The following is a 144,179-nucleotide window of genomic DNA, read 5'->3' on the forward strand; positions in this document are numbered from 1 at the left end:
AGGGAGGGGACCAGCAGAGGACTGAGGAGGCTCATTGTGCAGCTGTGATCACTCTACACAGCCGGACCGCTGTGGGGATGAGGTCTCTACTAGTGCTAGTGACACCCTGCACCAGGTCTGCGAGCTGCCAGCAACCGAGCACTGACTTTGACCACAGGGACAGCTGCAGCACCACGGACAGCTACCGTGAGAGAGGAGGAAGACACAGCGAGCACCTAACAGGGAGAGGACACTGGCACCGGGAGAAGGGCACAGAGCAGGGAGAGGGGGCACAGCTGGCAGATTCCGCCAGAGAGGGGCACCAGAGGCATTGCAGAATAAGGGTGAATAATTAGCACAGACCACAGGACTGGGCAGTGTAGTGAGCAACGCAGCAGCACAGGGTGAGGAGCTGGAGAGGAGCAATGATATCTGAGTGGGAGATTATGGAGGCAAAAAAATGACTAAATATAATGAAGCTGGTTCACCCAAGGGAGGAGGGAGTAGTATCAGTGTGACTGAAGCACAGAGTGTTAGAAGACAGCATTCAGATCCCTTACCTGCTCTACTGCTCTCCACAGTGCACACACTGCAGCTTCCCTGATGGCCTGGCCCATCCCGGTGGCCCAATCCGGCCCTGCCTAAGAGTACTACAATCCAGCAGATCATTTCCCTTTCCCTAATACTTAAAAAGTCATCCTGCACCCAAGGGCCATACCCTCAAGGAACCTCTCATAAGTATGGAACCCCCTTTAAAACCCATGGTAAAGGTATATAACTTTAAAATATCCTAACATTAGACATCCACAATGTAAACAAATACAATAAATACATTCTAAGACCTCCTAACACCCTATCCCACACTGTTTTCACTATCTTAAAGGACCAGTTAATACAGTAGATTTGTATAATAAACAAATGATAAAAAGACACTGCAATAGCTCTTAGTCTGACTTTTAATTGAGTAGTAGATTTTTTTTCTGACAAATCTCAAACTTCTGTCTATTTTCACTTCTCCTGTATCTTGTGACAGCCATCAGCCAATCACAAATGCAGATACGTATATTCCGTGAATTCTTGCACATGCTCAGTAGGAGATGGGGACACACAAAGTGTAAATATAAAAAGACTGTGCAGATTTTGTAAATAAATAAATAAATCTTTAATGTTGACTTGAGTGTCCCTTTAATCCTTGTTCCTGCTATTCCACATTATATGTTCATTCTTTACTGAAAAGCATGCTCATCATAAACCTTTCCGGCCATCTTACAGTAATATGGGTTTACTTAAGATTCTCCAATAGTAATGATTTTTAAAAGTAAATCCTGTTTGGCTAAGTAGTTACCCAAAAATTTTAGAATTGGGTCTTCCTTCCTTTAGGAGTAATCAATTTGATTAGAACATCAAATTAAAACTCACCTTTACTGATTAGTATTTATAAAAATGCAATTAAAATTGTTTTTAAATATTATTTAAGTTGCGAGACCCTTTATGACTATTATTTGAAGATTATAATTTATGTACAATTCTAGTTGCAGTCTTATACTTATTTACAGCATAATAAATGTCCATTCATTAAAGGGACACTAAACCCAATTTTTTTCTTTCATGATTCAGATAGAGCATGCAATTTTAAACAACTTTCCAACTTACTCCTATTATCAATTTTTCTTCATTCTCTTGCTATCTTTATGTGAAAAAGAAGACATCTAAGCTAAGGAGCCAGACAAATTTTGGTTGAGAACGCTGGACAGCACTTGTTTATTGGTGCTGTCCAATCAGCAAGGACAACCCAGGTTGTTCACTAAAAATGGGCCGGCATATAAACTTACATTCTTGCTTTTCAAATAAAGATACCAAGAGAATGAAGAAATGTTGATAATAGGAGTAAATTAGAAAGTTGTTTCAAATTGCACGCTCTATCTGAATCGTGAAAGAAAAACATTGGGTTCAGTGTCCCTTTAAATATATATGTAGAATAATATATGAAGAGAACTATGAATGCACATTTCTTTGAACAGACATAATTAGCTGAACATAACTGACATTTTTCCTTAAGCATAGGGTTTTTCTCTGACCTTATGCTCTTTCTTTGTATATTTTAGGGGATTACGAGTTTTGCGTTATGAGGGGTGTGGTGCTAACTTGCACGTTATTGTCACCGCTCACTTACCTACAGCGCTGGTATTACAGGTTTTTATAAACCCGGCGTTATCAGGCAAGAAGTGAACATAGAGCAAAATTGCGCTCCATACCACACTCCAATACCAGTGCTGCTTAAGTAAGCGCTGAGCTGGTTGTACGTGTTCGTGCACGATTTCCCCATAGAGATCAATGGGGAGAGCCGGCTGAAAAAACGCCTAACACCTGCAATAAAGCAGCGTAAAGCTACATTATACTTATTAACCCCTAATCTGCTGCCCCCAACATCGCCGACACCTACATTATACTTATTAACCCCTAATCTGCCGCCCCTAACATCGCCGCTACCTACCTACATTTATTAACCCCTAATCTGCCGCCCCCAACGTCACCGCCACTATACTAAAGTTATTAACCCCTAAACCTAAGTCTAACCCTAACCCTAACACCCACTAACTTAAATATAATTAAAATAAATCTAAATAAAATCTACTATTAATAACTAAATACTTCCTATTTAAAACTAAATACCTGTAAAATAAACCCTAAGCTAGCTACAATATAACTAATAGTTACATTGTATCTAGCTTAGGGTTTATTTTTATTTTACAGGCAAGTTTGTATTTATTTTAACTAGGTAGAATAGTTACTAAATAGTTATTAACTATTTAATAACTACCTAGCTAAAATAAATACAAAACTACCTGTAAAATAAAACCTAACCTGTCTTACACTAACATCTAACCTTACACTGCAATTAAATAAAATTACCTAAATTTAATACAATTAACTCAATTAAATAGAAATGTCTAAATTCCAAAAAAACAAACACTAAATTACACAAAATAAAAAACAAATTACAAGATATTTAAACTAATTACACCTAATCTAATAGCCCTATCAAAATAAAAAAGCGCCCCCAAAATAAACTAAACTACCAATAGCCCTTAAAATGGCCTTTTGCGGGGCATTGCCCCAAAGAAATCAGCTCTTTTTCCTGTAAAAAAAAATACAAACAACCCCCCAACAGTAAAAGCCACCATCTACACAACCAACCCCCCAAATAAAAAGCTAACTAAAAAAACCTAAGCTCCCCATTGCCCTGAAAAGGGCATTTGGATGGGCATTGCCCTTAGAAAAAAATACAAACAACCCCCTCAACAGTAAAACCCACCACCCACACAACCAACCCCCTAAATAAAAAGCTAACTAAAAAAACCTAAGCTCCCCATTGCCCTGAAAAGGGCATTTGGATGGACATTGCCCTTAAAAGGGCATTTAGCTCTATTGCTGCCCAAACCCTAACCTAAAAATAAAACCCACCCAATAAACCCCTAAAAAATCCTCAACGAAGCCGGGATAAGTTTTCATCCAAGCCGGAAGAAGACTTCTGCCCTTTTGGAGAACCCGGCTTGGATGAAGACTTCTCCCGGCTTCGTTGAGGACTTCTTGCCGCTTCGTTGAGGACTTCTCCCGGCTTCATTGAGGATGGAAGTGGATCTTCAGGAGTTAGTGTTAGGTATTTTAAGGGTTTATTAGGTGGGTTTTATTTTGGTTGGTGCTACTGATAAATTATTATTAGTATTATTATTAATATTAGTAGTAATAATAATAATAATAATATGCTATTATATTATATTATATAATAATGCCAGTTTATGCACTAAGATATATTTTTTCCTTAAAATCTATATCGATGTGGGACCAGATTACAAGTGGAGTCCTATTTATCACTCCCACTCATGTGTTAACTGTGGTAGAAGTAAGCTGTTTGTGAGTGTTGGATACTGTGCATATTACAAGTTAAAAGTAAAAAAAATTTGCTTGTACATTAACCCGACAAGTGCAAAAGGCTTAACAATAAATACATATTACATATTTCAACATATATCTGATGTTATTTTGATATAATATATATCTATAGATATATATGGTAGAGGAAAGAGAGGTATACACAGCGCTAGAGAAACACAACACATCAACTATGTTGCATTTGCCGGCATCAATAAGCTCGCCTAACATCGCCTAACATAGTGGCCGCGTATCTCAATACGCTCTCCTTATTTATGAAAAAGACTGCAAAAAGACGCACACCAAGTATGGGGCGATGAGCATCAGACTGTTTTTAACTAGCAGTCATCGATTTTGCGTCTATTCAGCTTTTTCCCAACTTTATTTATACCCTGTCACTAAATGCTGCCACTATACTAAAATGTTTAACCCCTATTCTGCTGCTCCCTGACATCGCCACAACCTAAATAAAGTTATTAACCACTATTCGCCGCTCCCCAACATCGCCGCAACCTAAATAAAGTTATTAACCCCTATCTCGCTGCTCCCCGACATAGCCGCAACCTAAATAAAGTTATTAACCCCTATCCCACTGCTCCCCGACACCGCCGACACTAAATAAACATATTAACCCCTAAACCACTAGCCTCCCACACTGCCACTAAATAAACCTATTAACCTCTAAACCGTCAGCCCCCACATCGCCAAAAACTAAATTAAGCTATTAACCCCTAAACCTAAAAACCCCCTAACTTTAAATTAAAATTGCAAAATCCCTATCCTATTCTATAAAAGGCCAGGTGTGTTTGTCCGAAGCTTTCATGTGCAGTAGAAACTGCATGAAGACAAACACACCTGGCCTTCAAGAAGACTGACCTGGCTGGCATTACATCTGGGATGATCGTGTGTGATGGTGGCGAGGCCGGCCGGGCGTGACGTGGGCGGGTCCTGGCGTGACGTGGGTGGGTCTGGGCAATACGTGGGCGGGGTTGGGTGGGACAGGGCATGACGCGGGTGTGGCAGGGTTTGGCATGGGCGGGACCGGGCAGGGCATGGGCGGGGCTGGGCGAGGTCATGACTGTGGATGTCAGAGAGAGAGATAGCTCAAAAAAAGAGGGGGCATAGAGAGAGAGCTCAAAAAAGAGGGGGGATAGAGGGAGCAAAAGAGATAGGGAGGAGGGAGAGCAAAAGAAAGGGGAGAGAGCAAAAGAGGGGAGAAAGAGAGAGACAGCAAAAGAGAGAGAGAGAGAGAGAGAGAGACAGCAAAAGAGAAGGGGGATAAATGGGAGTGAGAGCAAAAGAGGGGAGAGAAAGAGAGCGCAAAAGAGGGGGGGAGAGAGGGAGGAGAGAGCGAGCAAAAGAGATGGGAGAGAGAGAGCAAAAGAGAGGGGGAGAGCACAAAAGACAAGGGAGAGAGAGTACAAAAGAGAGGGGGGAAAGAGAGGGTGAGAGAGCATAAGAGAGGAGGGAGAAAGGGGAGAGAGAGCAATAGAGGAGAGAGAAAGAGAGCGCAAAAGAGGGGGGAGAGAGGGAGGAGAGAGAGAGAGAGCAAAAGAGATGGGAGAGAGAGAGAGAGCAAAAGAGAGAGGGAGAGCACAAAAGACAGGGGAGAGAGAGTGCAAAAGAGAGGGGGAAAGAGAGGGGAGAGAGAGAGAGGGGAGGGAGAGCAAAAGAGAGGGTGAGAAAGCATAAGAGAGGGGGGAGAAAGGGGAAAAGAGCAAAAGAGGGGAGAGAAAGAGAGCGCAAAAGAGGGGGGGGGAGAGGGAGGAGAGAGAGAGCAAAGGAGATGGGAGAGAGAGAGCAAAAGAGAGGGGGAGAGCACAAAAGACAGGGGAGAGAAAGTGCAAAAGAGAGGGGGAAAGAGAGAGAGCAAAAGAGAGGGTGTGAGAGAGCATAAGAGAGGGGGGAGAAAGGAAAGAGACAGAAAAAGAGAGGGGAGAGAGAGCAAAAAGAGGGGAGAGAAAGAGAGCACAAAAAAGGGGGGAGAGAGGGAGGAGAGAGAGCAAAAAAGATGGGAGAGAGAGAGAGCAAAAAGAGAGGGGGGATAGAGAGAGCAAAAGAGGGGGGTAGAGAGAGCAAAAGACAGGGAAAGAGGCAGCAAAAGAGAGGGGGAGAGCAAAAGAAAGGGAGAGAGAGAGCAAAGGAGAGGGAGAGAAAGCAAAAGAGAGGGTTGAAAGAGAGCATTAAAGAGAGGGTGAGGAAAGAGAGGGGAGAGAGCTCAAAAGAGAGAGGGAGAGAGAGCAAAAGGGAGGGGGAGAGAGAACATAAGGGAGGGGGGAGAGAAAGAGGAAACGAGAGGGGAGAGAAAGAGCAAAATAGAGGGGGAGAGAGAGAGCAAAAGTGAGGAAGAGAGAGACAGCAAAGAGAGGGGGAAAGAGAGCAAAAGAAAGGGGTGGAGAGAGATAGCAAAAGAGAGGGAGAGAGAGGGCAAAAGAGAGAGAGAGCAAAAGAGGGGGGATAGAGAGAGCAAAGGACAGAGAGAGAGAGGGAGAGAACAAAAGAGAGGGGGGAGAGAACAAAAGAAAAGGGGAGAGAGCAAAAGAGAGGGAGAGAGAGAGAGCAAGAGCAAAAGAGAGGGGGGATAGCACAAAAGAGGGGGGGGGGAGAGAGCGCAAAAGAGAGGGAGGAAAAGAGAGGGGGAGAGAGAGCAAAAGAAAGGGGGGAAATAGAGAGAGAGAGCAAAAGAGGGGGGATAGAGAGAGCAAAAGACATAGAGAGAGATAGCAAAAGAGAAGGGAGGGGGGACAAAAGAGAGGGGGGAGAGAACAAAAGAAAGGGGGGAGAGAGAGCGCAAAAGAGAGGGAGAGATAGAGCAAGAGCAAAAGAGAGGGGGGATAGCACAAAAGAGAGGAGGGGGAGAGAGAGCGCAAAAGAAAGGGAGGAAAAGAAAGGGGGGAAATAGAGAGAGAGCAAAAGAGAGGGGGAGTGAGAGAGAGCAAGGGGTTGAACCGTTGTACTGCAAAAAAATGGCCCGTGTACACAGGCTTTAGGACTAGTCTTAATATAAATTAAAACTTACCTGTAGAATTAAAAAAAAACTATTTTAAACTATTAAATAAACCTACCCTAACTATTATGCTACAATTAAATTAAACTACCAATTAAATAAACTAAATTACATATTAAAGAAACCTAATTCTACTCAAATTATTTTAATATACTATTAAACATTATTAAGCACTAAATTACAGGAAAAAAACCCCACAAAGTTACAAAAACAAACAAACACTAAATTACAAAAAAATAAAAAAACAAATTATCAAAAACAAAAAAGAATTACACCTAATCTAATAGCCCTATCAAAATAAAAATCCCCCCCCCCAAAAAAAAAAAAAAACCCTAGCCTACAATAAACTACCAATGGCCCCTAAAAAGATAACAGTTCTTTTACCTGGCAAAAAAATAAATACAAACACCCCCCCAACAGTTAAACCCGCCACCACCCAACCAACCAACCCCCCCAAATAAAAAACCTATCTAAAATAACCTAAGCTTCCCATTGCCCTGAAAAGGGCATTTGTATGGGCATTGCCCTTAATAGGGCATTTAGCTCTTTTACATGCCCAGACCCTCATCTAAAAATAAAACCCACCCAAAAAAACCCTTAAAAAAACCCTTAAAAAAAAAACCCTTAAAAAAAAAACCACTAACCTCCAACAATCCACTTACAGTTCTTGAAGTCCCGCTTGAAGGATCCATCCATCCGGAGAAGTCCTCATCCAGGTGGCAAGAAGTCTTCATCCAGACGGCATCTTCTATCTTCATCCATCCGGCGCAGAGCGGGTCCATCCTGAAGACATCCGGCATCCTCTTCATAAGGTCACCGCAGTAAACTGGAACTTCAACACAAGTGATGCCATAAAAGATACCAGGGATACCGATACTCTTGGTGGGCCAGTGAGCTGGAACACTGCAAACTTCCAGCCTGCTTTACTTAGCACAACTGGGTGCTGCTCCGTCTGTGAGTATCCATTTTTTATCATCTTACCTTGATCTGTATCTACTGTATCACACTAGGAGGCACCCTTGTTCTTGTGATTGTTTTTCACAGCCAAATATTACCTGAATAAGCGCTGTTAAGAGCTCTAATGTGTAATGGCTTGTAAAATGATTCATTGGTTCATACTCTGGCAGAATGGAATCTTCTACAAATATTTTTATAACATTGATGTAAGAGAAACAACAGTGCAACAGTTAAAGGAACATTGTATAATAGATTTTTATTTGCATACATGTTTTGTAGATGATCCATTTATATAGCCCATCTGGGAGTGTTTTTGTAATAATGTATATTTTTGCTTATTTTTTAATAACATTGTGATGATTTTCGACTTGTAAACAAGCCCTACAGTGTCAGATGTATACTGATGTCTACAGACCCTTGCTGGCATCTATTTATGTTATCTGTCTTTTCATATGCAGGGAAGGGGGAGAGAGGGGAATGTCTGCTATTTTTGTTTGCCCAGACCCTTTCACTGTGTGTCCCAGCCTAACCTTATCAACAGTGCTAAATTGGGAGCTTCTAAGTAAGTTTTTAAAAGGTTTTATACTGGATTTTTAAATCAGTATCTGTATATATTCTTCTTTATAGTAGTGTCTATTACATGCAGTTATATGAACATTGATGTATGCTGTCCCTTTAACAGTCAAAGGAAATAACGTGAGCCTCTATAAGAAAATTATTCACATGGGATCAATCTGTCACAAGCTCTAAATTGTTGCATGCATTGCACTAATCTTAAAAATCTGGTTGCTGGCAAAAAAGTTAATAAAGTTAGATTAAAAATAAGAACTACAAATATAACTGCAGTGAATGGAATACAAAACGGGTGAAAACCATGGAACCAATAACATCAATGGTTGGCCATATGATTCCAACTGACCAATAACAGAAAACTGGCAACCATGTTGTATTTACATTAATGAAAGGACCACACATCATATGACCATCTTATAGCCAACAGTATCATTTGTTGTTTGTTTGAGTCCATTACACAAATTACAAAGAACCTGCAGCTATATTGGGTTTTATGTTTTGTGTAATTATTTTACCAATCAAACATGAGGAGGGCATTTTAATTCATGTAAGATATAGTGCCAGATTACAAGTGGAGCGCTAAATTATTTGCGCGATAATTAACCAGCCATTACAAGTGGTTGGTTATTGCTACTGCGAGCTTGTGTTAGCAATAAGCGATCAAAAAAAAATAAATAACCAAATTCCCTCAAAATAGTGGGCATTATAGTTTTTATTTAAAAAAGTGTCTAAAGTCTAAAGTTGGTGGTAGTGGGGTGTTAGAAAAAAAATGTCACTGAAAAGTGCCTTTACATTGCAGTCTATGGGACCTGTGTGTTCCCAGTAAATATATATGTATTTGACTATATACATATATACTGTATTTATGAGTTTATTATACACCAGTGTTAATTTTGACTGCAAATTTCGATTTTGTCCTAATTTTAGTCTTTTGAATAAGATGCCATTTTAGTTTTAGTCGTATTTTAGACATCTGAATTGTTTTAGTTTTAGTCTAGTTTAGTCGACTAAAATCTAAGGGGTTTAGTTAAATTGTAATGCATTATTGAAGCATTTCTCTATAATTTCCAAACTCATTATATACTCCAGGAGTAAACATAACACCTGTTATTATTTATAGTATCATGGTTTAAACATGCAATACACACAGATTTAGCTGTTGTGATATACAATGTCTTTATTAAACTTAAAATTAAATCAAACCAAGTTTCATAAACAAACAGAAATGCAACTTTAAAATATATAAAAAAAACTGTAAACTGTATTGGCTGTAATGTCATTTCACATAATGGGGGGTAGTTATCAACGTGTCAACTTTCCTGCCTTCGCCAGCCCAATACGCCCGCCTAAGCTCGCCTCACATCGCCGCCGCGGACCTGAAAAATTTCGCCTAAGTTATCAAATAAAGCTGTCAAAAAGCCGCGGGGCGATGAGCAGCGGACTGTGAGAGTTATCACTCATCCGATCTCGCTGCTCTTCGGCTTTTTCCCAGCTTTATTGCTAGCCTGTCACTAAGCACTCACACTAACTACACTGTTCTACCCCCTATACCGGCGCCCCCGGAGCCCCCCGCAACTAAATAAAGTTATTAACCCCTAAACCGCCACTCCTAGACCCTCCCGCAACTCTGATAAATGTATTAACCCCTAAATCGCCGCTCCTAGACCCTGCCACAACTCTGATAAATGTATTAACCCCTAAACCGCCGCTCCCGGACACCGCTGCCACCTACATTATACCTATTAACCCCTATCCTGCCCCCCCTACACCGTCGCCACCTATAATAAATTTATTAACCCCTATCCTGCCCCCCACTACACCGCCGCCACTGTAATAAATTTATTAACCCCTAAACCTAAGTCTAACACTAACCCTAACACCCCCCTAACTTAAATATTAATTAAATAAATCTAAATAATATTTCTATTATGAACTAAATGAATCCTATTTAAAACTAAATACTTACCTTTAAAATAAACCCTAATATAGCTACAATATAAATAATAATTATATTGTAGCTATCTTAGGATTTATTTTTATTTTACAGGCAAATTTCAATTTATTTTAACTAGGTACAATAGCTATTAAATAGTTATTAACTATTTAATAGCTACCTAGCTAAAATAAAGAGAAATTTACCTGTAAAATAAAAACTAACCTAAGTTACAATTACACCTAACACTACACTATACTTTAATAAATTATTCCAATTTAAAACTAAATACTTACCTTTAAAATAAACCCTAATATAGCTACAATATAAATAATAATTATATTGTAGCTATCTTAGGATTTATTTTTATTTTACAGGTAACTTTGTATTTATTTTAGTTAGTTAGAATAGTTATTAAATAGTTATTAACTATTTAATAACTACCTAGCTAAAAGAAATACAAAATTACCTGTAAAATAAATCCTAATCTAAGTTACAATTAAACCTAACACTATACTATCATTAAATAAATTAAATAAATTACCTACAAATAACTACAATTAAATACAATTACATAAACTAACTAAAGTACAAAAAATAAAAAAAGCTAAGTTACAAAAAATAAAAAAAAAGGTTACAAACATTTTAAAAATATTACAACAATTTTAAGCTACTTACACCTAATCTAAGCCCCCTAATAAAATAACAAACCCCCCAAAATAAAAAAATGCCCTACCCTATTCTAAATTAAAAAAGTTCAAAGCTCTTTTACCTTACCAGCCCTTAAAAGGGCCATTTGTGGGGCATGCCCCAAAGAATTCAGTTCTTTTGCCTGTAAAAGAAAAATACAACCCCCCTAACATTAAAACCCACCACCCACATACCCCTAATCTAACCCAACCCCCCCTTAAAATAACCTAACACTAATCCCCTGAAGATCATCCTACCTTTAGTCGTCTTCACTCAGCCGAGCCACCGATGGAACTGAAGAGGAGACCCGGACCGGCAGAAGTGATCCTCCAAGCGGCGCTGAAGAAATCTTCCATCCGATGAAGTGATCCTCCAAGCGGCACTGAAAAAGTCTTCCATCCGGGCGACGTCATCTTCCAAGAGGCGCTGAAGAAGTCTTCTATCCGGGCGATGTCATCTTCCAAGCCGGGTCTTGAATCTTCATCCCGCCGACGTGGAACATCCTTCTTTACCGACGGACTACCGACGAATGAAGGCTCCTTTAAGGGACGTCATCCAAGATGGCGTCCCTTCAATTCCGATTGGCTGATCAGCCAATCGGAATTAAGGTAGGAAAAATCTGATTGGCTGATTGAATCAGCCAATCAGATTCAAGTTCAATCCGATTGGCTGATCCAATCAGCCAATCAGATTGAGCTTGCATTCTATTGGCTGTTTCGATCAGCCAATAGAATGCAAGCTCAATCTGATTGGCTGATTGGATCAGCCAATCGGATTGAACTTGAATCTGATTGGCTGATTCAATCAGCCAATCAGATTTTTCCTACCTTAATTCCGATTGGCTGATAGAATCCTATCAGCCAATAGGAATTGAAGGGACGCCATCTTGGATGACGTCCCTTAAAGGAGCCTTCATTCGTCGGTAGTCCGTCGGTAAAGAAGGATGTTCCGCGTCGGCGGGATGAAGATTCAAGACCCAGCTTGGAAGATGACATCGCCCGAATAGAAGACTTCTTCAGCGCCTCTTGGAAGATGACGTCGCCCGGATGGAAGACTTTTTCAGCGCCGCTTGGAGGATCACTTCATCGGATGGAAGATTTCTTCAGCGCCGCTTGGAGGATCACTTCTGCCGGTCCGGGTCTCCTCTTCAGTTCCATCGGTGGCTCGGCTGAGTGAAGACGACTAAAGGTAGGATGATCTTCAGGGGATTAGTGTTAGGTTATTTTAAGGGGGGTTTGGGTTAGATTAGTGGTATGTGGGTGGTGGGTTTTAATGTTGGGGGGGGGGTTGTATTTTTCTTTTACAGGCAAAAGAGCTGAATTCTTTGGGGCATGCCCCACAAATGGCCCTTTTAAGGGCTGGTAAGGTAAAAGAGCTTTGAACTTTTTTAATTTAGAATAGGGTAGGGCATTTTTTTATTTTGGGGGGTTTGTTATTTTATTAGGGGGGTTAGATTAGGTGTAAGTAGCTTAAAATTGTTGTAATATTTTTAAAATGTTTGTAACCTATTTTTTTTATTTTTTGTAACAGCTTTTTTTATTTTTTGTACTTTAGTTAGTTTATGTAATTGTATTTAATTGTAGTTATTTGTAGGTAATTTATTTAATGATAGTGTAGTGTTAGGTTTAATTGTAACTTAGGTTAGGATTTATTTTACAGGTGATTTTGTATTTCTTTTAGCTAGGTAGTTATTAAATAGTTAATAACTATTTAATAACTATTCTAACTAGCTAAAATAAATACAAAGTTACCTGTAAAATAAATATAAATCCTAAGATAGCTACAATATAATTGGTATTTATATTGTAGCTATATTAGGGTTTATTTTAAAGGTAAGTATTTAGTTTTAAATAGGATTAATTTAGTTCATAATAGAAATATTATTTAGATTTATTTAATTAATATTTAAGTTAGGGGGGGTGTTAGGGTTAGTGTTAGACTTAGGTGTAGGGGTTAATAAATTTATTACAGTGGTGGCGGTGTAGTGGGGGGCAGGATAGGGGTTAATAAATTTATTATAGGTGGCGACGGTGTAGGGGGGGCAGATTAGGGGTTAATAAATTTAATATAGGTTGCGGCAGGGTCAGGGAGCGGCGGTTTCGGGGTTAATACATATATTATAGTTGCGGTGGGCTCCGGGAGCAGCGGTTTAGGGATTAATACATTTATTATAGTTGCGGTGGGCTCCGGGAGTGGCGGTTTAGGGGTTAATATGTATAGAGTAGCTTGCGGTGGGCTCCGGGAGCGGCGGTTTAGGGGGTAATAACTTTATTTAGTTGCGGCGGTGTAGGGGGCACAGATTAGTGGTGTTTAGACTCGGGGTACATGTTAGGGTGTTAGGTGCAGACATCTCCCATAGAAATCAATGGGATGTCTGTCAGCAGCGAACTTGTACTTTCGCTATGGTCAGACTCCCATTGATTCCTATGGGATCCGCCGCCTCCAGGGTGGCGGATTGAAAACCAGGTACTCTGGGCCGTAAAAGTGCCGAGCGTACCTGCTAGTTTTTTGATAACTAGCAAAAGTAGTCAGATTGTGCCGCACTTGTATGCGGAACATCTGGAGTGACGTAAGAATCGATCTGTGTCGGACTGAGTCTGGCGGATCGAAGTTTACGTCACAAAATTCTACTTTGCCGGTCTCTAGCCTTTGAGAACTAAGGCGAATCAGCCTAGCCACAAATACGCTGCGGAATTCCAGCGTATTTGAGGTTGACGGCTTGATAACTAGGCCTCAATACCTGAATATATAACACTGCTCTAGAACTTCCAAACTCATTATATACTCCAGCAGTAAAGGTTTATTAACCTGTTTTTATTTATAGTATTAAAGTGAAGGTAAAGTTACCTTGATCTCAAAATATCTTATAATATTTGTTCCCCTAAATCAATAGTAGTTTCATTCATAATTTTTTTTAATTTTGACTAGAGTTTTTACAGTTGATACTCACTTTTTTTCCTCCATAAATTGAACCGTCTTTTTTTCATTTTTTATATCAGGTCTCGTTTTTTTACCAGCCTGTTGAATTTTGGCCGTTAGGCGGCCGTCAATCTACGTCACTCGCCTCCCGGATGATCTGCACTTGCGTTCAAAATTATTTTTGGGTCTTGGAGGACAAGCGCACTCCCGTTTCACACATGTCTATTGAAATTATTATTGAATTGGCTTAATATGTAAGAGGAAAAGAATGACGCCTGCGCATTGGAAAATAAGAAGCTTGCGCATTACTGATAGTAAGCGCCGCTATACGCATGAGCAGTTCAAGCGATCATCTTGAACACGCTTTGTAGACACGTATAGAGCGGGTGGGACCGCTCTATACGTCACTCTAACTAAAATTGATAAGGAAATGACTGTTTGGAGGAATCAGGATAGTAACGGTAGGCAACTATAAAATCTCTTTATATATACATTTATAATGTATTGGGGGGGAAATGTTAGAAATTTAGTTTGTTAGACTATGACTAATTAATTAGTGTATTCAGATAGGTAAAACGTTACCTTCACTTTAAGGTTTGAACATACAATACAGATTTAACTGTGGTGGTATATAACATGTCTTTATTTATCTTAAAATTAAATAAAACCAAGTTGTAGAATGCCATTTTAGTTTTAGTCGTATTTTAGTCATCAGAATTTCTTTAGTTTTATTCTAGTTTTAGTCAACAAAATTAACACTGATATACACATATAAACACATACATTTATATGTATAAAGTCATATACATACTGTATGTATTTAAAAAATATGCTGTCATCGCTGCGCTACTTACCTTTGCTGCATTGTAGCCCATGGAAGCGCGCTCTTGTGAGCACAATGATTTCCAGCAATGCAAAAACGATCTTGCGTTCATGTTGCTGTTAACTTGTAATACAAGCACACATTAGCTTGTGCTGGTATTACACAGTGGAGCCCAAATATAGCTTTCATGAAAGCGATATTTAGCGTTCCACTGGTAATCTGGCCCATAGAGCTTTATTTTGCACCTTTGGACTGGTAGTGTACATGTTTGTAATAGCTAACTCACAAGCTAAAAACAACTCTTTGGTGTGTCAACACATATATAACTTGTGTATACTATTTAGAGACTAGTATTATTGTCTTTCGCTTACTCCATTGTGCCTGTAGTGCTTTTTTATGTGTTCTTAATAAATCAATTTTTATTATCTGCGGTGTGGTTAAGTATGAACCTTTGAATCATAATGAAAGTGTTTATATAATAGAGCTTGTGACAGCTCTAAACTATTTGAGTCATTTTCTTATAAAGGCTCACACTATTTCATTTGTCTGTTAAACACAGCATTATTGTTTCTCTCTTACTTTGAGGTTCAAAGAATATTTGGAGAAAATAATAAATACAAATGTACTAAAAGTCTTACACAATAGAGTTTGTATCAGCTCTAACTCATGGGAGTAATATTATAAAGGCTATAATATTGGTATCTACATTCTATATTGAACTATTTATTTTCTCTTTTCTTTATGTGATTATTAACATCATTGAAGCATATATATATATATATATATATATATATATATATATATATATATATATATATATACATACACATATTAGTTTTATAAATGTCTTATATAATACTTTACGTTTTAGTTATTGATTAAATATTATTAAAGGTACACTAAACCCAAAAATGTCCTTTCATGATTCAAGTAGAGAATACAATTTTAAACAACATTCCAATCTACTTGTATTATCTAATTTGCTTAATTATTTAGATATTCTTTGTTGAAGAAATAGCAATGCACATGTGTGAGCCAATCACACGAGGCATCTATGTGCAGCAACCAATCAGCAGCTACTGAGCCTATATAGAAATGCTTTTCAGCAAAGTATATCTAGAGAATTAAGCAAATTAGATAATAGAAGTAAATTAGAAAGTTGTTTAAAATAACATGCTCTTTCTAAATCATGAAAGAAAAAAAATTGTGTTTCATGTCCCTTTAAGGTTAGCTAAATTAGATGGCCACTCATATATTTTTGGTTTCTTCTTTCTGTGTTACTTATAACAGTGAGTTGACCAAATACCAGAATAATCCAAAAACAAATTAAGCAACAACAACAAAAAAAGACATCAATTGTGGGTTTAACATTTTATTTATCACTCAACTGAACAGGGCTTGAACCTATAAACACAATGGTGCATATTTATCAAGCTCTGAATGGAGCTTGATGCCCCATGTTTCTGGCGAGCCTGCAGGCTCGCCAGAAACAGCAGTTATGAAGCAGCGGTCACAAAGACTGCTGCTCCATAACCCTGTCCGCCTGCTCTGAGCAGGCGGACAGACATCACCGTAATTCAACCCGATCGAGTACGATCGGGTTGATTGACACCCCCTGCTGGCGGCCAAATGGACGCGAGTCTGCAGGGGGCAGCGTTGAACGGATCGCACTGTCGGATCAAGTCCGAGAGACCTTGATAAATATAGGCCAATGCATGAACTTGAGAGAGCTGATATACAACGGACCTTTAAATTATATGAAGCTTGTCTAATATTCATTTGATAAACTTTGATGATAGATTGCACTATCCATCCAGCAATTGCATTGATTGGAATGAAGCTTTTTGGTATCCTGGGAGAACACTAGCAGTCTGCGCATCTTTTGCAAGACAGATAAATCTTTAGAGAATATGTCATTTGCATGATCAAGGGGAAGAAAAATGGTAGTAGGATATTTTCAAAATAATGGAAAAGATATTTCAGCACTCAGGCTTAGTATTTGCATGTCACCCAAGGACCACTGCCTAGGTCCTAAAGTCATATATGAAAAATAGCAGGTGGGTGACAGCAAATGCAATAATAATTTATTATATAAGACAAAAAGAAGGCAACGTTTTGGGACCTTATCCCTTAATCATGCCATGCCTACTACAAACCACAAAGTGATTTATATACAGGTATACCACAAGGTGGCGCTCAAGAACATTTAACCCATTGCTTATACAAACATTTACAGTTTAACCATTTAACTAACAACATTATCAATTAATTACTCATAATATGTACAGCAGCAGGAAATCTATATTATATATTAATACTTAAATCACCATCCCCAATAATAATAAGCTTAATATTTATAATTACATTTAATTCATCATAAGATATATTAATTCATCATAGAAATACAGTGAGATCCCAGTCCTTATTTAACCCTTTTGGTTCAAGGCATTCAAGCTCATATATCCAGTAGGATTCTTTTTGTTTAAGTAGTACCTCCCTATCTCCACCTCTACGTGGGATATTGATGCTATCAATAATTTGAAATTTTAATTGACTGATAGAATGGCCAGCCTTTAAAAAGTGGGCAGCCAAAGGGGCTTTTGTATTACCAGTACGAATATTGCTTTTATGTTCGATAATTCTGTCTTTGGCAGACCTGGTCGACTCTCCTATATACACCCCACCACACGGACACTTAATCATATATATTATGAAGGTAGTTAAACAGGTAAAAAAAACCTTTATATCATATCTCTTCCCAGTTTGGGGGTGATAGAACTGCCCCTTTGGTCATGTTGCTACAACAAGAACACCCCAAACAGGGGTAACAACTATTTTTTGTGGTAATATATCCAAGCCCAGACTTAGTACTTGGGCCAATATCAGCTCTCACTAATTTATTCTGAATGTGAGTACCCCTTTTGAAGGCAGACATTGGGGGTCTTTGAAATTCAACCACAGAAGGATTGCAATCAGATAAAATGCTCCAATGTTTTTTAATAATACGTGGTATTTCTTTGCTTTGAGCATTGTACTCTGATACAAAAATCAATCTGTAAATTTTATTATCCTCTTTCTTTTCCCTATCTTTGAATTTCAATAGGCTCAACCTAGGAATTGATTTCACTGCTTCAATTTCCTTGGTGATTAAGCTTATAGGGTAACCCCTCTCAATAAACCTATCTCCCATCTCTGTCAATCTTTTATCCAATATTTTTTCATCTGATACAATTTTACGTACCCGTAGCATTTGACTATGGGGAAGAGATCTGAGGAGGGAAGGAGGATGAGCACTTTCAAATCGCAACAAGCTGTTCCGGTCTGTCTTCTTTTTAAATAAATCAGTTTTAAAACTGTTGCCTGTTTTAATTACCCTCACATCCAAGAAGTCTATCTGTTCTTCACTCCAAGTTAGTTTAAATTTAATGTAGTTAGTAGATAAATTCAAATCATTAACAAAGTCTTCCAGGGTTCCAACGTCGTCCAACCAAACGCCAAAAATATTGTCAATATTGAACGATAAGGTGGCGCCATATTGAACGATTAAATCACTTGAAAAAAACAAATTTTTCCTCATAAAGATTCATAAAAATATTTGCGTAATTGGGGGCGACGTTGGAACCCATAGCTGTACCCTGTAGTTGAAGGAAATAGTCATCCTGGAAAAGAAAGTAATTACCACACAATATAATAGTGAGAAGCTGAATAAAAAAATCAATTTGAACAGGGGTATATTTACTATCAGCCCTCAATGCCACTAGTGTGTTTTATTCCAGTGTAGAGACTTTCGACGTCTAAACTAAACATAATAAATTTGTTAGTAGGTAGATCCAGGGAGTCTAACTTACAAAGAAAGTTACCTGTATCTTTAATAAAGGAACTGGATCGTTCTACATGAGAATTACCACCCTGACTAAGGGCTCAAGAGATTTTCTAAAGACTGCCCCATCCGAACACACAGCCCAAGAATATGAAAAGCTGTCTAAAAAGAATTTGGCATTTAACTTACATGCAAATACTCTAGCAGAATATCATTGTGTTAAGCGAATCCCAAGGGGATTACGGATGGGAGCAAGACCTACACTGATGAAAGATAACCAAGATTATTGCAACAGATTTGAACATATATTGAATAAATGTTCAATGGACCTTATTGTCTTGACCGTAGAGTGCCTCAACAAAGAGATTGAAGAGCAAAGTAATCTTAAGAAATCCTTACCATCAGAGGAGCTGGATAAAGTGCTGCTAGATACCAATACCAAGATAGCCAAACTTAAGACGGTGATTGAAGAGAGAAAGCGCACTAAATTTGCTCGGGATGAGCTGGATTACTCCTCCGGTAGAGTGTATAGGTGGCGTTATGACCCAGAAGGTGCCCGGCGGAGATACACGTTGCACACTCAAAGACGTCAGAGCCATGGACTGACGCAAAGCGGCAGCAGTACAGAGTCGCAAGATACCTCGCCGGGGGAGTCGGACCAGGAACGAGACGGGGTGGACGCAAACACTGGCGGCAGCTCAAGCAAGGATACAAAGAGAAAGCCAGCCCGGCAGCTACGGTCAAGGCGCGAACATTGAAAGATGACATAAAAGATACCGGGACACCAAGGGTAAGCCTTAACACTGCAGGTGATAATGATGTGCCCACCCTTAAAGAAATACAGCTTAATAATGTCATTAATATCTCTAATTACGAACTGTCTAAAGCTGAATCTGAACTACTGAATAAAGGACTCTCTTTCTGTCCGGATAAGAACTGTAATTTTTTCAATTACAAAAGGACCTCTTTAGGTTTATAAGGACTTTAAAATTAAAAACTTTACAATGGGCTGAGAGTTCTGCCCCAAATCCATTTAAAACAACTGGGCCTTAGAAGTAAGAGTAAATATAAACCTAATGTGAATAACCATAGTATAGGAACATACACATCCTTAATTCAAAAGGATATAGCTAAACTTTAAGTAAAAGTTGAAAAATATAAAAGTATGGGAAAAAACTATACACAGAGGGGTACAAATATTTCAGTAGACCAACGTGCAGCATTACAAAAACTCCAAAATCAGCCTGACATTATTTTAAAGAGGGCAGACAAGGGTGGTGCAACTGTTGTGCTAGATAAGGGCAATTATATTAAGGAAATTAGAAATCAACTAAGTAATAACTCAGTTTATAAAAAACTTAACTATAACCCTATATTTAAATGACAAAAAGAGATTAATATGATAATCTCAAGAGCAGCAAATAGGGGGTTAATAGGTAAAAATTTAGTTTCCTTTCTTAAGGTTGATAATTCTTGCACTCCAGTGATATACACTCTCCCTAAAGTGCACAAAAATATAACCAGTCCCCCCGGTCGCCTAATCATTGCAAGCACTAACTCAGGCCTAGATTTAGAGTTTGGCGGTAGCCGTCACAACCAGCGTTAGAGGCTCCTAACGCTTGTTTTTTACGGACTCCGGTATTTAGAGTTTATTTACAGACACTCAAAAATCAACCAACGCACAAATCTCTACCGACAGCTCAGACCCAGTAGTTAACATCTACCGACAAAATAAACATCCACGAATCACAAAACAAATATTACACAAAGTACACTTACACTCATACAAACACTACACTATATTTATTTTTCAGATTTAATAATTTTTCATCCAAATAGAAAGGATCAACGTTGCGAGATCTCGGGTGTTAGAAAAAAAACAACACAAATCTATTTTGCCATTGACTTACATTGACACACGGGAAAAGACCCTCATATAGCTACATCTAACTAATAATATTATCACAAACATACACTCATCGATGCATACAAAAAATATACACCACATTACATACACAAACAAGTTATTTCTTACAAAATGAACACGATTTAGCTACTTTTTCACACAAGCTCATGACGTCACTCACTTTACGAGGAAAACCAGTCTTTGAAAAAAAAATTACCAAAATTTGGAGCCTCCATTGACTTCTATTGGGGAAGACGTGCTTGTGCACGCGACAGACAGATTTCCCTAACGCACGCAAATAGCGTAGACAAAAAAACTCAAAATACCAGCGCTAGAAATAGGAAAAAAATACATGCTTTTCTGCGTTAGACCCAGCTATGACAAATAGATCAAGAAATGCCTATTTCCCTATGGTGGACTTATAGATTTTACTTATTGAATATTCACAACAGCATTAAATTGTTTCATACTTTTACATTACATCAACTACAAATCAACATCACTAGTAACAAACATTTTTACAAATAAAATCACATTTAAACGGACACAAAAATAATTACAACATTTCAGGATTCACAAACAGTACACTATGGGAAACACCCCTCATATACCTTTATTATTGCATTTCATTTATTTAACTCATATGCTTGCAGCAACTGCATATCTACATAGGCTTAACACATGATCAGTCATGGATGCACATACATTACTTTTAGCATTCACTCATACATGTGCATTCAAATGATGGGGGAAAAACACATTACATTCTCTCTAGGAATCACAAAACAGAACATATGGATTTTACTGTACTTTTAACATCATGATTCCATCAGAATAAACCATTAGGAATTACGTACAAGAAGAACATCATTACACCAGATTACAGATGTCACTTTATGGGAAGGAACAACAATGCCAGACCGCTATATAGAAGTCAGCATATGTGGGACACAATCACAATATATACGTAGATGTACATAATACGCATCACCCATCACGCAACCACAAAGCACACATTTATATTTTATTCAGCACACAATAACAATGTAGTCAAATACAACAACACAATGAGGATTTCAGAACTACATAGGCAGGTTAATAATATGATGACGTCATTAGAAGATTCAACCATACACATTACAGATTCACGACTGTACCGCCCCTTTCAGAAATTTACCACTCAATACTACAATACAACATATACGTAAACAACAGTTTGGAACAGCATTATTAGGGCGATTTGAATGGGACAATTAATAAATATTGTCAGCTCGCAAATCACTTAGATATATAATACTACAGATGACAGCCGGAAGTTATTCAGTATTAGTGCCATTTGAATGGGACGCATACAATATTGACAGCTCGGCAATCACTTATATATACAATACTACAGATGACAGCCGGAAGTTATTCAGTATTAGTGCGATTTTAATGGGACGCATACAATATTGACAGCTCAGCAATCACTTATATATACAATACTACAGATGACAGCCGGAAGTTCTTCAGTATTAGTGCGATTTTAATGGGACGTATACAATATTGACAGCTCGGCAATCACTTATATATATAATACTACAGATGACAGCCGGAAGTTCTTCTGTATTAATGCGATTTTAATGGGACGCATACAATATTGACAGCTCGGAAATCACTTATATATACAATACTACAGATGACAGCCGGAAGTTCTTCAGTATTAGTGCGATTTGAATGGGACGCATACAATATTTACATCTCGGCAATCACTTATATATACAATACTACAGATGGCAGACGGGAAGTTCGGAATTATTATTGCGATTTTAAAGGGACGCATACAATATTGACAGCTCGGCAATCACTTATATATACAATACTACAGATGGCAGACGGGAAGTTCTGAATTATTATTGCGATTTTAAAGGGACGCATACAATATTCACAGCTCGGCAATCACTTATATATACAATACTACAGATGGCAGATGTTACTTTATCGTTTACAAACAATATTGCAGCAACATTGATCGAGCACATTTGATGCACATTATACACAACTATGCACTTTCATTCATGTTAGCCTGGACGTGTGCTTGTTACTATAAGATCGCGTTTAAGAAATATTGATTACGCATATGATCAAACATTACAAACATGCACTGTATGTGTGATATTTGACACTTTCACATTGAGATTCATTGGGGGAAAACAACATTTCAGCAAACAACAAAAAAACACCCACTGTGAAAGCATTTGCGACGCTCACATACAAACAAGTGAATACAATTAGCAATCATTACAAACTCACTACCATTGGACTAATTGTACTATAAATCCCCCAAACAACATGGCCAAAGCATCACTTGTGATCCACATCAGATCAAGTGCTTACCTTGTTACGCCTTGCTCTGCTGTTTTGAAAGATGGATGATGACGACATGGTAGACGTTGCTGGTGCTGCTATTGGCGAACTAGCTGTTGATAGAATCAGGCAGCCTCGGCGTCTCCGAGTGAGACGAAGGGCTTGTCTGGTTCGCGGTCCTCGTGTCTACAGGGTGAGACCCACCTTGGAAAACATGAGCGACTTTGAGGTTTATGATAAGTATCGGCTCAATCGCGAACAGCTCATTGGCCTTTACGATCTTCTTAAACCTCATTTGGAGCCACGTATAAGAATAAGGACTGCTGTTCCCGGCATGAGTAAGATGCTAAGTTGTCTATACGTCCTGGCCTCCGGGAGTTTTCAATCCGGAGAAATGTACATGCATGGCCTGTCTCAAGGTACATTCTCTGTGGTGTTTGATAACTTTCTGGACGCCATGGTACGTATCAGTAAGCAATACATAGGATTCCCACAGAATGATGGTGATTGGAGGCGCCTGAAGCGGGAATTCTTTGCTATTGCTGAATTGCCCAATGTCTTGGGAGCCATAGATTGTACCCACATTGCGCTGTGTGCTCCAATTGATGACTTGCCCTTCAGAAATTGCAAACATTTTCATAGCCTCAACGTGCAGTATGTTTGTGATGCACAGATGAGGATTATGCATGTGTGTGCGAATTTTGGAGGAGCTTGTCATGATGCCCGCATCCTCTCTCAGTCGTCCCTGTGGCGACCGTTTGAGGAAAGACAAATGCCCCCTGGTTATCTCGTTGGGGAGTATTTGTGCACAACATGGTTAATTAGTTTGACAATTGCCACTGTAGTTTTAAAATGTTAGCGTAATGTTCAGCTATAGGATGCAATTTAACCATTTATTTTAATTTCCGCAAATGTTTAGTTTTAGTTCAATGCAGATATGTAGCATGTCTTACCTTAAATGCTCAGATAGAGAATGCAATGTAACCATTTAGTTTGCATTTTACACAAGGTCTGGTTTAGGAGAAATACGCATATGTAGCATGTCTTAGCTGAAATGGGAAGATATTAGCAAATGCAATTTAACCATGTCATTGTCTCTTTCCGCAAATGTCTAGTTTTAGTTCAATGCAGATATGTAGCATGTCTTACCTTAAATGCTCAGATAGAGAATGCAATGCAATCATTTAGTTTGCATTTTACACAAGGTCTGGTTTAGGAGAAATACGCATATGTAGCATGTCTTAGCTGAAATGGAAAGATATTAGCAAATGCAATTTAACCATGTCATTGTCTCTTTCCGCAAATGTCTAGTTTTAGTTCAATGCAGATATGTAGCATGTCTTACCTTAAATGCTCAGATAGAGAATGCAATGTAACCATTTAGTTTGCATTTTACACAAGGTCTGGTTTAAGAGAAATATGCATATGTAGCATGTCTTAGCTGAAATGGGAAGATATTAGCAAATGCAATTTAACCATGTCATTGTCTCTTTCCGCAAATGTCTAGTTTTAGTTCAATGCAGATATGTAGCATGTCTTACCTTAAATGCTCAAATAGAGAATGCAATGTAACCATTTAGTTTGCATTTTACACAAGGTCTGGTTTAGGAGAAATACGCATATGTAGCATGTCTTAGCTGAAATAAGAAGATATTAGCAAATGCAATTTAACCATGTCATTGTCTCTTTCCACAAATGTCTAGTTTTAGTTCAATGCAGATATGTAGCATGTCTTACCTTAAATGCTCAGATAGAGAATGCAATGTAACCATTTAGTTTGCATTTTACACAAGGTCTGGTTTAGGAGAAATACGCATATGTAGCATGTCTTAGCTGAAATGGGAAGATATTAGCAAATGCAATTTAACCATGTCATTGTCTCTTTCTGCTAATGTCTACTTTTAGTTCAATGCAGATATGTAGCATGTCTTACCTTAAATGCTCAGATAGAGAATGCAATGTAACCATTTAGTTGGGATTTTAAACAAGGTCTGGTTTAGGAGAAATACGCATATGTAGCATGTCTTAGCTGAAATGGGAAGATAGAGAATAATATTGAACTAGATTATTCTTTTAAAAAATAAACATTTGTTAGTGGATTATCGTGTACACAAACTTTTATTGGAATCAAAATACAATTTTGAGGATTCAGTTTGAATTATGTTCTGTTCATAATTTATAGGTGATTCTGGTTACATGAGCCGCCCTTGGCTTATTACCCCCATGCGTAGCCCGACTGATGTGGCTGAGGAGCGCTACAATAGGGCTCATAAGAGAACCAGGGCGGTGGTTGAACGAATGTTCGGGCTCCTGAAGATGAGGTTCAGGTGCCTTGACAGGTCGGGAGGAGCCCTCCAGTACAACCCAAAGAAGGTGGCTAAGATCGTTATAGCCTGTAGTGTCCTGCATAATTTTGCACAGCGGGCTGGGATGCTGCAGGCCGTCCAGGCGCACCGAAACCTCCTCAGAGATGAGGAGGATGATCCAGTTCCGGGGCCATTCCGGGACGAGGGGCTCAATGTCAGAGCAGACATCATCAACCGCCACTTTAGACGGTAAATATTAGAAGTTAGACTGGAGTATTGTCAATATATGTGAACTCTAGGGAAATGACAAGTAGAGAATTGTGCAAACATGTTAGGATTGTTCATCAAATGCTAAAAATGTGTTTCATTTATTAATATAGGTGATGCTCTGGTCATTGGGTCCTGTAGTGAGTCTTTGCCACCTGGTTTTTAAAGAGAACATCAGCTGGTAAGTATAAATGTATGGACTGTTGCTGGCATGAATTGTACACAAATACATCATATGGCATACATTTTCAAAACTACTATTTAGTTTACACATTACTTAAAATGTAAATACTCAGAAAGGGATCTTCTAGCATAACTATCCTCTAGCATGACTATGGTTCAAAGTCACACATTAGAGGTTCGTTCTGCTCAATATGACTCATCTTCACACTTGATAGAACATAACACAAGATGCTACACACGCTTAGTAAGCTAGTGACATAAATTGATTCATAAATGGGGGGTGGGAGAGGGGTACAGAACTGATTCACACACTTGTAGTAGTAATTTTAAAAAAACATTTTATGCCATTAGGGAGATGACTTCATGTAAAGACTGAAAGGGAAGAATTCGAAGAATGACAGTGAAGAAATCCCAGACTGACAGTGGAAAAAGACAAGATTGAAATTGAAGAATACCAATGGGATCATGTCTGGCATTATCTTTCAAATCTGCTGACCTTGAAAACCATACAAAGACATGTTCACATGGTAAGTGCCAACTATTTGATAGAAGAAGGCTGTGGAGGCATCCTATTGGAGACACTTAGATTATTTTCTAATTTTTAGATGGTATTTCACAGTCCTCTATTTTTGAAATGATGAATAAGACACCTATTGAAGATCAACTGTTTACCCCTGAATTGACTTTCAAAGACCATGCATTATCCAGGTTGGTTTACCAATGCATGCTAGTTAAGAATCACAGGAAGAATGTAGAATATTTTTAGCTTACATACATTAGTCATACTTAGTTCATAATTAGATATTTAGGTATCACAATCAGACACTTAGATTATTTTCTAATTTTTAGATGGTTTTTCAGTCCTCTATTTATGAAATGATGAATAAGACACCTATTGAAGATCAACTGTTTACCCCTGAATTGACTTTCAAAGACCATGCATTATCCAGGTTGGTTTACCAATGCATGCTAGTTAAGAATCACAGGAAGAATGTAGAATATTAGTAGCTTACATACATTAGTCATACTTAGTTCATAATTAGATATTTAGGTTTCACAATCAGACACTTAGATTATTTTCTAATTTTTAGATGGTTTTTCAGTCCTCTATTTATGAAATGATGAATAAGACACCTATTGAAGATCAACTGTTTACCCCTGAATTGACTTTCAAAGACCATGCATTATCCAGGTTGGTTTACCAATGCATGCTAGTTAAGAATCACAGGAAGAATGTAGAATATTAGTAGCTTACATATATTAGTCATACTTAGTTCATAATTAGATATTTAGGTTTCACAATCAGACACTTAGATTATTTTCTAATTTTTAGATGGTTTTTCAGTCCTCTATTTATGAAATGGTGAATAAGACACCTATTGAAGATCAACTGTTTACCCCTGAATTGACTTTCAAAGACCATGCATTATCCAGGTTGGTTTACCAATGCATGCTATTTAAGAATCACAGGAAGAATGTAGAATATTAGTAGCTTACATACATTAGTCATACTTAGTTCATAATTAGATATTTAGGTTTCACAATCAGACACTTAGATTATTTTCTAATTTTTAGATGGTTTTTCAGTCCTCTATTTATGAAATGATGAATAAGACACCTGTTGAAGATCAACTGTTTACCCCTGAATTGACTTTCAAAGACCATGCATTATCCAGGTTGGTTTACCAATGCATGCTAGTTAAGAATCACAGGAAGAATGTAGAATATTAGTAGCTTACATATATTAGTCATACTTAGTTCATAATTAGATATTTAGGTTTCACAATCAGACACTTAGATTATTTTCTAATTTTTAGATGGTTTTTCAGTCCTCTATTTATGAAATGATGAATAAGACACCTATTGAAGATCAACTGTTTACCCCTGAATTGACTTTCAAAGACCATGCATTATCCAGGTTGGTTTACCAATGCATGCTATTTAAGAATCACAGGAAGAATGTAGAATATTAGTAGCTTACATACATTAGTGATACTTAGTTCATAATTAGATATTTAGGTATCACAATCAGAAAAAGGAATACATATTATAGTTGATATAGAGGTATTTGAATGGACATGAAATACTACATTTATGTTCAGCATACATATATATTTATTATTTAAATCTGATATACATTATTATGTATAATTAGAAATTCTGATATTTAAATGTAATTTTTATTACACAATATAATGGTGTATGGTTTGTTTGGTTTTTAATCCAAAAATGTAATTCATAAATATCTTGATAAAATTATGCACAAAGTTAGAGCATAGACACAAGATGATTGTAAATGTATTTTATGAATATTTTACAACGTGTGTATTAACTTTGTAAAATATTTTTTTTTATTTATTTTCAGATTGTCATCTGATGACTTCCAGGAATATTTTTTTTTTTTTTGTTAAAAGAACTTTTTATTTTTAAATGGTAATAATCAACATTTTATTATTAAATACCCTCTTTTGAACAGATTATAATAAATATCCATATAATCTGTCAATAAAAAACAATTTGACTCCCATGACTGGTAGTTGTCTATTTGACAAGCACATGCATAAGATCAAATTAGGCATCATGTATAGCATTAATTTTAGAAAATCCACTGATTCAGAGAATATTAAATTAAACTATCTTTTTTAAATTAATTGGGGAGTGAGATCCATCGATGCTTTTCTTGTGTAATTTTTAGATGTTAAAATATTTTCGGATATGTAGTCAGAATTTGACATAAATTTATTTGTTTCACTTTTAAGAAGGGGAAGTGGTTCACTTACATTAAAGTGACAGTGTTGTTGAATGTAAATTTTATTTTATAAGATCTTGTATCTTCCTTAGGTATCTAAAAACATTATTTTAATAAATTTATATTTTTTAAATTTAAAAATGATAGGTCAGTTAACTTCATATTTTGCACAAGCTAGTTATTGGATGCCATGTTAATAGATTTTATTTTCTAGTGGAGTCATTTAAAGGGTCATTTAACTATAGTTATTAATATTATGTAGTTTTTAAAATCTTACCTCTTGGGTTAGACATCACATATCTATATATAATTTTCATTCCCCTTTAGTTTCTTTCGACAATGTTAAATCAACATTCCGAATGTTTTGGTCCTTAAAGGGACATTCACAAAATATATTGTGTATTGAATTTAAAAAAATCATAAAATAATTTAAACATACTTAGAAAGTACTATAGAATTACATTCAGTCTTTAAATATACTTAGAAAAAGATACATCAATGCACATATCTTAGTCAATTACATAAGGCATCTATGTGCAACCAACAATCAGCATCAAAATAGCCTATGCAGATATGTATTTAATCCAAGAATATATATAATTACAATCTAATGATTGAATAACAAAACATATTAAGTTGTTCAAATATTATAATCTTATCCAAAATGCATAAATAACATATAGCTTAATGTCCCTCTAAGCTGAAGACTGTGAAATACATCCATTACAATATATATTTCAGTCAGTGTGTAAAACAATCCAGAAGTTAATCTAAATATGCTTTACTCATATGTTATACTAATGTTGCCAAAGGAAGGTGCCTAGGTTTATGATTTTTCAAGCATTATTGTGAAATGTCTCCTTAAAGGGACATGAACTCAAAATATACTTAAAGGGAGACAGTTAAAAAATTAATGATTTATACATTCAGAACGAGTATTCTATTTTAAGCAACTTTATAAATTGTCTCATATTATCAATGTTCCTCGTGATGTTGCTATCATTACTTTAAAAAATAAGGCATTAAATTGATAATTTATTTCCTTCAGTACTCTGGACAGAACTTTTTTTTTTGGGTGGATTAATTTATCCAACAATCATCAAGGACAACCCAGGTTTTTCGCCAAAATTGTCCGTAATCTAAAATATCATTATTGATTTGCAAAGAAAGATAACAAGATAATTCTTAACATTTGAGAATCGGATTAAATTATAAAGTTGCTTAACATTTCATGCTCAATCTGAATCACGAACGCTAAATTTGTTTGGACAGTGTCCCTTTAAGAGATTTAACGAGTGTATTTACTTCTCTTCTTATCTTGACATACTTTGCTTGAAAAGCATATCGAGATAGGCTCAGTAGATGAAGATTGGTGGATGCACAGAGATGCCTTATGTGATTGGCTCAACCATGTGCATTTAAATTTCTTATGTTGAGGATATCTAAATACAAAGATAAATTGAGTTACATTTTAAAGTCTAAACAATTTTCTATCTCTACAGATCATTTGATACAATTGTTTGGTTGTAATGTCTATTTAAAAATAAAGACGCCATTGCACAATAACATATATGAGCAGTTCAGACAAATACAAGCTCGAGGTTTATTTACTAATAACAAACAAACCTGTAGTTTAACATCTATAAACAGATTATCCAAGTTAATGACATTATAACCTGAATTTGAACATTCATAAATGTTGCGTGAGAAACGTATCTTGAAACACCAGATTTGCATCTTTAAACATTAGAGTCGAATGTCACGCAATAGCACACAATCAATGTGCATTATAAATACATTTAATAGAGCAATGTCAATACTTCACAATAAGTCAACAAATTGATTTTATGAACAATAAAGACATACAATATTAAATGTGTATTTGTATTAAAGAAACAGACCGTTATTAAACCAAAAAATGTCTACAACATTTAATAATGTGACAGTATTAGATTTTAAAGAGAATTTAAACATTAATATTTAACGGATCACGGATATTAAATCTGCGTCACACATATCCGCATGACAGGCCCATGAGTTACAAATACTTCTACATGAAAAATGAAGTAACAGCACCACCAGGAGGTATGTGTATGGAAGTTGCTAAGATATGAAACATTAAGGAACGGCCAATCAGAGTTCATCACACAAACACAACTTGAGTCAGGATGGTCTCACAGACATTCTAACAATATTTCAAACTTTTATCCAATCAGATGTACAGATAACTTGTCCCATGGTGCATCTCATGTTTACTTCACCATATAAAAGTCAATTACACGTTGCCATCTTTGTCAGTTCTCTAATGCCTGCAGGCAGTATATATTATTATTATATATTCTACAACCCAGCAGGCATGAAACCTCCCAGGTTTACCAAGCAGGAGAGCGCTGCACTGGTCCACGCCGTCCAGGACTTTTATCCCCAGCTGTTTGGGAACAAGAGGAGGTCGACAGATGCGCCTGTTAAGAAGGTCCTCTGGGAGTCTATCACCAATGCGGTTCAATTGGTGTGTGGCGTCCAGAGGAGCCAGGATCAGATCATGAGGAGATTCGGAGATATGAGGTTGCGCTTGACAAAAAAAGTCAACCTCATAAGGGAGTGGGTACAAGCCCGTAAAAGAGGGGGCAAAAGAGAGGCCCCGCGGAAACTCTACCTACTCCCTTATGAGGTGACTTTATGCAAGCTCCTCACTCTCCGGGTCCCCAAAAGATTTAGATCCTCGCCATCCTCGTCCTCCTCTTCTTCCCTCCCAGCTGCCGGATCTGAAAGTCCTGACCCGGGGGCCAGGGCAGCTGCTTCTCCGTCCTGTGGCCTGGGAGGAGCTGAAAGAGAATCTGAACCAGGTAACTATCCAACTTCATATAATATCTTAATATTTGATTATATTTTTAAAAAATGTGTATATAGTCAGATACTAAACCTATACATATCTCACAACATACACTACATATGATGTTTAGATATCTGATTTTAGATTAGTGACACATGAAATAGGAATGATGTTTCTTGCGCGCTACAGAATATGCGTCACAGAGCGAAAATTGAATTGCGCATACACGTTAACATGGGTTTGCTGTAAGTGGCATTGCTTTATACATGTTGGTCAAATGACGGATGCGTAATTCCGCTTGGAATCATTGCGCAATGATCGCGAAAATTAGAATTGCGCATACACGTTAACATGGGTTTGCTTTAAGTGGCATTGCTTTATACATGTTGGTCAAATGACGGATGCGTAATTCAGCTTGGAATCATTGCACAATGATCGCGAAAATTAGAATTGCGCATACACGTTAACATGGGTTTGCTGTAAGTGGCATTGCTTTATACATGTTGGAAAAATGACGGATGCGTAATTCCGCTTGGAATCATTGCACAATGATCGTGAAAATTAGAATTGCGCATACACGTTAACATAAGTTTACTGTAAGTGGCATTGTTTTACACATGTTGATCAAAATGAAATGTGAATTATTATATATGTGAAGAATACAGTATTCTTATTTTCAATATTATACATAATAAAAAAAAAGAATAGCAGAATCCAAATAAATAATAACATATGCCCATCAATTGATGAGAATGAAATAACACAAAAAATTTATTAAAGCTACAGTAAACAACACAACTGATTGAAAATAAGAGTACAGGATATATTGATCATGAATTTAATTGAGGAAACAATTAACTCATGGGACTACCAAAAGATTAATAGTTTTTAATTGATTTGCTAATAATGTAAAAATTTTAAACATGGCATGATTTGTATTAATGATATCCAATCCTCATTTAATATATTACAGATCTGGATGTTGGTGCTGGATCCTCAAGCCAGGGCTTGTCACAGTATGGTATGTCTCATTTTAATTGACATTTGTCTTAGAAACATGGACAGAACATTACATACTAAATCCACATTGTTCAAATATTTATATGTATCTGCAAAATGGATTATTAAAATATTTACAAATAAGAATAAAAAAACAACAACATAGGATTACATTGTAAGACTAATCTGAATTTTTATCGAATTTAACATATCCCATCTATTCTTGATATCTTCATTTTAATGTAAGATTCTTTGAATGTCCAATTTATATTCTTCACCTGTGTATTGATTTATCTTATTTGTATACATTTTGAAAAAATTCACACACTTTTGCATATGTTTTGATTTTAAAAATATAGATTCCATTTTTGAAATTGATCACGTCATTTAAGGGACATGCCAACTAAATTTTACATTGAATGATTTTGAAACATGATTTTATTGTTTTGTTTAAACATTTTATGAGCTACATTGGTTCAGTCTATTGTTTTAGTTCTTCTAAAAACATATTGATTTTGGTTTTGGTTAAACAATGCATTACTGGTATTATCCGGCTGTTTTTTTATGCATAAATTGGCATTTTGTCAAAAGTTAAAATCATGTGTTCAGATAACAGTAGTACATAGTTTCAAAAAGTATACAATTACACATTTTGAGCTTCATGTGCCTTTAATAGATGAAAATTAAATAATTCTTAGGATATCCTTAAATAACATATTAGATTGGAATTGCATGCTCAATCCCATTCATTACATCAACATATGGAGTAGAGAATTCATTAACAGCAACATTGTCAAATCAATATATTTTTATATTAACCCCTTAATGACAACTGATGTACCAGGTACGTCCTGCAAAAACTTGCAGTTAGTGACAATGGACGTACCTGATACGTCAGTTGTCTTAGAGAGTGCTGGAAGCGATCGCAATCACTTCCAGCAGTTCTCAGGGTATTGCAGTGATGCCTCGATATTGAGGCATCCTGCAATACCCTTTAGAAAGCATCCGATGCAGAGAGAGCCACTCTGTGGCCCTCTCTGCACCGGTAGCGATGCGGCCGTTCGTTGGTGGGTGGGAGCTTACAGGGAGGAGGGTGGGCGGCCCATCGCTACCCGGCATCCGGTTCCTTCAAGTGCATTGTGCACGCCGGATGCCGGGAGCGTGCGGGGGCTGCGTGCACGCGCGCGCGCGTGTGTGTGTGCGCGCGCGCGCAGCAATCACTGGCACTGCCACCAATGAATTTTGGTAAGAGGGAGGGGGGCAGAATTTTTCAAATAAATGATCAATATCAGGATCTGGATCGGGGGGGGGGGGGGTTTGGGGGGGTTTGGGGGGGGGGGGTTGGGGCAGCTACACTACAGAAAAAATAAAAATAAAACATGTAACAAAACACTTTATTTTTTGGGGAAAACTGGGTACTGGCAGACAGCTGCCAGTACCCAAGATGGTGGCAATTAGGTAGGTGGGGAGGGTTAGAGAGGTGTTTGGGGGGGATCAGGGAGGTTGGGGGTTAAGGCAGGGGTCCATCACAGCTGAATAATTAAAAAAAAACAAAAACAAAAAAAAAACACCTTTTATTTTAGTACTGGCAGACTTTCTGCCAGTACTTAATATGGCGGGGACAATTGTGGGGTGGGGGAGGGAAGAGAGCTGTCTGGGAGGGATCAGGGGGTGGGATGTGTCAGGTGGGAGGCTAATCTCTACACTAAAGCTAAAATTAACCCTGCAAGCTCTCTACAAGCTACCTAATTAACCCCTTCACTGCTGGGCTCAATACAAGTGTGGTGCGCAGCAGCATTTAGCGGCCTCCTAATTGCCAAAAAGCAACGCCAAAGCCATATATGTCTGCTATTTATGAACAAAGGAGATCCCAGAGAAGCATTTACAACCATTTGTGCCATAATTGCACAAGCTGTTTGTAAATAATTTAAGTGAGAAACCTAAAATTGTGAAAAATGTCACTTTTTTTTTTATTTGCTCGCATTTGGCGGTGAAATGGTGGCATGGAATATACCAAAATGGGCCTAGATCAATACTTTGGGTTGTCTACTACACTACACTAAAGCTAAAATTAACCCTTCAAGGTCCCTACAAGATCCTTAATTAACCCCTTCACTGCTGGGCATAATACACGTGTGGTGCGCAGCTGCATTTAGCGGCCTTCTAATTACCAAAAAGCAACACCAAAGCCATATATGTCTGCTATTTCTGAACAAAGGGGATCCCAGAGAAGCATTTACAACCATTTGTGCCATAATTGCACAAACTGTTTGTAAATAATTTCAGTGAGAAACCTAAAGTTTGTGACAAAATTTGTGAAAAAGTGAACAATTTTTTTTATTTGCTCGCATTTGGCAGTGAAATGGTGGCATGAAATATACCAAAATGGGCATAAATCAATACTTTGGGTTGTCTTCTAAAAAAAAATATATACATGTCAAGGGATATTCAGGGATTCCGGACAGATATCAGTGTTCCAATGTAACTAGCGCTAATTTTGAAAAAAAGTGGTTTGGAAATAGCAAAGTTCTACTTGTACTTATTGCCCTATAACTTGCAAAAAAAGCAAACAACATGTAACCATTGGGTATTTCTAAACTCAGGACAAAATTTAGAAACTATTTAGCATGGGTGTTTTTTGGTGGTTGTAGATGTGTAACAGATTTTGGAGGTCAAAGTTAGAAAAAGTGTGTTTTTTTCCATTTTTCCTCATATTTTATATATTTTTTATATTAAATTATAAGATGTGATGAAAAAAATGGTATCTTTAGAAAGTCCATTTAATGGCGAGAAAAACGGTATATAATATGTGTGGGTACAGTAAATGAGTAAGAGGAAAATTACAGCTAAACACAAACACTGCAGAAATGTAAAAATAGCCATTGTCATTAAGGGTAAGAAAACTGAAAAATGGTCCGGTCATTAAGGGGTTAAAGGGACACTGAGCTAAAATTATTAATGTTGTCATTCAGATAGATCATGCAATATTAATCAACATTTAAATATAATACTATAATCATATGTGAAATATTCTATTGCTAAATGTATTTTAAAATCAAGAATGTACGTTTATCTGCAGCTCAATTTTGGTTGACCAACCTGGGTTTTTATTGATGATTGGTGGATACCTTCAACAAACAATATTTATTGAATCCAATATTGCTTATCTGCCTTTAAGATTAAAATGTAGCAACATTAAAATTATAATAGGAGTCAATGTTAAATCATTTGGAACAGTTTGAACAGTGAAATCAATGATTGAAATAAATCATGTCAGTGTCCCTTTAATAAACAATAGATTCATTAATCCTTACATTCTTTGGATTAGACAATATTGATATATAATTCACATATTCACTGTTGGAGTTACTTTATAGATATAAGCATACTCTAACAGCACCATGATTACATATTTGTACTAATCAATTTGGTTTGGTATTGTGATCAATATGTGTTGTGTCCTAAACAAGATTAATGTACATTGCACAAATGGCTCGATGTGCCACATGTCTTTGTTTATATTTGTCAACAGCTGTTATTCAAAATGTGGTTTGTGTGTATTCTTTTAAGAACATTGATCAATGGGTATATTTAGATATGCAATAGCATCGTATGAGATGAGTTTGATGTCTAATATAGTCAGAAATTAAACATATGTTCAATACATCATTTTTTACAGAATCCCCTTGATTCAATCAAGCATTTTTTTTTCTAATGACTGCTCTATTCTTCACATTTTCAAGTTGATTATTCTTATAAATCGATATAGATGTGATTTAGTGCTATCCCAAATGTGTTCACTAATATATATCTATATCATTCATAGAGAGAGTTGTTGTGGGGAGCCCAGAGGAATCCAGCACCGACACAGAGCTGCCTTTGCGGTCTTCTGGTAAGTCCATTGACTCATTTATATGTCATTGAAGGTGTATTGGTAATCAATATTATGAGCATGATTCTGATGAAGCATAACATTTGAAACAAACATATAATTTACTCCTCTGATTATATATTAATTTTATTTGAATATTGAAAGATTAAGAATTACAACTTTCTTAGTCTACACCTTTGTTATTCAGAAGATGTATAGCATATGTTTGTTTCCATGTTCATTTTTGACAACAATCATCAAGTGATACACACATGAGAAATCTTAAATGTTCAATGTACTATGCTTTTATGATTTTAAAATTAATACAAACAATAAATTGAAAATCTGAATAATTGAGAATAACAAATCTAATGTCATTTGTATGCTCCATCAAAATGATGTAAATCATAACTTTGGGTGTGTATATCTTTAATGCAACATTGATGTGTGTCTTTGAGCAACAGTAACATATGTTATAATATCTGATCTTAACGTGTACACAACATGTTATGTTTTACAGAGATTGATTTAACATGTGGGACGGAGGAGGAAGAGGCTCCCTTGAAGTCTGATGGTATGTGAAATATATCTAACATGTTTCCAACATGTTGCTTTATTTGAAATCATTTTATTGACGACATTCAAAGTCTACAGCTTTTGCACTTTAAAAAGGAATATTATTTGTCTGTTAAAATACACTACTGCCCCCTTTATATATCAGGCAGCATGAAGATATGCTTGGATTTGTTTAAATATTTGGATTTGAAATTCATGCCATCATGATGTCACATGCATATTCCAGGCCAAACCACAATAATAATTTTATAATTGTACAGACAGTCATTGATATTCATCTGAGTGCCTATATGCATACCATATCCTCATGTCATCATTGTTTAGAAATTCAAACACACTTCTAAGTATATTGCAAACATAATCAAGTTGAAATGCGTTGATTTGATTTCATGATGTATGAGATGTTAATATATTTATAATATTTATTTCAGATGGATCCTCCTCTTCTGGTCATCAGTTTTCCGCCCATGCCCAATCCCCTGCCCAGTCCCCTGCCCAGTCCCCTGCCCAGTCCCCTGCCCACTCCCCTGCCCAGTCCCCTGCCCAGGTCCAGGCCCCTGCCCAGTCCCCTGCCCCTCCACAGACCACAGACCCTCCCGGCCCTTCCCATTTTTCCTATCCTGTCCCTCCCAAAAAACGCCCCTTCCTCCCCCTTCGCCGCTCTCCCCGTCTTTTGACCCGTACAGCTACCCCAGCTGCCCAGCCCCCAACTCACCACTCCCCAGCTGTACGAGCTACCCCAGAGCAGCAGCCCATCCCTCCCCAACCCAATCCCATTCCTCCCCAACCCAATCCCATCCCTCCCCCCTGTCTCAACCTTCATTGTCCTGGGTGTCGGATTGTCCTTTCCAGGCACAGCTGTAAGTATCATTCAAAATCAACATTATAAGATACTTAAAGGTACACTGAATGAAAATGTTTCTATTGTGATTCAAATAGAGCATGCAATGTTAATCAAATTTATAATTTACTACTCTTATCAATTATTCTTCATTCTCTTGCTATCTTTATTGAAACAAAGAAATGCCTACATTTTTTTTTATTAAAAAATAATCTGGACATCATTTCTTTATTGTTGGATGAATGTATCCATCAATCTGCAGGGACAACCAAAGTTGGTAACCAAAAATGGCCTGCCCTATAAACTTACATTCTTGCATTTAAAATATAGCTAGAGAATTCAAACATTTAAAGAATACGAGTAAATTAATAATTCTTTTTAATGTCATGCTCTATCTGAATCAGTAACTAAAATATTTAGGTTTAGTGTCCCTTTAATTTGATATCACTACATATACCAATCACCACTACTTGGATCCAGCAATTTATGTACAAATGTTCATACATTATCTCTTGTATAACCCAGTGGGAATGTAATTTCTTCTGGTTGCTATGTTTACACAGCTTGTCCTCAACGCCAAAATGTTTAAGGATAGGTGTGCCTACCACAGTATAACTAAAATCTTTAAATTGCTAATGTAAGTACAATGTAAATCATTTTACAAGATTTTAGACACTCAAGCTGTAAAAGTGGATCATCAAAAACCAATTAAAGGGGACAACATGTTGGATTAAAATGTCCCTTTAATGGTTTAGGTCTGTCTGAATAACATATTTCATGTGTAAATAATCAATGTCAACAAATTAATTTAAATAATTATTTGTCTTTATGATGACAATGTATCTTTGCTTTTTATTTTGTCTGTTGTGTAATTATCATTAATATTTGATATTTTATTTATTTTAGGCTGTGACTCAACATGGCTCACGCTAGAAGGTCTAGCACGCATAGAGCAGGCCGTGTTGAGGAACGCAGCTGTCCTGAGAGGGATGGCCGACACCATGCAGGCCCAGCTACAGGTTCAGCATATGACTCTACGTCAGATGAGGTGGTGGAACTCAATGCTTGAATCTGTAGCTAGACATGCACAGGACGATGAAGGGGATGACCAGTAAGTGGAGGATCTGGAGATGCTCCAAGGGCGCAGATAAGAATCCTCCGTCCACATGTTGATGTTTGTTTTTATGGTTGCCATTTGGCCTTTTTTTCTGGTTATTGCTGTGCCTGTTGCACTATTTTACCTTGTCATATGTCTCCAATGGGGCTATGCTGGCCCTTGGCAACTCTCTTCATGGACTGTGATGCACTCTGTTACCTTGTCATATGGCTCCAATGGGGCTATGCTGGCCCTTGGCAACTCTCTTCATGGACTGTGATGCACTCTGTTACCTTGTCATATGTCTCCAATGGGGCTATGCTGGCCCTTGGCAACTCTCTTCATGGACTGTGATGCACTCTGTTACCTTGTCATATGTCTCCAATGGGGCTATGCTGGCCCTTGGCAACTCTCTTCATGGACTGTGATGCACTCTGTTACCTTGTCATATGGCTCCAATGGGGCTATGCTGGCCCTTGGCAACTCTCTTCATGGACTGTGATGCACTCTGTTACCTTGTCATATGTCTCCAATGGGGCTATGCTGGCCCTTGGCAACTCTCTTCATGGACTGTGATGCACTCTGTTACCTTGTCATATGTCTCCAATGGGGCTATGCTGGCCCTTGGCAACTCTCTTCATGGACTGTGATGCACTCTGTTACCTTGTCATATGGCTCCAATGGGGCTATGCTGGCCCTTGGCAACTCTCTTCATGGACTGTGATGCACTCTGTTACCTTGTCATATGTCTCCAATGGGGCTATGCTGGCCCTTGGCAACTCTCTTCATGGACTGTGATGCACTCTGTTACCTTGTCATATGGCTCCAATGGGGCTATGCTGGCCCTTGGCAACTCTCTTCATGGACTGTGATGCACTCTGTTACCTTGTCATATGGCTCCAATGGGGCTATGCTGGCCCTTGGCAACTCTCTTCATGGACTGTGATGCACTCTGTTACCTTGTCATATGGCTCCAATTTTCCTGATCTTTAAAAGATTAATTATAAATGTTGTTGATGTTTTCTGATATACTAATAAAAGACATGTCATTGCGCGATTCTTTGTCCTCCTTATTCATGTCATTGATTGAAATCTCTAGTTTATCTGGTTGATCCTTAAAGGGACCTTAGCAAAAATAATGGTGTTTCCTGAATCATATATGTAATACAATTGTAAATTACTTTAAGATTAACATCTCCAATGTAATTTTATTATTTGTCTTTATATATTTTTCGAAAAGCTTTATCATTGCATGATTATGATTAGCATAGTAATTCTTTTATATATGTATATATAGATTGTTATTTGTGTATATATATGTATATTTCAAATTTCACATCCATGTGTGTATTTATAAAATCTGCATGAATTGATGCACCTTTAACAAATGATCTGAGGATTGATACAATGATATAATCCCTGTAAAGTGTTCATTTTATTTAAATAGTATTGTCTCTGTGTATCCTCTTTTTAAAAATAAAAATCATGTCCCTTTAAGTGATGCTGAGCACAATTGTTAATGAATGGATTTCCATTTCTAAAGCGTTTTTGTCCTTTTTACATGAACAAGGACATATAATCTTATTAATAAACAATCTTATTGTAATGTTGACAGCACATGTATTTCATTTTCAATTCTATCTTATTGTAGTAGTGTAACCAAATCAATCTCTGTGTGTAATGCGCATATTTTAGATGAGGAATATGTTTTTCCAAATATTTGAAAAAAATACTTCTCCTCCAATATATGGCTATAGGTTGGCTGACCATATTTCAACTTGAATAAATGACACGTTTGATCAATACATGTGTCATTATTGTTATTCCAAAACAATCTAAACATATCTTAAAACATCAATGGCATATGTATTTTTCATGTGTATCTTTTAAATGTTAAAGATATACACCATAGCTATAGTTAAAGGGACAGTCAAGTCCGAAAAGATGATTCCTGATTTCGTGACATTCCTAGATAGCAATATAAACACATACTAGTTACTAAAATATAAATATGTTTCTTATTGATATGCCAAGCTGTCAACTGAGTCCTTGTATTGGCTGCGGTTTTTCAGCGATCTCGGATGCGCCATGTTGCTTAAGACGTCACCTGCCAGGCTGTCCAATGATTCTTTGTATTGACTGACGTTTTTACGCGATCAAGGATGCACCTTTTATTGGATGGCGTTTTTACGCGATCAAGGATGCGCCTTTTTTTGGTTTGCGTTCTTACGTGATCAAGAATGCACCTTTTATTGGATTGCGTTCTTACGTGATCAAGGAAGCGCCATGTTAATTAAGACGTCACATGCAAAGTTAAAAAAACGTCTGATTGTATTACGTAGTCCCGCAATATTTGTTTGTGCACGTTACACACGTTTGTGAATGAGAAGACAAGTTTAAAAACATGGCGAATATGGATTTTTTGCATCATGTTACATTGTTGAGCCATAGCTGATAAACACCACCGCATTCTCTTTTGCTGGATGTCTGGTTGAATAAACGAACGAAAGCAAAATGTTTTCATGCATAAGATATTTCGAGGCAAGTGCAAATCTCTATAGTCCATCTTGTTTAATATGTTTTTCAACAATATGTTCCTTTTTATGAAAAATGACTGTTGTGTTTAATGTTAAAGATATCTAATTCATAAATATGCGCTATTGTGTTAGAATAAAGTAATCAATATGCATTTATCTTTATCATATGCTAAATATATGATGCCAACTTCTTCTAAATGTAATTTCGTTGTATATTTTATTAAAGGTTCATTAGACACTCACATTAAAAAATAAATTTTTTTATTTGGTCTCTAGTTATATAGTCCATTGTTTACCAAATACACGTCTCATTTTGCTTCTGTTCAAATAAAATTGAAGTAATTTTCAGACTCCTCGCCAAGCCTCAAAGTTTCATGTGAGTACCATCTCCAGCTTTCTCCTGTTTGTGTAAAGGGTCTTTTCATATGTTAATGATGGGGTCTTGTTTTACGGTTGTAATGGGGGTTCATCTATCTTTTCAATAGAGATAACCCGATTTTCTTTGAAAGTGTTTAAAGCTTTTTAATATTGATTTTGATATCAGTATATGTTAATCTTGTTGTTTCTAGTATTGTCTATTACATGCAGTTCTGTTAAAAAGATAGTATACTGTCCCTTTAATGCAAATGTTGATTTTTGTATCATGTATGAGTTCCACATTGGTTAATCTCCAAATATATTATTGTTAAAACAAATGTCTTTCTAAAAAAAAAAATTAACACAATAATGTCTCTTTAAGAAAATAGACTTTATTTAACACGTCAATATAAATCTGTTTTCAATATTTATTGTTTGAACAAGTACATGTAGATATACCAACAATCTGCAAATATTATATGTTAGCATATGTAATTTTGTTAAAGGGACAGTTTAGAAAACAAATAATGTTTTGCATTATTAAAAAAGTCAATTTTGTAATATCAATGATATCAAAGGTTTCTCACCAATTAATCATTTGTCTGTGTTTATTTTAATTTGCTAGCTAAACCTATGAGGTTCGTGTGCTCATTTCTTAGAGCTTGAAGAGTGCATGTAATCATTATGCAATTTGACCACTAGAGGGCATTTGGATAGCATTTGTATATCTAAAACCTTGAGCTCATACAGCATATTTACCATGTATTGATCATTGATGTCTAAAATGTTGTTATGTCAGAACAACAAATAAGTGGTCATTTTTCATAGGCATAGATACAAGGGTAAGCACATAAGTCACACGTATTTCTCCATGTTTTGTTGTTTCAAACTTGATAATGCGTAATACAGTGTTTTCTTTGTAATCAATAATGTTCTGACTGTCCTTTTAAGCTGTGTTATTGGCATTCAAACAGTAATATGCCATCATGGATAATTGTAATGGTAATTTTGTTTGCGATTCGGGAAACAGTTTGGACATCACATCACAGAAACCAATCAATATCATGAACAAGGATAGGTATGTGATGTGGTTTTCACACACTTATAACCCACACTCTGCAAACAATCTGCCTCCATGGACCCGGTCCCATAGAAGTAGATTATATACAGAGTGTGGTCCACAAGTGTATGAAAACCACATCATCACATACCTATCCATTACACATTAAATAAAAAAATATTAAACATGAAAACAAATACTTACTTCCTCTTCCTTCCCCTCTTCCCACGGGGCTGAGGCTCTGGGAGGGTCAACTGCCGACTCCAACGAGTTCTCATTGGAGATGTTGTGGGAAGAGTGGAAGGAAGAGTACTAGGAAGACCAAGGTGAGGAGGAGGAGATGGGCCGGCAGGAGGAGATGGGCCGGCAGGAGGAGATGGCCCGGCAGGAGAAGATGGCCCGGCAGGAGAAGATGGCCTGGCAGCAGGAGGCCCAGCAGCAGGAGGCCCAGCTGCAGGAGGCCCAGGAGCAGGAGGCCCAGCAGATGGCGGCCCAGGAGCAGGAGGCCCAGGAGCAGGAGGCCCAGGGGATGGAGGCCCAGGAGCAGGAGGCCCAGGAGCAGGAGGCAGACCAGCAGATGGCGGACCAGGAGGCAGACCAGCAGGAGGCAGACCAGCATGCGCCTCCCGGAAGAAATTAAATATCTCTTGTTGGAGTCTAAAGGTTCTGTTTTGGGCTTCTTCTATTCGAGTAAGGAGGTGTATGAATTGGGTTTGGCCTTCAATGATTTTGTTTTGTCCTTCAATAATTCTAGTTCTGCCTTCTATATTTTGTATCCGGGAGTTATGCATCTGGTCAATGTAGTCTAGTAGAACCCGCACCTCTGCTATTTCCTCTTGTTGTGCACGGCGGGGTGCCCGTGCACGGCGGCCTGCTGGTGCACGGCGGCCTGCTGGTCCTTGAGGGGCCTCTGCTTCCGCGGCCTCTACCTCTGCTTCCGGGGCCTCTTCGTCAAGGGGGGCCTCTTCGTCAAGGGGGGCCTCTTCGTCAAGGGGGGCCTCTTCCCTCTGAGGTGGAGATTCATCCCCACCACTCTCATCCCGGGGAAAAGGAGGAGCCTGTAGTTGCTGTGCTGCCTCCTCCCCAGACTCTGTATATTAGAAAAATAAATAAATGTATATATTAGCATATTTCAAAATAAAGGTTTAAATTACTTAGCTTACGATACAATTACAAATGCAGCCTCATTAATCCACTTTGAAATCTAACAATCAAAATACGATTTCCGCATTTTCTAAACCGTGTTTGTGATATCTCTGGTCAATCTGAATGTTTTAGCGTTTGCTTTCAGTCTGTTTAGATGCACACCTAACCTATAGCCTAGATACTGATGTAACCGCAAAGTAATTGTGAATGTGTGTAAACAACGTAATAGCATTAATCTGATCCTTAAAGGGACATGAAACCCAATGTTTTATCTTTCATGATTTAGAAGCATACAATTATAATCAACTTTCTAATGTACTTTTCTTATCTAATTTGCTTCATTCTCTGGATATTCTTTGCTGAAAAGCATATCTAGATATGCTTAGAAGCTGCTGATTGGTAGCTGAATATAGCTGCCTCCTGTGATTGGTTCACCGTGTGCATGGCTATTTCTTCATTAAAGTATATCTAAAGAATGAATCAAATTAGGTAATATAAGTAAATTGGAATGTTGTTTAAAATTGTATTCTCTACCTTAATCATGAAAGGAAAGGTTTGCGTATAGTGTCCCTTGAAATACATTCGTATGTTAATTTATTCTTAAATGAGCTTACCGTTAGATGAGAATGGCAGGTTCCCGGTATCAATTGCTCCGATACCGACTATATCCACCTCGGAGATGCTGGGACGCAACATTTCCTCCCATCGGCAGTAATCGATTTCCTGTGCAGGGCCGCCACCGGTTCCTGCGGCATGTTGGGCCTCCTGGCTTAACTTTTTCTTAAGATCCATCTTGCAGTCCCGGTAGCAATGTTTAATAGAGTCCATATCTCTGTTCCGGCCACCCACTGCATTGACTGCATTCCTTATCTCCTGCCAGAGCTTCCTCTTCTCAGTCGGGGTGGTCTTCTGATGCTGCAGCCTCCTATACCTGGCCATATAGGCTTCTACGAGGGCCTCCTTCTCCTCCATCGAAAACCTCGCCTCCCTAGTCGCCTTGGCCTTCCCCTGTGACGATGCCCTCTGTTTCCCGGACTGTGAAGCCCTACTCTGTCCGCCACTGGGCCCAGCCACTTGTTCATCTTGAACCAAGTGGCTGGATCCACCCACCGCTTCCACCCCCGCTTCCTGCCCCCCTTCCTGCCCCCCTTCCTGTCCTGTTCCTCTCCCCCTCCCTCTCCTCCCCCCTCTACCTCTCCCCTGCCTGCCCTCCATCTCTTCCCTAAACTAAACCCCAAATAAGCAAACAAAAAGTGAGTGTGATCAAATGAAAGGGGGTCAAAATAAAGAACTAAAAAGACCAAAAAAAGTGCAGAATGTGTGATAGGGGTATAAATAAAAGAGGGTAAGGAGTATTTAAATGAACAAAATGAAGAAGAAGACTAAAAGGAGGATATGTAAACTAAATGTAACTAGGGGATGGGGATGGGATGGGGATGGGGTATGGGATAAGAGTAAATGGGATGAAAGCGAATGGGACTACAGGGAATGGGGTATGGAGTGTAGTATGAGAGGGTATGGGGTATGGAGTGTATGTAGTGTTATTGATAAGTGTATGTATTGAATGTGTTTGCGTGTAAATGTGTTAGGTGTACAGAAAAAGCACTCGCACACTCACCCAAACCAACTGTCGTTCACTAACTCACACTACCACTACCTCTCTAACTCACACTACCACTAACTCTCTAACTCACACTACCACTAACTCTCTAACTCACACTAGCACTAACTCTCTAACTCACACTACCACTAACTCTCTAACTCACACTACCACTACCTCTCTAACTCCCACTACCACTAACTCTCTAACTCCCACTACCACTAACTGACTCACAATGCACAAAATCTCTAAGCTCCAATCTCAAAAAACCCACCAGCAACACAGTGAGAGAAGCCATTCTTGTGTGATGCTTATATACCCTGTGTAAATGTTTAATGATGTACCGGTTTGCGTTGTAAATTGTGTTCAGGTGTGCTTTATTCTTACTTATTATTTGTGTAATGTGTATTAGGTGTGTGAATTTGCGCATGCTCATTTGGAGTTAGTATTTGTGGAATGTGTAGAATGCGATGATGTCATAGTGCTCGTTTTCTATAACATTGTCCAATAGTATTATGTTTAAATGTTAATTTGTGATGGTGTGGTATTAGTGAAGTGTTGTATATGTATGTTTGTCCTAATATATAGTAATATTGAATGCGAGTATTTTGCTAGTGTATGATTTTTTTTTTCCTTGTTGTTATTTTCCGTATTTCCGCATCTTAAAGTATATGCGTATTCCCTGTATTTTATTGAATTAAAATCCCCCCCGCTTCTGAATGTGTAATGCTTATGTGCTTTGTTTAGTGATTGTTGTTGTGACATTTGCGGCGTGTTATTGTTGTGCATTATGTGGTCTGCGTCATATGACCGAGCTGTGCGTATTTCTCGCGAGATCGAGTGTTAGATGGAAAAAGCGTGTTTGTTTGCTTTTCCAATGATCTCTATGGGAGACTGTCTAACGCGGGCAGGATTCCGGGTGTGAAATACACTCGTTAGGAGTATCGTTAGAAGGTTTATTTTTAACTCTAAATACCCGCGTTTAAAAATGCCGTGCGTTAGACATAAACCACGCGTAGCTATCGCACCCCATCTACCGCCAAACTCCAAATCTAGCCGTCAGTGTTTACTAATACCTCAATATTTTTGGATAAAATCTTGCGCCCTTATGTAGAACAATCCAGTTCCTTTATTAAAGATGCGGGTGATCCAGTTCCTTTATTAAAGATGCGGGTGATTTTCTCTGTAAGTTAGACTCTGTGGATCTACCTACTAACAAATGTATTATGTTTAGTTTAGACGTCGAAAGTCTTTATACTAATATAAAACACACTAGTGGCATTGATGCAGTAGACACCTTACTGAGGGCTGATAGTAAATATATCCCTGTTCAAATTGATTTTTTTATTCAGCTTCTCACTATTATATTGTGTGGTAATTACTTTCTTTTCCAGGATGACTATTTCCTTCAACTCCAGGGTACAGCCATGGGTTCCAACGTCGCCCCCAATTACGCAAATATGTTTATGAATCTTTATGAGGAAAAATTTGTTTTTTCAAGTGATCCATTCGTTCAATATGGTGCCACCTGGTGGCGGTATATTGACGATATTTTTGGCATTTGGTTGGACGACGTTGGAACCCTGGAAGACTTTGTTAATGATTTGAATTTATCTACTAACTACATTAAATTTAAACTAACTTGGAGTGAAGAACAGATAGACTTCCTGGATGTGAGGGTAATTAAAACAGGCAACAGTTTTAAAACTGATTTATTTAAAAAGAAGACAGACCGGAACAGCTTGTTGCGATTTGAAAGTGCTCATCCTCCTTCCCTCCTCAGATCTCTTCCCCATAGTCAAATGCTACAGGTACGTAAAATTGTATCAGATGAAAAAATATTAGATAAAAGATTGACAGAGATGGGAGATAGGTTTATTGAGAGGGGTTACCCTATAAGCTTAATCACCAAGGAAATTGAAGCAGTAAAATCAATTCCTTGGTTGAACCTATTGAAATTCAAAGATAGGGAAAAGAAAGAGGATAATAAAATTGACAGATTGATTTTTGTATCAGAGTACAATGCTCAAAGCAAAGAAATACAACGTATTATTAAAAAAACATTGGAGCATTTTATCTGATTGCAATCCTTCTGTGGTTGAATTTCAAAGACCCCCAATGTCTGCCTTCAAAAGGGGTACTAACATTCAGAATAAATTAGTGAGAGCTGATATTGGCCCAAGTACTAAGACTGGGCTTGGATATATTACCACAAAAAATAAAGGTTGTTACCCCTGTTTGGGGTGTTCTTGTTGTAGCAACATGACCAAAGGGGCAGTATTCTATCACCCCCACACTGGGAAGAGATATGATATAAAGGGTTTTTTACCTGTTTAACTACCTTCATAATATATATGATTAAGTGTCCGTGTGGTGGGGTGTATATAGGAGAGTCGAACAGGTCTGCCAAAGACAGAATTATCGAACATTAAAGCAATATTTGTACTGGTAATACAAAAGCCCCTTTGGCTGCCCACTTTTTAAAGGCTGGCCATTCTATCAGTCAATTAAAATTTCAAATTATTGATAGCATCAATATCCCACGTAGAGGTGGAGATAGGGAGGTACTACTTAAACAAAAAGAATCCTACTGGATATACGAGCTTGAATGCCTTGAACCAAAAGGGTTAAATAAGGACTGGGATCTTACTGTATTCCTATGATGAATTAATATATCTTATGATGAATTAAATGTAATTATAAATATTAAGCTTATTATTATTGGGGATGGTGATTTAAGTATTAATATATAATATAGATTTCCTGCTGCTGTACGTATTATGAGTAATTCATTGATAATGTTGTTAGTTAAATGGTTAAACTGTAAATGTTTGTATAAGCAATGGGTTAAATGTTCTTGAGCACCACCTTGTGGTATACCTGTATATAAATCACTTTGTGGTTTGTAGTAGGCATGGCATGATTAAGGGATAAGGTCCCGAAACGTTGCCTTCTTTTTGTCTTATATAATAAATTATTATTGCATTTGCTGTCACCCGCCTGCTATTTTTCAAGTAAGATATTTTCCTCAGTGTGTATTATTCGTATGGCTTTTAAAAACATTTCCAAGTATAAAGCAAACTAAATCAGCATATACTATGTTCTATATGAAGAAGAGCTGTAATTAAGTATTTAGTTCTTTGAATGAGTTCATTGACTTGGAAATGTATAATCATGTTTTTGAGTCTGATCAAATGACTATACATTGATAACTCATAAGGCAAGTGATATGTAAAATAATCCTCTAGAAGAAATGTAGTTTTACAATATTAATTATTACAGGATATGAAAACAACAATAAAAAGGAAAAAAAAATGTTACATCATACAGGAAAATATGAGCAAAGAAATTTGGCACATATGTAATCCATTTAAAGGGACAGTCTAGTCAAAAATAAACTTTCATGATTCAAATAGGGCATGTAATTTTAAACAACTTTCCAATATACTTTTTCATCAATTTTGCTTTGTTTCCTTGGTATTTTTAGTTGAAAGCTTAACTAGGTAGGTCATATGCTAATTTCTTAGACCTTGAAGGCTACCTCTTATCTGAATAAATTTTGACAGTTTTTGACAAATAGAGGGCATTAGTTCATGTGTGCCATATAGATAACATTGTGATCATGCACTTGAAGCTACCTAGGAGTCAGCACTGATTGGCTAAAATGCATGTCTGTCAAAAGAACTAAAATAAGGGGGCAGTCTGCAAAGGCTTAGATACAAGGTAATCACAAAGGTAAACTCTATATTAATATAACTGTGATGGTTATGCAAATCTGGGGAATGGGTAATAAAGGGATTATCTGTCTTTTTAAACAATAAACATTTTGGTGTAGACTGTCCCTTTAAATGGACATAGGGTGGGGCGGAGCCTGACTGTGAATGGCAATGGTCGCATAACTGCAACGCTCCGTGCAAGTAATATGGCAAAGGGGTTGTAAACAGGCAATAGCCAGACAAACAAGATTCAAATAGCTTATGCAGACTCTCCGGGAAGCAGTATGGCACAGAAGAGGGGACTCAGCACCAGCGGTGTACACACATATATGCTGCAGCTGGAAGAGAGCTCCGGGTGCAAATGGAGGAAGCGCCATCTTGTTTCTCCACGTGGAGCTGCGGAGTTGCAGTGTGAGTAATAAAGCCGACAACCAGGTATGACAAGTGTGTGTCAGAACATTCTGAATGATTAGCCGCGCTGTAACAGACTATAGCAGCTTGGAAAAGAAAACTGGAAGCCCCAGTCCAACCATCTAACTCCACAGCATAATGCTCTCATTAAACATCTGGCATCCCCATGTAACCTCACTAGAAAGGACAGTTATGATAATTTAAAAACATGGCTAAGATCTATGCTCATAAAACCTGCTAGGCATATAGCAATAATCTAACGGTCTTTGAAATATGAAAGGCTGAAAAGTCCCTATGATGAATCTATAAGAAGGTAGTCATAGCTGCATGGAAAGGACTCCTTATATGCTTTACTATAATCTAGGGGAGAATATGACGCCTATTTATTAAGGGTACAGCGTATCTATATTTATTATAGCACAAGGACATTGGTAAACACCTTTATAACACGGTTTTGGACATTAGCCTACTATTTAATCCCAAATAATCTCCTCCTGACATAGGAGACTAACTTGCAACTATTGGAGTGATTATGGCTGCTAGAAAGTTGAACAAAACTTCCTCAGCTGGAAGATCAGCAACAGCTAGTCTGTTTTTTAGACCCTCCAAAGGAGAGAAATCAGCAGAACTACAAGAGGCAGAACAAGATGCAGATATAGAGGTAGACCCAGATCTACAGACCAGTTCTGCAGATTTAACCACAGTTACAAGAGAGGATATCAAAGCCCTTGACTCAAAACAGGATATTAATAAGAACTTCGAAAAAATGTGGGATAAAATGGATTCTTTCCAAACCGCAATTACCAATAGCCTTGCAGAAATAAAGCATGATATGCTGGATCTAGGTACAAGGGTGTCAGCATTAGAAGATAATGAGAATGCTGTTGAAGAAAGTGTTTCAGCTTTATCTCAGAAAACCCAAGACCATCACAAGAAATAGATATTCTCCATGATAAAATGGAGGACCTAGAAAATCGTACACAACCACAAATCCATAACACAACCAGACCTGCAAAATTATCTAAGATTGCTATTTCAAGCTATTACTGGCTGTGCAGCAGATGATAACTTCCAAATGTAGAGGGCACATCGGGCCCTTAAAGCCAAACCTAAAGGGGACTATCCACCTAGGGATGTAATAGTTAAAATGCTCAGGTTCCCAGAAAAAGAAGCCATCCTCCAAGCAGCGAGGAAAAACCCTACTTTCAAGTTTCAGGGAGTGGTGGTTCAGTTTTATCAAGATCTATGTGTTTGCACCTTACAAAGGAGAGGCTCATTAAGACCACTCACCCTGCTACTTCATAAAAAGCAAATAAATTATCGATGGAGGTTCCCTTTTGCCTTACACATTCTCTATGAGGGCAAAACTCTGACGATACGAGACAGGCCAGATATCCCAGAAATTTGTGCTTATCTCAAGCTAGATGTCCCAGAGTTACAGTCCAGTCATGATACCTCTGATAATGAAGGCAACATGCAAAAAGTGGAAGCCAACAAGAGGGCCAAATGGACAAGAGTTACTAAGAAGAAGCCGAAATGAAACTGAAGAGACAGGGAAATCGTGTAAACATTCCTTGTTTTACTATCCAGAATTTCATGGAAAGAAGCGGCAGATGAGTATATAAAAAAAGTTACATACAGATACTTTACATTTTATACCCTTTCCCTTCTACAGAGACTATTAACTCTTTAAAGTTCTGGGAATACCCATTAGGAATCTAACTAACAACATTGTAATAGACCACTCCTCACACTATGGAACTAGACTGTTGTTTACAAGATAAATGCCAGTGTGAAGGAAGGAATGAGGTCCCTGCGTAAATAAGGTACTACAAAGGGCAAGATTTATCAAGCTCCGAAAAAATGCGCAAAAAAAGTCGCGGAAATTTTCGTAGCTATTCGCAATTTCCGAAATCCAATTATTCGCCAATATTTATTAATATTGTTGAGACAAATTTCGTGCAAAAGTTTTTTGGATGACAAGCGAATGACTAGTATAGTTTCTTGGAGAATGCGATGATTTTCACTTTATTTATCACTCGCAAGTAATTATCATGACTTTTACTTCCGGGAATAGTTTCATTGTTATTATTGTTATTGTCCTATTAAAATAAAAGAAATTAAACACGTGATTGTTTCTTATTGTTATTTCTTATTTATGATTAAAGTTGTTTTTATTCTGCCCCTTTATTGGCGCTTCTGCACACTGTAAAGTTGCCCTCATTTGGTCGCTAAAACTATCTTCTTTTCATTGTTCTTTTTCTTAATATATATTTTTTTTTTTTTTTTTTTTTTTGGTTCAATATATTTACATCGATTTATATATATATCGTATTTATTAATATATCAATATTTTTCTACTCCAATTTTTTTTTAAATTTGTATATTTATAATTTTTAATCCAAAAAATAATTGATATATTTATTTATATATTAAATTATTTATTTATTATGTCTTCTGCTGGCCTACAGGTAAACGCATCAACTGCCAGCAAAACAAAAGGTGGTTGAAATATACATTTTAGCCTATCTCAAAACAATGTTCTTGTAGACAAAATTTTAAATCACTATGATGTCCTGCTAGGCTGTAGAAGCAGGCAGACACCTATGGCACGTAAAAGGCAGATATGGCAAGATATAAGCCAGGAGGTATCTGCACAGGGTATAAACCCCAAAAATGTAAATAATTGTAAAAAACGTTTTTCGGATATAAAAAGAATAATTAAAATGAAACTATGCAAAGAAAAACATTCAGCAAGAGGTACAGGGGGTGGTCCAGGATATACTGCTGATCTAATGGAGTATGAAAAGAAAGTTCTTAATTTGATGGGGCCTGAGGTTGTGGAGGGAATTGAAGTGCAAGGAGACACAGACGATTATGCAGGTAAACTATTATTATTATTATTATATTTATATTGCTAATGAAGTATTTATATCCTAATTGAAATTGATAAATGTTTTCATTCTCCTCACTCATTACTGGTGATTGATTTCAAATACAATTTTTTTTCATTATATTAAAATTTATTTTTGTTTTCTTTGAAACTTTTGTTGAAAAGCACAGTCGATGTTCAATCTGTTTTTCACTTTTTGTTTGTAATGGAAGTAACTTAAATAATGCAGTAATATATTTCCAATTTTCTGTATTGCTTATTTCACTTTAATGGATATATTATATTAATCTTGGCTATTGATTACCCTTTTTTTTTTAGGATCCCCACCAACACAATCAGATGCTCATGCATTAACAGAGATTGCCGCTTGCAGCAGCGTCCTGCAAGAAGTTGGTAGGTATTTGTGCCTATATTGTCCCTCAAGAGTGTGCTATATGTATTTTGCCCCTATAAATTTTTTTATTTTTTTTTTAAAGAAGAGAATGATAATGATAATGATCAGAATATTGAAGGAGAGGAAACTTTGCTCCTTTTTGAAGGTAAAGCTAAATCAATTTAAATGTATCCTTTTTTTGTGTGCAAATCATATTAAAACATTATAAGACTTTTTTTGTAGATTCAGATACAGCATGAAATTATAAGCAACTTACAATTTCACTACATTTTTCAGCTTTTATTAATTATATTGCTATTTATATTTTATAAGATGGAATGTAAATCTTAGCATCCATCCCATTTTAGGATCAGCACCATGGTTAGTGCTTGTTTATTGGAACCACTGACCATGGTGCTGAAACTAAAATATGATGGATGCTATAAGAATTGCATTCCAGCTTATAACATACAGATAGCAATAGAATTAACAAAAGCTGACAATTGTAGTGAAATTGTAAGTTGCTTATATCCAGCAATTACAACATTTGAATGTAATTGTTTTGGAATATTATACTTTAAAGATGCTGATACATGTGTATTCTGCCCTTTTAAAATCTCATCAATATTAAATTTAATTTTCATATTTTCAGTGAAAGATGATAGTAATCTATAATAGGTGGCATTGTCAAAATGAAATTATTGTTTATCTTTATTATAGATGATTCTGAAAATGTTGAATACGTTCTGAATTTACAACCAATACAGGAGACATCTCCTGTACATTCCTCAAGTACAAATGTAGATGTACCAGAAGAAGAAATTGGAGATGTACACGAAGATATCCAACAAGAAGCACAAGCACCAACTGAAGAGGCAATATCATTAAATTTGGTTAACATTCTGCAATTAGCCACAAATTTTCAGAATGAACAAAGGGCTTTTTTTCAACAGATGAGTGACCTGCGAAGTGAACGTTTGGAAATTGACAGGCAGAGTTTACTTGCACGTCAAGAGACAAATAGGTTGCTTGCATTACTAGTGAATATTTTACAAACAAGAATTGAGAATCATTGATATTTTTTTTTTGGTGGGTTTTCTTAAAATGTTTTTTTTGTTTTTTAAACAGTTAATGTATAAATGTTGGTTATGATTTTTAACATATCATATGTTAAATTAAAAACTATTAATGCCGTTTGAATGTATTTATCTATTATTAATCTTTACCTTTTTTAAAAATAACCGACACATATATTAAAATATAATAATTTTTTATAGAAACTAAACCAAAAATGCAAATATAATTGAAACATAGAAAGATAAATTTTCAGGGTTATTTTTTTTTTTTAATACATTTGCTCCGTTATGGCTCTTCTAAAATTTTGGATGCTTCTTGTTATTGTATGCATCATGACTTCTAACCGATCAAATTCGGCAATTATGGTCTCTCTTGAGATGAGTCCAAGTTCTTCTTCCACAACCTCTTTTAAAGATAAAAAAATTTAACAAAAAAATTGTTAGTAAGATTTAACATTCATTTTGTACAATTTTTATAAACTGAAGTTTATAATATATATTAATGTGACAATCAACATTACATGCTTCATATAGAACTGAGAATTGGAATACACTTTATAATTTACTCCAATTATCTAAGTTTGTATATTGACAATATCAGTAAATTAGAAAGATGTTTCAAATTTTATGCTGTATCCAAATGCGTTTTGTATATAGAACATTTCCACGAACATCCTACAATGGATAAATATTTGTTAATAAATATATATATATATATATATATATATATATATATATATATATATACATATATATAAAAACAAAATAATAATGATGGCTAAAAACAAAAGTAAATAATTTGTACTTACGTGTACCAATGTTTCTTGTGGAAGTTGTTCCTTCGGGTTCAACATCATCTATGAATAAAACAAATTCATGAAACGGATTACCATATTCAAATAAAGATGCTTATAGAAAAGCACAATCATTATATTACAAATACCAAAACCAACCTTCAAAACCCACAGAATTGGAGTCCGAAGAATGTTCTACTGTTATTTTTGGTCTTTGGATAGGTAGAACAAAATCTGGCTCTTCCATTCTAATTTCTTCTGCTGCTTCTATAACAATTTTTTTTTTATCTATATAATATAGGCCTTTTCTGTTTTTCAAAAGCTGTTATGCGCATTAGAGACCTGCAATCGTTGCTAGTGCTGATCGGGTGTGAGGGTGGTGTGAGGTTGGCGTTTCCGGGCGTGAGAGAGCTGAAAAGACATAGCGAGTAGAGAGAGGGAGAGAGACAGCAAAAGAGAGAGGGGAGAAAGGGGAGAGAGAAATCAAGAGAGAAGGGGGAGAGAGACAGCAAAAGAGAGGGGGGAGAAAGGTGAGAGAGAAATCAAGAGAGAGGGGGGAGATAGACAGCAAAAGAGAGGGAGATAGAGAGAGAGCATTGTACATTAAATTTATGGAATGGTTAACTGCAAGGAAAACAGAAACAGAGGCGCCACATGTGTAGATCAATCAAAGCTGACAAAATCCAAGCAAGATGAGATACAGGATACTCACAAACGTAAAGGCACTCTCTTGTGCCTGTAGGAGCAGGCTGGTATTTAACAGCAAACCAGCTGGCTGTACCAGGGGATCCCCATCAGGATATCCTATAGTTGTCGTGGATCTCACAACAGCAACCCTTATCTAGGTTACTTCCAGCAAAAAGGAAAATGTGTCCAGAGGGGAGGAAGGCTAGACAGCCTTATGGTTACTGGCAAGGGAAATGCCACACGAACACCAGATTTGTTAAAAAAGTTTCAAGTATTTTATTTTTCAAAAGATAAAAATACCATCAGTGTAACAAATTACAACTGGGTGTGTTATAAGGCAAGTCTCTTTGTATATGCAGAGATAATAGCGACGCGTTTCTCAGGGAAGACCCTGTTTCATCAGGCTTGTATTGTATGTATATGTAGTCTATGGTTGTTTTTATAGTCTATAATTGAGACATTTAAGGTACTTTTGAAAAATTAAGGATACTTAAATAAATATTTTTGCATCATTGTTATTAGTATTTATGCTGCTTATGGCTTTTAATAATAATGTTTAACTGAGGGATTTTTTTTTTCAATTAATATTTTTATTTTATAAATATGTTTATGTAAGACAAAGCACTAAAGAGACAAGGATGCTCTTTTCCTCCATCATAAAAGGATGCTCTTCTCCTACACTGTCTATGAATTTATTTTTTGCCATCAATTATTAGACATATTATTGTTGATTTTAAAGGGACAGACAAAACATGAATGTTTGTTGTTTAACAATGGTAGCTAATCCATATATAACACATTCAACAATTTTGAAGTTTTTGGGTTTGTACATTTGTATATAATGGACCTTTAATATAACAGTATTGGTTACACCATTATTTTAAAGGGACATCATATAAAAAAATGTTTAAACAATTGAATATGATGCAGCATAACTTTAATATGTTATTTTATGTTAAGATGTAGTTAAAGGGACAATGTACCCAAAATATTTTTCTTGTGTGATTCACATTGAGCATGAAATTTAAATCAACTTTCTAATTTACTCCTATTATCAAATTTTCTTCTTTCTCTTGGTATCTTTATTTGAAATGCAAGAATGTAAGTTTAAATGCCGGACCATTTTTGTTGAACAAACTGGGTTGCCCTTGCTGATTGGTGGATAAATTCATCCACCAATAAAAAAAGTGCTGTCCTGAGTACTGAAACAAAAAAAAAAGGTTAGCTGACTTCTTTTTCAAATAAAGATAGCAAGAGAACAAAGAAAAAATGATAATAGGATTAAAATAGAAAGTTGGTAATTTAATTCCAGGTGCACAGTCTTTTTATATTTACACTTTTTGAGTCACCAGCTCCGAATGAGCATGTGCAATAGTTCACAGCATATATGTAGATGCATTTGTGATTGGCTGATGGCTGTCACATGATACCTCAAAGAATTTTTTTTTTTAATGAAAAGCACTATCTAAATCTTGAAAGTGTATTGCTTTTATGACTGTCCCTTTAATGGGTAATGATTTCCAGGCAACAATATACTGCCTCAAATAGTATATAAAGCGAATGTTAAAAATTGGATAGTAATAGCACATTCACTTAATATAGTATTTGAAACAGTATATTTTTGTCTGCAAATCATTAACCCATTAAAGGGACAGTCATAAAAGAAATAAACCTTCAAGATTCAGATAGAGGTTTTCATAAAAAAAAAAAAATTATCAACAATTCAGCTTTGTTCTTTTGGTATTCTTTTCAAATTTAATTTTCTTCAAAAACTGATGATTGATAAAATGAAGGGTTAAAGGGACATTATTGTGAAAATTCAACTTTTAAGATCCATATAGGCAAACAAATATTATTTTAATTATTTGAAGATTGTAGCGGAAAACCGATTAATTTAACCATGATACTTTTGTCCAAAAAATAACAAGATAACCAAAAAAAAAAATGTAACACAAAGAATTGGGGAGTGTTTGCACACACACACCAAAGCAGCGCAATGATCCTGGAAATTATAAATTGAATATCATATGTAAAACATACCAAATGTTATTGTATAAAATATAAATACAAATAGCAAAATGTCCAGTGATATAAATGCAAGGAAAGTTCTTTATACTTGTTCTAAAAAGATCATATGAATAAGGCAAAAGATTCCAGCAGCTCCTCTGGAACAGGTGATTCCACAGACCTTGATTGCAAAACACGTTTTTCTCTGAAAATAGAGAAGAGAGGAGCGCAGACTCAAATGCAGAGTAATAACAGTTTTAATATAACACACACGACAACCGGGCTGTGTTTTGGAAAGCATTGGAGGGACACGCCAACTTTGACATCCTTGGAATACAGAAGGAGGCTGACATGAGACGATAAGTCTTGGGTGTTTTTGTTGCATATATGCTGAATTTTAACTTTTATCTTGTGAGTGGCCATTTGTCGTGTGTGTTATATTAAAACTGTTATTACTCTGCATTTGAGTCTGCACTCCTCTCTTCTCTATTTTCAGAGAAAAACGTGTTTTGCAAAAAAAAAATGTATTTAACAATTTTTTTTAATGAACGATTAACCAAAAAATTAAATCGATAGGGCTTGAACTGGATTCATTCTTCTCTATTTTCTTTAAACTGCATTTGATTCCTTTAAAAAGAAAAAAAAAAAAAATATATATATATATATATATATATATATATTTTTTAAAATGGGAAAAGCACAGACTAATTAAAAAAGGTATTGGTTAAAACTAGAATAAAATATACTAACATGAGAAATATCTAGCAACAAGGCTATTGCGAACTTCGACTCCACCAGCGGTGGAATCTCTTGAAGCATCAAGATCTTCATTGTTCTCATTATTACTGAGGACAGTGACATCCACATCTCCATCTTGCAGCGCTATGTTGTGCAAAATGCAGCACACCAAAATGATATCTGATACCTTGCACGGGTCATATTGCAGCACTCCACCGGATCTATCTAGACACCTAAATCTAGTTTTTAATAAACCATAGGTGCGCTCAATGGCTGGCCGAGTGCTCCGATGAGCATCATTATATTTTTTCTGAGCGTCGGTTCGTGGATTTGTGAATGGCGTCATGAGCCAGTGCCGACAAGGATATCCACTGTCTCCTAACAAAGAAAAAGATTGTAAATAAATTAGAAAACATTTACAATAAAATAAAAAGAAAGTCAAAAATAAAATGTGAAATAGACTATCAAATAAAGGAATAATATACATAATTACCTAATAGCCATCTATCAGGCATCTCTGCAGACTCAAACATCCGATAAAGTGCCGACTTTTGAAGAATATAGTAGTCATGACATGACCCAGGAAAATTTGAGCGGACACTCATTATTTTGAGCTTTGCATCAGAAACCATTTGCACATTTAAGGAATGGTTATGTTTCCAATTTCTAAACTGCTCTTCTTTGTGTTGCGGAGGCCTCAATTGGATGTGTGTACAATCAATAGCCCCTAAGACATTGGGCATACCAGCAACTTTAAAAAAATTAGTTTTCAAACTTTGCCAACCTTCAGCATTATTAGGGAAATGAATAAATAATTTTAAATGCTTCAAAATAGCTTTGAGCACATGTGTCAGATGCCTTGAAAAAGAAGGTTGACTGAGGCCCACAACTATACTACTGACATATTGGAAAGACCCAGTAGCCAAAAAATGGATAACTGCCAATAATTTTATCATTCCTGGAAGAGCATGGGTCCTTCCTGTCTTTGGGTCGATATCAGCCTCAACTAGATGATACAAATTAATCAAGGACTGTCTATTCAGTCGGAATCTTCTTTTTATTTCTTGGTCAGAAAGGGCTTCCAAACCAATTCTTAAACGAAAAATTCTTGGAACCCTTCTTCTTGTTTCTGGATCCGCATCTTGCTCTGCGACCTGTTGTGGGCGATTTCTGTTTCGAGAAACAGCAATAACCGCAAGAAAAAGGAAATTTTCCATTGCAAACAAGAACAACAAAAAACAACTACTTGCGCTTTTCCACTATCTCGCAACCTCAAAATTAGTGAATATAGAAAAAGTGAATATGACATGCGACAATTTTGATAAATACAAGATAATTGCGAATAAAAAAGGGCGTGTATGAAAAGTGTATACATGTAATAGAAGTATTAGGCATTTCCAGACAATTGATTGTCAAAATTCAAAACTTGCGAGTGAACATAAGTCACTTTATTCGCATATCAGAGAAATAGAGACTTTTCTGGCGCATCAACTTTAATAAATATGTTGATATAATGTTAACTTTCATTTTAGGAGAAAAATATGAGAATTTTCATATTCGGCGCTTGATAAATCTTGCCCAAAGTAGTGGTTACTACATATATTGAGACGTTATATTAATAAATGTTACAGTGTGCCATTTGGTACAACATCAGTTGTCTTAGAAGAGGTTACCCTTTGTTACTAAAGCAAATACTAAAATGTGTGAACAAATTTGCACAATTATTTAATGTAGGAAATGTATGAAAAGCTTACATTATGTTCAGGAGTTCTCCCTGAAATTTTATTTTTACATGTTAATGTATGTTATTTGCTGTTATTTATGTGTGGTCCTTATGGTTTCTGGAGGCTATGTGACAGTCAGTCAGCCCAATACAGTTCAATCAAATATCATTGCTTACATAGTTCAAATGCTTCACAACCACCAATAATGTTGTCAACACTCACAATCCTCTAACATAATGTGAGAGGTCTAAACACAAATGTAAAGCGTAAAATGGCCCTCAATCAATATATTAAACGAAAAGCAAAAATTATATTTCTACGAGAGACCCACTTTAAACAAACACTAATTCCTAAATTCTGGCATAAGCACTTCCCCATTCACAACCACTCAACTACGAATAAAAAAAAAAAGGGGGGTCTCTATCCTTCTTCATTCCTCTCTGCAATTTGCAACAGAAGAGGTTATAAATGATTCAGAAGGCAGATACCTTATTGTAAGGGGGAGAATTCAGGGTACAAAAGTAACCTCGTGTAATGTTTACGCTCCAAATGAGCAACAACACACATTTTTCACTAGATTTCACATCACCTCACACAGTGGTCACAAACTAGTTAATTAACTTCCAAAGACAGAGATCCTGGACTTATGACTCAAACATATTAAACAAAGAATATATTCATAACGAGACACTTAAGAATATGACAGAGTATTGGCAGATCAACGAAAATTCTACTAGTAACCCAATCTCCTCTTGGGCAGCACATAAACCTTTCATTAGGGGGATTCTAATTAAAGAAAAATCAAAGCTCACTAAACTAGCTAACAAAACTACATACCAGCTTCAGACTGAAATTCAATTGCTAGAAACACAACATAAGCAAACCCAATCCGCTACCGCATTTAAACTACTTCAGACATAGAGAAAAGTTCAGGCGAAAATCTTAAATGACTCGGCTATAAGTCATCCAAAGACTAAAGACCAATTACTTTATGTACTCAAATAAGCCAGATAAATATTTAGCTAACAAATTAAAAGAGCAAACAAAAACACACTTTATTCCTGCCATACAACAACCTGAAGGGTCAAAGACATCAAACCCACAGGAGATTTCTGATATCTTTGCAACCTACTATGAAACACTATATGACGATCAGAAAATTCAATGCTTGACTCAAACACACAACTTATTGACATCATTTCTACAGCAAGCCAAGCGCAGGGTCATAAGTCCCTCAGATAGGGACACTTTAAATGAAGAAATTACCACTCAGGAAATAATTAACGTTTTTAAAAGAACTTAAAATGGGTAAAGCAGCAGGTCCAGATGGACTGCCCAGCGAATACTACAACCTTTTCAAAAATACATTAATCCCACATCTCAAAAAGTTTTGCAACAATATAATGCAAGGGGTAGAGTTACCAGTGGACATACTTAAGGCTAAAATAGTAGTTATCCCCAAACCAGGGAAAGATCCAACATTGTGTCAGAGTTATTGACCGATTTCCCTTATTAATCAGGACATAAAAATTCTTACAAAAATACTAGCCAATAGACTTAAGAAGATACTTCCAGACATAATACACCCAGACCAGGTCGGTTTCATACAGGGGAGGGAAGCCCCAGATAACATACGCAGAACAATAGACCTGACAGAATTCTTGATGAACACTGAAACGCCTTCTCTGCTCCTATTGTTAGATGCAGAGAAGGCGTTTGATCGAGTAGACTGGTCATACATGTTTGAGGTCCTATCTAAAATGGGCTTTTAAGGAGCTTTTATGCAGGTGGTCAGGGGAATATATTCTACACCTATGGCCATGATTAGCACAGAGGGTTATCAATCGAGGCTGCCCCTTGTCCCCACTCTTGTTTGCATTGTGCATCGAGCCACTAGCCTCCCGTATTAGACGTTCAGAAGATGTCAGAGGAGTCAGAATATGAAAATCTGAATACAAGCTATCGCTATTTGCGGACGATATATTACTGACACTGACTAAACCTAAACTCTAGATTCTTTAACACATCTATAACAGATCCTGCAAGAGTTTTAAAAAATATAAGGGTATAAGGTCAATTTGGATAAATGCGTAGCTTTACCACTATCGCTCCCCCCAATACAAAAAAACTCATAGAGATTAATTTTAATATCGCATGGGTGAAACATTTTATTTCATATCTGGGAACCAAAATATCAGATTCATATGATAAGCTATATAAATTAAATTACACCCCATTACATAAGACTATAAGAAAAGATATCAGGAAATGGAGAGGGGGCGGCTTCTCCTGGTATGGCCATCTTTCAATTATTAAAATGAATATATTTCCCAGGATATTATATCTATTTCGAGCTTTACTGATTAAAATACCCCTTCTAGAGTTGTAGAAATTACAATCTGACCTCCAGTCCTTCTTAAGAGGAGATAGGAAAGCGAGAATAGCCTAACAGGTTCTTGCCCAACACAGACAGCTGGGAGGCATAGGTCTACCCAATTTGGCAGATTACTATCAAGCATCAAGACTTGCTCAAGCTGCCCTCTTAAGTAAACAACCATGTAGTGTGATCTGGACAAGGATAGAGAAAGACTTAAGCAGACAGGAGCACTCAGATGATATTCTGTGGGAATCGGGCAGGGAGACGAACAATAATATGAATAGAATTCCTACCACCCTAGACACAATTTCTATTTGGAAAAAAGCTACTAAAAATCAGAATCTCTTGCCAACAAACACATGGGTTAAACCACTAGGGTTCCTTTTACCGAAAGAGACTCAGGGACCATTAGGGAAATGGACAAACAAGGGATTTTACAGGGTAGCAGACTTTATGCCAAAAGGACACTTAATACTGTTCAATCAACTACAGGAAAACCTTCAACCAGGTAAATTACATTGGTATATTTACTTACAAATTTCATCAGCTCTAGGTAGATATATTGTGCACCATAAACAACAACCAAGAACTAACCTAAAGAGAATGTGCTTGTCACCTGACAGGGAAAAACACACGATTTCTAAATTATATATAGATATCCAGGAGAGCAAATTTAAAACTAAATCCAATTTAATGATAAAATGGGAAACAGATCTGGGGTTTGCTCTCCCGAGAGAGGATTGGAATCAAATTTTGCATGACTCCTGTAGGGGTTTAATTAGCGCTGATCTCAGAGAAAACACCATTAAAACTTAATTTAGATGGTATTTGACCCCAATAAGAACATCTCACTTTTCAACCAGCAAGTCCAGGCTTTGCTATAGAGGTTGTGGAGAACAGGGCTCATATATCCACATGTGGTGGAGCTGCCCTATAATAAAAAACACATGAAACCAATTAAATGATTTATTAAGCCACTTACTTGACGAAAACATTTCATTAAAGGATATTCCAGCCAAAATTGGAAACCACATGGGTTCATTTCGGTATTGAATAGAAGCATTTTTGTAATATACATGCATTAGCAAAAATGCTTCTAATAAAAGATATAGCTGTTTCAAAAGTGTATTTAAGTATGCACCGTGCACCAGCATTTTAAACACAGCACTTGCTCAGAGAGCCTAAGGTGCTTGTACCATCTGGTAATTACTCAATTTGTTAATTGCTGACATGATACAAGCCCCAATGATGATCTGAGCAGCTGCAGTATTTAAAATGTTGGTGCACTGAGAATATCTAGCTATGCTTCACATGCACGTGCAGAGAAAAATACTAACACTAATGCAGTGATAACTTTTACTAGAAGCATTTTTGCCAATATATGTATATTGCAAATATGTTTCTATTCAAAGATGTAATAAATCTATGTGCATTTAAATTTTGACTGGAATGTCCCTTTAACAATGTCTCAGCCACTTTTGAATAGGGGTTTCATTCTATTTAACCCGGCAATTAACAAATTCATTAAAATATTATGCACTGCAACTATGACCTGTAGCGAGGTATTGGATAAGATTCAAGACATATATATAATGACAGAGGGGACAGCTTGGATACAGGGTAATTCTGTCCAGTTCCAGAAAATCTGGTATTGGATCCTAAAAAGCAATTCAAGACCAGAATGACAACAAAGGGTGATAAAAAGAAGTAGCATGGTACTTGAATACAGAATAAACGGGCTGACTCTTTGGATGAGATACCAGAAACATACTGTTGATATCCAAAAGACCCGACGGATGTAAATTATTAGATACTGTAGATGAAAAAAGACCACACAGTTTAGTTTAAGTTGTTAAATAAGTTTATTAAGTTAAATATAGTTACATGAAAGATAGAAAATACTCCTAAGGCAGCAGTTGGAACTTACAAAAGGTTATTTAGTCCCAGTTGACAGATATAACACTTCTGGGTTAATTGATGGTGATAGATAAATACATATGGGGGTCACAGTGTTAAAGTGACTTTTCTGCTAAATAAGAAATAATATGCTGAAATTTTCTACCATGACTATGAGAAAAGTGTAAAGAATATTTGAGTTGATAACACTGTATTGCTACACCTGTGAATTACCATGTTATTGAATTGAAAGATCTAGCTAATGTGTGTGAAAACTTGGGACTATCAAAAGTTTTATGTCTGTTTGCCTTTTGTAATGCAATAAGATACTTTTATCAAAAATGGACATAGGGTTATGGCTAAACATATACACCGAGATTACGAGTTTTGCAGTAACAGGGATGCGTTGCTAACGAGCATTTTTTTTCATCGCTCACTTAAGACAGCGCTGGTATTATGGGGTTTTTTAAACCCGGCGTTAGCTATAAAAAAGGTGAGCGAGGAGCAAAATTTAGCTCCACATCTCACCTCAATACCAGCGTTGCTTACGGTAGCGGTGAGCTGGAAAAACGTGCTCGTGCACGATTTCCCCATAGGAATCAATGGGGCAGAATCGGCTGAAAAAAAACCTAACACCTGCAAAAAAGCAGCGTTCAGCTTCTAACGCAGCCCCATTGATTCCTATGGGGAAAGACTTTTTATGTCTACACCTAATACCCTAACATGAACCCCGAATATAAACACCGCTAATATTACACTTATTAACTCCTAATCTGCTGACCCCGACATCGCCGACACCTACATTATATTATTAACCCCTAATCTGCCGCTCCGGACATTGCCGCCACCTACATTATCCCTATGAACCCCTAATCTGCTGCCCCCAACATCGCCGACACCTACTTTTTATTTATTAACCCCTACTCTGCTGCCCCCAATGTCACCGCCACCTAACTACACTTATTAACCCCTAATCTGCCAACATCACCGTCACTATTATAATGTTATTAACCCCTAAATCTAACCCTAACCCCACATAACTTAAATATAATTTAAAATAATCTAAATAAAATTACTACAATTAAATAAATTATTCCAATTTAAAACTAAATACTTACCTATAAAATAAACCCTAAGTAGCTACAATATAACTAATAGTTACATTGTAGCTATTTTAGGATTTATTTTTATTTTACAGGCAACTTTATATTTATTTTAACTAGGTAGAATAGTTATTAAATAGTTATTAACTATTTAATAACTTCCTAGTTAAAATAAGTACAAATTTACCTGTAAAATAAACCCTAACCTAAGTTACAATTACACCTAACACTACACTATCATTACATAAATTAACTAAATTACCTACAATTAATTACAATTAAATTAAATAAACTAAAGTATGAAAAAAAACACTAAATTACAGAAAAAAATAAAATAATTACAAGAATTTTAAACTAATTACACCTAATTTAAACCCCCTAATAAAATAAAAACGCCCCCAAAATAATAAAAATCCCTACCCTATACTAAATTACAAATATCCCTTAAAAGGGCCTTTTGCGGGGCATTGCCCCAAAGTAATCAGCTCTTTTACCTGTAAAAAAAAATACAATACCCCCCCAACATTAAAACCCACACACCCAACCCTACTCTAAAACCCACCCAATCCCCCCATAATAAAACCTAACAATACCCCCTTGAAGATCACCCTACAATGAGACGTCTTTACCCAGCCGGGCACAAGTGGTCCTTCAGACGGGCAGAAGTCTTCATCCGATCCGGGCAGAAGAGGACCTCCAGACGTGCAGAAGTCTTCATCCAGACGGCATCTACTATCTTCATCCATCCGGAGCAGAGTGGGTCCATTTTGAAGCCAGCCGATGCGGAGCATCCATCCAGACTGACGACTACACGATGAATGACGGTTCCTTTAAATGATGTCATCCAAGATGGCGTCCCTTGAATTCCGATTGGCTGATAAGATTCTATCAGCCAATCGGAATTAAGATAGGAAAAATTCTAATGGCTGATTGTAACAGCCAATAGAATGTGAGCTCAATCCTATTGGCTGATTGGATCAGCCAATAGGATTGAAGTTCAATCCTATTGGCTGATTGCATAAGCCAATAGGATTTTTCCTACCTTAACTCCGATTGGCTGATAGAATCCTATCAGCCGATTAGAATTCAAGGGGCGCAATCTGGCATCTTGCATGACGTCATTTAAAGGAACAGTCATTCGTTGTGTAGTCGTTGGTCTGGATGGATGCTCCGCGTCGGCTGGCTTCAAGATGGACCCTCTCCGGGTGGATGAAGATAGAAGATGCCGCCTGGATGAAGACTTCTGCACGTCTGGAGGTCCTTTTCTGCCCGGATCGGATGAAGACTTCTGCCCCTCTGGAGGACCACTTGTGCCCGGCTGGGTGAAGACGTCTCACGGTAGGGTGATCTTCAAGGGGGTAGTGTTAGGTTTTATTAAGAGGGGATTGGGTGTGTGGGTGGTGGGTTTTAATGTTGGTGGGGGAAGAAAAGTGAGCGGTACACCTGTACCTGCCAGACTCATAATACCAGCGGGCGTTAAAAAGCAGCGTTGGGACATCTCAACGCTGCTTTTTAAGGCTAACGCAAGACTCATAATCTCGCCAATAGTGCATTCTTGCTTCTTTAACAAAGTATGCCAAGAGAATTAACCTCTTAAGCCATATGTACTTAAGTACTACATCACAGGGTACATTGCCTAGTGTACCCTGTTGACATAGTACCTACACCCAGCCTTCTGCCTCATGCTGTGGTTCCCTGTTGTCAGCTTAGACAGAAGGCATCCACCTCCATATGGTGAGGGAGCTCTAAATATGCTCCCTTTACCATATAAAGCCAGATTTGTTATACAGACAGAGACACAGACAATGTCACTGTCTCTATTGGGTGCGGTAGTGCCATAGGAGGTGTGGGAGGGAAGGAGGTAGATGGGAGGGGGAGAAAGGGAAGAGATTGCTATGCTGCAGAATACATTTTACTAGGAGGAAATGAGGGAGGAAAGGAGGGAGGGATACACTACAATATAACAAGAGGATTATGAGAAAGGAAGGGGAGGTGGGGAGGGGGCACTGCACTACAGAATCTGTAAAATTTGTAACAAAATGTATGTAAATTGGGTACTGGGAGACAACTGCCAGGACCTGAGATGGCAGAGACTGTTAGGAGGCGGTAGGGTTAGAGAGCTGTTTGGGACAGAGCAGGGAGGTGGGAGGGTAAGGGGGCATCCTACACCCCAGAAAATAAAAAATAATAAAATTTAAACAAAAAAGCCCTAAAACTTCATACTGGCAGACTGTCTGCCAGTATCTAAGATGATGGTGATCATTGGGAGGTGAGGGAGGGAGGGAATCGGGCAGTGATCAGAGGTAGGAGTGTAATCTTTACACTACATCTACAATTAACCTTTCAAGATAACTGATTAACCCCTTCATTGTCTGGAATTTTAGGAGTGTGGTGGACAGCTGCAATTGGCAGCCTTCTAAATGCCAAAAACAATAGCAAAGCCATTCATATCTGCTTTTTATGAAAAAAAGGGGACCCCTAAGAAGCATTCACAACCATTTTTTATATGACTGCAGTAGTTGTATATAAACGTTTTGTGAAAAAGTAAAAAAAAATTATATGATCACATTGGGTGGTGAAACAGTGGCATGAAATATACCAGAATAGGCCTAGATCAATACCTTGGGCTATTTTTCTAAATATATATATATATATATAGTTCTGAAATAATGCGCTATTTGTGTTTAAATTGAGTGATTGCAAAAATGCTAAAAAGTTTTTCTCTAAAATGTACGGTCCTTAATTGGTTAAGCAAATATAATAATAGAAGCATATAGAAAACTTGTTTAAAACAATATGTTCCTTCTAAATCACAAAAGTTTAATTCTGACTTTACTGCCCTTTAAAATAAAAGAAAAATTTGGGGTTTCATGTCCTTTTAATCCTTTAATTATCATATATTATTTGCAGTAAATCAGCCAGTTTAAATAAGAAGGCAATGCATTATACTACATAACATCAAGAAAAATAGATTGGTTAGCGTATACATTTTTTATCATCTCCGGCATAGCTAAAATTTAGAAATAATGCCCACTTCAGTATGCTTAACTAGTCAATTGATGTCCATTCCATTTGACTTATCTACATCTCTCTAGGCTTATAAATAGTGTAGGGTAATAGATGATCCAAATGTTTGAGAACATTTTGAACTTGTATTTATCCGAAGTATAAACTGCATAACATTTTTGTTTTTCTCTGAGAAACCCGTATTGTATATCAATAATAAGATGCTAAATAAATATTTGCAATATATAATGAAAATATTTCAGTGGCTTAATAGGAAGATCAATGTTGGGGATACAGAACTCACATCTCCCATAATTTTTAACTATTATTGAGCCATATTAAATGCATTATTGCTTTTTGCGAGTGATAAATATTGCTACTGAAAACAGGTAAACTGTTAAAATATTATAATATTGGCAAAGTATGTTAAAAGATTTACAGGTGATCCCTAGGTAGCAGAAAGGAGAATAGTTAATCATACAGGGAAAATTTGCTTGATGTTTTGATACAGTGATCTTAACGTCTTTGAAGTTGTACAGTCATAAACTGAGCTAAACAGCTTGATGCTATTCATTCAATTACACAAATTATGCCCAACAGACAAAGCCAGGAAGACTTCAGAGCTATTGAAATGCAACCAAACCAGATGACACCCCAGTAAAGTTTTATTCAATATAAAAAAAAACCACTAGAGAAATCACACAATGTAAGACTGCTCTAAAAAGTTTTTATTTCCTTTACAAAAATCTTTGATAAAAATGTTTCTTCCAGTATTACATTATACAGAGAATAGGTATTGCATATGTTGATTTTCAGGTATTTAGGTAATATCAGTGTTATTTTTTTACAGGTGTTCATCTCCTGTTTGTGGGAAATTTCACAACAAAGTTTTTTCAAGAAAGAGTTTAGTTTTAGCATAAACACATATGAACCTGCAAATACATTTGTTTATGTGATCACTCAAATACAGAAAACTGACACAAACTCTGCTCTAATTATTTTGTTAATAACATCATATATAATATAACTAATGTCATCACTGATGAAATCACATATAGCCTCATAAATTACATTATCCATGATCAATGATCACGTTGCCTACAACATCGCAAATTGCAAATTCTGGAACAGGTCTGAATCTGTGGCTGTGTCTAACTTGTCTAATAGCACTGTCAAAATAAAAAAAAAAGTGACAGAAAAATACAGAAAATTTTTTTTTTCAACAATGTTAAAATATCTTGTGTATATTATTTCTCCTTCACTTGTTGCATGCTGGGAAGGACTACAATGCATTGTAGTCTTCTTTTGCAGACACTAAGTTTACCTCCATCTTCTGGCATTTAACTCCTGGTTGTGTCAAAATAGGAATGGACTTACATTCACCAGAAGCTCAAGAGAACAGGTTATAACACAGGCACTCAATTCCTGTTGGTACACCTGATTATCCCTATACTAATTTTTAAGAGTGAATAAGTATCACCTCACCTATCTTTATCTTTTCATTAGTGGGCCTTCCTGCCATTAGCATCTCTATTTGAGTTAGGTGCCCTGCCAATACATGATGTCTTGCACATCAAACCTTTACAAATATGAATAATGATTACAGCAACGCTAAGAACAAGCTTGCAAAATGATTTATATAAATGCTTTTGATTGTATAATAGTTGTATATCAGTTTTTTATGTTAAAGTAATCTTTCTAGATAGAATGAAACGTATATCCAGAAGCTCCGAGGAGTTTTAGAGGAGTGCTCAGGATTTTTCAGCTGCACCTCATCCCAGCATGCAAAATTCATAAACACTCTTTAATATTGGAGCTTGTTCTATGCACTGACAAGTAAATGTTCACAAGACCGATGTCAGCACATTGATAGTGGAGCTTAACTTGCAATTTATGGCTGTGACGAAGGGCAGATACAGATCTTTGTTTTTTATGAATTCTGCAAAATATAGCATTTTTAAAATGATTCTGAAAGTACAATATAAAAATCATAATCCAAGTACTGTATTGTATTTGTTTCCAAAAAAACGGCGGTGAATGTTACCTGTCACATAATACTCTCCAATGTGGGATTCTTCATTCCTACAGGCTTTCTTATATTCTATGGGAGGCAGATCACCATTTGCCTTGACTTCCAGGTTCAACCTAATTCACTAAGATAATCCTTTTGAAGAGTAGAAAAGGCTTCACATAGCATAACACTGTGAGGGTATAAAAGATATAATACAGGAGTATATACACTCACATGTGATGAAACACTCGAAAATAGTTCAATTAAAGCAGGCCGGATCCTCGGAGTTCCACGGCTAACTCGCCTCTTGTAACAGAGCAGGGGACAAGTCTTGACCTCTTCTCATGTGACAGCAGCAGGTCCCAGGTGCTCATTCATCTTCTATTCTTGATTCAGAAAAGGACACAAATTATTCAAAGCTTCTTTGCTTCCCTTGAGCAGTTTGATTTACTTATCAACACACACAAAGAAAGTCTTTGCACCAAAAGGAAATTATTATTATTTATTATTATTCTTTATAAACCGTCAACAGATTCCACAGTGCTGTCAATGGGTAACAAAGGTAAAAGAACAGTACAATATGGGACACCAGACAAAATTTAACAAACAAATACAGGGGGAATTGGGATCCCAGTTCCCGTGGGAACTTACAATCTAAATGGGTAAGAGGGTGAGAAACAGGAGGTAGGGACTGCAAAGGTGGGAATGATGTTAGTGTGGAGTTAGATGGGGGCAACTATTAGGCAAGTGGAATTCATTAGTTGCTGATTTGGTGATAGGCTTCCCTGAACAAGAAGGTCTTTAGAGAGTGTTTAAAGGAGGAGAGGTTGGGGGAAAGTCTGACAGCTCGAGGAAGTGCTTTCCAGAGGGTTGGTGCCGCATGAAAAAAGTCCTGTAGTCTAGCATGAGAGGAGGTAATGGTAGAAGAGGCAAGGAGTAGATCATTGTTGGATCTTAGGGGACAGGCTGGAGTATATTTGTTGATGAGTGAGGACAGGTATGGGGGAGCTGCATTTGAAAGGGCTTTGTAGGTCAGAGTGAGAATTTTGAATTTAATTCTGCTGTGAATGGGGAGCCAGTGAAGGGACTCACAGAGGGGTGCAGCAGATACAGAGCATAGGGAGAGGTGGATTAGCCTAGCAGAGGCTTTTAGGATGGATTGAAGGAGGTAGAGGTGGGAGAGAATAAGGCCAGTTAGTAGGTTGTTACAGTAGTTAAGCCGAGAAATTACTAGGGAATGGATTAGCTGTTTAGTAGTTTTAGCACTCATAAAAGGACGAATTTTGGAGATATCGCGTAGGTGGTTGCGACAGGATGAAGAGAGCGATTGGATGTGGGTGTATGAAGGACAGATTGGAGTCAAGTGTAAATCCTAGGCAGCGGACTTGGGGTGATGGGGAGATAGTGGTGTCACCAACAGTGATAGTAAAGTTAGAAACTGGAGTAGAATTAGATGGGGGGATTAGAAGAAGCTCAGTCTTGGATGTTGATTTTAAGTGGTGAGAGGCCATCCAGGAAGAAATGCCAGATAAGCAGTCGCTGATGAGGGAAAGGACAGAAGGAGAGAGTGCAGGGGTGGATAGGTAGATCTAACTATCATCAGCATAGAAGTGATAGTTGAAGCCATAGCTACCGATAAGTTTACCCAGTGAGGAAGTATAAATAGAGAAGAGTAGAGGGCCTAGAACAGAGCCTTGAGGTACTCCAACAGACAGAGATAATGGAGAGGAGAAGTCGCCAGCAAATGAGACAGAAAAGGACCTATTAGAGAGTGGATCCAGGAGAGGGCAATGTCACAGAGCCCAAGATAGCGGAGAGTCTGTAGGAGGAGGGGATGGTCAACAGTGTCAAAGGCAGCAGACAGGTCAAGTAAGATAAGTATAGAATAGTGGCCATTTTTTTAGCAGAAAGAAGATTGTTAGTAACCTTGGTGAGGGCAGTCTCAGTTGACTGTTAGAGATGGAAGCCAGATTGCAGGGGGTCAAGCAATGAGTTGGAGGATAGGAAGTGTGTTAGGCGATCGAAAACTAGTTTTTCCAGGACTTTAGAAGCTAGCGGAAGTAGTGATATGGGGCAGTAGTTTGCAGGAGAATTGGGGTTGAGGAAGGGTTTTTTTGAGGATGGGGGTGACCTTTGCATGTTTGAAGGATAATGGAAATGAACCAGTAGTAAGGGATTGGTTGAATATGTGAGAAAGAGCTGGGGTGAGGGTAGAGGACAGAGAAGGTATTAGATGTGAAGGGATAGGGTCAAGGGGGCCGGTAGTGAGATGTGAAGAAGATATTAGGGAACTCACTTCATTCTCAGTGTTTGGGGGGAAGGTACTGAGAGTGTTGGAGGGGGTGACCGGGGGCGGAGATGGAAGGTTGCAGTCTTGTGGTGGGATGTTACTTCAGATGGTAAGTGTTTTGTTGAAAAAGTAGTCTGCCAAGTCTTGAGCACTAAAGTCAGATGAAGGGGGTGGTGCAGGTGGATAGAGGAGAGTGTTGAAAGTGGAGAAGAAATGTTTAGGGTTTGAGGAGTGAGATGAGAGAAAATAAGTAGTTTTGCTTGACTAAGTGAAGGGCAGAGGACTAAGAATAAAGAATGAACTTATAGTGTAGGAAATCAGGTTCAGAGCACGTTCATCAGCATGGGAGCATTTTTGTAGATAGAGTGTTTGCTGAGAGTGCCAGGGCTGGATCTGACGACGTGGGGTTTTGTGTATTTGTGGAGGAAAGTATTCCACATTGTAATGAGAGTAACCTGGGATAAAGGATAGTCCTGAACATATACAAATCTGGGTTCTGGCCAATCAAACCCTAAATATGAATTCTGCCTCTAAATCAAAAAGGCTTCACTTTATACAAGCAGATATCTCAATGTAAATATACCACTGACACAGTACTATGTGTGCACACTTTGTGCGTTGTGAGTCTTACCCACTGCCAGCGGAAGAACGACTGGATTCTTTGTCACAGGTTCGTGTCGGTCCACAGGAGCTTTTTCTCTTGCCGGTTAGCCTTTTCCATAGTGCTATTTCCGACTATGCTCCCTCCTAAATCACGATATCGATGATACTGACGTCACCAGTCACAAGCTTGCTGCTTGTGTAAATTGTACTATGGGAAATCCTGTTTTCACCCAGGGTCTGATAATTCTTTCTGTACACTTGCTGTTATTGTTGTAAACAAACTTTTAATTGAAGCTGCAAAGCAAAATAAAAGTTAATTTTGAATCACTGGATTTGCCTGGTGCTCCTCTCATTGGTGTGTTTTGACAGTTTGCTTTACTGAAACACCCTTCTGACTAATTTTGGCTATCTGTAAGCTGACTGGTTAGCGGTGGTGGAACTGTGGACAGACAAGGTCCCCTGCTCTGTGACAAGAGGCGAGTTAGCCGTGCAACTCAGAGGATCTGGCCTGCTTTAATTGCACTATTTTCGAGTGCTTCATCACATGTGAGTGTTTATACTCCTATATTATATCTTTTATACTCTCACAGTGTTATGCTATGTGGCGCCTTCTCTACTCTTTTATAGAATTACCTTTATGCGACAGCCTTACACTTGAGGAAAGCTGCCAGATTGATTCCTTCGTGATTATATTGGTCTATATCGGACTGAATGGACTTTTATGCTATCTTAAACACAGTTATACTGTATAAATGCCTACTGTATATTTGCCTACTTAACATATATTGGAACAGGTTTATTCATTTAAATTGTTATTTTTGTGGTGAGCACCCCTATTAACACTTAAGTGAGTTATTTGTTATAATTCACTAAGATCCCTGGTAAATTGAAATTATCCTAAATGATCCTGCAGCACCACAAGGTCAATCACAAGAATCTAGAAAAATGTTGCTCTTTCTCGCTAAGGGGCATTCCCTCCATTTCTAGATATGAAAGAGACAAGAATAGTACAATAGAGCACTGCAACAATATATTTACATTTCTTATTTTACAAATTGTGATTGCACGTTGAATGTTTCTGTGTAACTTCAACAAATTAGGATAATACTAATTATATTCTGTGTATATTTAACACATAGTATTGCACTTTGGTATTTTTTCATCAAGTAGGAGAGGAAAATAAGTACTTATTTTGCTTTTTTTATGCCGTTAAAGTTTACACAACACTTATTTACCTTACCAAAAAAATAATGCATACTAAAGAATTTGTAAACACAATTTAAATTGTAGTCAAAATATTGCAGTTTATTTTTTGTTTGCTGCAAACTGAGAATTTATATCAGTGCTGAATGACACCCTGTTAACTTAAAGGGACAGTATACTATAAAATTGTTTTTCCCTTAATGTGTTTCCAATTACTTTTTTACTAGCTGCAGATATAAAATATATGAGATTTGCTTTCTTATGGCTTATTTGTGTATATAAATTAGCTAATTTTGTGTTTTGAAAGCGCAACCTAAAAAAATGGGTTGAGCTTGTCGGTATAATCAGATCTCATTACTTTATCACATTGTATACATGTACCTGCTTCTTTATCTTATATCTATCCATAAACCAATCACCAATACTTGGAGAGAACAATGAAAAATTAACATCTCATTACCGTATCTCTTCTATAACCCACTGAGAGTGTAATTTCTTCTTCTGACTGTGTTAATACAGCTTGACCTCGAGGCCAAAAACATTCAGGATGGGTGGGGATACCACAGGCTAAATAATCTATTTCATTTGCCAATATAAGGGTAGTGGAAATACTAAATATCCATCCCTTTTATTGAGAATTCAGGTCAGTGAGTTCTGCACATGTGAAGTCTTCAATATCAATTCACTCCAAGCTCAAGAGTTTTGATTATCATGCTCTGACTGAGGTCTGTCCATTCAAGGCTAAGCATAAAGATTTTACTCATTTAATTTCTGTTCCATAGTTACAACTGCAATATAGTTACCTTGGGGAAAACTTCTAAGTAATGAATAAAATGTATATACCTATATATAATGTCATATAATTATTTTTTATGTATATATGCTAATCTTTTAGAATTCGCCATATAAAATGCTAGTTGGTATATATATGTGGATATATATATATACATACTATATATATATATATATATATATATATATATATATATATGTATATATATATATTAAACTTCAAATGGGTAAATGTGCACAAATGTACAGAATATTGCCTAGATTACGAGTCTTGCGTTAGCCTTAAAAAGCAGCGTTGAGAGGTCCCAACGCTGCTTTTTAACGCCCGCTGATATTACAAGTTTGGCAGGTACAGGTGTACCGCTCACTTTTCTTCCGTAACTCGAGCTTACTGCAAATTCCCTTACTTAAATTGCGTATCCTATCTTTTTAATGGGATTTGCCTAACGCCAGTATTACGAGTCTTGGAAGAAGTGAGCGGCAGACCCTCTCCTGTCAAAACTCCTACCGCATTTAAAAGTCAGTAGTTAAGTTTTATGGGCTAACGCGGTAACATAAAACTCTTAACTAAAGTGATAAAAAGTACACTTACACCCATAAACTTCCTATTAACCCCTAAACCGAGCCCCCCCCCCACACCGGAAACACTTAAATAAAGTTTTTAACCCCTGATCTGCCGACCAGACATCGCTGCTACTTTAACAAATATATTAACCCCTAAACTGTTGCACTCCCGCCTTGCAAACACTAGTTAAATTTTATTAACCCCTAATCTGCTGTCCCTAACATCGCAGACACCTACCTACATTTATTAACCCCTATTCTGCCGCCCCCAATGTCGCTGCTACTATATTAAATGTATTAACCCATAAACCTAAGTCTAAACCTGTCTAACACCCCCCTAACTTAAATATAATTTAAATAAAACAAAATAAAATTACTACAATTAACTAAACTATTCCTATTTAAAACTAAATACTTACCTATAAAATAAACCCTTAGATAGCTACAATATAACTAATAGTTACATTTGTATCTATCTTAGGGCTCATATTTATTTTACAGGCAACTTTGTATTTATTTTAACTAGCTACAAATAGTTATTAAATAGTTATTAACTATTTAATAACTTCCTATTTAAAATAAATACAAATATACCTGTAAAATAAATTCTAACCTAAATTACAATTAAACCTAACACTACACTATCATTAAATAAATTAAATACATTACCTACAATTAATTACAATTAAATTAAATTAAAAAAAGTACAAAACCCCCCACTAAATTACAGAAAATAAAAAAATAATTACAAGAATTTTAAACTAATTACACCTAATCTAATCCCCCTAATAAAATAAAAAAGCCCCCCAAAATAATAAAAATCCCTACCCTATACTAAATTACAAATAGCCCTTAAAAGGGCCTTTTGTGGGGTATTGTCCCAAAGTAATCAGCTCTTTTACCTGTAAAAAAAAAATACAATATCCCCCCCAACATTAAAACCCACCACCCACACACCCAACCCTACTCTAAAACACACCCAATCCCCCCTTAATAAAACCTAACACTAACCCCTTGAAGATCATCCTACCTTGAGCCATCTTCCCCCAGCCGGCACAAGTGGTCTTCCAGAGGGGCAGAAGTCTTCATCTGATACAGGCAGAAGAGGACCTCCAGACCGGTAGAAGTCTTCATCCAGGCGGCATCTTCTATCTTCATCCATCCGGAGCGGAGCGGGTCCATCTTGAAGCCAGCCGACACGGAGCATCCTCTTCTTCCGACGACTCCCGACGAATGAAGGTTCCTTTAAATGACGTCATCCAAGATGGCGTCCCTTGAATTCCAATTGGCTGATCGGAATTAAGGTAGAAAAAATCCTATTGGCTGATTGGATCAGCCAATAGGATTGAAGTTCAATCCTATTGGCTGATAGAATCAGCCAATAGTATTGAGCTCGCATTCTATTGGCTGTTCCAATCAGCCAATAGAATGCAAGCTCAATTCTATTGGCTGATTGCATCAGCCAGTAGGATTTTTCCTACCTTATTTCCGATTGGCTGATAGAATCCTATCAGCCAATCGAAATTCAAGGGACGCCATCTTGGATGATGTCATTTAAAGGAACCTTCATTCGTCGGGAGTCGTCGGAAGAAGAATATGCTCCTCGTCGGCTGGCTTCAAGATGGACCCGCTCTGCTCTGGATGGATGAAGATAGAAGATGCCGCCTGGCTGAAGACTTCTGCCGGTCTAGAGGTCCTCTTCTTCCCGGATCGGACGAAGACTTCTGCCCGGATCGGATGAAGACTTCTGCCCCTCTGGAGGACCACTTGTGCCCGGCTGGGTGAAGACGGCTCAAGGTAGGGTGATCTTCAAGGGGTTAGTGTTAGGTTTTATTAAGGGGGGATTGGGTGGGTTTTAGAGTAGGGTTGGGTGTATGGGTGGTGGGTTTTAATGTTGGGGGGTATTGTATTTTTTTACAGGTAAAAGAGCTGATTACTTTGGGGCAATGCCCCGAAAAAAGCCCTTTTAAGGGCTATTTGTAATTTAGTATAGGGTAGGGATTTTTATTATTTTGGGGGGCTTTTTTATTTTATTAGGGGGATTAGATTAGGTGTAATTAGTTTAAATTCATGTAATTATTTTTTTATTTTCTGTAATTTAGTGGGGGTTTTTTGTACAGGTAGCCCTCAGTTTACGCCGGGGTTAGGTTCCAGAAGGAATGGTTGTAAATCGAAACCGTTGTAAATTGAAACCCAGTTTATAATGTAAGTCAATGGGAAGTGAGGGAGTTAGGTTCCAGGCCCCTCTCAAAATTGTCATAAGTAGCACCTAATAAATTATTTTTAAAGCTTTGAAATGAAGACTTTAAATGCTAAACAGCATTATAAACCTAATAACATAATCACACAACACAGAATAAATAATTAAACTAAGTTAAATGAACAAAAAGATTTGCTAAACAGCATTATAAACCTAATAAAATAATCACACAACACAGATTTCACTTGCATTTTTCTGCAAATAGTTCTTTCTATGCATTCCAATCTGGATTGATTTATAGACAGGAAGATCTTGTTCCTTTGAAATCTGCTAGATAGCTCAGGTCTGGTTAAACTGATTAATTTCAGCTTGCTTGGCTTTGCTGCAACACAAGCAGACATCTCCGCCTACTGGCTATTTTAATAAATGCACTGCTTCTCAATGCTTTTCAATAGCAGTCACATGACTGGAAAAAAAAGGTTGTTATTCTGAAACGGTGTAAATTGAACCATTGTAAAACGAGGGCCACATGTACTTTAGTTTATTTAATTTAATTGTAATTACTTGTGGGTAATTTATTTAATTTATTTAATGATAGTGCAGTGTTAGGTGTAATTGTAACTTAGGTTAGAATTTATTTTACAGGTATATTTGTATTTATTTTAACTAGGAAGTTAATAACTATTTAGTTATATTGTAGCTATCTTAGGCCTAGATTTGGAGTTTGGCGGTAGCCGTAAAAACCAGAGTTAGAGGCTCCTAACGCTGGTTTTAGGCTACCGCCGGTATTTGGAGTCATTCAAAAAAGGGTCTAACGCTCACTTTTCAGCCGCGACTTTTCCATACCGCAGATCCCCTTACGTCAATTGCGTATCCTATCTTTTCAATGGGATCTTTCTAACTCCGGTATTTAGAGTCGTGTCCGAAGTGAGCGTTAAAAATCTAATGACAAAACTCCAGCCGCAGAAAAAGTCAGTAGTTAAGAGCTTTCTGGGCTAACGCCGGTTCATAAAGCTCTTAACTACTGTGCTCTAAAGTACACTAACACCCATAAACTACCTATGTACCCCTAAACCGAGGCCCCCCCACATCGCGACACTCGATTACATTTTTTTAACCCCTAATCTGCCGACCACCACCTACGTTATACTTATGTACCCCTAATCTGCTGCCCCTAACACCGCCGACCCCTATATTATATTTATTAACCCCTAACCTGCCCCCCACAACGTCGCAGCCAGCTACCTACAATAATTAACCCCTAATCTGCCGACCGCAAAGAGCCGCCACCTACATTATAGCTATGTACCCCTAATCTGCTGCCCCTAACACCGCTGACCCCTATATTATATTTATTAACCCCTAATCTGCCCCCCTCAACGTCGCCTCCACCTGCCTACACTTATTAACCCCTAATCTGCCGAGCAGACCGCACCGCTACTATAATAAAGTTATTAACCCCTAATCCGCCTCACTAACCCTATAATAAATAGTATTAACCCCTAATCTGCCCTCCCTAACATCGCCGACACCTAACTTCAATTATTAACCCCTAATCTGCCGACTGGAGCTCACCGCTATTCTAATAAATGTATTAACCCCTAAAGCTAAGTCTAACCCTAACACTAACACCCCCCTAAATTAAATATAATTATTCCTATTTAAAGCTAAATACTTACCTGTAAAATAAATCCTAATATAGCTACAATATAAATTATATTTATATTATAGCTATTTTAGGATTTATATTTATTTTACAGGTAACTTTGTATTTATTTAACCAGGTACAATAGCTATTAAATAGTTAATAACTATTTAATAGCTAAAATAGTTAAAATAATTACAAATTTACCTGTAAAATAAATCCTAACCTAAGTTACAATTAAACCTAACACTACACTATCAATAAATTAATTAAATAAAATACCTATAATTATCTACAATTAAACCTAACACTACACTATCAATAAATAAATTAAATACAATTCCTACAAATAAATACAATGAAATAAAATAACTAAAGTACAAAAAATAAAAAAGAACTAAGTTACAAAAAATAAAAAAATATTTACAAACATTTTAAACTAATTACACCTACTCTAAGCCCCCTAATAAAATAACAAAGACCCCCAAAATAAAAAAATGCCCTACCCTATTCTAAATTACTAAAGTTCAAAGCTCTTTTATCTTACCAGCCCTGAACAGGGCCCTTTGCGGGGCATGCCCCAAGAAATTCAGCTCTTTTGCCTGTAAAAAAAACCCATACAATCCCCCCCCCCAACATTACAACCCACCACCCACATACCCCTAATCTAACCCAAACCCCCCTTAAATAAACCTAACACTAAGCCCCTGAAGATCTCCCTACCTTGAGTCGTCTTCACCCAGCCGAGCCAAATTCTTCATCCAAGCGGAGCAAGAAGAGGTCCTCCATCCGGTAGAAGTCTTGCTCCGCTTGGATGAAGAATTTGGCTCGGCTGGGTGAAGACGACTCAAGGTAGGGATATCTTCAGGGTCTTAGTGTTAGGTTTATTTAAGGGGGGTTTGGGTTAGATTAGGGGTATGTGGGTGGTGGGTTGTAATGTTGGGGGGGGGGATTGTATGTTTTTTTTTACAGGCAAAAGAGCTGAATTTCTTGGGGCATGCCCCGCAAAGGGCCCTGTTCAGGGCTGGTAAGGTAAAAGAGCTTTGAACTTTAGTCATTTAGAATAGGGTAGGGCATTTTTTTATTTTGGGGGGCTTTGTTATTTTATTAGGGGCTTAGAGTAGGTGTAATTAGTTTATAATTGTTGTAATATATTTCTAATGTTTGTAAATATTTTTTTTATTTTTTGTAACTTAGTTCTTTTTTATTTTTTGTACTTTAGTTAGTTTATTTCATTGTATTTATTTGTAGGAATTGTATTTAATTTATTTATTGATAGTGTAGTGTTAGGTTTAATTGTAGATAATTATAGGTATTTTATTTAATTTATTTATTGATAGTGTAGTGTTAGGTTTAATTGTAACTTAGGTTAGGATTTATTTTACATTTAAATTTGTAATTATTTTAACTATTTTAGCTATTAAATAGTTCTTAACTATTTAATAGCTATTGTACCTGGTTAAAATAAATACAAAGTTACCTGTAAAATAAATATAAATCCTAAAATAGCTATAATATCATTATAATTTATATTGTAGCTATATTAGGATTTATTTTACAGGTAAGCATTTAGCTTTAAATAGGAATAATTTATTTAATAAGAGTTAATTAATTTCGTTATATTAAAATTATATTTAACTTAGGGGGGTGTTAGTGTTAGGGTTAGACTTAGCTTTAGGGGTTAATACATTTATTAGAATAGCGGTGAGCTCCAGTCAGCAGATTAGGGGTTAATAATTGAAGTTAGGTGTCGGCGATGTTAGGGAGGGCAGATTAGGGGTTAATACTATTTATTATAGGGTTAGTGAGGCGGATTAGGGGTTAATAACTTTATAATAATAGCGGTGCGGTCCGCTCGGCAGCTTAGGGGTTAATAAGTGTAGGCAGGTGGAGGCGACGTTGTGGGGGGCAGATTAGGGGTTAATTAATATAATATAGGGGTCGGCGGTGTTAGGGGCAGCAGATTAGGGGTACATAGGGATAATGTAAGTAGCGGCGGTTTACGGAGCGGCAGATTAGGGGTTAAAAATAATATACAGGGGTCAGCGATAGCGGGGGCGGCAGAATAGGGGTTAATAAGTGTAAGGTTAGGGGTGTTTAGACTCGGGGTACATGTTAGAGTGTTAGGTGCAGACGTAGGAAGTTTTTCCCCATAGGAAACAATGGGGCTGCCTTAGGAGCTGAACGCGGCTTTTTTGCAGGTGTTAGGTTTTTTTTCAGCTCAAACAGCCTCATTGTTTCCTATGGGGGAATCGTGCACGAGCACGTTTTTGAGGCTGGCCGCGTCCGTAAGCAACTCTGGTATCGAGAGTTGAAGTTGCGTTAAATATGCTATACGCTCCTTTTTTGGAGCCTAACGCAGCCATTCTGTGGACTCTCAATACCAGAGTTATTTTAAAGGTGCGGCCAGAAAAAAGCCAGCGTGAGATACGCGGGTCGTTACCGACAAAACTCTAAATCTAGCCGTTAGGGTTTATTTTATAGGTAAGTATTTAGTTTTAAATAGGAATAATTTATTTAATTGTAGTAATTTTATTTAGTTTTATTTAAGTTATATTTAAGTTAGGGGGGGTTAGACTTAGGTTTAAGGGTTAATAAATTTAGTATAGTAGCGGCGACGATGGGGGCATCAGATTAGGGGTTAATAATTGTAGGTAGGTTGCGGAGACATTGGGGGCGGCAGATTAGGGGTTAATAAATATAATGTAGGTGTCGGTGATGTTGGGGGCAGCAGATTAGGGGTTCATAAGTATAATGTAGATGGCGGCGGTGTCCGGAGCGGCAGATTAGGGGTTAATAAGTATAATGTAGGTGTCGGCGATGTTGGGGGCAGCATATTAGGGGTTAATAAGTGTAAGATTAGGGGTGTTTAGACTCTGGGTTCATGTTAGGGTCTTAGGTGTAGACATAAATGTTCTTTCCCCATAGGAATCAATGGGGCTGCGTTAGGAGCTGAACGCTGCTTTTTTGCAGGTGTTAGGTTTTTTTCAGGCATCTCAGCTCCATTGATTCCTATGGGGAAATCGCGCACAAGCACGCTTTGGCAGCTCACCGCTACCGTAAGCAACGCTGGTATTGAGGTGAGATGTGGAGCTAAATTTTGCTCTACGCTTACCTTTTTGCGGCTAACGCCGGGTTTAAAAAAACCTGTAATACCAGATTTGTCTTAAGTGAGCGGTGAGGGAAAACTGTGCGTTAGACATGCACACCATTACTGACAAAAACTCTTAATCTCGCCGCATGTGTTTAGAGGACTTTTTGAAGATCAATACAAAATCATTTTAAAATAAATAACCAATGGCAAAAGTAAAACCCTGTTGAAAATGAAATGTTTGACTGCAGGTTGCAACAAGGTTATACATTAGCAGGAGCACTAGATGGCAGCACTATTTCCTGTCATGTTAGGCTCCAGATATGTGCACGCTACCTATCTAGATATCTTTTCAACAAAGAATAACATGAGAATGAAGGAAATTTGATAATTGAAGTAAATTGGAAACTTTTAAAAAATTGTATGCTCTGTCAGAAACAGGAAAGAAAAAAATTGGGGTATCATGTCCCTTTAACTATTTGAAAACCTAAGTCTGCAGTTTCAAAAGATCTGTTATATTGGCTTTGCTTAAAGGGTCTGAAATACATTTTTACATAAATGTTATCTAGGCTTGATAAACAAAAACAATATATTGGCGAATGATAAAAGATTATGTTTATGATTCAGTAACAATACTGAAATACACATTGAATAAATGCTCATTACATTTTGATTCTCATGCAACAATTGGAAATAGAGCATCAGGGAGCATGAGACTAATCTATGCACAACTGCAGTTTTGTGACCACATCTGTAGGTCAGAGGGCTCTAATAAAAGGAGATAATGTGAACTCTGACATGCCAATGTAAACTAATGATTGCTGATAGAAGTGGATAACAACTGCCATATGTACACTATAGGAAAGGTGTTTGAAATAAAAATGTATGTATTAAGGAACAGAAAACAAAAGTAATAAAACATTTGTTGTTAGAATAAAAAATCAATTTCCTTTTCTAGACAAAAGCTGCTTTTTCAGTGTTTAAAGGGATATTCTGGTCAAAATTTAAATGCACGTAGAAACATATTTGAAATATACATGTATTGTCAAAAATGTTTTTCTTAAAGTTATTACTGTTTTAGTGTTAACATTATTCTTTGCATGTGCACGTGAAGCATAGCTTGATATTCTCAGTGCACCAGAATTTTAAATACTGCAGTTGCTCAGAGCACCAGTGGGGCTTGTAACATGCCAGCAATTAACAAATTGAGTCAATTCCTAGATGGTATAAGCACTTTAGGCTCTCTAAACAAGTGCTGTGTTTAAAATGTTGGTGCACGGTGCATACTTAAATATGATTTTGAAACAGCTATAGCTTCTATTCAAAACTGAAATGCATCCATGTCCCTTTAAAACATGGAATGTCCCTTTAAAACAGGCAAAGGCACAGTTGATGCTTTCCTCCGTACACAAACAAGACACTCCCATTAATTACATCCATATCACCTATATATTGGCTTCAGAAATTCCCATTAAGGATAAATGGGTAGATAAGCAGGGGAATCTGGCACATTAAGCAAAGAATGAACATGAAAAATGACCTACCATATTCAAGAAAATGAAAAATAATTATTAATAGACTTGGAAATTAAGAATATAATACTACAAAAACGAATAATAAAAGTCACCTTCAGCATATTCATTTAAATAAGAATAAGGAACATTTGGGAAGGGAGCATTTGGGGAACACTCCTCTCAGTGAACCAATGGATAAGCCATATTTTATCTATGTCATTTGAGTAGGATGTCATTAAGTTGCAGTGAGCAAAAAAAAACATATACATAAAAACATATACATAAATACGTGTGCACATAAGTGTGCAATGCCCTTGACATTGCTATATTATCCTGCAAACATCATTTAAAGTATTACTATTTTTTGGTATGTGCTTACTGTAAGGTCAAGAGGAACAGTATAGGGGTAGTAGTCCTTGCTAGTTTGGGTACACTTGAGTACTATTGCATGACACAAGTACCTCTCTCTCTCTCTGGTTCATTGCTCTGGGTACTGTAATACACATACAAGCTTTTGTATAGCAGAAACACTTTTGGTTTAGATTTAAAGTATTGACCTGTTTATTTGCCAGACATTTGTAGTTTGCAGGAACAACATTTGAACAGAAATGAACAAAACTAAATGTTTGCTTCACTGAGCACTCAATAAACAGTACTAAAATTGAATAGCTGATCTGCTCACCTACAACAAAGCCTCAAGCAAATAGTAAACGTAACCCCTTCCTTACCCATCTTTGGTGAGAATGATACAGGTTGGTCGGTCACCTTTGACGCTGTGACTCCGCTGGAGTAGGGAGTCTGGGACATCTTGATTAATGTAACGTACAGTGCCTCCACTCAGTGATAACAATTCTCAGGGAACCCACAACACTGAGACAATGAGTTCCTCACAACATGCAATAATAAAGCAAGCAGATAATAAAGTAACACAGAATATATTTAAATGCAAATAGGACATATAAATAACATAACAGCCACACACTTTGCAGGGTACCCTTTTCCCCAAAATTCACTGCTAAATAAAGTTTATTTTGGTGGTCTACGTTGGGGCCCTTAGTTAGTTTCAGATATCTGTTTAGTGTGAGGGATAATTGTAACTGTTCCACTACCTGAATCCTCCTGTGGAATGTTCTAGAAAAGGCCTAGTCCTCTTGATGTTTTCTCTGTTGCTTGCTTTCCCACTTAAAGGGCCATGAAACCCACATTTTTTCTTTCATGATTTAGAAAGAGAATGTAATTTTAAACAACTTTCTAATTTACTTATATTATCTAATTTGTTTAATTCTCTTGATATTCTTTGCTGAAAAGCATATCTAGATATGCTTAGTAGCTGCTGATTGGTTGCTGCACATAGAAGCCTCGTATGATTGGCTCACCATGTGCATTGCTTTTTCTTCAACTAAGGATATCTAAACAATGAAGCAAAATAAATAATAGAAGTAAATTGCAATGTTGTTTAAATTTATATTCTCTATCTGAATCATGAAAGAAAGATTTTGGGTTTAGTGGCCCTTTAAGTGCTGACAATCTGAAATGACAGCTCACTCTAGTCCAAAGGTAGTTGCTTCTTACTGTGACATAAGGCTGAGGGCTCCATGTACTAAGCCGTCAATTCATCCGTCATTGTAGACGCGGATAAACTCGCCGTTACTCGCCGCGGGCGAAATGGTGTCCGCTGTCGCTATGTACTAATATTCCCCCAATAAATAGACAAGTCTAGCCCGCCGCGAGCAGTTGCGGATTGTTGATAAATTTGACGCCTCGCTCGCTGTGACTAAGCTGATGGTACTTAACTTTCAGTTGAATTGTCTGGCCAATTATTAACACGTGACATGCAAGGTGTCACGGACATCATAGTAGTCGCGGGAATAGAATTTTGCTCCTATAAAAGTTCAACTTATCTAAACAACTTTATTATTGTTCAAAATTTTTTGAAGAGTGATAACAGAGCGTTATTTTTGTAATATTTATTTACAATTTGGATATGGCTTCATCTGGATCTGATAATATATAAATATTAATATAAAAATAATTATAAAGATTGACAACTATACAATACAAATTTAAAATATAGATTACTCTTTATTTACAGTCGACAAATTGGGCGCAATTTATGTACATGGAAATGAGAGACAAATTAGACGCCAGTTATGCTGTAAGTACAATGCTGATATTACTGCCTTTTATATATGTCTAGACTGGCGTCTAGATTGACTTTCCTATTGTTTTGTACCTTGCCCGCCACCTAAAAGGTGGCGAGGCAAAAATAGCGAGGTGGGAGCGGAAATTGTAGCGAGCGGACAAATAGATTTTTTAGTACATTCGTTTTTTGGCGAGTTGGTGGTCAAATGTGTCTAATTACAGTGAAAAATGGAGCGGTAGCGAGGTTTGGCGGATAAGTACGCTCGCAATTTTAAAGATGCGAGTTTTAACATAATTGACGGCTTTGTACATATCAGTTTGCGAGTTTTGACGCGAGATTTGTTGCGGGTAGCTCGCTGACTGCTTAGTACATGGAGCCCTGAGTGTTCACAGCATGCAGGGTCCTGGATGTGGCCTTTATCATCCCAGGCAGAATCACACACACACCTTTCAGCAGCTCTGAACAGCCCTGACTACAACTCTCCTCACAGGAAGTCTCTGAAACTGTCAGCATCTGATTGGCCCTTACTACCATGTGATGCAGGGTTGAGCAAAGGGCACAGTGCAAAGTTCAGTTAATCCCTGCAGCAAAAAGAAAAGTGCTACATTCTCCCCCCCTGTAAAATTCCTGCCTTCCACTGGCAGGGCAGATACATTAAATAATTAAACATCACTCTGGCACAAGTAACAAACTAATCTAATACAGTTGTGTTCCTGTACCTAACAATGTATTCAAGGTGTCAAGGGCATGTAATTCTTGAATGACCTTGAAGTGGGACTCTTGCCAGTATGTGGGTTCCCCTACTCAGTCATAAGTGAATAATCTTGGTGGACGCCTATGTCTTTGACTTTGTCGAGTCTCTTTGTGGCAACTGTTGAATTCCTCCAGAATTAAATCTTCTCCCTGTTTTGTTTGGAAAGGGTGCTATAGCTTCAGGCCTAGGTCTCCCCATAGAATATATATCTGTGTCAGTATATCTAGGGATGAAGCTGGGGCTTTCAGGATAAGGATCTGACTGAAGAGAAGCAACAGGAGGTCTAGAAGCTTCTGGCTGAGCATCAGGAGGTGTCCACCACTCTTGATCTAAACCTGAATTGTCAAGGTATCCTCACTAGAATTATCTGCGTCCTTCACTTCTGCTGGACCAACAGGTAACAAATTATTCAGATGACATACCTTAATTCAGCCTTCAGACCCTTTTATTTTTTATACAGGAAGTCTTGGAAGCTTGGAAACCACTTCAAAAAGGGTGCCTTTCCACTGGTCAACGAGTTTGTGCTTTCCGATAATACCTAGGTTTCTAAGGAGAACCTTATCTCTTGGCTGAACTTCACGATGCCTAACTTTAGCATTATAACTTCTTTTTACCTAGATTACAAGTTTTGCGTTACAGTTTTTTTTTGTTTTTTTTTTCAAAATAGTTTTATTGAAAGATTTTTGCATAAGTTAACAGATAGTAAACAAACATGAATGTATACAAGATGTCACCCAATAAAGACAGATCCATCAAATACAGTAGTATATGAAGTGTCAAGTTATTGAAAATATTTGCATAGATACTTTTCATAATATTGAAACATTTAGCAAACACTAAAGGTATGTCACATTATCAACAGAATTCAGTAATATATCCAATAGAGGCATGCCTATTATGTATCTTAGTAGTATTGAAAGTTACATAGTATATCCTCAGGATGTAAAGTAGCCAGACAAAAAGTCTGTTCACAGATATCAGTCGGATCCGATCAAGCCAGTTTACTAAAGGTTTAGTCGTAGCTCATTCTGGTACCCAGAATAAAGCATCATTAAATTGTAATAACAGTGGATAATAAAAAAAAACATACAGGCATACATGAACAGCCAGTGTGAATTTCTATAGGATATATTTTCCGCTGCTTACGAAGTAAGCTCAAAGGTGTAAAGAAGTGTGGTAGGGGTATAATTCGGGGTGGGGAGGGGGGAGGTGTCAACTAACACTCAATGGGGTGAAGTTAGGGGTTGAAATTAAAAAGATATAAATTTAAGGCTGGGTTGGTTTAGAAGGTCTGTCATCGCTAGCCTCATATGAGGGACATATGTTGTATCTCCCCTCAGGGGTTGCTGTCCCCACTGGACGGAGACAGGAAAGGGACATTGGATATGACCCACTCTACCACTCAGAGCGGGAAAGGGTGAGTGGAGATAACTTTCTTACTTGATAAACAATGGTGGGGTGAAAATTGTATATTGTAGAGAAAGAGGTATTTGAAATATCTAAAGACTATAAGATGAAACCTCTTTTATATTTAGGTCAGGACTATATCCAAGTATGGCTGATGGTCACTCTTGGACCATGAATAATTGGGGTATAGGTAGATTGGACAAATAGTACTCTATAGAGTATTAGCGATAAGTGTAATTTGGTATATTAGTAATAAAGTGTATAGGGGAAAAGGACTGTAAATGCAAGAGTATTGTCTCATGTAATGGTTGTGAAATTTAGGGTACTCTTGAAACCAGAGGCTTATGGGGCGAAATATCTAGTGTTTGATAGAACTCATACCTCATCATAGTATAACACACTCACATAAGCTGCAGAGTATATTTAGTAGGAACCTGCATTTTAGTAATAGATATAGCTCACCCGTGGACTATTTAGAGGTGGGCTCACCATGCTAAGTATTGATAGCTCATATAAATATTTATCTGATATAGTTGCCACTTACGTTTTCCATAGCAAGAGGGAAGGTTTAAAGCATGTGATTCCTGGGATTTCTAAACTATATAATCATAACACAGTTTTAATTAATAACAAAAGGTTGTGGAGTTTCCACACTTAATGAACAGATCTGTTATCTCCGCCCCGGCCGCTGGCAGAGACTCTCCATAACCTATCTCCCTAGGATAAACCAGTCACATTGTATCAGTATATATGTTCAGCCCTCAAGACAACACACCAGAAGAAATCTTAACAAGCAAACTATAACCAAATTAATATTGGAGCCCACCCCTAACCAAAGTTTTTTAATCATAACAATAGGCTTATATTGGTTACGGAAAGTAAAAGGTAAAATACTTAAGGCTCAAGTATTAATTTTTAGTACCAACACTTCCCTATTAAAAACATTCCGTATACACAATATAGGTGACAACCCCATTAAAAATAAAGGAACAATATATTCAACTCTCGTAGGATATGGAACAGATTCAAATGATACAGAAAAACAAATATGTTAATGTAACTAACGGCACACAAAACAGTAACAGAGAAAAAACAACTTAAAGGATATCACTGCTATTTACTGAATAGGCATCTGGAAAAAACTGACAGTAGATTTAAGATTTATCCTACCCCAACCTTTTATAATAACCAGGTATCAGTTTCTATATATATTTGCTTGTGTAAGATAGTATGGCAGCGCCGTTGGAAAGACTGGGGTTTATAATTCAGAGTTGAAGAGGAACGCTCCAGATGTATCTCCACAGCCGCATCTATGCTTGCTCCTCGAGTGAGCACGCCATCTGCAATAATTCAGTCCAAGTATCTGGTTATGCAGCTTAGCTTCTCAAAGAGACATTAAAACAAACAGACATGGCTATCAAAAATGTATAGACAAGACCCACTTGAACATAAAACTTTTTTTTTTAGCAAAAAGTCTATGGCTATCATTCATTATAGAGAACTGTAATGGTATACATAGTAAGGGTCTTTGGGTTAAAGGGACAGTCAAGCCAAAAATTACTTTAACTTATTTAGATTAGTTAACTAACAATCTTTACAGTAAACTGTAGCCAAATTTCCATCTAAATAAACTTTGGCAGAAAATAAACTTACTAGATCTCATCTGGCAGTTTGGAAATGGCCGCCTGACCCCTCCTTCTCTGACGTCTCCCAAAAGCTTGCACTAGTACAGGATCCTTTTCTTGAGTCTAGTAGTCTCGTCCCTGCGCGCTCCTGCAATTTCAGCTAACAGCTGTTCATACCCGGCACTCACTGCCTCTCATCCATGCTGTGCGCTGTGTGTTACAGAGACTGAGAGGCAGTGAGTGCCGGGCAGGCAGCGATATGATGGTCTGAGATTAGAGAGAAATGTTTTATTTTTTTTGTATTTCCCTCACTACACAGTCCTCTCTGATCGACTTTTTCGCGCACCATCAGCATTACTTGTATATAAGATTTATAATTCTGACAGATGACAATCGTAAGAAAGAGGAACTCTGTGAAATGTTGGCACAGGTTGTTTTAAATGAATTAAATTCCTTCCAGCTATCACTGTGTTTGTACCTTGATTTCCCCCAGAAGATTTCACCTATTTTATTCTACTGAAAGAAATACAATTTGCTTACTAAGCAGAGGCTTCATAACGTTCCTTGTTACACAAAATGTCATATCCTGTATAAAAAAAAATACGCTGAGCTGCAGGGTTTATTCTCAGCTTAAAATAATGTTATGTGAAGTTTCTGTTATAACCAGGGAATCTTGTAACCAGAATATTACGTTATTGATCTAACCACTGAGGTCTAACCACCCGCCCGACACTGCTCATAGACACTTGAATTAGCCTGGGTATGTGTGTCGGTATAACGCTGCAGGCGGGGAGGGGGAATCTTCTTACTGCCAAGAGGAGCGGAGTGTGTGAATATAAATAAGCCTCTTCCTTCCTCCTCCTGCCTCTGTCAAAGCGGATATCACAATGCTTGTGTATTCAGTTTAATTTATACGGATTACGAATAACAAGGTATAAAATACCTATTTATAATTATATGTCCCTCTATGTGATTGCTCATAGACAGATTAGTTATTTGAGTATTAATTGTCAGGACCAAGCAACTTTAAGAATTAGTTATATTGCTGTATGCACTATGCGGTATCTCTCTCTGTGCACTGTGAGTATATAAATACACGTTTGTCCTGGTGTACGGAAGCCGCGCCAGGACAAATGTGTATTTATATACTCACAGTGCACAGAGAGAGATACCGCATAGTGCATACAGCAATATAACTAATTCTTAAAGTTGCTTGGTCCTGACAATTAATACTCAAATAACTAATCTGTCTATGAGCAATCACATAGAGGGACATATAATTATAAATAGGTATTTTATACCTTGTTATTCGTAATCCGTATAAATTAAACTGAATAGACAAGCATTGTGATATCCGCTTTGACAGAGGCAGGAGGAGGAAGGAAGAGGCTTATTTATATTCACACACTCCGCTCCTCTTGGCAGTAAGAAGATTCCCCCTCCCCGCCTGCAGCGTTATACCGACACACATACCCAGGCTAATTCAAGTGTCTATGAGCAGTGTCGGGCGGGTGGTTAGACCTCAGTGGTTAGATCAATAACGTAATATTCTGGTTACAAGATTCCCTGGTTATAACAGAAACTTCACATAACATTATTTTAAGCTGAGAATAAACCCTGCAGCTCAGCGTATTTTTTTTATACAGGATATGACATTTTGTGTAACAAGGAACGTTATGAAGCCTCTGCTTAGTAAGCAAATTGTATTTCTTTCAGTAGAATAAAATAGGTGAAATCTTCTGGGGGAAATCAAGGTACAAACACAGTGATAGCTGGAAGGAATTTAATTCATTTAAAACAACCTGTGCCAACATTTCACAGAGTTCCTCTTTCTTACAATTGCCATCTGTCAGAATTATAAATCTTATATACAAGTAATGCTGATGGTGCGCGAAAAAGTCGATCAGAGAGGACTGTGTAGTGAGGGAAATACAAAAAAAATAAAAAATTTCTCTCTAATCTCAGACCATCATATCGCTGCCTGCACGGCACTCACTGCCTCTCAGTCTCTGTAACACACAGCGCACAGCATGGATGAGAGGCAGTGAGTGCCGGGTATGAACAGCTGTTAGCTGAAATTGCAGGAGCGCGCAGGGACGAGACTACTAGACTCGAGAAAAGGATCCTGTACTAGTGCAAGCTTTTGGGAGACGTCAGAGAAGGAGGGGTCAGGCGGCCATTTCCAAACTGCCAGATGAGATCTAGTAAGTTTATTTTCTGCCAAAGTTTATTTAGATGGAAATTTGGCTACAGTTTACTGTAAAGATAGTTAGTTAACTAATCTAAATAAGTTAAAGTAATTTTTGGCTTGACTGTCCCTTTAAATATATATAATGCAACAACTGGCAGCAAGATTTAATAATCTAACTACTGCATCAACATCAGCATAGACAGTTATCCTGCTCAAGTAAAAAAAAAACAAAAAAAAAAAACTTGTTGCATATAATGGAAGCTATTACGTTTTACATAAATTCAATTTACTAATTAGGCTAGTGTCAAAGGGGTTACAGACAGCTTAGGAAACAGTGGTGTAAGTTCTTCTAGTCGGCATGAGTCCATTCTATGGCAGCTTATTACATAGAGAGCTGCAATTTATGGTCTCCAAACGAGAAGCTCATCCTACCCCAACTTTATGGACAGTCCAGACGGCTCTCTTAGGACATGCTTGCCTGCATAAGGAAGTATAGAAGAATCACTGCTCATCCAGGAATGTACACTTTACCGCTAAGGATGATGTCAAGCTGATCCTAGAGCCAGTATCTTCAGTTCGAAGAACACCAGGATGTCTTCTCAGGAACGGGGTAATCTCTGCCATAGGATTCCTTTTCAAACTTCTGCCCTCCATTGTAGAGGCAGAAGTCTCCGGTACTATCTTGCCACTCCAGATCTCAAAATCCTCATCAGGCATAGGTAAGTAGTGACCCTGGGTATCTGGTGCTTCGGTCTCGTCGCTGCGGCGATGCTCTCTGCATAACACTTCACCTCTCCCATACACATCCGATAGAGGGATATCAACTGGCTTAGCAATCTTTTGTCCCGCCATAGGAGAAATGTCCAGGGATATCAAGGTAGGTTTATTTGATTCCCCTTGTCTCTTTGTAGCATAATCTCCGGTAGTATAAGTGGCTTTGAACACCTGGCCCACTCTTGCCTTATCGGAGGGAGGTTGAGGGAAAATATGCTTTGTTACTAAGAGAGGAAGCTCCGTCCTAAAATCTTGGAACAATGTTTCTATAATGTGTTAAAACTCTTCCATGTCAGTAGCAGCTCTAGCTTATTTTAAGAAGCTAAGTGGATAGTAGCTGAAAGAGTTATTAGACCTGTAAAGCTCCACTTGGGCGTGAACATGGCCGCTTCCCAGTTGCAGCTGCTTGAAAGGTTTCACTAGTGCAGGGCTCAATGTGGGTTTTTCAGTAGCTTCTGGAATGCGCATTCTAGTCCCCAGAGATTCCCTGCGTTCAGAGCTTGCTCCACCCCCTGCGTTACAGTTTTATTGCTGAAAAAATGTTTCAGCGTAAAAACAGTAACACAGCCATTACAAGTTGTGTCGGTATAGCTGTATCGCAAGCATTTTAGCCTGTAATGCAACGTCAATCCCACACTCCAAAAAAAAAAATGACGTTTTTGCATGGGATTTCCATAGTGCCGGTATTACAGGCTGTGCGGTGAGGCTAAAATGCTTGCGTCGCAGTCTATACCGACACGATCCATTTCGCTATCTGAGAGCAGTAGTTATGGATTTTGTGTTACAAAAATGTTTCACAAAACTCATAACTAAACTGTTACAAAGTACACTAACACCCAAAAACTACCTATTAACCCAGAAACCGAGGCCCTCCTGCATCGCAAACACTAAATTAAATTTATTAACCCCTAATCTGCCACCCGCCCACATCCCCGCCATTATAATAAAGTTATTAACCCCTATTCCACTGCCCTCCGACACCGCCACCACTAACTAAACCTATTAACCCCTAAATCGCCAGCCCCCCCCACATTGCCACTACTAAAAAAAACTATTAACCCCTAAACTGCTAGCCCCCCCACATCGCCACTAATAAATTAAACTATGAATCCCTAAACCTATCACCTCCTAACTTTAAATTAAAATTACAATATCCCTATCTTAAAATAAATTAAAACTTACCTGTGAAATAAAAAAAAACTAAGTTTAAACTAACAATTAACCTAACATAACTATTACACTAAACTATTATACTAAAATTAAAATAACTACCAATTAAAAAAAAACTAAATTACACTTTAAAAAACCTAACACTTTTAAAAAAAATTTAATCTAAAATTACAAAAAATAAAAAACACTAAATTACGAAAAATAACAAACGAAATTATCAAAAATAAAAACAATTATACCAAATCTAATAGCCCCTTAAAAAATAAAAGGCCCCCAAAATAAATAGAAACCCTAGCCTACAATAAACTACCAATAGCCCTTAAAAGGGCCTTTTGTAGGGCATTGTCCTAAAGAAATCAACTCTTTTACCTTTCAAAAAATACAAAGACCCCCCCAACAATAAAACCCACCACCCAACGAATCCCCCAAAATAAAAAACCTAACTCTAACAAAAACCTAAGCTACCCATTGCCCTAAAAAAAGGGCATTTGTACGGGTTTTGCCCTTAAAAGGGCATTCAGTTCTTTTACATTGCCCTTAAAAGAGCACTTAAAGGACCAGTCAACACTATACAGGACAATAAGAAAAATATTCCTTGTGCAATATTAAATATTTCTAACAGTACCTTAGAATTTTTATTTCAGTTTTTCCCCTAAAATGAGTGATTTACATTTTTGGCCGTTTTCCCTGTCCTCTTTATCACGTGTGTGTCATTTTCGAATGAAAAATGCATATACGTATATGCATTTTTCATTCACTGCGCAGCCGCAACCGGAAGTGGTGACGTCACTCATGACGTCACCGGCACATCGGCATCACGCTTTCTTGGTGGAGCAGTGCACATGAAAGGATGTGCACTGTCCACAGAAGCAGAAGAGGGCCTCGGATCACAAACAGTACACAGTCTGAAAAAAAATGTCAGAAACCGGATAATTTTGTTAAAGAAAAGCATACTGCATTATTTTCGGCTTCTATTCTCTGCAAATAATAATAATAAATAATATCAATAATAAATTGTAATATAATTTCTTTAATACCTGTCAATTTAAATCCACTTTAACACCAATTTAATTCCACATTAAAAGTGATATGCAACCTCTCGGGCTATGTGGTGTCTACAGAGGAGAGATCTGCTTTGTGGACTGTTTGTTTTCCTGTATGTGAAAGAAGAAAATAACCACTAGCAAAGTAATAACTGTCAGGTGTATATGTCATAAAATGTTTATTGAATTCCCTGGGCTAAAAAGAATGCAAATTGCATTTGCTGTGGCAGATAAAATATAGTTTATTTCTAATCTCAAGGAGCAGTATATTTATTATTCTTCCAACTTTTAATCAGACAATTCACTTATCAGTTGCAAAACAAAAAATATATGAGATATTAAGAGAAAAGATCAAAGTCATAAAGAGGGCGACAGCACTGTGGGGACTTTTTTCTGCTACAAGCTTTGCTCCGTTCGTTTTATTTCAAAGGGGATTAATTTTATTGCAAAGCAACAATTTCTAGGCTGTTTAAATTGACACCACGTGCGTCTCTTTACGTTCATGGTCATGGCATGACAATACTGGCTAAAGAACTCCTTATTTACGATCTGTAAGTCGATCCCAAGAAAAAATTTCCTGATCGTGGCTGCTTTTCATCAACTTTGTATTCAGCCCACACGGCTTGATTCCTCGTCTTGGGTTTTTAACTCCCAAACAGGTCTAGGGACAAAGTGACTTGTGTACAAAGCACAAACTCACAATCAAATGCACAAACCTTGTTTTTTTGTTTTTTTTTCTACCACTGTGGATTACTGTGAATTGTGTTATAATTATGGGAATACATTAATTTACTTATATTTTGTCACACTATCAATGTATTATAGTTTCTTTTTTTCCCCACTGCAGCTCAATATTACAGTGTTATTGATATTTTAAATGTTTCTGTCTGTTCATGTGTAACCAGAATAAAGCAAATTGGCAGGATATAAATGCATATTAACCTGATACTCACAAATGGCTTTAGCAAGACTATTTCCCTTTTACCTTAGTGAACCATTATAAATATATTGCATTTTTTTTTTGTTTGTTGCTTTTTTTATATATATATATATATATATATATATATATATATATATATATATATATATATATATATATATAATACAAGTGCTAAACAAATATAAAGCACCATTATCACCCTCATGTAAAATAAAAATGATACATTGTAATTTCACATACTACTATGTATATTCTGGTAATCACTGTGCCCTGATTGGGTAGGTGTTTTCCCATTTTGTGACTTTAGTAGTCATATGTATCAGTTTAGAACAATAGTCAATAACATGAATCTTACCTCAGAATATAATATATTATATAATATAGTTTCACAAAATTATAATTACAATTTACAAAACTGAAATTATTGAGGAATGCAGAATATAAGTAATGGACAGAAACATGAGAAGGCTACAGCTCTCCAATCTATTGTCTCAGAAAATGTATTCATACTGTCACTAACTGGTCATGGAAAGTGATCCACATTTCTATTATAATTACAGATCATCTATTAAGTATGTGGCCTTTATTACAATTTAGATATCATTCAGTTACAATAAGATTTATTTGTTTTCAAAAGTGGGGTCAGTGAATTCCATTCTTCAGTTCATTTATATATTTATATTTTTATGTTGTAGAAGGTGTAAATAGTGAATTACCTAACAGACCACACAGTAAATAGGTGGTAACACACCTTACCTGAATATATAATTTATATATTTTCTCAACATAGCACTATACCAACTCTTGCTACACAATTCATCTGTTACAAGTGCATCATAGAGGGTTGATCACTTTATACTCAAAAGGTAATGGCTGCTGTTGGGAATATAGGGTTCTTATTAACTTATAATATACTATCCAGCGCTCTTTATTTCTCTTGGTTCTTATATATTATATACTTTATACATATATTTTGGGGGCAGCTTGTTTAGATCAGCTTGTTAATTGTTTAGATGAGATTCACAAATTCCCTGGTTCTGGTCAGCGTGAGAGATATATATATTCTTCATATGTCTGGGCTATGGGGTAGAGTGGCAAGATGGAAGCCTTTTCTTACAAAAAAAACATCCAAGCCCGGCTAAATTTTGCAAAAACACATCTGAAGTTACCCAAAAGCATGTTGCAAAAGGTGTTCTGGTCTGAGGAAACCAAAGTTGAACTTTTTGGCCATAATTCCAAAAGATATGTTTGGTGCAAAAACAACACTGCATATCACCAAAAGAACACCATACCCACAGTGAAGCATGGTGGTGTCAGCATCATGCTTTGGGGCTGTTTTTCTTCAGATAACCCTGTTGCATATCTGCATGTTTACAATTAGAAGACCGCAATTGCATGCAGAGATTTAGCATTTATTATTTACCCCTTTGCATGTAAGGCTTTGCCTGGGAAGGTTTAGCTTTGAAAAGGCAGTAGGGTGCTTGAAAAGGATTTTGCACAGATAAAAATACCTTACATGCAAAGGTGTTAATAACAAATGAAAAATATCTGCATGAAATTGAGTTCTAATTATTTTTTTACATACAGATGAAACAAAACAAAAAGAACATTATAAATTATAAAAGCAAGTAGGGGTGCTTTCTAACATCTTTCTAATGGTGCAAAATGACATGCTGGGTAACAAATTATTGTAATATACAAAAGAAAAGTACAAATGTATGTAGCAGGGTTAGCCTTAAAAAGGCATACAGGATAGAGAAATACATTTCATAGCTTTTTGTATTTTCGATCTATTCTTTTATGCTAACCCTGTTGCATAGCTGTATGTTTACAATTAGAAGACTGCAATTGCATGCAGAGATTTTGCGTTTATTATTTACCCCCTTTGCATGTAAGGCTTTGTCTGGGGAAGGTTTAGCTTTGAAAAGGCAGTAGGGTGCTTGTAAAGGATTTTCCACAGATAAAAATACCTTACATGCAAAGGTGGAAATAACAAATGGAAAATATCTCCATGAAATTGAGTTCTAATTTTTTTTTTTACATACAGATATGCAACAGGGTTAGCCTTGAAACAAAAACAAAAAAATGAACATTATAAATTATAAAAGCAAGTAGGGGTGCTTTCTAACATCATCTTTCTAATGGTGCAAAATGACATGCTGGGTAACAAATGATTGTAATATACAAAAGAAAAGTACAAATGTATGTAGCAGGGTTAGCCAATAAAAGTATTTAGTATTTTCCATCTCTTCTTTTATGCTAACCCTGTTGCATATCTGCATGTTTACAAATAGAAGACTGCAATTGCATGCAGAGATTTAGCATTTATTATTTACCTCCTTTGCATGTAAGGCTTTGGCTTAGAAAGGTTTAGCTTTGAAGAGGCAGTAGGGTGCTTGAAAAGGATTTTTCACAGATAAAAATAGCCTTACATGCAAAGGTGGAAATAACAAACGGAAAATATCTGCATGAAATTGAGTTCTAATTATTTTTACATACAGATATGCAACAGGGTTAGCCTTAAAAAGAGAATAGTGTTTTTGTAGGTACGATAAGTAAAATTTCTCGTATTTCAAGATCCAAATTGCCTGCAGAGTATCAGTGAAAGACTTTATGAAAAATAAATGTTAAAAAGAGAAGTAGCAGGGTTAGCCTATAAATTAAAAATAAATTGCTAATTATAAAAGCAAGTAGGGTGCTTTCTAAGGTATAAAAAAATATAAATTCCATTATTTAAATACCCATATTGCCTGTCGAGTATCAATGGAAGACTATATAAAATATACATTTATAAATAGATATGTAGCATGGGTAGCCTATAATTAAAACTAGGGATGATAATTATAAAATAATTAAATTGGAAGTGCAAAATTACACAGACTTACTATAAAATGGGAACATTATAAATTTTTAAAAAAATTGAAATTATTTTTTTATAGTGAAAATGTTCATGCAAGGGGAGCAAAATAAACATTTATGCTGCAATTATGTGGGTGCACTAAAATATATAAGACAGAGAAGCACTATAATGTGGCACCAATCCAACTGACATGAAAGGGAACAGCTCCTGCTCTAAATGCTGTTTAGCAGAGCTGCTGCCTTTCATGCTGTGCTTGCTTGTAATTTATAAAGACAATAGTGCACGTCTGAGGAGGGAGTCACGTGCACATGCAAGGGGGGGTGACGTGCACACTCCGGGGGCTCACGTGCACACTCACATGCACACAATGGGTGAAAAAAAATGCAAATAGGCTAATCTTGGATTGGAAGATAAAATTTGTCACTCACAGTGAGCCCATCCTCCTCTAGGCGTGGGAGGTGGTCAAGCCTCAGAACAATTGATAAAACAGACAGGAGAAAAGTAAGTTTTATAATAATTTTACTATCTAAGTTTTTATTTTGCATGCTCATATACATTATAAACTTAATCCTCTATGTGGCTGTATATTTATTTTGGTTTTGGTTTTGTGTTTTGTGCTGTGTTGACTGGTCCTTTAACTCTTTTACCTAAAGCCCAAAACCCTAATCTAAAAAAAAAAACCATCCAAAAAAAAAAAAAAAAAATCTAACACTAACCCCCGAAGATCCACTTACAGTTTCTGAAGTCCAGACATTCAGGCGGCGAGAAGTCTTCATTTAGGCGGCGAGAAGTTTTCATCCAGGCGGCGAGAAATCTTCATCCAGGCGACGAGAAGTCTTCATCCAGGTGACGTCTTCTATCTTCATCCTGTTGGCATGGAGTGGATCCAACCTTGAAGACATCCGGCGCGTAGCATTCTCTTCTTACGGTTGCCGCCATACACTGGATCTTCAAGGCAAGGGAGCATTTTCAAAAGGTGTCCCTTGCATTCCTATTGTCTGTTTGATTCGTGAAATTCAAATCAGCCAATAGGATGAGAGCTACTGAAATTCTATTGGCTGATTTTTTTGGGTGTTTTTTTTTTAGATTAGGGTTTTTTGTTTTTATTAGCGGCAATGTGGGGGGGGCTTGTGGTTTAGGGGTTAACAGCTTTATTTAGTAGTGGCGATGTGGGGGGCTGGCGGTTTAGGGGTTAATAGGTTTAGTTAGTGGCGGCGGTGGTGGGGAGCGGCGGAATAGGGGTTAATAACTTTTGTTAGTGTTGGCGATGTACCATTCCTCTATACTTTTATTCCTCTATACTTTTCGGGTACTACCAACTGTCTTTGTCCTGGGTGATCATGATATTGAATGAGCCTTTAGAGAAGTCCCTTCTCAATACAGAAACAGCTCCATTCTCTCTTGAATAGTTGTTGCAATTCAGCAGGTAGACAATTCATGTATTTTTGGCACCCATTCTTAACAGTTTTTAATAAGGGGCCCACTGTTGGGTCTTAAGTTTGAGTTTGTTGTTTATCCTCATTACTGATGCTTGTCCACTGGGGCAGGTTAACTGGGTAACAAATAGCCTCTGGAACTGCCTAAGCACTACAAATGAGTGAGTCAATGCATCTCAATTCAGAAAAGTTAACCCACCAATCTTGAGTGATTGAGGTCTGACACAATGCCCTTAATCCGGGGCCAGGAATTTCAATCCAATCTTCTTTATCTGTCTCTGGAGGAAGTCCAGGTTTCTGAGATAAACCATCAGCTCCCACATTAGTAGATTCAGGCTTATTATTTTAATGAGAAGCTATAGTTGGACAAAGCTGGAAACCAGCAATGCCCAATGGCATCTAGTTTAGCTCTGGTCAAGATATAGGTAAGAGGATTGTTGTCGGTCCTCATCTCAAATTCTGCACCATACAGGTAGTCATGTAGTTTATCTACGATAGCCTACTTCAATGCCAGAAATTCTAGTTTATACACTAGGTAATTATTTTAAGCTTTAGACTCATGTAGGCAACAGGCCTCAGCCCCTCAGGATGTGCTTGGTGGAGAATGCCTCCAAGCCCTTCCATGCTATCATATATATGAAGCACAAATGGTTTCTCAAGATTTGCATATGCCAGTACTGGATCTTCAGTCATCTTATTTTAAGTAGCCGAAAAACCTCTTCACAGGAATTAGTCCTCTTATCTACTATGGGTTTCTTGGAATACAGGCTCTTCTGCTTGGCATTCTCTCCAGGCTCCAATTTCAGAAGATTGTAAAGACTTCTGGCTATCTTGGAATAACCTTCTACAAAACGGCGGTAGTAATCGCAGAAACCCAAGAATGAACATAGCTCTTCAATATTCTTTGGTCTTGGCCAATTTACCACTGCTTCTATTTTTGCTGGGTCTGTGGCCACGCCTTCTGCAGAAACTATATGTCCAACATAAGTCACTGAGCTTCTTGCAAATTTGCATTTGTCAAAGGATAACTTCAGACCTTTAGCTTGCAATTGATCTAACAACCGATTTTCATGTTCTTCTGGAGTTCTTCCAAAAATTATTATATCATCCAGATAAACAAGGCACTCTCTTGGACTAAGGTCCCCAAGGGTCTTTTCCATTAATCTCTGGAAGGTTGCTGGGGCCCCGGTAACCCCTTGTGGCATACGGGTAAACTCAGAGGGCAAATGAATGCTGTTCTCTCTTGGTCTTCTTTTTTCATGGGAACTTGATAATATCCAAAATGGAGATCCAATACACGTAACCATTTGCTACCAGATAGAGCATTTAGTAGATCTTCTATTCGTGGTAGTGTATACTGGTCAGGAATTGTTTGTTTATTTAACGTTCTATAGTCTTTATACAATCGCACAGAGCCATTCTTTTTCCTCACCACTACAATGGGAGAAGCATAAGGACTTCTAGATTCTTTGATAATGCCAGTTTCTTCCATTTCTTGCAAGATGTTTGTCACATCCTCCACATATTGTGGTGCTATACGTCGAGACCTCTCACGAAATGGAGCAGAGTCCATCTATCTTATGGTGTGTTGTGCACTCTTGCAACACCCTACATTCATGTCACCTGAGATCTAGTGTCTAGCAAAGCAGAAGCTGGGATGCCCTCAACCATAAGTGATACCAGTGGCATGGGTCCAACTCTGACACTTGCAGCTTTTTCCAGGCTGCTCTTAATGTGACACTTCTTCCAATGAGTCTTCTTTACGTGTACAATGGGATGCTATATGCCCAAACCCAATACATCTAAAACATCTGAGAGGTTTGTCATGTTTATTATCCTAGGTAGTTGAATTGATTGATTCCCAATTTCTGGTTTGAGGTTCTTGTTTTTCTTTTGTTCCTTTGACTTTGTGGGAACTGTCCGGAGCAAAGGATTTCTCAAGGGCTCTCATCCATGAACGAGTAAGAGGAGTCTTCTTTATAGTCCTTACTTCCTTCATTACTTCAGCAAAAGATAGAACCTTTTTAATACATAACATTTTCTCCAGGGTGGCTGTACAGGAGTCTCCAGGTAGTGTTCCTCTAAGCAACTGTTTGCACCAGTATTTGTAAATTTCAGATGCAGGAAAGATCCCTTTCTCCACTAATGTTCCTACTATAAGTTCTACTCTCACAACATAGGGTGACAGTTTTTCACCTTTCATTTGAATTTTATTTGCATATCATTCTCTCAACTCAAACTCATCTTCTTCCTCTGCATATGCAGCCATTAGAATTTGAGCTCTGATGCAGAAGCTTGAGGATGGATAATTTGATCGTGCCTTACCACATCTAAGGCTGGAACTTTTAAACCTTCTATGAGCCTTTGTCATTTCACATCCAACAGGAGTATGGTCAAACCCAGAGAAAATCTTCAATCTCTTGTAATTGTGAATGTGTTGAGCTTGGGTCAGTTCTGGGGAGGAACCCTCATTATTCTAGCCCACTCTCTAACATCTCTGGGTGTTGGAACAGGGGTCTTGCTTAAACACTTCTTACTGTCCCAGTTCATCTCAGCAGTGCTTCCATCTGCAGTGCTTTTTTTTTTTTTTTTTTTTTTTTTTTTCCGCTTTTTTCGCCTTTTCCATTTTTTCCGTTTTTTTCGCTTTCTGATTAAGACAGAAAAAATTTTTGGACATAAATTTATCTAAACAATTTTAATATGTTTTTAACAATATTTCCTATTTGATATTTTATATAGACATATGTTTTTATCTAACCAGTTAGCTATTGTTGTTACATCTTTTAGAAATTACTCCATTCAGCCACTTAGAAGAATGTCTAACAAAATCGTCTCTTTGCAACAATGTTACCAATATGCTTATTGGTCCTGCTCTATCCAATCAGGTGATATGTACACCTTTTTAAATGTACCTGTTAACAATGTATGTAATTGATCTGATGAAACGGCCAGGAGCTAACGGCCGAGAAACGCGTTATCAGCTCCAAAAATAAAACCCCTTTTTCCAGTTACTCAGCCTGGATTGAGTTTCATTTTATTTTCTTGTGCAAAGAGACACATACCTCAGCCTTATAACAGTTCACACTGTTTACTACTGCTTAAGAGGTTCCGATTCCAACTGGAATAAATAAACAAACACCTTACCGAGTACGGCATCCAACAAAGGAGAGTTTGGGAATTTTGTCCTGGGATCGTAAGACACCGAGAGACCAGCACCTTATCGCTTTGGTCAGCGTGCTGACTGCTGAGAATGTCAGCCTGCCTGTATGCACTTTTTTAACGGAAAGTGCCACTCCACTTGTGAGTACCTGTCTTTTGGTTTATACTAAATCTTCCTACCTGTCTAGAGATATCTGCACTATGAGGCGCTCTCTTTTTCTCTTCACCATTTAGATTTCTGACTCACCGACAGCACCAAGAGAAGCAGCCTCGCCGCACGGATTTCGCCTGTTTGATTGATTGAACTTTCATAAGACTTTTATCTTATTTTTGGCATCACTGATGGACACTTTTGGGTTTGCATTATTTTATAATTATTAATCACCGTTTTTTTCACCTGATCATTTACCTTTATTTTTATGTTATAAATTGCATCACATCACCAAGTTTTATAAGCACTACCATTACCATTATCAATTCCACTATATTCTATCTCAGAATCACTTACCTGTTTGAGACATAACACAAACACCACCTCAGCGTTGAAACATTTCTGTTTATTTATAACAAAAAATTCTGCCACATAGATACACACTTTTTTCCACAGATTTTTTTCCAAATATATTTTTTCAGTACTCAGCAACACATCTTTTCTCTAAGAAATTTTCTATATGGCGCCCCCTATCTATATTCAATAATATATATTTACCCCTTCCTTACCCATCTTTGGTGAGAATGATACAGGTTGGACGGTCACCTTTGACACTGTGGCTTCACAGGAATGACCTAAGTCTCCACTGGAGTAGGGAGTCTGGGACATCTTGATTAATGTAATGTACAGTGCCTCCACTGATAACAATTCTCAAGGAACCCACAACACTGAGACAATGAGTTCCCTACAACATACAATAATAAAAAACAAGCAGATAATAAAGTAACACAGAATAAATTTAAATGCATATAGAACAACATATAAATAACATAACAGTCCCAGGGTACCCTTTTCCTCAAAATACACTGCTAAATAAAGTCCCTTTTGGTGATGCACGTTGGGGCCCATAGTAAGCTTCAGATATCTGTTTAGTGTGAGGGATAACTGTAACTGTTCCACTACCTGAATCTTCCTGTAGAATGTTCTAGAAAAGTCCTGGTCCTCTGGCTGCTTTCTCTGCTGCTTGCTTTTCCACTTAAGTGCTGACAGTCTGAAATGACAGCTTACTCTAGTCCCAAGGTAGCTGCTTAACACTTCAAACCATATTTTAGATTTTGTGAGGAAAATACATTCCATCTACCACAATTCATTGTGCTGTGTCACAAATGCTAGGGTGATATTTTAAGCTGAGGATCACATTGTTGGTGCTTAATAAGTAGCACAATAACCTTGATATCAATTTGCAATGGCAGGAAATAAATCTGATGCATTGCATTTTTGGCACTGCATTGTTTAGTTATGGAATTCAATACATGTAGATGTGTTTATGGTGCAATTTACTGATGGATACATTTTTTGGTTCAGTGTTGAAGATTTATGTGGTAAATGTTGATAATCACAAGCAGAACTGACAAAATATTACTGTAAATAACTGGTCAAGAGAAAGTTTCTAAACTGCTCAGTGTTGAATTTAAAGAAAGTAGAAATATTTTGCACATATAAAAGCCTCCCAAAAATCAGCTGTTCTCTTTTTGTCTTGATAATGGGATGGTAAAATTGATAATGCCAAATCTGATATTTTTTAAGCAGAGAGTTTCTGATTAGAACAATATTTTTTTGCAGTATTGCCATACATAAATGTGTTTGGTACTTTTTGATAGCCATATGCTACCTACCATTTGCTTTATTTTGGGGATCCCATTTGACTTGTTACTGCAGTAGACAACGCTAACCACTGTAATTGTGTTAGCATAATATGCATAGTTTGCAAATCATTATTAGATCAATCATGCTGAGGCCAATTAGGGGTAGATATGTGACACAGTTATGAGTGTGAAAGCTGCCATATGCACTTCAAATTTTCAGAACTGGAAAGTCAGCGATTTCCAGACTTAAAGTGATGGTAAATAATAGCATTTTTGAAATGCTAGGATTTACCAGTGCTACAAATAAAGGACACTTTCAGTCAGGAAGTATAAAATACTTCATGCTGAAAGTTCCTTTATTTGCCTACAGCGTATGCCGTGCTGAGCACTTCAGACTTCCCACGGCAGAACGCTATTTTATCAATGAAGTTATGTTAGCCAATAGCATGGTAGATGTACAGCATAATGCCAACTGGACAGCACAGCTATTGGCTAAGAGGTGGAAAAGTGACCACATTGAATAGATAGCGTTCTGCCATGGGAGGCCTTAGGTGCTCAGCACGCTATAACCTGCAGGCAAATAAAGGAACTTTTAGCATTAAGTATTTTATACTTTATGACTGAAAGTCCCCTTTATTTGTAGCACTGGTAAATCCTAGCATTTCAGAAATGCTAGGATTTACCATCACTTTAAACTACAGAGAAAATAAAAAAATTAAAGTATATTGCAAAGCTTTTTATTCCACATATTTATACCTTTTATATTGTGATCTTAACGTGTTTACTGGCTCTTTAATGGTATACTTTAAAGTTGACTTCAATACAAAGAGTTTAAGGATTTGACATTTTATTAGCCTAGACATGCAGCTACTACATGTTTTATATTTTACCTAGAGTGGCAGCATATTTTATTGTTTTGCAATTATCTTAAAGTGATAAGAAACACAAAAATAATTTCTGATTCTGACAGAACATACCATTTAAAAAAAGTTTTCTATTGACTTCTATTATCAAATTTGCTTTGTTCCCATGATATTCTGTGTTGAAGAGATACCTAGGTAGGTTTCATATCCCTTTAACATATTCATTTAAAGCTTCAGAAATGTCTTTTATAAATTCAAGAAAAAAGCAATGGAGAAGTCCTCATATGAGAAACGAATATACTTTATTGCATGACAGGATCATGCCATTGCCCCTTAATCATGTGATAAAATAATGAGCACTGCACACCTGCTTGAATAGGCATGTACCTGGGAATTTAACCCTTACAATCTAAACAGTGCATATTTTACACAGTAGTTAGCGCCCTCTTCAGGTTCTTTATGTAACAGTGCTAGGAAAAACAGCTAGGAAACCGCAAAGATACAACTCATATATAATGTTGTCATCAATATTATTTATACAGTACACTTAGCAACAGAGGTAACCAGTAATCCAATAAGGACATCTTAGAGTCAAAACAGAATGGAAAGATAGAATGGAAAAATATCAACACCATAAGGATATATATCGATGTATAATGAGCATATTATGATTTATTAATAAAACACTGCCCAATTGATTTCCCTATTCATCCCCTTCGGTTCCAAGGTATCTAGTTTGTAGATCCAAAATGTTTCTCGTTGTTTAAGCAACAGTTCCCTGTTACCACCCCGCCTGGGGGTTTGATCTGTTCTCCAGGGGATCAATCTCTACTAAAAAAACACAAAGGTGTGGGGGTCACAATGAATGTTGCTCCTTCAGCGTAAGAGACAAATTGTATTAATAATTAAATTCCATACGCCTAAATTACAAGTTTTACAAGTTTTACAAGTTTTGAGCGCTAAAGGGAAATTAACGAATGCAACAAAAGTGGTGTTATTTAATCCCGTATAACGCTGCCATTACAAGTTTTAAAAAACCAGGCTTGTGCGTGCGATATGGGGTTTTTAAACTCCATACCGCACCAAAATCAAGCGCTGATTTGACGTGCTCGTGCACGCTTTCCCCATAGACATCAATGGTGAGAGCAGGTCAGAAAAAACCTAACACCTGCGATCTCGGAAAGAAAAGTTCTGTAACGCAGCCCCATTGATGTCTATGAGGAAAAAGAAGATATGGTTTAAATCTAACACCCTGACATAAACCCTATGTCTAAACACCCCTAATCTGCTGCCCCTGACATCGCCGATGCCTGCCTACAGTTATTAACCCCTAATCTGCCACTCCCGATATCACCTAAATAAAGCTATTAACCCCTAAACCTCTGGCCTCCCACATCACTACCACTTAATAAACCTATTAACCCCTAAACTGCCAGTCCCCCACATCGCAACAACCTAAATTAAACTATTAACCCCTAGCCCTAACAAAACCCTAACCCTAACTGTTACCCTAACACCCCCTAACTTTAACATTATTAAAATAGAGCTAAATTAAACTTACAATTATTAACTACTTAAACCTATAAAACCCCTAAACTGCCAGCCCCCCACATTGCAACAACGTAAATTAAACTATATTAACCCCTAAACCTTACCCTAATTAACGTAAACCCTAATAGAATTAGAGCTGCTTAAATCCTATTGGCTGATTTGAGCAGCCAATAGGATTTTAGCTACTCTAATTCCTTTTGGCTGATTCAAATTTTCCAGCCAATTGGAATGCAAGGGACGCCATCTTGTATCGCGTACCTTGCATTTAAGATTTAGTATACGGCGGCAACTGTATGAAGAGGATGCTCCACGCTGGATGTCTTCAGGATGGACCTGCTCTGCGCCGCCTGGATGAAGATTGAAAAGGCCGTCTGGATGAAGATTTCTTGCCGCTTAGATAAGGACTTCTCTGCCGGCATGAAGATTGAAGAGGCCGCCTGGATGAAGACTTCTCTGCTGGGATGAAGATCGTTCAAGCGGTACTTCAAACACTGTAAGTGGATCGTCTTGTGGTTAGTGTTAGGGTTTTTTAAGGGTTTTTTGGGTGGGTTTTATTTTTAGATCAGGGTTTGGGCAGTAAAAGAGCTAAATGCGTTTTTAAGGGCAATGCCCATCCAAATGCCCTTTTTTTTATTTTGGGGGGATGGTTGGGTGGGTTTTACTGTTGGGGGTCTTTGTATTTTTTTTTGCAGGTAAAAGAGCTGTTTAACTTAGGGCAATGCCCTACAAAAGGCCCTTTTAAGGGCCATTGGTAGTTAATGTAGACTAATGTTTTTTGTTTTTTTTTTGGGTGGGCTTTTTTATTTTGAGAGGACAATTAGGTTAGGTGTAATTCTTTTCTATTTTTGATAATTTCGTTTGTTATTTTCCGTAATTTAGTGTTTGTTATTTTTTGTAATTTAGTTTTGTTTTGTTTTTTGTAATTAGATACTTTTTAATTTTTAGAGTAGTGTTAAGATTTTTTTAGTGTGCAGTTTAGTTTATTTAATTGGAAGTTAGTTTAATTTTAGTTTAATAATTATATTAGTTTAATTTTAGTTTAAACTTAGTTTTTTTAATTTGACAGGTAAGTTTTAATTTTATTTAAGATAGGGAAAATTCTAATTTTAAAGGACAGTCTAGTCCAAAATAAACCTTCTTGATTCAGATAGAGAATGTCATTTTAAACAATTTTCCAATTTACTTTAATCACCAATTTTGCTGTGTTTTCTTGCTATTCTTAGTTGAAAGCTTAACCTAGGAGGTTCATATGCTAATTTCTAAGGCCTTGAAGGCTGCCTCTTCTCTCAGGGCATTTTGACAGTTTTTCACCACTAGAGGGTGTTAGTTCATGTGTGTCATATAGATAACACTGTGCTCACGCACGTAAAATTCCAGTGAGCCAGCTCTGATTGGCTAAAATTGATGTCTGTCAAAAGAACTGAAATAAGGGGGCAGTTTGCAGAGGCTTAGATACAGGGTAATCACAGAGGTAAAAAGTATATTTACATAACTGTGCTGATTATGCAAAATTAGGGAATGGGTAATAAAGGGATTATCTTTTTAAACAATAAAAATTCTAGTGTAGACTGTCCCTTTAATATAACGTTAAGGGGGGCGTTAGGTTTAGGGGTTAATAGTTTCATTTAATATATTTCATTGTGGGGGGCTTTCAGTTTAGGGTTTAATTTATTTATTATAGTGGCGGCTGTGTAGGACTTAAAGGGACACTGAACCCAAATTATTTTCTTTCATGATTCAAATAGACCATGCAATTTTAAGCAACTTTCTAATTTACTCCTATTATCAATTTTTCTTCGTTCTCTTGCTATCTTTATTTTAAAAAGAAGGTATCTAGGCTATTTTTGGATTCAGACCCTGGACAACACTTGTTTATTGGTTGGTTAAATTAATCCACCAATCAGCAAGAACAACCCAGGTTATTCACCAAAAATGGGCTGGCATCTAAACTTACATTTTTGCATTTCAAATAAAGATACCAAAAAAATGAAGAAAATATGATAATAGGAGTAAAATAAAAAGTTGCTTAAAATTGCATGCTCTATCTGAATCCCGAAAGAAAAAAATTGGGTTCAGTGTCCCTTTAATAGCTTTAATATAGTGGGGGCGATGTGGGAGGACGGCAGATTAGGGGTTAATAATATTTAAATAGTGTTTGTGATGCGGGAGGGTGGCAGTTTAGGGGTTAGTAACTTTAGTGGCGGCGATGTCGAGGAGCAGCGGAATAGGGGTTAATACATTTTCTTAGTGGCGGCGTTGTCGGGAGCGGCAGATTAGAGGTTAATAAATTAATTATAGTATTTGCGATGCGGACGGGCCTAGGTTTAGAGGTTAATCGGTAGTTTATGGGTGTTAGTGTACTTTTTAGCAGTTTAGTTATGAGTTTTATGTTACAGCTTTGTAGCGTAAAACTCATAACTACTGACTTTAGATGGCGGTACGGATCTTGTCGTTTTAGACGGTAACGCTCGCTTTTTAGTCTGACCACAAAACCTGTAATACCAGCGCTATGGGAATCCCATGAAAAATCGTAATTTTTAAGAGTGCGGTACTGACGTTGCGTTACTAACTGAAAGGCTTGCAGTACACCTATACCGACAAGACTTGTAATGACTGCGGTGCTGTTTTAACGCTGAAATTTCAGCGTTAAAAGACGAACACACAAACTTGTAATCTAGCTGATTGTGTGGAATTCAGATGTTATATATGTTTTCCATTATAGGGAAAATGTAAAACATATATATCCTTCGATTTAAAATAGGCACCAGCTAATTTATATTTTGAATCAAACTTCTTAATTCTCATACATGAGAACAGGACTAATGTTTCTCCTATGACCTGATAATTTAACCTTATTGTTTATCATTGGCTCTTGCGATGATCCAAGTCAATTTCAAGTATATCTTGTATGACATTTCTAAGCAATCAAATCTGCAATAACTTTAGTGAACGTAAGTTTATAGCAAGACAATTATCAAAAGGATTTAAACATATTTAAATTCCCACAGATTCTTTAGAAAATATGTCTCAATCTTTTGCTAATTAGCTCAATATGTCAAAGACTAAGTTGCAGTTTGATTAAAAAAAAAATGAAATGTCACGCATCTTGCTGTTTGTTAAATTTGGATGGTCTTAAAAAATCTAAATATGGAGTTTTTACAAATATTAAAATGTACCATGAGAGAAAATGCCTTTAAAAATAAATACAACAATTCTTGATTACTTCAAGCAATATTTTGCTTAAATTAGTCCTTAAAATATGTAAATTAATGTGTAAATTGTAGAACACTGAATACATTTTGTTTTATCGTTATAAAATGAAATGGGTTTTTTTTTGTTTAACATGTTATAATTCTTACTTTGTGTCATTACTGTGCAAACAATACATGCTCTAAGTATTTAAACACATAGTTACAGTACCATTTGGGAGCTTTAGCTGGGCCAATGAAACTAGCAATACAGCTAATGGAGATATATAATTAAATGTTCTCAAACATAACTTCATGTCACAATGAATACAGTTGTCACTAGGAATAAAGCTATTTTGAATTTTGTACTATCAAACAATACATAAATAATATCAAAAATAGAAGTCATAGAACATTTGGGTAACAGTGATCATAACATGGTCACATTTGAAATCACTTTCCATAAGCAGGTTCAACCAATTTTAAGAAAGCAAAATTCAATGATTTAAGGAAATCATTAAATAGCATAAATTGGGACAGATTATTCTTAACTAAAAACATAGAGGATAAATTAATAACATGTAAAACTTTGTTAAACAAATATACATATTAATATATACCACATGGTTAGTCAGTGTGGCTAAATAAAAATGTAGGGCATTTAAATTATTCATAGAAAATAATAAACTCAACATTCTAAATATATAAGGAATGTAAAAAGCATGCACAAAAGCAATCAAATAAACCAAAATTGAAAATGAAATATTAATTACAAAGGTTTCAAAGGGGTCGATTTATCATGATAGGGCAGACATGATCCGCTGTAGCAGATCATGTCTGCCCTAGAGATGGGCGAATGTTTCGCAACATTCAAAAAATGAATTTTACGATTACATTCGAAAATATTTGTTTAGAAAAATTTGAATTTATATTTGTAATAATATTTCTAATGCTTTCTTTAAATATAATATTCTAATTATGCAATATTTGAATTCGAAAAATTCAAATTTATATGTTTGTAATAGTATTTCTAATGCTTTCTTTAAATGTAATATTCAAATTATGCAGTATTCTATATAGAAACATTTGAAATGATATATTTGTATCTATTATGTATCAATTTACTAGTAGATTCTCTACCACATGAACTATTGAACTTCTGAATAGTATTTCTTAAATAGAATGTTAAATTCGAAATTTCAAATGTGGACATTCGATCTAATTATAAATATTTGAATTCGAAAGTGACATTTGAAAACTGTAAATAGCATTCGATTATAGAATTTTTAAGAATATTCGTTCTTATCAATATTCAGATTTATAATTTGAATTTTGGTAATCACATTCGTTCTAACATTCGAATTCGGAAATTTACACATTCGCCCATCCCTAGTCCGCCCTACATCGATAAATGCTGACAGCATACCACCTCCTGCAGATTTGCGACCGCTAGCAGGGGGGTGTCAATCAACATGATCGTATCTGATCGGCTGATTGCTGTCCGCCGCCTCAGAGGTGGCAGATGAATTAAGGAGCAGAGGGCAAGAAGGCTTGCGCAGGAACAGCTGCATAAGGCTGAATACGGGCCTTAATAAATAGACCCCTATGTCAAAACCTAAATGTTTTTTGAAGTATATAAATGGCAAAATAATCTAAGAGGAAAAATATAGGTACTTTAAAATGATTAACAGTGACAGGGAGAAGGCTGAGGTACTAAACCAGTTATCGTCTTCAGTATTCACAAGAAAGGAACCAATTGGAGATACATTTAAACAAACTAGAACATACAAGCCCATACCAATAACTGGGTTATCTCTAGATGATATCAGGAAAAAATCGATAAAATTAAGGTAAATAAAACTCCATGTTCAGATTGAACAAACCCAATGATTTTAAGGGAAGACTCATTATCCTCAGACATAGTACCCCAGGACTGATGTAAAGCTGATGAGGTGCTACTTTTTAAAAAGGGAAGCTGGGCTGTCCCAGGAAGCTATAGACCAGTTAGTTTGACATCTGTAGTGGGCAAGATACTTGGAGGGATTATAAGGGATTATATTTATGAATATACTGTATATATGTAAACAAGATTAAGAGTTCAAAACAGCATGGTTTTAAGAGAAATAGATCATGTCAAACTAGTCTTATTAGATTCTATGTAGAAGTAAGTCAAAATAAAGATAAAGGGGAATCATGTAATGTGATATACTTGGATTTTGAAAGGGCTTTTGATGTCTGAAAATGATAGTTTATGGATAAATAACTGGATTAAAGACAGGGGGCAACAAGTAGATTAGACAAAGGTAATCAGTGGAGTCCCCCAGGAATCAGTACTGGGCCTTATTCTCTTTAATATTTATATTAAAGTGAAAGTAAATCCTAGCATTTTACAAATGCTAGGATTTACTACTGAAACAAGTAAAAGGCACTTTCATTCATGAAGTATAAGATACTTCATGTAGAAAGCTCCTTTATTTGATTCAATCGATTGCCGCTCTTAGCTCCTACAGCAGCCCACGGCTAAAAAAATGTTTGGCTAAGAGGTGACGTTTTCTAATTCTTAGGATTTATTTTACAGGTAATTTTGTAATTATTTTAACTAGGTAGCTATTAAATAGTTCTTAACTATTTAATAGCTATTGTACCTGGTTAAAATAAATACAAAGTTACCTGTAAAATAAATATAAATCCTAAGATAGCTACAATATAATTATAATTTATATTGTAGCTATATTAGGGTTTATTTTACAGGTAAGTATTTAGCTTTAAATAGGAATAATTTATTTAATAAGAGTTAATTTATTTCGTTAGATTTAAATTATATTTAACTTAGGGGGGTGTTAGGGTTAGGGTTAGACTTAGCTTTAGGGGTTTATCCATTTATTACAGTAGCGGCGAGATTCGGTCGGCAGATTAGGGGTTAATAATTGAAGTTAGGTGTTGGCGATGTTAGGGAGGGCAGATTAGGGGTTAATACTATTTATTATAGGGTTATTGAGGCGGATTAGGGGTTAATAACTTTATTATAGTAGCGGTGCGGTCCGCTCAGCAGATTAGGGGTTAATAAGTGTAGGCAGGTGGAGGCGACGTTGTGGGGGGCAGATTAGGGGTTAATAAATATAATATAGGGGTCGGCGGTGTTAGGGGCAGCAGATTAGGGGTACACAGAGATAATGTAGGTAGCGGCGGTTTACGGAGCGGCAGATTAGGGGTTAAAAAAAATATGCAGGTGTCAGCGATAGCGGGGGCGGCAGATTAGGGGTTAATAAGTGTAAGGTTAGGGGTGTTTAGGCTCGGGGTACATGTTAGAGTGTTAGGTGCAGACGTAGGAAGTGTTTCCCCATAGACAACAATGGGGCTGAATTAAGAGCTGAACGCTGCTTTTTTTTTCCGCTCAAAATGCCCCATTGTTTTCTATGGGGATATCGTGCACAAGCACGTTTTTGAAGTTGGCCGCGTCCATAAGCACCGCTGGTATCTAGAGTTGCAGTGGCGTTAAATTATGCTCTACGCTCCCTTTTTGGAGCCTAACGCAGTGAAAACCCAGCCATTCTGTGAACTCTAAATACCAGCGGTATTTAAAAGGTGCGGGAGAAAAAAAGCACGCGTAGCTAACGCACCCCTTTGGCCGCCAAACTCTAAATCTAGGAGTTAGTGTCCTAAAAATTGGTGATGTCCCAAAGTTTGTGTTCAAAACATAGTGTAGTAAGGTCTTGTTAAATAATGGTCCTCTTCCCAAAGTGGATATGGATAATTTATGATGCCATCATGATCCTGTACTGATATTGTCACTGATTTCCTGCTTTAGAGCTTCCAGTTCATTAGTCTGTTCAGCATTAATTGTGACTTCAGCATTAACATCCCCTCCGTGTGCATCAGGAAGGTCTGAGGTTTGGTTCTCGGTTTTATTCAGCAACTGAATTTGTCAGATAGTCTTATAATGCTTCTCCTTTACTGGCAAACGCAGTGATGTGTATTGTACGTGATCTTCCCAGTAACAGGAGCCGTTGATCTTTGAGACAGCAGCAGCTAGTTCCCTTTCAGTGGTGTCTTATGCCCCACCCGTTCTCTGCCCCACACCACCACCTCCTGCAACACTACCACCACAGGCTATACCACCTCCACAGGCTGCCCTACAACCACAAGCTGCACAACAAGGGAAATGAGCAGACAGAAAACAAATAAGGGCTGTAATGTCTGCTCTTACATCGTACACCCAAGAATGTTTCCAGGTGCAGAGTCAGATGGTGAAAGAGATGCAAGCAATGTGCCAAAAAACAAGCAGACAAAACAGCCTGTTGGAGCAACCGATGCAGTGCCTGCAACAAACAAAGGACTACAGCACCACAGAGCACACTGGTGGCATCTGTACTGATGCCCCCCTCCTAAGCTGGTTGCTCTGGCCTTGCCTTCCTTTTTGCCTCTAGAGCCTGCCTCACCTTCCTTCTATTCCTAAATTGTGAGTTAAAGTGTCAGTAAACCATAAAAAAAATGTTATATAATTCTGCACATAGTGCAGAATTATATAACATTATAATAGCGCAAACATTGTAAAACCAAATTTCCCCTTTGAATTTAAAAAATAACTGCTGTTTTACAGACCCGCTCTCTGTGATCTTCTGAGCGGGTCTGTTTTTTTCTAACAGCGCATCGGGCCAGCTGTATAGTCACAGCCCGGCCCGACCGCGCCATAGCACTAAGTGCAGCTCGCTCCTGCTCTTTTGTCCACATCCAGGGAGATTAGCTACAGTGCCATGGGCTGTAAACTTCTTGGCAATGTTGAGTACAGTGGACACAGGAACATTAAGAACTCTGGAGATGGACTTGTAACCTTGAGATTGTCCATGCTTTTCCACAATTTTTGTTTTCATATCCTCAGACAATTATTTGCTGCTCTTTCTCTTCTCCATGCTCAGTGTGGCACACAGAGACACACAACAGAAAGGTTGAGTAAATTTTTCACCATTTTAACTGGTTACCGGTGTGATTTCTATATTGTCAGCACCTGTTAATTGATACAGGTGAGTTTAATCACAAATTACCGGAGCATCACAAACTTGGAATGCAATTTGTCCTGTCCATTTTTGCAGTTTTGCGTGGAATGTGTCAGATTTGGCTTTTTTCTCTCAACTTTTTTGTGTCATACCAATACAAACAAATGAAATATACATGAGAATGTCTAAACATTTGTTATTGCAAAACAAATTTAGGCAAATTGGTTCATTATTTGACAGAAATGCAGGGGTGCTAATATTTATGGTCATATATATATATATATATATATATATATATATATATATATATATGAATACATATGTATTTATGTGTTTATATGTGTATATTTGTCTGTAATGTAAATACAATAGTACATATATAAATACATAAGTACATCTGTACACACATATATGTATACATATACATACTACATATATATATACATATTTAGATACGTTAATGTATGTATCTCTATGTTATGTTTTTTTCTTTTTCTTTCTAACACCTGATACCTCATATCTTTGATCCCTTATTACTTTTTTAGGCAAAAAATTTTTCATCATTTTTATTAGATAGTATTATTATGAGTGTAACAGTACTGTTAAATATATTTTTGATGTGTTTTGTGCAACTTTTTATTCGAGCGTAACAGTTAAGCTCTGAGGTTGCAGTAATAATTCTAGAATAAATCTCAATTGCGCTCACTAGCAAAATGTTATTTGCTTGTAAAAACCTGATATTGCTTGCATGCAAATCTAGCCCTGTGTCTTTTTTTCTGAAGATTTAACTTGTATGGCCTATGGACATTGTTTAATGTCATACGTGTGCTTCTGTCAGACTGTGTCTTTAATAGTTTAAAAATCAACAATTTTGTATTGCGTAGGGACTGTGTTATGCCATATTTTTTATTTAACCCTTTGAGTGCTAATGACGGCTCTGAGCCATCACAGAGTTTTTCACTCTGGTGCTAATGACGGCTCAGAGCCGTCATGAGCACTCTCCCACCTTGAGGGAGATCTGGGGGCTCCTTACTGCTCCTACCCCAGCGATCGTGCCTGTAAAGTGACAGGCATCGCCGGGGCTTCACATGATGCGCGGTGACGTCACGCGCAATTACGTGATGACGTTACCACGCAACTTTATTTATACTTAACAATGTTAAGTATAGGAGGGGGTATGCTGCTTAGAAGCCTGTATCTCAGGCATCTAAGCAGCTACAGACCCCCAAGTCCCATTGTTGGAAAGGTAATCGCCTAACCTGTAAGTCTTGGGGGTCTGTAAAAAAAATAAAAAAGTTTTCAAAAATTTAAAAAATAATAATAATAAAAAAAAAATATTAGCACCCAGGTGGGAAATGGCTTAGCAGCCAAAGGGTTAATAATGTACTGTGTCTTTAATTATTTAAAAAAACAACCTCCGGGTATGATTTATGGACTGTGTTATGCCATATTTGGGATTCAATCATGGACTGTGTTACTTATTGCTCAAAAAAACTTTTGCTAATGGACTGTGTTATGCCATATTTGGGATTCAATCATGGAATGTGTTATTTATTGCTCAAAAAATGACCTCCAGCTATGGCTTATGAAGTGTGTTATGCCATATTTTGGATTCAAATATGGACTGTGGGATTTTTTTGTTTTTAAAAAAAACTACCTCCAGGTATAGCTTATGGATTGTGTTATGCCATATTTTGGATTCAATAATGGACAGGGTCTTTAATTGCTCAAATATCAAAATCCTTCTATAGCTTGTGGATTGTGTTATGCCATATTTGGGATTCAATCATAGACTGTGTTACTTATTGTTCAAGAAACTATCTCCAGGTATGGCTTTGTTTAACTCAGAGTATAGAGTTGCTAATCCTGCAAAGAAAATAACATATGTTCTGCCAATGCAATCGTCCCATGCAACTTTAGCCTGATGTTTATTAAATATTTATCTATTTTACAATTTGATATAGAGTGGTGGTAGTAACATGTTTATGAATTGTGGTGATTTTATAAATATAGAAACATAGATATTGACGGCAGATAAGAGCCATAGCCCCAGGAAGTCTGCCCGATATAACCTAAAAGTATAAACTTATCTAGTTCGTAGGATAGCCTTATGCTTGTCCCAGGCATTTTTAAAGTCCCCCACAGTGTTTATCATTATTTCCTCTTGAGGAAGTTTATTCCATAAATGAATCACTCTTTCTTTAAATAAGTGCTTCCTCAAATTACTCCTGAATCTACTACCCTTCAGCTTGAGATCATGACCCCTTGTTCTTGAATTTTCATTTTTATGTAAAATACCCACAGCCTCAGTTTTACTAAACCCTTTAACGTACTTGAAAGTTGCTATCATATCACCTCTTTCCCTTCTCTCCTCTAAGCTATGCATATTTAGGTCATTGAGCCTATCCTGGTAAGTTTTATTTTTTAGACCATGTACTATTTTGGTAGCCCTAATTTGCACAGATTCAAGTTTGTTAATATCCTTCTGAAGATATGGCCTCCAGAACTGCACACAATACTCAAGATGGGGCCTAACTAATTATCTATAAAGTGGCATAAGAACCTTACTATTTCTGCTGCAAATACCTCTACCAATACATCCAAGCATTCTGCTGGCCTTACTCGCTGCAGTACTACATTGTTTACCAAATTTTAAATCATCTGAAATAATAATTTCCGAGTCCTGTTCCTCATTTGTAACAGTTAGTAAAGTGTCATTGAGTCTGTAATTAACATTTGTATTTTTCTTCCCTAAATGCATAATTTTAACTTTGCTGTGTTAAACTTTAGATCCCAATCATTTGTCCAATCCTCCAATTGTTGTATATCACTTCTCATTTTGTCTACTCCTCCTGGAACATCCACTGTGTTGCAATTTTTTGTATCATCTGCAAACAGACATACCTTTCCCTGTAGCCCTTTGCTGATATCACAGATAAATATGTTAAACAAAACAGGCCCCAGAACTGACCCCTGAGGAACACCACTAGTAACAGCCTCCTCTGCTGAATGTACTCCATTTACTAAAACATTTTTGTTTTCTGTCCTTAAACCAGCATTCCACTGAGTTCACAATTTTTTAGTCTAGACCAAGGAGATACAGTTTGTGAATTAGTTTGTTGTGTTGGACGGTGTCAAATGCTTTGCTGAAATCTAAATATGCTACATCAACTGCTCCGCCCTTGTCTAATACGTTTGTTACATAATCAAAGAAGTCAATTAGATTAGTCTGACATGATCTCCCTGAAGTAAAACCATGCTGATTTTGGTCCTCTAAATTGTTTGTATTTATGTGCCATAATTCTTTCTTTTAAGAGGCTTTCCATTAATTTCCCTACTACTGAAGTTAAACTAACTGGCCTGTAGTTACCAGATTCTTCCCTACTGCCCTTTTTATAAAGATGTAATACATTTGCTATTCTCCAATCATCTGAAACAGCTCCTGTTAATAGTGACTGATTAAACAGATTAGTTAATGGGACAGTTAGCACTGATCGAAGTTCTTTTAAAGCCCTGATGAATATTATCAGGACCCACTGACTTTTTATCATTTTTTTTGTGATAATGCTTACAAAACCTCAACCTCTGTAAAAATATTAGTGTTAAGCTCGTTTCTATTTTTTCATAGCATCCCTTAATGTAGACATACTATTTTCACAATCTTTTGTGAAAACAGAAGTAATCATTGAGACAGTCTGTAATTTGCTTATCTCCATCTATTCTTCTACCATCAACTGTTTTGAATTTTACTATTCCTACCTTATTTTTTCTTCCATTACTGATATATCTAAAGAATGTTTTGTCCCCATGTTTTACTGACTGTGCTATTTTCTCTTCTGCATGAACTTTAACCTTCCTAATTAACTGCTTAGTCTGTTTTTGTTGGAGTCTCCATATTTTGATATTATCATCTGATTGTGTGTTTCTGTAATTTTTATAAGCTATCTTTGTTGTCTTTACAGCATGTGCTACTTCTTAAAAAAAAAAAAATTGGTTTTTCTAAGAAGTTCAAAAACCAAATTTGTTTCCGCTTTCTTTTACTTTTACAGACATGTCTAATACATTGTGCGGTTGCATCTAAACTGGCACCCTTCACAAATCCCCACTGTGAACCCCTGTAATAAGAGTTATCCCTTTTAAATAGTGTTTTAGGTATTCTCCCATTAATGGAAAATCTGCCTTCCAAGTGCAATTGAATTGCACTTATTATTATTAAATAAACATTGTACTTTAGAATTCTGTGTATTTCATGCAATATGAGTTTTTAATAAAATTACATTATACTGATAGAAGAATAGTATACCATTGAACTAAGTTAAACTTAGTTATTATTTGAGGAAGTTTCTCACATGAGGCAATAAGACTTGGATACCAAGGTATAATTTGTGAATTAACATGCACTTGCTATATTTATTCACATAAATATCATTTTGCCGGATGTTCTACATTGTCAGGTTAAATAATTTGCAATTATGTTAGCATGGTAAATTAATGTACCGCAACCTTTTAAAATGATTCACAATAATGTCTCTTTAATAGTATTTATGTTTCAGGTATTTATTTAAAAGCAAATCATTATTATCTGAATATAAACATTTGATATGAATCTGTGTGGTCATTTTCCTTATTTGAACGTGTTCTGAAAAGATTTGACATGATACTTTAAATGTCTTAAATAAAATAGTTGACAGTATTTTGGTGTTGTGATATTCTTTATCTACGTATCTTTCTAAAAAGATTTGAAATAATTTCGGTGTTGTTTTTTTTTTACATATATTTTATAAAAATGTCTTTACATATTTTACACATATATTTTAAATTATATTCCTAACACTTTTCCGCTTTTGATTAAAGGCCTTCTTTCTTGAACAAATGTTTCAAACATGTTGTGATTGCTGGTACGTTAATAAAAAGATAGTATACAAGTTGCTTATTTGCTCTTAATGAGAGCTTAGTTTATTTATGGTTGTAAATATAGGTTGTAATTCTAATTGACTCATTACATCTTAATAATTGTTTAATAAGATATTTGGCGAAGAATATGTTGATTACCATATATGGCTTTAAGCAATGGATAGTTTAATAATTGAATCATTAACTCTTAACAATTGTATATATATGGTTAATAACTTCATATCCACCATATAAAGCAGTGAACAATTGTTAATATGAAATGATTCAATAATTAAACTCATTAAACCATTATTTATCACCATATATCATTTTAAAACTATAGCTTGCAAACAATGTATAATTGAACACTCATTAAGAGTACAAAAAGGTCCAATACTTGTATACAAGCCTTATTTTAAAGCCATACATTACTAGACAATCACAAGAACATGTGTTAATGAAAGAAAAATATTTTTTACACTCATGAGTGTTGCACTGAATTTCATTACATATACTGTTTGTTTTATATAATATATATAATTAAGTTAATTTTACAGAATAAACTAAAGATGTATAATGTAGTAAATAATTAGTTAAAATGAAAAGTGCACATATGCTTTTCACATTTTAATAACTTTTTAGCGTTTTTTTAATATCCGTTTATTATTCAAATGTTTTGCCAGGAAAATGTATTACTGTTTAGCAACATACATAGATATTCTGTGGATGGACTGTGCAACTATAACCAAATACCACACATTACTAGAAAACTATTGACTTCTGTAAGGAAAAATGATTCATCATTAACTATTAACACTATTGAATCCCTATTAACAGTTGTGTTTGAAAACTATAACAGAGGGTATCCACATCACTATAATCCATTTCATATTTCCAGTTACACTTAATACATTTGGTTCATTTTATAGCATCTCTATGTCAATATCAAGGAATGTAGATTTTGTTGTAGCACTGTCTAATCATTTTGTAATAAAATGACAAACATCTATATAATCTCCAATTTAATAATGAAAGGATTTGCTTTAATTTCAAGGTTTATTTAGACTGACAATCCTAGGTGAATTTGAGCATTACATGTGTTACAATGTAAGGGGACAGTCAAATCAAAATTAAACTTTCAGGATTCAGAAAGGGCATGCGATTGTAAACAATTTTCCAATTTACTTTTATCATCAAATTTGCTTTGTTCTCTTGATATTCTTTGTTAAAAGTTAAACCTAGGTAGGCTCAGATGCTAATTTCTAAGCCCTTAAAGGCCTCCTTTTTTTTGTGTACATTAAATAAGACGTTTACTGCGTTATGTAATTTTTTTTTGGTGTACATTGAATAAGACTTTTACCATCTCTATACAATTTTAATACAAAATTTACTATTAATATGATTTTAAAGCTTACTTTAATTACAATTCCATTGCAGTTTTTAAAAAGCTTATTTTACTACGCACTATACTGTAATTATAGTGTATTTTGCACACAGAAATGCAGGAAATGCCCCTTGGTACTTTTTTATTATACTGTATATAAAACTTTATTTATATTTACTTTCATTTACAATAACAGTAAAAGGCTGAGCAACCTAATAAAATGGACACACTTTTAGAAATCGTTCTGAACTGATTATATGCGCTCAAGGTCAAAGTCTATTACAATCGAAATATATAATAAATTTAGTTTAGCAGGAGAAATAGAAAAAAACATTGATTTTACAGTTTTTCAGCTTTCATTTGGAATCACGTTTAACATGATTTTTAAGCTTTCTACTTCGTTATAATGATTTTCTGCTTTATGTTGACTGAAAATATTTTTAGGTGTTTATTTAATAAGCAATTTTGATGTAATATTGTTTTTGTGCTTATGGTAAGAATACAAAGATTGAAAATTATAGTATATCACTGCACTGTACTCCTATTTAAAGGGACAGTAAACTATTTGAGAATATAGTATATAAAGCTTAAAGGAACATGAAACTTTTTTTTTCTATTTTACGATTCAGACAGAGAATACAATTGTAAACAACTTTCCATTTTAGCGCTATTATTTATTTCCTTCTCTTGGTATCCTTTTTTCTTCTCCAGTCACTAATTCCTCTGTATAAGGAAAGTAGTGACAGAAACACGGTCCCACAAGCTCCCTACAGAGCTTGTTAAATGGGCCCCATTGTATCCTGCACTATTAGTTGTGCTCCACTTGCAATCTAGCCAAGTGTGTTTTAACATCCATTGTAGTATATTTTATTTCTTTTAAGCTTTTCAGAACTAGAGAAACCTAGAAGTTATTGCAACATTTTTCCAACCACCCTATTAGTTATAAGGTCGTGGCCACTTTAAAATAACACCTTGACTGCCATATCTTATCTGTTATATGGCTACTGAATCGTTGCTTGGTAATCAGCTCCAAGTTTGATGCCAATCTTCACTAGGCTCTAGAATCTATTTCTTGTCTGCACAACTGTCTTTCCATTTATCTGAGCCTCGGCTTGCTCCTAATCTGACATTGAATTCTCTGTCCCTACGCTTGCACTCACCAATTTGTGACTATTTCTGGTTGCTGTTAATGATGAATGCACAAGTGACCTATCTTCTGCATCTGGGTTCTTGAACTTCCAACCTATTCTTTTCCCAAAGGCAAAAATCAAAGCACTTGGGGGCGTGTCTAGCCAGCAGCCATGACAGACTGGAAAAATTGAAGCTCTGAAAATGTTTAGCTTACTCTATTAATTATCACCAGAATACTCTACAATCCCTTCAGGGTAATACTATATTTTGCATTCTGAGTATGATTCCAGCCAGCACATACCTTCTTTTGGCTACAATACAGCTTTAGTATGCTGTTCTGGATTGTTTGATCTGCGGCCTTGTCTGCTACACAGACCTCAACATCTCCCCCCCGGCTTCCCGGGTAAAACAGAAGAAAGGCTAAGCAGATACTGGTCAGCTGGCACCTCATCAACTCCCTATAATATGGAGAAGATAATTCATAAGGGGGAAGCTCTCTCTTCTATCTATGCATCCTTGAAGGAGCTAGAGATAAAGATATCAATTCAGTTTAAAAGCCTCTCGAATGCTATAAAATCTTCGATAGCGCAACCTGAAGCCCTGGCAGAAGACTTCGGGAGAACCGCTGAGTTATTACCATATGGAGATCGTTACAGCACGCAGGGTGAGCAGACTGCGGTGGATCTCGCCACTGTACTGCTCTGGGGAAAGCGGTCGGCCCCTCGGAGCAGAAATTCAAACAGCCGTTTGTGCAGGAGGAGATCTTCATAGGAAACGAATGGGCAAGTTTGCTAACCAAGATTAGGAACCGAGATGACCGCTTGCTCCTGGGGCTTGCCGAGGTTAATAGCGGTACTATATATGAGTTGCTGTCTTTTACAGGCATAACATGTCTGAAAGGAGGACACCGTTTCCTTTGGAAAGCTTGCCCGGTCATACCACAGCTCATTGCAACAAGCGGATCGCTGCCACAGAAAACCGAAGGGCAAGATAAACACTTTTGCTTTTATGTTCCAGCAGGCATTGGTTATTTTTTTTAATCTAATATCGATTAGGTTGCCAGGACATATGCCTGTAATTATAATCAACCCTAAGTTACTCCCTATATTGTCTGGTAAATGATAACTCTGCAGTTTGATGTCCCCATATTTATTGCTGGGAGTATTTTTATCACATTAGCTATCTATCTAGATATTCTTTACTACTGTACACTCTCTTGGTGACATACATAGCTCCCTGAAACAAGTCAGCAGTCTCTTACAATATGCAGTTCTTTAGTGAACTAAGCATGATGTTTTAGTAAAGACTAAAAAAAGAAGATTGTGGGTGTCGCCAATAAAGGCTAACTGTGGGAATATTAGATTCTAGGTAAGTAATATATCCAAAAGTACAAGTAAAAATATCCAAAAGTACAAGTAAAAATATAATGTAAAAAACTAAAACCTATTGTAAAAAGGCAATATTTATGTATTAATATTACCAAGCTATCTCAGCTCTGAACTCGATAAGTAATAAGTCTAAAAATGCAGATATATTATATAAGTGGCAATAGTTTATTAGTAATACATAGAGTGGTAAAACATTAGAACATTTCAAGTTAGAATTGCACCGGTGCCGCTAAACTTTAAATATTAGATATTAAAAAATTCAATTCAACATAAATTTATAAAAGACAGTTCAATATACCATAAATACAATGTTAAAATCACAAACTTCAAAATTTGGATATTAGTAAAGCCTGAAATTAAGGTGAGAGATGAACCGTATACTAAAAGTTATTAGAGATATATGAAAAATATCAGCTCTCAATGTCCCTTTAAGTAACCTTGCAGCGATAGTATTAATGAGATTCTGGTTTGCTCCTGTTCCGGATAAAAGTAATGAAGTTGCAACTTATAATAATGTTCCAAATTGTTACATCAACTCAGCCCGGACTGCTCTTTTCAATATTATTGCGTGTGAGATTTATCTAACAGGCTGGATAAGAATCTCAGCGATATTGGCAGGCTCTTGTGTTTGCAGTTTTTACTTCTACTCACCAGGTACCCCCTCGGTGTAACAAAGTCCGGTTCCACTGTTAAATAACCGCCAGGCTATCTCTTCAACAGTTGGACCTTCCTCCTCAATGTGCGGTAAAAGAAAGTCAGCAACTTTTTCGTGTCAATAAAAGAAAAACTCCATATGGTAAAATAGTCTCTTTGTAGAAGTGCGCGCACTTATTTTGAATAACCGCTCCTACCGTTCAACCAATCAGCCTTCCTTTTTGCTTTGCGCTGATCCTGGCTTTTTGGTATACGGTTCTGGGAGCACAATACTGGTTCATACGGGGCTCTCAATCAGCCTCTCCTTGCTTTGCACAAAGCTCACAGGTGCTGGGAAATCAGTTCATCCACGCTGATTTCCCAGCACCTGTGAGCTTTGTGCAAAGCAAGGAGAGGCTGATTGAGAGCCCCGTGTGAACCAGTATTGTGCTCCCAGAACCGTATACCAAAAAGCCAGGATCAGCGCAAAGCAAAAAGGAAGGCTGATTGGTTGAACGGTAGGAGCGGTTATTCAAAATAAGTGCGTGCACTTCTACAAACAGACTATTTTACCATATGGAGTTTTTCTTTTATTGACACGAAAAAGTTGCTGACTTTCTTTTACCGCACATTGAGGAGGAAGGTCCAACTGTTGAAGAGATAGCCCGGCGGTTATTTAACAGTGGAACCGGACTTTGTTACACCGAGGGGGTACCTGGTGAGTAGAAGTAAAAACTGCAAACACAAGAGCCTGCCAATATTGCTGAGATTCTTATCCAGCCTGTTAGATAAATCTCACACGCAATAATATTGAAAAGAGCAGTCCGGGCTGAGTTGATGTAACAATTTGGAACATTATTATAAGTTGCAACTTCATTACTTTTATCCGGAACAGGAGCAAACCAGAATCTCATTAATACTATCGCTGCAAGGTTACTTAAAGGGACATTGAGAGCTGATATTTTTCATATATCTCTAATAACTTTTAGTATACGGTTCATCTCTCACCTTAATTTCAGGCTTTACTAATATCCAAATTTTGAAGTTTGTGATTTTAACATTGTATTTATGGTATATTGAACTGTCTTTTATAAATTTATGTTGAATTGAATTTTTTAATATCTAATATTTAAAGTTTAGCGGCACCGGTGCAATTCTAACTTGAAATGTTCTAATGTTTTACCACTCTATGTATTACTAATAAACTATTGCCACTTATATAATATATCTGCATTTTTAGACTTATTACTTATCGAGTTCAGAGCTGAGATAGCTTGGTAATATTAATACATAAATATTGCCTTTTTACAATAGGTTTTAGTTTTTTACATTATATTTTTACTTGTACTTTTGGATATTTTTACTTGTACTTTTGGATATATTACTTACCTAGAATCTAATATTCCCACAGTTAGCCTTTATTGGCGCCACCCACAATCTTCTTTTTTTAGTCTTTCAATTTTTTCACACTTTGTGAGGAGTGTGATTAGTGGGCAGGCAGTAACTGTTTTACTGAGCTCCCTGACATATCCTATTTTACCGAGTTTTAGTAAAGGGTGTTATGTTCAATACTATATTATTATAGCCTGATTTAGATTAAAGCAAAGGTCTCTCTGTTCCTATATTATTACAACAATGGGTTTTTGCAACCTTTCCTAAAATAAAGGAAATGCTGCCATGGCTCTACTAGTGAAGTCTTAGATTAATCTGTCAGTATCACATCTATTTATATTTACTACAAGTAATGAGTCATGAGCTAGCTTGGTATTTGTGATCCTTTATATGTCTGAGTTTATTATTATGCTTTAGATCTAATATTGCTCACCCTCTACTTGAATACAGCTTTATGGTTTGCTGGACTTCCATGTTTTTTATAAATATATAACTCCTCTTATACTTTTACTTATTTTAATTATGCTACTTTATGTAGGTTCAGCCCCCCCCCAAATCTCCTTATATAAGGAAGTCCTACTTACTAGACCACTTACTTTCTGCTTGGGGATAATAATACCCCCTCTTGGATGGAGGGTTCTCCTCACGTCCTATCGCCCAGGTATAGGGCCCATATTAGGGTGATAGGGTTCAAATTACCAATGCCTGCAGAGGGCTATATTCTTTTACTTATATTTCACTACTAGTATAGCTAGAATCTAGACCTAGGATTATAGATATCACAGTATTTTATTGTTACACATGTATGGTTAGTTTATTTATCTACTATGTGACTTCTCGCGTACTCCTGCACATACTAACAACTGGTATATACCAAGCAATAATTCAGATGACTGTGTAATGTCGTTATATAGTGCATATTAAGATTCATAATAGATGGTTTTGTATATCCTTCGTAATCCTACATTTATATAAGGGGATTTTACTAAATACTTGTTTTCCCTGTTATCTTACCTATTACCTGCCTAATGAAGAACCCAAGAGAGTGCTATCTATATATAGGGCTAATTTATACTATGCTATCTTCAGTATGCCATACTACTTCCACCCTCTATGCACCATAATTGTGAAGACATTAGTATGTTATAGGGTTTCTATCTTTGGATATTTATCACTATACTATCCCAAGGTCTAAGTATTGTACTGTTCATAACATATGTACCCTTTAATTTTTGTGATACTATGGTTATGGGGGATGGACAATGTATAAGTTAGTTATAGCATGTTATCTGAGGTCTAACTGTGGCAGTTAGTGATAATAAGTGGTTGATATGATGCCATCTATATATATATACAACATCCATGTTTTATGCTATTCAATTTCATGCCATAACCCTGTGCCGCTCCAGAAAGCTCTAACCCCCCCCCCCTATTAAGACAATATTTTAGCATTAAGTCACACAGTTTTTATTTTACTGGTTCACAGTTATATATTTTGTGAATGTGACTTCATTTCAAATTTAAGAAAAATTCCCAGTTTATTATCTGGGATTATTAAGTAGCAGTTTTTTGTCTGCTATAAACTCTAATCAGATTATAAATTCTGTGCCATGGTCCAAAAGTGACCGTATATCATTCTAGTTCTTCCACCTCCAGCAATTCAAGGTATATGGCATAGGTTCAAGAGCAGCCTATATACTACTTGGGAGGTCTATAAAATTATATCTCATTCTAGTTTCCCTCCATTGATACTAGTTATTTCGTGTAGGTCCAAGAGTGGCTTACCTATAGCATAGGAGGTTTCTATAAATATATAAAAGGATGTTTCAGTTGTATTTGCCTATCATTCCTTGGTTTATATGTCATTATATGAATATGTTTGTATTGTTGTACCTATATTGCGATACTTGGCGACTATATTCTCACTAAATAATGACTATGGGGGGTAGTTATCAACGTGTCTAATTTACCAGCCTTCGCCGGTTCAATACGCCCGCCTAAGCTCGCCTACCATCGCCGCTGCGGACCTGCAAAATTTCGCCTAAGTTATCAAAAAAGCTGTCAAAAAGCCGCGCACCAAGTACGGGGCGATGAGCAGTGGACTGTGAGAGTTATCACTCATCCGATCTCGCTGCTCTTCGGCTTTTTGACAGCTTTATTGACACCCCTGTCACTAAGCACTCACACTAAACTACACTGTTCTACCCCCTATACCGGCGCCCCCGGAGCCCCCCGCAACTCAATAAAGTTATTAACCCCTAAACCGCCGCTCCTAGACCCCGCCGCAACTCTTATAAATGTATTAACCCCTAAACTGCCGCTCCCGGACCCCGCCGCAACTAAATAAATAGTTTAACCCCTAAACCGCCGCTCCCGGACCTCGCCGCAACTAAATAAATAGTTTAACCCCTAAACCGCCGCTCCCGGACCTCGCCGCAACTAAATAAATAGTTTAACCCCTAAACCGTCGCTCCCGGAACCCGCCGCAACCTATATTAAACTTATTAACCCCTATCCTGCCCCCCCACACGTCGCCACCTATAATAAAATTATTAACCCCTATCCTGCCCCCCCTACACCGCCGCCACTGTAATAAAATTATTAACTCCTAAACCTAAGTCTAACACTAACCCTAACACCCCCCTAACTTAAATATTAATTAAATAAATCTAAATAATATTTCTCTTATTAAATAAATTATTCCTATTTAAAACTAAATACTTACCTTTAAAATAAACCCTAATATAGCTACAATATAACTAATAATTATATTGTAGCTATCTTAGGATTTATTTTTATTTTACAGGCATCTTTCAATTTATTTTAACTAGGTACAATAGCTATTAAATAGTTATTAACTATTTGATAGCTTACCTAGCTAAAATAAAGAGAAATTTACCTGTAAAATAAAAACTAACCTAAGTTACAATTACACCTAACACTACACTATACTTTAATAAATTATTCCTATTTAAAACTAAATACTTACCTATAAAATAAACCCTAAGATAGCTACAATATAATTAATAATTACATTGTAGCTATTTTAGGATTTATATTTATTTTACAGGTAACTTTGTATTTATTTTAGCTAGTTAGAATAGTTATTAAATAGTTATTAACTATTTAATAACTACCTAGCTAAAAGAAATACAAAATTACCTGTAAAATAAATCCTAACCTAAGTTACAATTACACCTAACACTACACTATCATTAAATTAATTAAATAAATTACCTTCAAATAACTACAATTAAATACAATTACATAAACTAACTAAAGTACAAGAAATAAAAAAAGCTAAGTTACAAAAAATAAAAAAAATAAGTTACAAACATTTAAAAAATATTACAACAATTTTAAGCTAATTACACCTAATCTAAGCCCCCTAATAAAATAACAAAGCTCCCCAAAATAAAAAAATGCCCTACCCTATTCAAAATTAAAAAAGTTCAAAGCTCTTTTACCTTACCAGCCCTTAAAAGGGCCTTTTGTGGGGCATGCCCCAAAGAAAACAGCTCTTTTGCCTGTAAAAGAAAAATACAACCCCCCCCAACGTTAAAACCCACCACCCACATACCCCTAATCTAACCCAAACCCCCCTTAAATAAACCTAACACTACCCCCCTGAAGATCATCCAACCTTGAGTCGTCTTCACTCAGCCGAGCCACCGATGGAACCGAAGAGGAGATCCGGAGCGGCAGAAGTGATCCTCCAAGGGGCGCTGAAGAAGTCTTCCATCCGATGAAGTGATCCTCCAAGCGGCGCTGAAGAAGTCTTCCATCCGGGCGATGTCATCTTCCAAGCGGGGTCTTCAATCTTCTTTCTTCAGGATCCATCTTCATCCCGCCGACGCGGAACATCCTTCTTCCCCGACGGACTAACGACGAATGAAGGCTCCTTTAAGGGACGTCATCCAAGATGGCGTCCCTTCAATTCTGATTGGCTGATAGGATTCTATCAGCCAATCGGAATTAAGGTAGGAAAAATCTGATTGGCTGATTGAATCAGCCAATCAGATTGAGCTCGCATTCTATTGGCTGATCGGAACAGCCAATAGAATGCGAGCTCAATCTGATTGGCTGATTGGATCAGCCAATCGGATTGAACTTCAATCTGATTGGCTGATTCAATCAGCCAATCAGATTTTTCCTACCTTAATTCCAGCGTATTTGAGGTTGACGGCTTGATAACTACCCCCCTATATATTATCTTAGCCTAACTTCATTGATCTTAATCCCCACACATAGGCATTTATTTATCAAAGCGTCAACTTAACTGCATTTGACAACACCAATACGCTCGCCTAAGATCACCTAACATGACCTGAATACGTTCTTCAAAATTATCAAAAAAGCTGTCAAAAAGCTGTGCACCAAGTACGGTGTGATGAGCAGCAGACTGTTGTTAACTAACAGTCATCGATCTCGCTGCTCTTTGGCTTTTTTACAGCTTTCTTGGTACCCTGTCACTAAACACCCACACTATACTATACTGTTTACCCCCTATCCCGCCGCTCCTGGAGCCCACTGCAACTCTAATAAAGTGTTTAACCCCTAAACCGCCACTCCCGGAGCACACCGCAACTCTAATAAATTGTTTAACCCATAAATCGCTGCTCCCAGACCCCGCCACAACTTAATACAATTATTAACCCCTAAACCGCTGCTCCCGGACCCCGCCACAACTAAATACAATTATTAACCCCTAAACCACCGCTCCCGGAGCCCACCGCCACCTACATTATACTTATTAACCCCTAATCTGCCGTCCCCTACACCGCCGCCACCTACATTATATTTATTAAAGCCTAATCTGCCCCCCCTACACCGCCACCACCTACCTACATTTATTAACCCCTAATCTGCCGCCCATAATGTCGCCGGCCCTATATTAAATTTATTAACCCCTAAACCTAAGTCTAACCCTAACACCCCCTAACTTAAATATAATTTAAATAAATCTAAATAAATATTCCTAGCATTAAATAAGTTATTCCTATTTAAAACTAAATACTTACCTGTAAAATAAACCCTAAGATAGCTACAATATAACTAATAGTTAAATTGTAGCTATCTTAGGGTTTATATTTATTTTACAGGCAACTTTGTATTTATTTTAACTAGGTACAATAGGTATTCAATAGTTTTTAACTATTTAATAACTTCCTAGTTAAAATAAATACAAATATACCTGTAAAATAAAACTTAACCTAAGTTATAATTGCACCTAGCACTACACTATAATTAAATTAATTCCCTAAACTAAATACATTTAAATACAATTTAAAAAAAATTATCTAACGTACAAAAAAAAAACACATTTACAGAAAATAATAAAATAATTACAAGATTTTTAAACTAAATCCCTACCCTATACTAAATTACAAATAGCCCTTAAAAGGGCCTTTTGCGGGGCATTGCCCAAAGTAATCAGCTCTTTTACCTGTAAAAAAAAATTACAACACCCCCAACATTAAAACCCACCACCTACACAACCAACCCTACTCTAAAACCCACCCAATCCTCCCTTAAAAAAAACCTAACACTAACCCCTTGAAGATCACCCTACCTTGAGAAGTCTTCACCCAACCAGGCCAAAGTCCTCAGCGAAGCCGGCAGAAGTGGTCCTCCAGATAGGCAGAGAACAATTTATTGTTTTACTTTATAAACCGTTTGTATGCGTTCATAAGCACCTTGTTCTTATTATTAATTTTATGTTACAAAGGAATCCTGTATATATACTTTATAATCAATTGTTGTTTCATTGTTGCATTTATATTTTCATTAATTCCCGGAGGCGTGATCCAATATGGCCTATAAAAGGTTGAGTTTAGGACTATGACGTCAGCCCTGAGGAAGTCCCTGTCAGTCAAGGGGATGAAACACACATAGGCAGTTGCAGCAGCTGATCTCTCTTTCTTTTTTAAGTCTTATTCCCTAAACATTTACAAATATTTTGCAATTGAGGACCAGCACATTGCAAAAGCATATAAAGTTATTTGGTTTTTAAATAAAACATATGTTACATCAATTAAATAAGGATTGAGTAAAGAATTTTATACAATGTGAATACAAACATTTTACAAATAAAATGAAAATGTCCATATTTAAGCAATAGAATTTGTAGTAGAGATATGCATATGTATTATATCAAGTATAACAAATAACAAACACCAATATAGCTGGAAGTGAAAGAGTTAATCCTATGCAAGTGTTAGAAATTTGAGTAATTAACTTTTGAGCAAATGAAATCACAGCAAATCTCAGGAGCCATTTTGGCTAATGTGTATAAAAGAGAGGCATTTACATTGTTATGTCTATGAATAAGGCCAGGGGGGCCGAAACGCGTAAAACAGCTTAAGGGATGAGCTGTGATTGAAAAAGCTATCTGGATTTTAACAATGTTTTACATTTGAATAAAGCTTTGATCTTTTGAGCGCTAAACTTGACTCGCTGGTGTTCTTAAACTTTTTGTGCTCTCTGATGAGACACCTACCTGTGGGATTTGTCTTCACTTCTGGAAACCAATGATTGCTTAAAGTGACTTAACGCTTGTTTTCAACTTCAACACTCACTGTATTGCAGCAGCTCTTTAAGGATCCAGCATTTGATCATATTGAAAGACTGTGAGTGCATGAAACATATTGTATTTCATACAGGCAGTGGAAATTTACACCTTCTTTCCTCCCGCAAAATAAGTGGATGCCTGGATAGAGCTCTTCACAGCCGGTCTGGAAGGACTGATTGTCAGTTTTCTTTTTTTCATGCTGTTGATTTATAACAATTTGTATTACACTGTTTAAATTTGCTGCGTAATACCTATCTTTAAACACATATCATGACAGTGTTAACCCTTTCATTTGGGACTGTCCTCTGATTTTGGTGTTGTGTTTGAGACTTGGTATAGTGGATTGCTGCATAAGTTATTGTAGTTTTTTCTCTACAATCATCATTCTCTTGCATGTCACTTTTTGCATAACTATTTACTTGTGGTTTTACTTAAAATATTGGCTTAATGTTCAAGTGAACTACATAGATCCTCAGGATATTATTATGACAACATTACCCTTACATAAAAAATAATTTTGGGGTTGTCCTCTGATAGAGATGTTGTAGGTTCACTATCATATTAAGCCACTTTATAAGTCATGCTTATATTAATGACTAATCTTCCCATGAGATGTCTCTCTTAGATATCAAGCTTTTATTTTTATTTATTTTTATTTTTGAAGTTTTCACTATTTTTTGCTTTTTGTAAATAATAAAACTATTGGTGCTTTGAACACATGCTAGTTGTCAAGTTTCTATTCTTTGTATCCACCAGGCTCCACACTCAGCTCTATATATATATTTAGGATTTTACTTATATAGATATATATCTTTTTCCAAATGTGTAGTGGAGAGTGCTGAATTCCCTATCTTTTCATAAGGACTACTTATCCTACTTAATAATCCCAGATAAAAAAATGGGAATTTTTCTTAAATTTGAAATTGAGTCACATTCACAAAATATATAACAGTGAACCAGTAAAATAAAAACTGTGTGACAATGCTAAAATATTGTCTTAATGGGGGGGGGGGGGGGCAGAGCTTTCTGGAGCGGCACAGGGTTATGGCACAAAATTGAAATTGTCCATCCCCCATAACCATAGTATCACAAAAATTAAAGGGTACATATGTTATGAACAGTACAATACTTAGACCTGTAAAATAAAAATAAACCCTAAGCTAGCTACAATGTAACTATTAGTTATTGTCATGCTCAGCTGCTGGGAAGCTCTGCAGTCCTCTCTGTGTGCTTGATTGACAGGTGTCTGAGCCACCCCTTCCTGATGATGTCACAACCAGGCTTTATATTCTTGGCTTCCTGTTTCTCCAGTGCCAGTTTGTTTGTTAACTTTTTGGCTTCTGATAGGATTTCTCTGAGGAATCTCTCTAACTGCTGCTTTTCTGTTGCCAATCTCTTCAAGGATTTACTATGCTGGATTAACCTTCAACCTCCTGATTACCTGTCTCCAAACAATGCAAGTACTGTTTGTTTTGTGAAACTTTCAATCTGCATGTTTACCTGTTTCCAAACTCTGCAAATACAATTATTCTGTGTTAACCTTCAAACTACCAGCTTACCTGTTGCTGTCTCTGCAAGTTCTGACAACACAGTGTTAACCTTCAAACTACCTGATTACATGTTGTTAATTCTGCAAGTTCTGACTACACAGTGTTTACCCTCAAACTGCCTGATTACCTGTTACATATTCTGCAAAGACTGTCTACACAGTGTTAACTCTCAAACTGCCTGATTACCTGTTGCATACTCTGCAAAGACTGTCTACACAGTGTTAACTCTCAAACTGCCTGATTACCTGTTGCATACTCTGCAAAGACTGTCTACTCAGTGTTAACCCTCAAACTGCCTGATTACCTGTTGCATACTCTGCAAAGACTGTCTACTCAGTGTTAACCCTCAACCTGCCTGATTACCTGTTGCATACTCTGCAAAGACTGTCTACACAGTGTTAACCTTCAGACTGCCTGATAACAAATGACCTACTCCTGCATTATTAACTGTTTCCTGTTTTACCCTTCTTCTGTCTGAGTATAAGTGGACTATCCCTGCTCTCCTGATATTGTGGAAGACATTTCCTGAAACCAGTTCCTTATTCAGAAGTCTATCTGGCTGATATCATGAATTACTTTGGCACAGGCTAACCCTGCTCCATATCGTGAGTACTTTGTTTTTTGGAGGTTGTCGTGGGGTCACGTCCTGGATTAAACTCAGAGTGCAAGGGTGTTGTTTAAGTTCGCCCTAGTATTTGGGTCTTCTTCTGGACATTTCCTAACCTGACAGTACAAACTGGCCATAATATGGACCCTGACGAGTTATCCAGGGCTGTGGCTCTACAAGGGCAACTTCTAGGAAATCATTCTGCTCATTTGCAATCTTTGGATTCCAAGCTTGACCAGATTACTGCTCTGCTACATAACCTCTCCGGTCCTTCTCAAGCGAAGGTGACTCCTGCTGCCACTGCTACTAGCACCAATGCTGTCTTTAATCCACCTCAAACTGTTGGACAGGATATACCACGAATCCCACTTCCAGATAAATATGACGGTAATCCTGAAGAATGCCGTGGATTCCTTAATCAGTGTCATTTACACTTCAGAAACAATCCTCAAGTTTTTTCCAATTCTACTTCCAAAATCACCTTTATTATTTCTCTCTTGAAGGGTAAGGCTCTAGCCTGGGTGTCCCCTCTTTTAGAGAAGAATGATCCGTTACTACAGGATGTGGAATTATTTGTGTCCATTTTTTCTTCTGTTTTTGACAAGCCTGGGCGGTCTGCAGCTGCTGAGGCAGGATTGTTGGATCTGAGACAGGGATCCCTTTCGGTAGCTGAATATGCTATTGAATTAAGGACTTTAGCCGCAGAAACTGATTGGAACCATGGAGCCTTACGGGCAGCCTTTCGCAAAGGACTTTGCGAACGCCTTAAGGATGAACTTGTATTTCTGGAACTCCCTGATTCATTGGAGGGTCTTATCAATTTATGTATTACTCTTGACGCCCGGCATTCTGAACGTCTTCAGGAGAGAGATAGGAATCGGAGATCCTTTGTTAAATCTTCTTTTCGTCCTCCTATTCGAACCTCAAGTCTTACTAATAATAATTCCCAATCTCCTGAGTCTGTGGAACCCATGGAAGTAGGAGCTATTAAATTGTCAGAAGCTGAACACCATAGAAGGCGTACTCTTGGGTTATGTCTGTATTGTGGTACCAAAGGACATTTACTGAAGGACTGTCCTATCCGGCCAGTAAAAGCCAAGGCTTAACTTTTGATAGAGGGACAGAGTTAAGCCAGAATCCCATGTCTTCCCTCAATTCTAAACTTTTTGTTCCTGTAACTATCTCTTTTGGAAACACCAAGTTTCGAGCTCAAGCTCTCATCGATTCTGGAGCTGCTGGAGTATTCATTGATTCAAACTTTGCTGACTCTCTCAGGATTCCTCTTCAAGCCAAGAAACAGTTAATTAAGGTAACTACTGTCAGTGGACAGCCTCTAGGTACTGGTATCATACAACATTCTACCATTCCTCTTGTGGGCATACTTCATTCTGAAATTATTCGTTTTGATGTCATTTCTTCTCCCCACATACCATTGATTCAGGGGTTACCTTGGTTGCAGCTTCATGATCCAGTTTTCTCATGGTCTAAAGGAGAACTTATTTCCTGGGGAACTACCTGTTTCAAACATTGCCTGCAAAATCCCTCTAAACCATCCTGTCCTGTCGTAGCTATGGTGGAAGTTCCTGAATAATTGCCCAATTACTATCATGCCTTTTGTGATGTGTTTTCTAAAAAAGAGGCTGAGACGTTACCTCCACACCGGATATTTGACTGTCCTATCGAATTGTATTCAGGGGCTCCTTTACCTAAGGGAAGGACCTATCCCCTCTCTCGTCAAGAAAATGTCTCTCTTGAGGAATACATAAAGGACAACTTAGCCAGAGGATTCATTTGTCCTTCCTCTTCACCTGTGGGTGCAGGTTTTTTCTTCATTGGGAAAAAAGATGGAGGTCTTCGTCCCTGTATTGATTATCGAGCCTTGAATCAGATTACTGTCAAAAACAGCTATCCTCTGCCGCTCATTTCTGAGTTATTCGATCGTCTTCAAGGTGCTTCTATTTTTTCCAAGTTAGATCTCCGTGGGGCCTACAATCTGGTCAGAATCCGTAAAGGAGACGAATGGAAGACGGCATTTAACACAAGATTTAGTCACTACGAGTATCTAGTAATGCCATTTGGATTGTGCAATGCACCAGCAGTATTTCAGCACTTTGTCAACGAAATCTTCAGAGATTATCTAAATCAATTTGTTATCATTTACCTCGATGACATTCTAATCTATTCGAAAACATTACAGGAACATGTACATCATGTAAGACTGGTTCTTCAGAGGTTACGAGACAATTCCCTGTTCGCTAAATTGGAGAAATGCTCTTTTCATCAGAGTTCCATCCCCTTTTTGGGGTATATAATTTCTGAATCAGGTTTTGAGATGGATCCTGCTAAACTGTCGGCTATCAAGGACTGGCCCAGACCAACTACTCTCAAATCCCTGCAGAGGTTTCTTGGCTTTGCCAATTACTATAGAAAGTTTATAAAGAACTTTGCTGACATCACGTCTCCACTCACTTCTCTTACTAAGAAAGGGCAAAATTGTAAGAACTGGTCCTCTTCGGCAGTACAGGCTTTTGAAACGCTAAAATCAGCATTTTCTTCTGCACCTCTTCTCAGTCATCCAATTCCTGATTTCCAGTTTATTTTGGAGGTTGACGCTTCCTCTATAGCAGCTGGAGCTGTTCTCTCCCAACGTGATCCGACTACCAGCAAGATACATCCTGTGGCATTCTTTTCGAAAAAATTCAATCCTGCCGAGTTAAATTATGATGTGGGCAATAAGGAGCTTTTGGCTATAAAATTAGCTTTGGATGAATGGAGGCATTGGTTAGAGGGTACCAGTCAACCTTTTTTCATTCTGACAGATCACAAGAATCTTTTATACCTCCAAACAGCTACACGTCTCAATCCTCGTCAGGCTCGGTGGGCCTTGTTCTTCTCCAGGTTTAATTTTGTACTTTCCTATGTTCCTGGTTCAAAAAATTCCAAGGCAGATGCTTTATCTAGGCAGTTCCAATCTTCTGAACCTTCTCCATTGGATTCAGAACCTATACTATGTCCAGTCAAAGTTTTGGCTCAAGTATTCTCTTTTCCAGTACAGGCTTTACATGCTGCTCAAGTCCGGGTACCATCTTCTTGCAAACTACCTTCTGGTATCCTGTATGTACCCAAAGGATTACGTCTTAAGCTTCTACATTGGGCTCATGACAACATTTCAGCAGGTCATCCAGGTATAACCAATACATTGTGGAAACTGAAGCAGCATGTTTGGTGGTCCACTATGAGGAGGGATGTTAAGGATTATATTGCTGCTTGTAGTTCTTGTGCTTCGAACAAACAATCTTCTCATCGACCGTTTGGTCTATTACACCCTCTTCCTATTCCTCATTACCCTTGGTCTCACTTATCCATGGACTTTGTTACAGATCTTCCTGTTTCTGCTGGAAATACGACCATTTGGGTAGTGGTGGATCGGTTCTCCAAGTCTGCTCACTTCATACCTCTTCCAGGCTTGCCTTCAGCTCAAAGACTTTCTGAACTCTTTGTTCTACATATATCTCGTTTACATGGTTTTCCCACTGACATATTCTCAGATCGTGGAGTCCAATTTGTTTCCAAATTTTGGAGGTCTTTTTGTAAACACTTCGGAATCAACATATCACTTTCTACTGCACACCATCCTCAATCCAACGGACAGACTGAGCGTGTAAATCAAGCGTTGGAATCTTTTCTAAGACATTATGTAGACGATCACCACTCCAACTGGTCTCAGTTATTGCCTTTGGCGGAATTAGCTCACAACTCATGTTATAACGCCTCATTACAGACCTCTCCCTTTAAGGCAGCTTATGGATTTGAACCTAGAACCTTTCCTATGATTACCAGTTCTACTGAAGTCCCTGGAGCAGATCATACAGTGAAAAATTTCAGTAATCACTGGCAACTCATTCGTCAAAATCTACTCTCTTCTTCCTTAAGACATAAGAAATATGCTGATCGCAGAAGGTGCAAGGCTCCTTTACTTCGTCCTGGAGACAGAGTATTTTTATCCACCAGATTCATACGTCTAAAACAACCTTGTACCAAGTTGGGTCCTAAGTACATTGGACCTTTTCGAATTGTTTCCAGAGTTTGTTCTTCTGCATACCGCCTGGCCTTACCCAAGACTCTCAAGATCCATCCAGTGTTTCATGTCTCCCTACTCAAGCCAGTCATCTACAATCGGTACTCTATCAAGAGTAAACCACCTCCTCCACTTTCCGTAGAGGGAACTTCTGAGTTTGAAGTCAGCCAGATTCTCGATTCCAAGCTACGGGGCAATCGGCTGTACTACCTGGTCCATTGGAAGGGTTATCCTATCTCTGAACGATCTTGGGAACCGGCCTCTCATGTTCATGCTCCAGCTCTTGTCAAGTCTTTTCGCAAGAAATACCCTGCCAGGCCCGGTCGGGTCCCCTGGAGGGGTCCTTGAGGAGGGGGCACTGTCACGCTCAGCTGCTGGGAAGCTCTGCAGTCCTCTCTGTGTGCTTGACTGACAGGTGTCTGAGCCACCCCTTCCTGATGATGTCACAACCAGGCTTTATATTCTTGGCTTCCTGTTTCTCCAGTGCCAGTTTGTTTGTTAACTTTTTTGGCTTCTGATAGGATTTCTCAGAGGAATCTCTCTAACTGCTGCTTTTCTGTTGCCAATCTCTTCAAGGATTTACTATGCTGGATTAACCTTCAACCTCCTGATTACCTGTCTCCAAACAATGCAAGTACTGTTTGTTTTGTGAAACTTTCAATCTGCATGTTTACCTGTTTCCAAACTCTGCAAATACAATTATTCTGTGTTAACCTTCAAACTACCAGCTTACCTGTTGCTGTCTCTGCAAGTTCTGACAACACAGTGTTAACTCTCAAACTACCTGATTACATGTTGTTAATTCTGCAAGTTCTGACTACACAGTGTTTACCCTCAAACTGCCTGATTACCTGTTGCATACTCTGCAAAGACTGTCTACACAGTGTTAACTCTCAAACTGCCTGATTACCTATTGCATACTCTGCAAAGACTGTCTACACAGTGTTAACTCTCAAACTGCCTGATTACCTGTTGCATACTCTGCAAAGACTGTCTACTCAGTGTTAACCCTCAAACTGCCTGATTACCTGTTGCATACTCTGCAAAGACTGTCTACTCAGTGTTAACCCTCAAACTGCCTGATTACCTGTTGCATACTCTGCAAAGACTGTCTACACAGTGTTAACCTTCAGACTGCCTGATAAAAAATGACCTACTCCTGCATTATTAACTGTTTCCTGCTTTACCCTTCTTCTGTCTGAGTATAAGTGGACTATCCCTGCTCTCCTGATATTGTGGAAGACATTTCCTGAAACCAGTTCCTTATTCAGAAGTCTATCTGGCTGATATCATGAATTACTTTGGCACAGGCTAACCCTGCTCCATATCGTGAGTACTTTGTTTTTTGGAGGTTGTCGTGGGGTCACGTCCTGGATTAAACTCAGAGTGCAAGGGTGTTGTTTAAGTTCGCCTTAGTATTTGGGTCTTCTTCTGGACATTTCCTAACCTGACAGTTATATTGTAGCTAGCTTAGGGTTTATTTTATAGGTAAGTATTTAGTTTTAAATAGGAATAATTTATTTAATGCTAGGAATATTTATTTAGATTTATTTAAATTATATTTAAGTTAGGGGGTGTTAGGGTTAGGGTTAGACTTAGGTTTAGTGGTTAATAAATTTAATACAGTGGCGGCGACGTTGGGGGCGGCAGATTAAGGGTTAATAAATGTAGGTAGGTGGCGGCGGTGTAGGGGGGGACAGATTAGGGGTTAATAAATATAATGTAGGTTGTGGCAGTGTAGGGGTGGAAGATTAGGGGTTAATAAGTATAATGTAGGTAGTGGTGGGCTCCAAGAGCGGTGGTTTAGGGGTTAATAAGTTTATTTAGTTGTGGTGGGCTCTGGGAGCGGCGGTTTAGGGGTTAATAAGTTTATTTAGTTGCGGTGGGCTCCGGGAGCAGCGGTTTAGGGGTTAATAAGTACAATGTAGGTGACGGCAGTGTAGGGGGGCAGATTAGGGGTTTTTAGACTTGGGGTACATGTTAGGGTGTTAGGTGTAAACATTCCCATTGGAATCAATGGGATATCGGGCAGCAGCGAACATGAGCTTTCGCTGCTTTCCGACTCCCATTGATTCCTATGGCATCCACCGCCTCCAGGGCGGCGTATTGAAAACCAGGTACGCTGGGCCGGAATAGTGGCGAGTGTATCTGGTAGTAGTTTGATAACTTACAAAAATAGTCAGATTGTGCCAAACTTGCATTCGGAACATCTGTAGTGACGTAAGCATCGATCTGTGTCGGACTGAGACCGGCGGATTGTTTGTTACGTCACCAAATTCTACTTTTGCCAGTTTGTAGGGTTTGATAACTAATCAGGCTCGCCACAAATACGCTGCGGAATTCCAGCGTATTTGTGGTTGACGGCTTGATAATTAGATGCCATAGACTCAAGTGTAGTCTACTGTCCTAATGGGAGGCTCATACATTTTTGTAAAAGGAAATGTTTGACAAATTTGTATTTTTTTCTTCGGTTTATTTGTAACTGATTTGTATATTTTCTCGTTATGGTACAAAAATTGTTCTTTTACCTGTTTATACTGAAGTGAGGCAAATTATATTTGTAATGTAACTTTTGCTAAAAACCTCAATAAAACAAAAATTGAGAAAAAAAAATCAAAGCACTTTCTGTCTGGATATTTTTCTTTCTCAAAAGCAACTATGACTTTTATTTTCCTAGTGTAAATATATTTATGTCCTCTTGCCATATAGCCCTTTTAGCACTCAATGTAGAGGAGGAGACAGTATCAAGTCGAGTGACAGAGAGACACATGCAGACACAGATTCACATGAATACAAATAGATGTTTATTCTCAAAGTTGATCACCTCTACATTGGGTACAATCAAATTTTGCTCCACAGGTGTCTTTTATAGTCAAGGAACACCCTCTCAGTATCTAATCCAATAAGCAACCTCAGCCCATTACATGTAACCTCACACTCAACACTTTATAACTTTTTTTGTCATATTTTACTTCTCATATTTAAGAGAAAAAAAAATTTTTTGGGCACTTGATAAAAATGAATGGGTCAGGTAGGAGAAATTAAACAAGCTTTAGTGGACATTGTTATAGAGAAGTCTTATTTATCATCACTGTTTAATATGTTTTATTGGTTTGATATTTGAATATTTGCTTTACCTTTCTCGATGTGCTTTTTTCTCTTTAACATATAATGGTGTAATCATATCTTTCCTGAAGGCATTTTGCATAGATACCTAGGGGCCGATATATCAAATGCCGGATGGACATGATTTGCTGTAGCGAATCATGTTTGTTTGGCATCACTAAATGCCGACAGCATACGCTGTCGGCATTTATCATTGCACAAGCATTTCTGGTGAAAAGTTTTTAAGCGCTCCGAGTTAGTGCTTTTGCGAAAAAAATTACTTTCAAAGTGTAGTATGCGCACAACACGACTTTTGGAAAAAGCTTACTTCTAGCGGAGTTAGTGCATGAGTGGAAGACATAAATATCGCTCCACTCATAATCCAGCCCTAAATATGAAGAAAATACCAATAAATGAATATATACTATGGAATTAAATAACTGTAATTAACTCTTTAGACATTCCCTTCTATGTTAGGACATGGGAATTATAAATTCTCTCAAAATATATGGTAAACCCAAATATTTCATGTGAGTAGAAGTTATAAATACCACAATAATTTCTGACATTTATAAGTGAATAGAAAATACACAAATTGAACAGCGCTAACTACTGATGGAGGATGATCAATACCACATAGATTAAGACAATGATTACAAACAAAAATCAGTGATGATGTAAAACACTAAAAAGTTGAGTTTACAATGTTAAACTTACAGTACATATAAACTGAAAGTAAAAAAATAATAATACAAAATGCTACAAATTATACACTAATGCTTCCCAAAAATGAAAAGCAACAAGAAAACCACAATGAAAATGAATAAAATTAAATACGAGACCTGCTGCTGCTGCTTTACCGGTGGTGTCCTGCGTGCCTCCCGGAGTATAATAGAATCCCAAAAATCTGTGAAAAAACAAAGCGCAAACAGACTCAAGTGTAGATTGATAAGGCGCAAAGTACCACGCTAATGTATTACACTTACAGTGTTGAAAGTTTAATCAGGCGTTTATTAAAAAACATCAAGGATCCAGATGTATCATGCAAAAACAATAAAAACAATGTCAGTCCATAAAACTGTGCGAGTCCCTCAGGATAGTCGTCACAGAACAGGATAGTTCGAATCCTTGCTGGCTTCCGTAGTCGCGGCTCTGGTAGCAATGTCCGTATCAAAGTATCAGGTGCCAGTAAATTCTTCCACAGAGCACTACGGGTCCTCAGATAGTCCAAATTTAACCCCAACGCGTTTCAACCGCTAACGTGCGGTCTTTCTCAAGAGGTAGGCCTACCTCTTGAGAAAGACCGCACGTTAGCGGTTGAAACGCGTTGGGGTTAAATTTGGACTATCTGAGGACCCGTAGTGCTCTGTGGAAGAATTTACTGGCACCTGATACTTTGATACGGACATTGCTACCAGAGCCGCGACTACGGAAGCCAGCAAGGATTCGAACTATCCTGTTCTGTGACGACTATCCTGAGGGACTCGCACAGTTTTATGGACTGACATTGTTTTTATTGTTTTTGCATGAT

The sequence above is a fragment of the Bombina bombina genome, chromosome 6 (assembly GCF_027579735.1).
Source record: "Bombina bombina isolate aBomBom1 chromosome 6, aBomBom1.pri, whole genome shotgun sequence".
Taxonomy (NCBI): Eukaryota; Metazoa; Chordata; class Amphibia; order Anura; family Bombinatoridae; genus Bombina; species Bombina bombina.